The sequence below is a fragment of the Mauremys reevesii genome, linkage group 12 (assembly GCF_016161935.1).
Source record: "Mauremys reevesii isolate NIE-2019 linkage group 12, ASM1616193v1, whole genome shotgun sequence".
Taxonomy (NCBI): Eukaryota; Metazoa; Chordata; order Testudines; family Geoemydidae; genus Mauremys; species Mauremys reevesii.
Window position 1 is genome coordinate 36,078,109 of NC_052634.1, and position 134,617 is coordinate 36,212,725.

At 54.5% G+C, this 134,617-nt stretch overlaps 1 protein-coding gene and 15 non-coding genes across 16 annotated transcripts; 5 read left to right on the forward strand and 11 right to left on the reverse strand.

Annotated features, from left to right (window-relative positions):
• Positions 1-3,410: 3,410 nt before the first annotated feature.
• Positions 3,411-3,493, reverse strand: TRNAS-AGA. The gene has a single exon. It is a non-coding gene; the product is annotated as a tRNA-Ser (tRNA).
• Positions 3,494-4,871: 1,378 nt separating this feature from the next.
• Positions 4,872-4,943, forward strand: TRNAC-GCA. Its single transcript has one exon. It is a non-coding gene; the product is annotated as a tRNA-Cys (tRNA).
• Positions 4,944-10,105: 5,162 nt separating this feature from the next.
• On the reverse strand, positions 10,106-10,177 carry TRNAG-UCC. Its single transcript has one exon. It is a non-coding gene; the product is annotated as a tRNA-Gly (tRNA).
• A 16,318-nt stretch (positions 10,178-26,495) lies between these two features.
• LOC120375397 (zinc finger protein 850-like) lies at positions 26,496-63,606 on the reverse strand (the record flags this gene model as incomplete). The annotated part of the gene is made up of 4 exons (XM_039496018.1): positions 63,586-63,606; positions 35,533-35,659; positions 29,254-29,367; positions 26,496-28,546 (listed from the first exon to the last, which is right to left on the reverse strand). Coding segments are annotated over exons 1-4 (2,313 nt in total), but the record flags the coding sequence as incomplete, so codon positions are not given.
• Positions 40,623-40,705, reverse strand: TRNAS-AGA. Its single transcript has one exon. It is a non-coding gene; the product is annotated as a tRNA-Ser (tRNA).
• On the forward strand, positions 42,087-42,158 carry TRNAC-GCA. Its single transcript has one exon. It is a non-coding gene; the product is annotated as a tRNA-Cys (tRNA).
• Positions 48,197-48,268, reverse strand: TRNAG-UCC. The gene has a single exon. It is a non-coding gene; the product is annotated as a tRNA-Gly (tRNA).
• A 1,859-nt stretch (positions 63,607-65,465) lies between the features above and the next one.
• On the forward strand, positions 65,466-65,539 carry TRNAT-UGU. Its single transcript has one exon. It is a non-coding gene; the product is annotated as a tRNA-Thr (tRNA).
• A 9,798-nt stretch (positions 65,540-75,337) lies between these two features.
• TRNAK-CUU lies at positions 75,338-75,410 on the reverse strand. The gene has a single exon. It is a non-coding gene; the product is annotated as a tRNA-Lys (tRNA).
• Positions 75,411-77,039: 1,629 nt separating this feature from the next.
• On the reverse strand, positions 77,040-77,113 carry TRNAI-AAU. Its single transcript has one exon. It is a non-coding gene; the product is annotated as a tRNA-Ile (tRNA).
• A 2,742-nt stretch (positions 77,114-79,855) lies between these two features.
• Positions 79,856-79,929, reverse strand: TRNAI-AAU. The gene has a single exon. It is a non-coding gene; the product is annotated as a tRNA-Ile (tRNA).
• A 6,815-nt stretch (positions 79,930-86,744) lies between these two features.
• Positions 86,745-86,816, reverse strand: TRNAE-UUC. Its single transcript has one exon. It is a non-coding gene; the product is annotated as a tRNA-Glu (tRNA).
• Positions 86,817-88,241: 1,425 nt separating this feature from the next.
• On the reverse strand, positions 88,242-88,315 carry TRNAT-UGU. Its single transcript has one exon. It is a non-coding gene; the product is annotated as a tRNA-Thr (tRNA).
• A 13,081-nt stretch (positions 88,316-101,396) lies between these two features.
• TRNAR-UCU lies at positions 101,397-101,469 on the reverse strand. The gene has a single exon. It is a non-coding gene; the product is annotated as a tRNA-Arg (tRNA).
• Positions 101,470-103,954: 2,485 nt separating this feature from the next.
• Positions 103,955-104,048, forward strand: TRNAR-UCU. The gene is made up of 2 exons: positions 103,955-103,992; positions 104,013-104,048. It is a non-coding gene; the product is annotated as a tRNA-Arg (tRNA).
• Positions 104,049-112,186: 8,138 nt separating this feature from the next.
• Positions 112,187-112,258, forward strand: TRNAC-GCA. Its single transcript has one exon. It is a non-coding gene; the product is annotated as a tRNA-Cys (tRNA).
• The last annotated feature ends 22,359 nt before the right edge of the window (positions 112,259-134,617 follow it).

Genomic DNA, 134,617 nt, shown 5'->3' on the forward strand with positions numbered 1-134,617 from the left:
AAGCCTGGTCTCCCAGATCACAATGGAGGCTGCAGCATCTGACCCAGGAAGCTGAACCCCAATATCCTGAGCAGAGAGGGACAGAGCGTTTGAGCAGCTTCCCTCCTTTAGCTCTCTGGGGAGAGCAGCTAATGAGAGCCCCTCCTCACAGGGAGAACTGCTGATCTCATTTGCCCCACTGTCCATCTGGAGTCACTCCTTGTCTTTCCATGCAGTGACTCTGGATTAACAATGGCCTCAATGAAACCAAATTTCAGGAAGAAGGAGTCCAGAATGCTGTGGAAGAGACCACTGTGTGGCATTTCTAGCCCCCTTCCCACCTGCCTCACCCCCAAGGTCTAGGACAAGGACTGGGTGGGGAAGGCAGAAGTTCCTGCAGTTTTCAAGAGGGGAGAAAAGACAAATCGACAAATCTGTGATTTCACCTGACAGTGTTTGGTAAGTGGATAGAAAGTTACCAGGGTGAGTGGGCCTGGCTGGGGGCTGCCTGGCCGCGCTTGGAGCCAGGATTGTGGCACAAACTGATCCGGGAGCAGGATCAGGGTTAGCAGCAGCCCCCAGACACCCCCCAGAGCCCAGACCCCACAGCCGGGGCCCCAGACACCCCCCCAGCCCCAGCCAGGGTCCTGCCAGATCTTCCCTGGCCCCCAGTCCCCAGAGCCCCTGGCCAGGGCCCCAGACACCCCCAGAGCCCCCCCAGCCCCAGGGAGAGCTGGACACTGGCGAAGGGGAGAGAAAATGGGGCACAATCGGGGGGGGGGGCAGGGAACTTCTCAGGGGTTGGGGGAGGGGGGGTCACCCTGGGGGCTGCTCGTGGCTCTAGGGAGAAAGGGGGCGGGGGGTCCCCGCGGGGGGGGCAGCGGTAAATCCGAGGGGGTCTCAGCCCCCCCCCCTTTCTCTCCCCGCTCCTCGGGGGTCACCGGCTCCTCCCCCCCGGCCATGTCCGGGCTGCACCGACACTTCCCCCCCCCCCGGCCAGGCTCGCGCCGGCACCTGGAGGCTGCAGCTCCGCAGCGGGGGCGGGGCCGGGCCGGGCACGAGGGGGTTAATGAAGGTCTCTCCCGCCGCGATCTGCGCATGCCCAGAACCCCAGCGGCACAAACCTTCTCCGGCCCGGGAGAGGCTCCAACGGCCCCGCGCGAGCCAGGCACAACCGCAGCGATCCGCGCGCTGTTCCCGCTCCGGCTCCGCCGCCCTCGGTGACGTCACTTCCGCTCCAGGGAGAGCCCGGAACTACATCTCCCAGCCTGCCCCGGGGGTGCGTCCGCCCTCTACAGCCCGGGTAAGGGAGGGGTCAGCAACTGGAACTGCGCATGCTCCGTGCAAGCCCCGCTGGGGGCGGGAGAACAAAGCTGCTGCTGCCGCCTCCGTGTGAGCCGGTGAGTGAGAGACCCCGGGGGGGGGGGGGGCGGGCACGTGACTCTGCCCCGGGGAACCTGGGAGAAGCCGCGGAGCCGCCTCGGCCCCGGGAGCCGCATCTGGGATGGGGGGGGCGGAGCCCGGGGGCGGGGAGTTAATTGGCTCCTGTCCCTGTTGGCGCCTCTCGCCCCCGGTTCTGCCCCGTTTCTCTCCCGGGGTCTCGCTCGGGCTGTAACATCCGGGGAGATTCGCCCCCCTCCGGGGGCAGAGTAACTTTTTGTGTCCCTGGAACATATTTGTGGGCCCCCCCCTGGTGCGGAATAAAATTCTGCCTCCTTAAGCTCATGTTTTCCATGCCTAGAATTCAACTGTCACCAGATGGATCAGACTGAACAGGTTTCAGACCTCCAGGAGGCTCTTGCCTTCTAAACAGGGACGGCTGTTTTCTAGTAAACTCATTAAAAGGGAAGGAGAAAACTCGAAAGAGGTTCCTCCTGGCGCTCACGTCCGTGAACCCGAATACTCCCCCAGTCCTCAAAGAGAGACCTGGAGAAGGAGACTTGCTGAAGCAAAGCCACAGGGGTCTCTGAGGTTTCCCTGGCCCCTCGCCCCTGTCCTGCCTGGCTGATGTCAGCATCTCTCTGTGAGGTCACCACCTCCCCACCACCTTTGACCAATAGTCTGAGCCCCTGCAAAAGGCCTTTGTGATGTCACTGCCACACCCCTCCCTTGCTGGGCTAATGTCCTGCCCCTGGCCAGGCACTTTGAAGGTTTGAGCTACTCCCTGTGGATCACCCCACTCAAGGAGCGTTCGTTCTAGGAAGCAAGCCGGTAGTTTTGGATCATCTGCACATTTTGTCAGCTCACTGTTTAGCAGATCCTTTATGAATATGTTGACTTGTCCTGGTCCCAGTACAGACACCACTAGTTACCTGTTTCCACCCTGAAAACTGACCATTTATTCCTACCCTTTGTTTCTTGTCTTTTAACCAGTTATTGATCCACGTGAGGACCTTCCAGAGGTGAAAGTAAGCCGGTATGTTCCGGTATGGGGTACCGGCAAGAGCCGTTACGCTGTGCCAGCCCGGCCCGGCTTCCCCAGGCTGGTGATTTAAAGGGCCCAGGGCTCCCTGCTGCGGCCGAAGCCCCGGGACCTTTAAATCAACTCCCAAGCCCCCCTGCCGGAGCCCCAGGGAGCAAATCACTGCCGTGGATGCTGCTCTGTCCTGCTCTGCCAACACAGAGCAGGGGTGGCAGGAGTTTCCTTACACTGCGGGGGGGCACCGTTGTCCGAACTGTGGCATCCCCATGACACCCCTTCCCTAAGGACCCCCACTCACACCACCTCTCCCCCCGAGGCCACACCCACAGAATGCCTCTTCCCAAGACTGCACCCTTCCCCCCCTCCATCATTTTTCCTAACAGCCAGTAAAGAGTGGTGGGACCATGGCCCTCTAAACCCCCTGTTCCAGCACCCCTGACACAGAGCTGAGCAGGCAGCAGTGTGTGTGTGTGACAGAGAGTGCTGTGCTGAGCTGAGCCAGGGAGAGAAGGGGGGCTGATGTCGGGGCTGTCCCCTGCCTCAGGACTGGTCGCTTCCAGCAGCTGTCTGAACTTAGAGACAGTGTGTGACACACTCACTCTTCCGCAACGCACACACTCTCTCCTCCCTCCACACACATGCTCTCTACCCCACCATGCACATTGCAGTTGAAAAGCAGCTGGCAATCTAGTAGGATGCCCATGGAACAATGGGATAGAAACCTGCATCATGTGACGCTGTACCAGCCCGTGAGGCATTGCAAACACTTCCCAAAGCACCCTGCAGCCAGTTGCACAGTGGGATAGCTACCCACAGTGCACTGCTCTCTGTGGCAATCCAAGAGATGCTAGCATGGATGTGCTCTGGTGACACAGGGGCATAGGGTGGACATGCAACAGCTGTTCAATTAAAACACTTTAACTAAAGCCACGTTACTCTTTCATGTAGACATAACTGAAGAGTGAGACAAGACCCAGCTCTATTGAAACTAAAGAGCCACAACTTCTTGCGTAGTTGGCAGGATTTGAACCTGCGCAGGGAGACCCCCAATAGATTTCTAGTCCATCGCCTTAACCACTCGGCCACAACTACTTGCTTGATATGTGGCTCTTACTGCACTCTAGTTCTGTTCTCACTGAGTGATCAATTCCAGTTGTTTCCTCAGACCAGCTTCCACAACACACACACTGCTGTGTCCTTGTGTAAGTGTGTCCATGGCTGAACTGCAAGAATTCCTGCTCCTTTCCCTTCTGGCTGGAGCATGAGGAGAGTGTGTTTGTGGTTAATGTTGTTGCTGTAGATTTTTGTCCATTTCCTGCCTCGATCATTCAGACAGTCCCTTTCCCGTCATATCCCCAGTACATCAGTGATTGTGATGGCAGGGGGCAGGTTTTCTCTGGGGCACTGAGCTTTGCCAGGGGGTTGATGGGTCCTTTCTTTCCTCACCCTGGAGTAAACTCGCTTTTTATTCCATCCTTGATGTTTCAAGGAATAACAACAGATGATCAAAGAAAGAGGTGGACAGGGTAGGTCTCAGGAGGGGCAGAGAGGTGTGGGCAATGGACAGGAGGGGGCAGAGAGGGGGCAGTAGGCAGCCCTGGGGGTCGGGGGTGGAGAGGCGCGAGGAGGCCTTGCGGGAGGAGAGGAGCGAGCGATCAGCAGGCCTCAGCCAAAGAGCAGGGGTGGGAAGTGGCCAAATGGGAGTGAGGGTGGAGCACAGGGGGGACCTCGGAGGGAGGAGAACGAGGGAAGGGGTGGAGGGGGACAGCACCACGGTCTGGGAAGGGCCACCCACAGGATTCAGGGGCCTGGGGCAAAACAATTTCAGGGCCCCTTCCATAAAAAAAAAAGTTGCAATACTATAGAATCCTGTATTCTCCTGGGGGCCCTGCAGGGCCTGGGGCAAATTGACCCACCTGCCCCCCTCTGGGCGGCCCTGCCCTCAGCCTCTCCTCGTAAGTCCCCTGCCCCCTAGACTCTCTCCAATTTGTTTCTGTAGTGTGTGTGTGTGTATGTGGGGAACTGGACGCAATGCTCCAGATGTGGCCTCAGCAGTGCTGACTAGGGGAATAATCACTTCCCTCCATCTGCTGGCAACGCTCCTACTAATCCAGCCCAATATGGCCAGTTACACATATTGAATGCAGACACAGCAATATTTTATACATTGGTTCCTGTCTATTCAGGAGGTTATTTCCCACCTATTCATAAATAATGAAGCTGCTCCAAGCGGAGGGGAGAGAACTGTCCCGTCCGTGCAGTTAACCCATCTCCCCGAGAGGTGGTAGCTATGTCAGTGGGGGGAAGTTATGTTGGTGGGTGTGCAAGCTGTGGTGTCTACATGTGTATATAAAGTTTAATCAAACCCCATTTTTAAACCCTGTGGTCTGGGAATAGAAAAGGAGCTCTCTGAGGCAGAGCTCGTCCTTCAAAATCCTTAAGATCACTGACTTGCCTCTGCAAATGCCTTGGGGGTATAGCTCAGTGGTAGAGTGTTTGACTGCAGATCAAGTGGTCCTTGGTTCAAATCCAAGTGCCCCCTTATCAAGCTTGTTTCTTCAATAAAAATAATTCCATTTCTAGGGGTATGCCTACACTATGGGACTATTCCAAATTTGCATAAACTGGTTTTGTAAAACAGATTGTATAAAATCGAGTGCGTGCGGCCACACTAAACACATTAAATTGGTGGTGTGCGTCCATGGTCTGAGGCTAGTATCGACTTCTGGAGCGTTGCACTGTGGGTAGCTATCCCATAGTTCCTGCAGCCTTCCCTGCCCCTTGGAATTTCCAGGTTGAGATCCGAGTGCCTGATGGGGCAAAAATCATTGTCGCGGGTGGTTCTGGGTAAATGTCATCAGTCACTCCTTCCTCTGGGAAAGCAACGGCAGACAAGCATTTTGCGCCTTTTTTCCCCTGGATTGCCCTGGCAGATGCCATAGCATGGCAATCATGGAGCCTGTTTTGCCTTTTGTGACTGTCACCGTATGTCTACTAGATGCCGCTGACAGAGGCGATTCAGCAGCACTACACAGCAGCATGCTTTTGCTTTTGCATAACAGCAGAGATGGTTACCAGCCATACTGTACCATCTACCAATCCATAAATTGGTAAAAAGATGAGCATGGCTACCAGTCGTTTTGCACCATTTGCTGCTGTCATAAGTGCCCCTGGCTGCTCTTAACCAGGGGCGCAAAAGCCAAAATTGGGAATGACTCCCAGAGTCAATCCCTCCTTTTTGGTATCTAAAAATAGAATCAGTCCTGCCTAGAATATGGGCAAGTGTACTAGAGAACCACTGTATCAGAGAGCACAGCTGCTCTGTGTCAGATCCTGCAGAAATTATGAGCTGTATGCTATTCACAGGGGGTGTGCCTGCAACAACCCCACCTGTTGATTCCGTTCTTACCCCAGCCTTCCTGGGCTACTGTAGCATTGTCCCCCAACTTGTGTGATGAAGTAATGAAGAATGCAGGAATTAGACACACTGACTTGTTAGTGAGAAATGAGTGGAAGGCAGCCTCCAGCTGCTATGATAGTCCAGACAGGACAGTAAGCAGTGTGGAGGAGAGGAGCCCAGCATCCCTCTGCTAGTCCAGAGGCAATTGAATCTTTTTTTTACACATGAAGGGTGGGGGCTGACAGAGCTCAGCCCCCTGTTGCTATGACGATGATGGTTATCAGCCATACTGTACCATCTACCAGGAAAAATTAGGGCCAGGCACCCTTGATAGACCTCACCGATGCTAGTCTGCATGGTTACCAGTCCTTTTGCACTGCCCCATGTGCCAATAGGCTGATGACGAGGACAGATACCAGTCGTATTGCACCATCAGCCACCCATGGCGGGGGGGGAGCAAGGATGTTGGTGTTGAGTGCTGCAGCATCGGGTCTATCTGCAGCATTCAGTAAAGATAGGGTGACATGTTAAAGAGTCAAGAGAGGATTGTTTTCCCTTTCACTTCTGGGGGTGGGTGGGGGGGGTGCGTAAATTGCCGAGCTATGCCCTGACCCACCGCGGACACTGTGTTTGACCCTAGAAGCATTTGGAGCTCAGCCAAGAATGCAAATACTTTTCGGAGACTGCAGGAACTGTGGGATAGCTTGAGTCCTCCAGTCCATGAGCGTCCATTTGATTCTTTGGCTTTCCGTTACGTTTGTCACGCAGCAGTGCGCTGAGCCCCTGCTATGGCGTCTGTCTGGAGATTTTTTTAAAATGATTTTGAATTTCATCTTCTGTAACGGAGCGCTGATAGAACAGATTTGCCTGCCCTTACAGCGATCACATCCGCATGGTCCATGCGGGAGCTCTTTCTTTATTTTGATTTTTAAATGCATCGCCACACGTGCTGATCTGAGCTCCACGCTAGGCAAACAGGAAATATTCAAAAGTTCGCGGGGCTTTTCCTGTCTACCTGGCCACTGCATCCGAATTCAGATTGCTGTCCAGAGTGGTCAGTGGTGCACTGTGGGATACCGCCCGGAGGCCAATACCTTCGATCTGCGGCCACACTAACCCTAATCCGATATGGTAATTCCGATACTAGCGCTACTCCTCTCGTTAGGGAGGAGTACAGAAACCGGTTTAAAGAGCCCTTTATACCGATATAAAGGGCCTCTCAGTGTGGATGGGTGTGGCGTTAAATCGGTTTTACGCTCCTAAAACCGGTTTAAACGCCTAGTGTAGCCCAGGCCTAGTATGCTCAGGAGCTCTACTATATAGGGATTCCTGAAATGAATGGACATACTTACTGTTTTCCTGTGCAAATGCATAAACACCTAGCAAACGTCCCCCAGCAGAAATCACTTTCAATCCTCTGAGTGTCTTGGTTTGTTTTCATCAATGAAACAAAGGCACATGAAGACACATTTGCAGGTCCTTGGCCTCCATGGGCTACAATGTGCAGAAGAACAAGAATCACATCCACGTGGGAGGAATGGACTAGTCTGTATTACATTTGGTAAGTAAGTTGCCATTGGGACTGAAAAGTCTACTGGGGGTGGACAGGAGCCTGTTACAAAACTAAAATAACCAAGAGTTACCAAACTCCCTGTTACACATTCAATCCTCTCTTTGTGCACATGGCATCAATTGGGGCTCTAGTAAATGGCAGCCTTCCTTTAGCACTGATCGTTGTTCCTTGTGACTTTCAGATACATTCGAATGGCAGCTGTTCAGGGGTCATGTACTGCTAGTTCATGAGCAGCAGCAGAGTCTCTGTACGTTTACCAACCATAGAGCTGGGTGTGTCTGCACCCAAGTAACTGCAGAGTCAGTGTAGTCCCAGACAGTTAATTGCACAGTCTCACTTTCTGGTCTCATTGATCATTTGGGTAGAAACAGCAACGGTTTGGTGGGTTTTGGTTTTTTTCCCCTTCATTTTCTCCTAAGGAATGTGTGATCTTGAGCATGTTAGTTTAAGTTCCCTGTGGGTCAGGAAAATTCCATCTCCTTGAAATAGCTGGGAAGTGACCTGTTTGTATCACCTAGACTAAAGGAGCTTTTGTAAAGCAGTTTTGCCTTTAAATATGCTGGGATAAAAATAGTAAACAGTAAATTCCACAGCCAGACACCAGGCCAGGATCAATTGATGGGGCCAGGATCAATTAATTACAGAAGAAACAAACTCTTGGGAAGTAAATGTAATTTGTCCCCAAACCTTTCCTTGTTCTCATATGCTATCAGGGATTCTCTTCTAGAGGGCAGAGTTAAGGTTATCTGGGCATATACCATCACTCTGTATTCCCTGTTTTTCCAGAGTTTGAGTTTTACTGAACTCGATGTTCTGGAAGGTAAGAGATATTCACAGTCAAAGTTAACTCTCTGTTAACAAAGGTTTTGTTATTGACAAATAATGAGACTAATCCTTCACTGCAGTAATTCCACTGACTTCCTCTTTCCTCATTTCTAGTTCCAAAAAAATAAGCAAATTAAAACAATATTGAGAACTAAAATGCTGTGAGAAAATGGAAATTTTAGTAGCTCAGATTTCAGTTTCTTCTGTGTCTTGTGCGTGTGTAAATGGCACAACATGTTAATTTATAAGCACATCTTTCTTAACTTCTTTAAATATTCTGTAGTACATTAACTATATCCAGTGGGTTGTTCAATGCAGTGAGGTTTTCATGCATTGACCAAAACATATTTTTCATGTTATGTAAATGAACACAACTCATTGAACACAAAATTGTGTATTTCATGCTGTGAACTGTGTCGGTAGCTCAGATTAATAGGTTTGTTTTTTCTCTCTCTCTCTCCATGAAAAAAGGAAGAAACCGTGAAAATACCCATGGGAGAGAGGGGGTTTCTGAGCGCTGGGGTAGATATGGAGATATTTATGAAAGGGGGAGAGGCCAAAGTAGGGCCTTAGCTGGAGCAAAGGGGGAGGTTTTTTGTGCAGTTTCATTTCAGCCAGCCTCACATCCTGTAGTCCCTACTTCCCCACCCCCCCAACAAAGCCACCTGTGACTCCTGAGACAGCCCCACTGCAAAAACTGCAGAGCCTCCAGCACTCCCTCTCCTAGCTGGATCCCCTGGCAGCCAGAGCTGTCCGCAGAACTGCTGCAGTTGCTCCCCTGGGTCTCTGGTCAAGGACGGCTACCGGCTTCTCCTGAGAATGCAGCTGAGAAATGATTCACCCTTCTCTAGATTCTCGCCTGTGGGCTCTGAGAAGCAAGATGGGGCCTGTATGATAAAGTCCATGCAACATTCCCCTCACATCCCAGCCCTGGTATGTCACCAGTAGCTGCTGTCCCTGCATAGCAGCAAAGGATGTTTCCCGTCATTCAGGAGATCCAAGCCTGGGACTAAAGTCAGGGAGGTGCGGTTGGCTGCTGGGAGGCAGAATCTTGTGCCTGCCTCTTGGCTTCCCAGGGATGGCTACTTGCAGCCCCGGAGAAGAAGGATGGTTTTGGGTGAAAGGAAACAAGCAAAGCTATGGGAGGAAATTTGGGTGCGGGGTGCGGGCTCTGTGCTGGGGGGGTTGGGGTGCAGGAGGGGTGGCGCTTACCCTGGGCACTGCAGCTCCCAAAGTGACTGGTACACACAACCCTCTGGCAGCAGCTCCTAGGTGGGCCATGCCAGGGGGTCTCTGTGTGCCGCTGCCTGCTGGTGCCGCCCCCAGAGCTCCCATTGGCTGCAGTTCCTGGCCAATGGGTGCTGCGGAGTTGGTACTCGGGGCAGGGGCAGTGAATGGAGACACTCCCCCCGCCCCAGGGGATGCTGGGACATGCCGGCCATTTCTGGGAGTGGCACGGAGGGATGGAGGCAGAGTGGGCAGGGAGCCACCTCAGTGCTGCTGGCACATCTCTGCACACCCATTGGGGGAGGGGAGCAGAGGGCCTCCATGTGCTGCCTGGGGGAGGGGCAGAGCACAGAGCTGCCTCCCCTCCCGGGTCTATTACAGGAGTGGGTGGGTGGGGTCTTTTGGCCTGCAAGGTGCAGCAGGTCGGTCTAGATGATCACACTGGTCCCTTCTGACCTTAAAGGCTCTGAGTCTAAAAGGGAGAGGGAAGTAAAGAAATTAAAAAATAAATAAACCAAATATTGTAATACCAGGATAACTCCAACAGCTCATTGTATAGTCCCGCCCCTTTCTTCTGTGTTGAATGACCTGCAGGACATTGATTCTCTCATTCTATTGATAAACTGATACAACGTGACTGAAATTAAACCAATTCCTAGCAGAGAAGACATCACATGCCTGCATTGGCTGGGAATTGAACCCAGCTCAACTACTTGGAAGGCAGCTATGCTCACCACTATACCACCAATGCATTTGGCAAAAGGACTACTTATGCTTGCCCAATGAGGCTAGAGCAGCATTGAGGAGATTTTCTGCCTGTTAAAATGTACTGGATTCTCATCACTAAAAAAAAAACCTCCATCTTCACCTGGGTTTGAACCATCAGCCTTTCATTTAGCCACCAAAGTTATTAATCACAGGGTATGTCTACACTACAGGATTATTCTGATTTTACAGAAACTGTTTTTTGGAAACAGATTGTATAAAGTCGAGTGCACGCGGACACACTAAGCACATTAATTCAGCGGTGTGCGTCCATGTACCGAGGCTACTGTCGATTTCCAGATCGTTGCACTGTGGGTAGCTATCCCATAGCTATCCCATAGTTCCTGCAGTCTCCCCCACCCATTGGAATTCTGGGTTGAGATCCCAATGCCTTATGGGGCAAAAACAGTGTTGTGGGTGATTCTGGGTAAATGTCAGTCAATCCTCCCTCCGTGAAAGAAACGGCAGACAATCATTTCACGCCCTTTTCCTGGAGCCCGTTCAGCCTTTTTCACTGTCACCGTATCTCTACTGGATGCTGCTGACAGACGCGGTACTGCAGCGCTACACAGCAGCATCCTTGCCTTTTGCAAGTTAGCAGAGATGGTTACCAGCCATACCGTCCACTGCTGCTTTGCAAGTTGACAATGACAGTTGCCAGTTATACTGTACCGTTTGCTGCTGTCATGGGTGCTCCTGGCTTGCCTTGGTGAGGTTGGCTGGGGTGCATGGACAAAAATGGGAATGACTCCCAGGTCATTCCCTTAAGTTTTGTCTAAAGGGAGGGTCAGTCCTGTCTAGACTATCAGACAAGCCTACAAAAGAACCAGAGAAGCAAACGGCCGCTCCAGGTCAGAGCCCCAGACATCCCGCAGAAATGATGAGTTGCATGCCATTCTAGGGGGTGCCCCTGCAACAACCCCACCCATTGCTTCCCTCCTCCCCCACCCCTCCTGGGCTACCGTGGCAGTTATCCGCCCATTTGTGTGATGAAGTAATAAAGAATGCAGGAATTTGAAACAACACTGACTTTATTGCCTCTGCAAGTAGAGCTCAAAGGTGGGAGGGGAAGGCAGCCTCCAGCTGCTATAATATTCCAGGCAGGACTGAATCTCCATTAGACAAAGCTTAAAGAAGAGAATGACCTGGGAGTCATTCCCATTTTTGCCCAGGCACCCCCAGCTGACCTGACCAAGGCCAGCCAGGAGCACTCACGGGATGACAATGACAGATATCAGTCCTACCATAACATCAGTCCTGTAGTACCGGGAAGGGAAGGGAGGGGATGGTGTTGTGTAGCGCTGCAGCACTGCGTCTGCCAGCAGCATCCAGTAGACATACGGTGACACTGAAAAAAGGCGAGAAATGATTTTTTTCCCTTTGCTTTCACGGGGGTGGGTGGGCGGGGGGGGGAACGACATATACCCTGAACCACCCGCAACAATGTTTTTGACCCATCAGGCTTTGGGAACTCAGCCAAGAATTCAAATGGTTTTCGGAGAGTGAGGGGAACTGTGGGATAGCTACAGCTCCTTAAGTTTCAGCACTGTATTGAGTCCCTGTTGTGGCCTCTGTCTATCATGGCCTTGGAGATTTTGTCAAATGTTTAGGCATTTTGTCTTTTGGAACGGAGTTCTGATAGAACAGATTCATCTCGCCATACAGAGATCAGCTTCAGTATCTCCTGTACGGTCCATGCTGGAGCTCTTTTTGGATTCTGGGACTGCATGGTCACCTGTGCTGATCTGCGCTCCACGCTGGGCAAACAGGAAATGAAAATCAAAAGTTCATGGGGCTTTTCCTGTCAACCTGGCCAGTGCATCCGAGTTCAGATTGCTGTCCAGAGCGGTCACAATGGTGCACTGTGGGATAGCGCCTGGATGCCAATACCGTCGAATTGTGGCCACACTAACCCTAATCCGACATGGCAATACCGATTTCAGTGCTACTCCCCTTGTCGGGGAGGAGTACAGATACCAGTATTAAGAGCCCTTTAGATCGATATAAAGGGCTTCGTTGTGTGGATGGGTGCAGGGTTAATGTGATTTAACGCTGCTAAATTCGATATAAACTTGTAGTGTTGAATGAGGCTAATCATCTAGTGGAACAAGCTCCACAAGGGACGTGGTTAAATCCCCATCACTGCCGTGTGTAAATCAGGACCGCAGCTCTTGCTGCAAGACACCTGGTGTGTGGGTGTCCCTGTTCCCCCTTCAGAACCTCTGGTACATGGTGCTTCCCTCCTCCCAGTTCAAGATCCCCATCATGTGGGTGCTCCCATCCAGGATCTCTGGTGGGTGTCTCTGTCCCCCACACCATGAACTAGCTCCCGTGTGTGGTTTCCCCTGCCTGCCCCCATCCGGGATCTGTGGGTGTCTCTGTTCCCCTTTTCAAGATCTGTGTTGCTTGGGTGTGTCCCTCCCCCCAAGTCAGAATCCCCATCGTGTGGGTGCTCCCATCCCCCCTCCAGGCTCTGCGGGGGGTGTCTGTATAAAAAGAGACTGTGTCTCACTGTCTTGCCCAGGCAACACTGCAGGGGCTATTCATAGGTTCAATCCCACTACTGATCAGCATGGGAGTTTTGACCTGCTCCATTTCTGACCTGGGCCAGTTCACCTCCTTAGGCAACCTGGGGACCCCAAGCTTCCTGGGATCACCATATTGATGCTGAACTTAGTGCGGACACCTGATCAACACAGCCCCTACAGCCCAGAACTCCTGAGCTCAAGCAATCCGCTGGCCTCAGCCTCCCCAGGAGCTGGGATCACAGGTACCAGCCACAGGGCCCGGCTTGTTTTGCGATCTGGCAGCTGGAGCTTTAAACTCTGCTTGTGAGCTCTGTGCCTTGGCCAGACAGGGACAGCCTGGAACTGGGAAATGCTCCTGCTTCCCCTGCCCCATCTCATCTCGAGCTGCAGGCGCCGCTGTCCTCTGAGGTAAGATCCTGGATGTTTCGGTGCCCCCCATCCCCCGCCCAGGTGTCCGGGTACCTCTGCCCCCCATACAGAATCCTGGGTGTGTGGGTGTCCGTCCCTCTGCAGAGGATCCCGGAGTGTGGATGCCCTTGTCCCCCCCTACAACATCCTGGGTGTGTGGGTGCCACTCTCCCCCCCGTAGATCTCTGGTGGGTGGGTCCCCAGGGTGTGAGTGCTCCCATCCCCCAATACAGGCTGGGGGACGGGGTATAACTGGCTCTCCCTGTCGTGCCCAGGCGGTGCTACAGCAGCTGTTCACAGGGGCAGCAACCCCACTGTCACCCTGCAGCTTTAACCTGCTCCAGGGGTGACCTGCTTCACCCTCCTGTGGGAGCCTGGGGACCCCGAACTTCCCAGAGTCACCTGATTGATGCCGAGCTTAGCACAGACACCGGCTCAGCATGGCAGGGTGCAGCCCTGACCATAGGCGGCAGGTTTGTATAATTTTTGGTGGGGCCCAAAATGGTGGTGCCCCCCGCACTCCCGCCCTGTAAGCCGATATAAAATGAAGCTACAACACGTCAGTACCACAAGATTACAAGGTTGGAGAAGGGGTAGGGGGTTCCAGCGGCCAGTCAAGGGACAAGGAGCAGGGAGGGTTGGATGGGGCAGAGGTTTGCAGGGGCAGTCAGGGGACAGGCAGCAATTGGATAGGCATGGGAGTCCAGGGGTTTATCAGGGGACATGTAGGGGTGGGGTCCTGGGGAAAGTTGGGTGGGGTCTCAGGAGGGGCTGTTGGGGACAAGGAGCCGGGTGCCTTTGATTGGGGCGGGGGTCCAATGGGGCAGTTCGGGGCAGTTGTCTCAGGAGTGGGTACCGGGGGACAAGGACCAGTGGTGCTGAGATAGGGGGTGGGGGTCCGGGGGGGCGGGGGGGGCAGGGGTCGGGGGAGGGGGCACTCAGCGGCCCGGGGCTGGGCTTCAAGGGGCTCTGAGCTGCTGGCAGCCGCGGGGAGCCCTGAGCCCTTTAAATCCCAGCCGCCGCGGCTGGGATTGAAAGGGCTCTGGGCTCTCTGCCCCTGCGGGCAGCCCAGAGCCCTCCGATTCCCAGCCCCGGCTGAGATTTAAAGGGCTCTGTGCTCCCCGCGCTTGTAGGCAGCCCAGAGCCTCTGATTCCCAGCCGCGGCTGAGATTTAAAGGGCGCTGGGCTCCCCGCGGTTGCAGGCAGCCCAGAGCCTCTGATTCCCAGCCGCGGCTGGGATTTAAAAGGCTCTGGGCTCCCCGCGGTTGCAGGCAGCCCAGAGCCCTCTGATTCCCAGCCGCGGCTGGGATTTAAAAGGCTCTGGGCTCCCTGCAGCAGCGGGCAGCCCAGAGCCCTCTGATTCCCAGCCGCGGCTGGGATTTAAAGGGGCAAAACCTAGCTCCAAATATTGGTGGAGCAGAGCCCCTGATTTTGAATATTCCTGGGGCTTTAGCTCCACGAGCCCATATAAGTTGGCGCCCATGGCCCTGACCCCTGACAACCAGCTTCCCTCCGCCTCCTGCTGCACAGCGAGGATCCCACGTGAGAGCCTTTGTGTCCCGCGTGTCCAGCCAGGTCCGTTCCAGCTCCAGCTTTCAACTCTGCTTGTGAGCTCCCCTCTCCGGCCACACGGGGGCAGCACTAACGGCCTCATCTAAATTTGACCCTTCAGACTGCAGATTATAACCCAGCGGGCAGATTATAGCCCAGGAAGCCAAATCCTTCCCCAAACTGACAGCTGAAGCAGAAGATCCCCTTGGAAAGATCAGGATTTTTGCCTTTAAAAACAAGGAAAATGTGCATTGGTCTCTTCTGTCTACAGCGAGAGATTGAAGAAACTCAATTGATTTCATTGACTGGAGGTTAAGAGGGGATTTAGAAACTGATTTTTAAATACACAGTTTAAAAAATTCCCAGAGGGGGGAATATCTGATTTGAAAGGGTTCTTTAATTCACCAGACAAAGGTTGAACACGACCCCCTTGGTTTGCAGTCAATGTCACAAAACGCCAACTGGAAATTACCATTTTTTAACCGTGAGGCTAATTATCTAGTGGAACAAGTTCTGTGCAGGAATTGGTTAAATCCCCATCACTGCCCTGTGTAAATCAAGACCGCAGCTCTTGCTGCAAGACACCTGGTGTGTGGGTGTCCCTGTTCCCCCTTCAGAACCTCTGGTACATGGTGCTTCCCTCCTCCCAGTTCAAGATCCCCATCATGTGGGTGCTCCCATCCAGGATCTCTGGTGGGTGTCTCTGTCCCCCACCCCATGAACTAGCTCCCATGTGTGGTTTCCCCTGCCTGCCCCCATCCAGGATCTGTGGGTGTCTCTGTTCCCCTTTTCAAGATCCGTGTCGCTTGGGTGCGTCCCTCCTCCCAAGTCAGAATCCCCAGCGTGTGGGTGCTCCCATCCCCCCCTGCAGGCTCTGTGGGGGGTGTCTGTATAAAAAGAGACCATGTCTCACTGTCTTGCCCGGGCTACGCTGCAGGGACTATTCACAGGTGTGATCCCACTACTGACCAGCAGGGGAGTTTTGACCTGCTCCATTGCCAACCAGGGCCGGTTCACCCCTCCTTAGGCAACCTGGAGACCCCAAGTTTCCCCAGGATCACCATATTGATGCCAAGCTTAGTGCGGACACCTGATCGGCACAGCCCCCTACAGCCCAGAACTCCTGAGCTCAAGCGATCCGCCAGCCTCAGCCTCCCCAGGCGCTGGGATCACAGGCACCAGCCACAGGGCCCGGCTTGTTTTGCTGTCTGGCAGCTGGAGCTTTAAACTCTGCTTGTGAGCTCTGTGCCTTGGCCAGACGGGGACAGCCTGGAACTGGGAAATGCTCCTGCTTCCCGCGCCTCCATCTCATGTCGAGCTGCAGGCGCCGCTGTCCTGCCAGGTAAGATCCCGGATGTTTCGGTGCCCCCTTCCCCCGCCCAGGTGTCCGGGTACCTCTGCCCCCCATACAGAATCCTGGGTGTGTGGGTGTCCGTCCCTCTGCAGAGGATCCCGGAGTGTGGATGCCCTTGTCCCCCGCTACAAGATCCTGGGTGTGTGGGTGCCACTCTCCCCCCCTAGAAGATCTCTGGTGGGTGGGTGGGTGCCCCTGTTCGCCCTTACAGCATCCCTGGTGCACGGGGCCTCCTCCGTCCCAACTCAGGGCCCCAGGGTGTGGCGCTCCCATCCCCGATACAGGCTGGGGCGGGGAGGGGTATAACTGGGTCTCCTGCCCTGCCCATGCGGTGCTACAGCAGCTGTTCACAGGGCAGCAACCCCACTGTCAACCTGCAGCTTTAACCTGCTCCAGGGTGACCCATGCGGGTCGGGAGTGAGGGGCACCAGCAGAGCTGAGAGTCTGGAGGTCAGGACTGGGATAGCAGGGGCAGCGGGGCGGGAGTGAGGGGCACCACAATAGCGGGGGGGAGACCTGGGGGCTGCGGGTCGGGAGTGAGGGGCACCGTCAGAGCTGGTTGACGCCTGGGGGCTGCGGGTCGGGAGTGAGGGGCACCAGCAGCGCAGTAACTGGGGAGCTCAGCGAGGAATCGAGGGGGCTGCGGGTCGGGAGTGAGGGGCACCAGCAGCGCAGTAACTGGGGAGCTCAGCGAGGAATCCAGGGAGCTGCGGGTCGGGAGTGAGGGGCACCGGTAGAGCTGTGGGTGTGGAGATCAGGATTGGGATAGGAGGGCTTCGGGTCGGGAGTGAGGGGCAGCAGCAGAACTGTGAGTCTGGAGGTCAGGACTGGGATAGCAGGGGCTGCGGGTCAGGAGTGAGGGGCACCACTAGAGCTGGGGGGAGCCCAGGGGGCTGCGGGTCGGGCGTGAGGGGCACCGGTAGAGCTGAAGGAAGCCCAGGGGTCTGTGGGTCAGGAGTGAGGGGCACCAGCAGAGCTGTGAGTCTGGAGGTCAGGACTGGGATAGTAGGGGCTGCGGGTCGGGAGTGAGGGGCACCGGCAGCACATTGACTGGGCAGCTCTGCGGGAAGCCCAGTCGCTGCAAGTCAGGAGTGAGGGGCACCAGCAGAGCTGTGGATCTGGAGCTCCGGAGTGGGAGAGGAGGGGCTGCGGGTCGGGAGTGAGGCAGCAGCAGATCTGTGTTTCTGGAGGTCAGGAGTGGGATAGGAGGGGCTGCGTGTTGGGAGTGAGGGGCACCGGCAGAGCAGGAGGGAGACCAGGGGGCTGCGGGTCGGGAGTGAGGGGCACCGTCAGAGCTGGTGGACGCCTAAGGGGCTCCGGGTCGGGAGTAGGGGGCAGCAGCAGAACTGTGAGTCTGGAATCAGGACTGGGATAGCAGGGGCTGCGGGTCGGGAATGAGGGGCACCGGCAGAGCTGGAGGGAGACTAGGGGGCTGCGGGTCGGGAGTGGGGGGCACCGGCAGCGCAGTAACTGGGGAGCTCAGCAAGGAATCCAGGGGGCTGCGGGTCGGGAGTGAGGGGCACCAGCAGAGCTGTGGGTGTAGAGATCAGGATAGGGATAGGAGGGGCTGCGGGTCGGGAGTGAGGGGCACCGGTAGCACAGTGACTGGGGAGCTCCGCGGGAAGCCCAGTCGCTGCAGGTCGGGAGTGAGGGGCACCAGCAGAGCTGTGTCTCTGGAGATCAGGATTGGGATAGCAGGGGCTGCGGGTCGGGAGTGAGGGGCACCGTCAGTGCTGGGGGGAACCAAGGGGCTGTGGGTCAGGAGTGAGGGGCACCAGCAGAGCTGTGGGGCTGGAGGTCAGCACTGGGATACTATCCAGCCTAATGGTAAGCGATGCCCAGCTGAGCCCATGGCCAGTACGTCCTGCTCCACCCACGGCCGGGCTGGGAGCCAGGACTCCTGATTCTTCTCCCCAGCTGTGGCAGGGCAGTGCAGGCTAGTGGTTAGAGTGGGGGGTTGTGAGCCAGGGTATCCGGGTCCCACCGCTGGCTCTGGGAAGGGAGTGGGGGCCAGTCTTGTGCACCCCCCAGCTTGAAGTGGTTTCCATCCTGTGCAGGGTTTACAGGTTTGTTCACTGGCTCTCAGCACCTCCCACTATACAAATTGTCCCAGTGCCGCTGGGTCTAGTGGTTAGAGCCGGGGAGGCCGGGAGCCAGGCAGGGGCGGTGGGTGTAAGGGCCCAGGGGAGGCACCTGGCCCGTGCTCCATCCAGAGGCCCTGCTCCCACTCGTCCTCTCCCCCCAAGGCCCCATCCTCACTTCGCCCTTTCCCAAGCTCCATCCGGCCACATGGGGCCGTGGGGGAAGAGGCCGGGGGTGCAAACGGCAGAGAGGCAGGTGGGGGGGGCCTTGGGGTGGGGGCGAAGAGGCACAAGTGGCAGGGCCTCGGGGTAAGAGACGTGAGAGGTCGGCGGGGTCAGGAGTGGAACAAAGGGGTCCTGAGGGGGCATGTGGGCGGGGCTGAAGAGGCGTGTGGGCGGGGCTGAAGGGAGTGTGGGCGGTGTGGAAGGGGCGTGTGGGCGGGGCTTTGGCAGGAGGAGGCTGAGTGGCAGCAGGCCTTGGGGCAGGGCCACAGTCCGGGCCCGCCCAGCCTCCCCAAGTGGAGGAGTCCCAAGCTGCCCATGGAGCCAGGACTCCTGGGTTCTATTCCTGGCTCTCCCACAGACTCCCAATCTGAGCTGGTGCAGCCCATCTCGCCCTCCCTGGTGCCTCAGTTTCCCCCGTGTGAGACGGGTCCCAGTGTGAACGGCTGCAGCGCCGTGGAGAATCTCGTCCCTTCTCCTGGCGGCTCCTTGGTAGCCCTGGGGAAGCAGCCAACTGCTGCAGCCCCTGGCTCCCGTCTGGGCAGCCCGGGGTGGGGGTGGGATCTGGGCAATGGGAAGAAGGAATCCCCCTTCCCCACCCCACCCGGGGACATGGGGTGGCTGGTGCGGCGGGGGCCGGCATCCCTGCAGCCCGCGCTGGGGAGACGGGGCTGGTTCCCGGCTGGGCTGCTGTTGGGGGGGGGGGGGGGGGCACTGCTGGACTGGGGGCTCCCCCCTGCGGGGTGGAGATGGAGCACGGCCTGCTGGGAGCGGACGTCTCCTCTGGATGGGGGAGGGTGACACTGGCCAAATTGTGGGAGCCCCTGTCCCCAGACAAGGGAGGGCCTCTCAGCCTTGCCGGCTCGTCTCTCTTTCACCAGGATCGGCCCAGCACCTGGCCTGGCCCAGACCCCCTTCCTCAGCGCCAGCAGCTGCCCATTGTGGGAGTGGAGCGGCCGGGGTGGGGCCTCAAGCCCCGGGGAGCAGGGCCGGGGCCCGGGGGGGCTGGGGCGGCGATGGGGGGAGGTGGGTTGGAGAGATGTCGGGGGGTGAAGCTGGGACTCGGGAATGGGGCAGGCTGCAGGGAGGAGGTGTGGGGCCACCGGAGGAGCTGGGGGCTGGGAAGCTGCGGGGACACAGCCGGGGGTAGTGGTGACACCGCAGGGGGCTGCTCAAGAGGCAGTGGGCTGGGGGCAGGGCGGGAGCTCGGACAGGGGTGGGGGGGTCAGGCTATTGCGGGTCTCCCTGTGAATGGCACCAGACTGCAGGGAACCCCACGGCCGGCAGCCCCCCTGCTGGGGGGTCTGGTCAGTGCAGCCCCCCCCGATGCACCCTGCTGGGGGGTCTAGTCTCTGCAGCCCCCCCCGATGCACCCTGCTGGGGGCTCTGGTCACTGCAGCCCCCCCCCGATGCCCACTGCTGGGGGCTCTGGTCACTGCAGCCCCCCCCCGATGCACACTGCTGGGGGGTCTAGTCACTGCAGCCCCCCCCCGATGCCCCCTGCTGGGGCTCTGGTCACTGCAGCCCCCGATGCACCCTGCTGGGGCTCTGGTCACTGCAGCTCCCGATGCACCCTGCTGGGGTCTAGTCACTGCACCCCGATGCACACTGCTGGGGCTCTGGTCACTGCAGCCCCGATGCACCCTGCTGGGGCTCTGGTGACTGCAGCTCCCCGCTGCACCCTGCTGGGGGCTCTGGTCACTGCAGACCCCCCCCCGCTGCACCCTGCTGGGGGGTCTAGTCACTGCAGCCCCCCCCCGCTGCACCCTGCTGGGGCTCTGGTCACTGCAGCCCCCGATGCACCCTGCTGGGGCTCTGGTCACTGCAGCCCCCGATGCACCCTGCTGGGGCTCTGGTCACTGCAGCCCCCAACCTCACACTGGAACTGGGCGGGGAAGGTTTCTTCTCGCGCTCCCATTGGTCACGGCTCTGCCTCCTCTTCCTATTGGCTGTCTCGGAGAGGCGGAGTTTCGAGAGGGTGTCACGTGGCCTTGAAGCGTTCGCGAGGCGGCTCCTGAGCAGCCCAACCCCCCACGAGCTCCCCCTCCCCCAGTGCCGCCCATCCCCCTCTCTGCCCCGCCCCCAACCCCCCCGAGCTCCCCCTCCCCCACTGCCGCCCATCCCCCTCTCTGCCCCGCCCCCAACACCCCCCCGATCTCCCCCTCCCCCAGTGCCGCCCCTCCCCTCTCTCTCCCCTCCCCACTGCCGCCCCTCCCCTCTCTGCCCCGCCCCCAACCCCAGGCTCCCCTCCCCAGTGCCGCCCATCCCCTCTGTGCCCCGCCCCAACCCCCAGTGCCCCTCCCCAGTGCCGCCCATCCCCTCTCTGCCCCGCCCCAACCCCCAGGCTCCCCTCCCCAGTGCCGCCCATCCCCTCTCTGCCCCCCCGCCCCAACCCCAGGCTCCCCTCCCGCAGTGCCGCCCCTGCCCCCGCCCCCAACCCCCGAGCGCCCCTCCCCAGTGCCGCCCATCCCCCTCTGCCCCGCCCCAACCCCCTGAGCTCCCCTCCCCAGTGCCGCCCATCCCCTCTCTGCCCCGCCCCCACCCCCCCAGCTCCCCTCCCCAATGCCGCCCATCCCCTCTCTGACCCCGCCCCAACCCCGCCCGAGCTCCCCTCCCCTGGTGCCGCCCATCCCCTCTCTGCCCCGTCCCCACCCCAGCTCCCCTCCCGGTGCCGCCCATCCCCTCTCTGCCCCGCCCCAACCCTCCCCGAGCTCCCCCTCCCAGTGCCGCCCATCCCCTCTCTGACCCCGCCCCCAGCCCCCGGGCTCCCCTCCCAGTGCCGCCCATCCCCTCTCTGCCCCGCCCCCAACCCCCCAGGCTCCCCTCCCCAGTGCTGCCTCCCCTCTCTGCCCCGCCCCCAACCCCCGAGCTCCCCTCCCCAGTGCCGCCCATCCCCTCTCTGCCCCCGCCCCAACCCCTGAGCTCCCCCTCCCCAGTGCCGCCCCTCCCCTCTCTGACCCAGCCCCAAAACCCCAGGCTCCCCTCCCCAGCGCCGCCCATCCCCTCTCTGCCCCCGCCCCAACCCCCAGCTCCCCTCCCCCTTGTTGCACTTCTCCTTGTTGAACCTCCTCAGATTTCTTTTGGCCCAATCCTCCAATTTGTCTAGGTCACTCTGGGCCCAAACCCTGTCCTCCAGCGCTTGGATTCTTTACGTGCTTTCACAGAGTGAAGAGCACATGTTCCATGATTTCATATGGCAGAGTTTTATGCTATAGGGAGCTTTCCTTGTGTGAATTTGACAGGTGAATCAACATAGAGACATATTGTGACCCTTCTCAGGGAGCTGAGGGCTGCGAGTTTCCTTGTTGCCACCTGCCACTAGGAAGAGGGAGTTTTGCATTTGGCAGCTGGATGTTAGTGACCAAACTCACCCAGCCCTTCAGGAACTCAAGAACCCTCCTCTGAGCTACAGCAGCCACCCTAACCCCTGAGTTCCTTCAATGTGTCTCCCTCTGGGGTCCAGCCCAGATCACCAGATACTCAGAGAAATCCCAGATTCTCTCTGCCCAAAGCAATGGTATATCCCAGGTTACTAGTTTTACTGTGGACCACTGCTACTGTATCTCACACAGCACTTGAGTATAGTTATCAAACAAGCAGAAATTTATTTAACAACCGATAGAGATTTAAACAAACAAATGTGAGTGATGGAAACCAACTGTTACCAACTAAACAAAATCAGAAAATGTAACCTACACTTCTTAATAGTTACCTTTCCTATCTAAGTAGATTCTCACCTCACACGTCAGTCAATTTCACTGATTGCTAGTCCCTAGGCGCCATGGCCCTGCCTTTCATGAAGCATCACTGGTCATTAGGAATCTCCTTGGTGAATGGACCCAGAGTGTTTTTCTCCACCCTGTTATGAACTGAATCAGTCTTTTGTCTTTATATTCACAGAAAGGACGATCTACTCATTCTCATATTGTCCTTGTCACTTCCACAGGGTTTCGATGTCTATAATTTGTCTTTGATGGTTTTCTATTGGCTTTTCTGGGTTGGTGCAAAGGCTGACAATGGAGCAATACATCACATAACTGGCTAGCAAGGGAGAGGTGCCAATTCCCTCCCACTGGAATGGGCCGTCCCCAACAAGACCTATGATTGGGGTGACTCACTTTCACAACAATACCATATGGGCATAATTTTCCATGTACTTACATTACCCCTTAACTATGACTTGGACACACCTCTCGCAGTGAGTAGGAGTATCAATAATTTACAAGCTTTCAGTAGAGATCTCACTGCTATGCTTCCTGGATAACTATCATAAAAGCAGTGTATTAGCTGTGGGGAGTTTTTCAGGTCTGACACAGGAGTTGCTTGTGAAGAACAGTGACCCCCTTTGCCAATTGACACCAATGAGCTTTTGTCACAGATGCACTGAGCTATACAGTCACCCCCTGATAGAACAGAAAGGCCAGCACAAAAAACAGAGAGGAACAATAAGATACTAAAATGACAATGGCTGGAACTCTCCATTTCTCTCACTCTTTGCATTCATGGGCACTAAGAGCTGTAGCTACAGTTGAGGAACCAGGTGAGTGGACAGCTGGCTCAGCCCTCCATACCAGTAACTTTCTCACATATAGGGAGATGGGTCAAAATTGGAATTGATGTTAAGACTGTCTCTACACTTCAAACACTGGAAATATTCTTCTGACAACCTAACACTGTCTACACTGGGGCTCAGGTCACATTAACGACTTCTCTCAGTGGAGAGGACTTTTCACACCCCTGAGAGATGTGGTTATGCCAACACAGCTTTTCTACATCGACCAGCCTTTAGATGGCTTATTGACCTGAAAGACAATGGATTTCAGTCTTTTTCTTTATATTGATGGTTGATGAGTGCAGCTGTTCTACCTGCTGGACACATCCTGTGACAGATGTCAGGCCTTTCCTTTGCAAATTAGAGAAGTGGGGAAGACAGTGACCCTTACAGTCTAAGCTGGTAAAAATTTATACAACTTGTCACCTCGAGTAGCTTTCCTTTGAATAGAAATTGACTTAGAAACTAAACAAAATAAATTCTATTTGAAAACACAAAATACTAAAATCTATACTGGGCCAATATTCTCTTATGCACACTTTCTCACACACATTCTCCCATCCCAACCTTTGGAGTGAGGTTTTCTACCAGAACTCTTTATACTACAGGGGGTAAATTAAATCAAATTAACTATTCAAGATTAGCCACCATTTCCTGTACGACTAACAAAACAAAACAAAAACAACTTTCAGTTTTCCAAAATACTTCAGATTATCACACATTTAGTCTCTTCTTCTTTAACCAATAACTTCACCAATAATCTCATTTTAATAGATGATAAAAACATATTCAAAGATCACAAATTCTTATTATATATGTTAGTTTTCTTCTAATGCCCATTGCCAAAAACTGAACCTTGGCTCAAGATGTGGTTTGTCCCAACCACTTCTGTGAGTTCATATATCTCAGGATCTTCTACAGTATGTGTTGGTGGAAGGGGTCTCCTATGTGGGAATCTTTGCATCATGAGGAAAAATACCTCTCGTGTCACACACTTAATCTTTCAAAGTGAGAGAAGATAGAGAAGTGATGTAAATGCATAAAACACAAGAGAGAACTGTCTGGTCTACACTAAAGACATTTATCGGTTAACTATATTACTCCGATGTGTGAAAAATCCACACCACTGAGCAATGTAGTTACACAGCCCTAACCCCCTGTGTAGATAGCGATACATCAGCAGCAGAACTTCTCCTGCCAAAAGAGCCACTGCCGCTTGCGAGGGTTGGACTAATCGAGTCCGATGAGAGAAATCTCTCCCATTGGCTGAAAGCGTCTGTAATAGCAGCGCTACAGCAGCGCAGCTACATTGGTGCAGCTGCACCAACATCAGCTTTATTGTGTAGCCAGAGCATCAGACACAAAACCATAGAATCAGAACTCAACATGCGAGTATCCAGAAGTCTGAAATTGGAGCCTGATACATTCATTGCCTCATTGGTTACCATCATTTCTACAGCCTTGAAGTCCTTGTTACCCAATCAGGCAGCCAGTTTGGGATCCACGGGGAAGGAATGTCCTTTGAAGCGCTCTCTCTTTGGATCCAAATGGTAAAGGATGATTGTTCTCAATGTAACCTGGCATCCTTTGGAACTGTAATCAGTGACACTGAACTAGGAAATGGAGTTGTACAAACAATTTTCCTTGGGTCATTGGTCACCATAGCTTCCTTTACTGGGGTGGAAACCAAGAACTGGATGTGGACTTTTTCAGCCCCAGCTCTTTCCAAATCCTTGGTCTTGGTTAGGGTAAATTTACACTTCTCTGAAGTAGAATCCTTTACAAAACCACTCCAAATCTCAGCAGTGTTAGTGAGGCTTACCAAAACATGGAGGCTTACCAAAACATGCCCAGCTTTTCTTTAATTTGGTGGCACAGTTCCAGGCAAGGGACTGGATACAGGGCTGGATCACAATCTTCATTAGTGACCAGAGTTGGAGTTTCTATTCAAAAATAGCTATTTTTCTGCAGCTATTAGATTTCCAAAACGGATTTGATTCGATATACATTTTTAGCACCTACAAAGGATAAATTCAACAAAACTCCACTTCTATTTCCTCAACATCTGCATCATGAAGGGCAGCATCTCCGATACAATAAGATTAGCTAGGAAAGAACTTCTGTAGGGCCTGGGTTACAAAGGCTTTGGAACCAAATACCTGGGCATTGTGCCTAGTTCAAAAATCACTTAGCATGGAATTTTCTCCCCAGAACATCTGGGACAATATTGACTTAAACAATTGAACTACACCGTGATCATATGCACTTCCTTCAGTTAGTTGGGGTTCTGCTGTTGTTCATCATTTCTGAGTAGAGATTTTAAATCACTGCTGTTTCTTTGTTAGCCTGTCCAGTAAATTGGAGAGTTCTCTAATGCTGACAGAACTGCACTTCAACCTTTCTCCATGACATCATGCAGGGATGGGGAAAAAGCAAAGCTGAAGTGAGAAATGATGACTTTAGCAAATAGTCATTTGTCTTAAATTCTCCAATAAATCTGAGCTACATCCTATCAAACTGAACTACTATCCAATTGAGTGACCAAACAGCCTTCAGGAAAGATAGAAACCCACATCACAGAGAGCTAGAATACATGGCAATGAAAGTGTGAAGTGAAATTCCAGAGCAGGTTACATCTGATTATTCAGAATCAGGACAAGAGATTCTCCCATCACATTCTCCTCTGATCCATTCAGACATACTTCACTCAGCACTGTCTCAATAGCCAGTTATGTTTATTTACAAAATTTTTAGTATCCAAGCATTGCTATAATTTGGGACAAAACCACTCTCACCTTGCCAGAAGTGGCTTTACCAATAGATGGAACCTGGGATTTAAACTCCCAATGATCACACTGTGTTTGGGATCCATTTGAATTCCCCTTCCAGGTCTTTGACACTTTCATCTCCAGTCAGAGCGACTCTGAGATAAGATTAAAGAAGTCAAGGCATCATCTCAAGCACAGACAGCTGAGAACTGCTCCTCACAGGACACTTTGAGAAGTGGATGGATAGAATGTGATGATGATAACCTCTGCATGGCTCAGACAAAAGGTAACAGTTCTGCAGTGATGGGGAAGAAGGGAATCTCTGCGTCTCCCCATCTCCTTCCAGTGTCACAGAGGCTGAAATTACACTTTTTCCTGCCCCTGCTCCTCTTCATTTAACTATAATTTGAAAAATTCCCATTGTACCTGCTCTTCAGCACAACCCACAGCAACGTGAGAACAAGTGGCAATGATACAATCTGTATCACTGGTGACTAACAATAACTTTGAAATAGGAAGAATAGTATAAATGTGATGCTCCTGGTTCCTGATAGGAAGGGCACACTAGAATTACTCATGGGATAATGGAGTTGATAGAAAGGACAAATGGGTCCACCTCAAAACAGGGCAAACTGCAAAAGGCAAAAATGGGCCCCTCATCTGGTCAAACTGAGGGATAACCATGCTGCAAACAGTTCAAACAGCTTTAAACGTTACTATGTGGGAATCAGGAAAATTATTACAGAAAAAAAAGTATTGATAGCCCTAGAGGTGTTTATGTTGCTGATCTCCCTTGCAGATTCTCTGATGACTAACATGGGCTAAGTGCCCACAGAAGGTTTTCCCGCACTCACTGCATTCATAGGGCCTCTTCCCTGTGTGGATTCTCTTATGCCTAATAAGGTGTGAGCTGGTAATAAAGGTTTTCCCACACTCACTGCATTCATAGGGCCTCTCCCCTGTGTGGATTCTCTGATGTTGAGAAAGGGCTGAGCTGTTAGTGAAGCATTTTCCACACTCACTGCATTCATAGGGCCTCTCCCCTGTGTGGATTCTCTGATGTGTAATAAGGTCTGAGCTGCGACTGAATTTTCCCCCACATTCACTGCATTCATAGGGCCTCTCCCCTGTGTGGATTCTCTGATGATGAGAAAGGGCTGAGCTGTCAGTGAAGCATTTTCCACACTCACTGCATTCATAGGGCCTCTCCCCTGTGTGGATTCTCTGATGCCTAATAAGGTATGATCTGTGAGTGAAGCATTTTCCACACTCACTGCATTCATAGGGCCTCTCCCCTGTGTGGATTCTCTGATGCCTAATAAGGTATGATCTGTGATTGAAGCATTTTCCACACTCACTGCATTCATAGGGCCTCTCCCCTGTGTGGATTCTCTGATGGGTAAGAAGGTTTGAGCTGCGATTGAAGGTTTTCCCACACTCACTGCATTCATAGGGCCTCTTCCCTGTGTGGATTCTCTGATGCCTAATAAGGTGTGAACAGCGACTGAAGGTTTTCCCGCACTCACTGCATTCATAGGGCCTCTTCCTTGTGTGGATTCTCTCATGCCTAATAAGGTGTGAGCTGGTAATAAAGGTTTTCCCACACTCACTGCATTCATAGGGCCTCTCCCCTGTGTGGATTCTCTGATGTTGAGAAAGGGCTGAGCTGTCAGTGAAGCATTTCCCACACTCACTGCATTCATAGGGCCTCTCCCCTGTGTGGATTCTCTGATGTTGATAAAGGCCTGAGCTGCTAGTGAAGCATTTACCACACTCACTGCATTCATAAGGCCTCTCCCCTGTGTGGATTCTCTGATGTTGAGAAAGGGATGAGCTGTCAGTGAAGGATTTTCCACACTCACTGCATTCATAGGGCCTCTCCCCTGTGTGGATTCTCTGATGGGCAAGAAGGTTTGAGCTGCTACTGAAGTTTTTCCCACACTCACTGCATTCATAGGGCCTCTTCCCTGTGTGGATTCTCTGATGCGTAATAAGGTGTGAACAGCGACTGAAGGTTTTCCCGCACTCACTGCATTCATAGGGCCTCTTCCCTGTGTGGATTCTGTGATGCCTAATAAGGTGTGAGCCGGTAATAAAGCTTTTCCCACACTCACTGCATTCATAGGGCCTCTCCCCTGTGTGGATTCTCTGATGTTGAGAAAGGGCTGAGCTGTTAGTGAAGCATTTTCCACACTCACTGCATTCATAGGGCCTCTCCCCTGTGTGGATTCTCTGATGTTGAGAAAGGGATGAGCTGTCAGTGAAGGATTTTCCACACTCACTGCATTCATAGGGCCTCTCCCCTGTGTGGATTCTCTGATGGGCAAGAAGGTTTGAGCTGCTACTGAAGTTTTTCCCACACTCACTGCATTCATAGGGCCTCTCCCCTGTGTGGATTCTCTGATGTTGAGAAAGGGCTGAGCTGTCAGTGAAGCATTTTCCACACTCACTGCATGCATAGGGCCTCTCCCCTGTGTGGATTCTCTGATGTTGATAAAGGCCTGAGCTGCTAGTGAAGCATTTACCACACTCACTGCATTCATAGGGCCTCTGCCCTGTGTGGATTCTCTGATGCGTAATAAGGTGTGAACTGCGACTGAAGGTTTTCCCACACTCACTGCATTCATAGGGCCTCTCCCCTGTGTGGATTCTCTGATGTCGAGAAAGGGATGAGCTGCTAGGGAAGCATTTTCCACACTCAGTGCATTCATAGGGCCTCTCCCCTGTGTGGATTCTCTGATGTCGAGAAAGGGATGAGCTGCTAGGGAAGCATTTTCCACACTCAGTGCATTCATAGGGCCTCTCCCCTGTGTGGATTCTCTGATGTTGAGAAAGGGCTGAGCTGCTAGGGAAGCATTTTCCACACTCAGTGCATTCATAGGGCCTCTTCCCTGTGTGGATTCTGTGATGCTTTATAAGGATGGAGTAATCACATACGTTTTCCCCAAACTCACTGCATGTATTTTTTCTCTTTCTGCTGAGGATTTCCTGTTGTGTTGTGGTTTCCTTGAGGTCCTTTTGAGTTTCCTGACAGGAAATACATTTACCCACTTTCTCCCCTGGCTGGTTTCCCTGCTCTCCTTCTGGTCTGTGCTGAATGTCATGGGATTTTTCCTGCTTATGACTCCAGGACACATTCCTTTTCAATCTTTGCGATAATTCTCTGTGTTTATCCACTTGCTCAACATTTTCCTGCTGAGAATTCTCCTCCTCTTTCTCACATACCATTGCGTCACCTGCTGTGATAGAGACAGAAACCTCAAACAGGGATGGAAAGGGGAAGGCCAAACCAATACAAGTACTGGAGAGAAGTCTAATAAAAATCAGGAACTGAACTCCCCCAAGGTCTTCCCCAAACAGGAGAGAGGAGGGGATCAATTCAGGCTTCACATCCCATCCACATTCACAGGGGAAGGGAGGAAGCTACTGCCTGGTGTCTGCTAGTGTCTACAGGAAGCCATGAGCTATATTTACCCTAAGGATACGACCCCTGCTAGGGACAATATTGAACTGAGAGACCTTCCAAGGGCATTGTAGGGCATCCCAGATGTTTCCTTCAGGCACTTACAGATTCTGAGTTGGTTTAATATTTCCTCACCTGTGCAGGGAGCTCTCAGGATCTCTCTTTCCTCTGAACCCTGGAGGTCTGGGACCCATGGCTCTTCCCCTTGTTCCAGCTGGGAGATCACATCAGGTTGGGAAATTGGAAACCCTGCTCAGATGAAAGAAAACAAAGGAGGTCACTTGATTTCATAACTTTGTCATAAAAAACATTCTATTAATTTAACTTCAGTGCTTAGTGTGACAGGTGTGCCTGGGGCAGTCCACACTGAAAATGCCAAGGTCAGGGCAGGCTGAAAAAGGGAGAGCAGATGCTCCCAAAACTGGTGGTTAACAGTGAAGTTAAACTCACTGACCAGTCACAAACTGTGCTTCTGATCCCCCATGCTGGTTATTGAGAAGCTGAAAAAAGAAATCACATGGCCCCCTTTATTGCATTCCAGTTCTCCGACTCCCAATCAGCACCTAGGTCCAGTACAGTGAGAGGTTATTTAAAAACTCTGCTCATATACAAAATGTTTTTCTGACCCCAAAAGGTCAGCCACATTACAAGATCACTATAGGTTTGGATCTTACCCAAAAGACCACACTGCCAGCCAATCCTTTAGCATGGAAAGACAAGACAGGACACGACACAAAAAAAGTTGTTAAATGGAAAAGCAGTGAGATGCATTCCAAAATCTATATATCAGGTTATTAGCAGTATTGTTGAGCTGCTGGCTTGAAAGTCCGTCTGGAACACATCCACAAGTTCGATGGGTCTTTCAGTCCTTTGTTCCAGGCTTCAATTTGTAGAGAAGTTGCTCCAGAGTTAGGAAGAGGGATTGAAGACAAAATGGAGATGATGCAGCTGCCCTTTATATTCCTTTTGCCATGTGGCTTGTACTACCTGTGTCCCAAACACAAGCTTCACAGCACATGGCATGGAAAAGCCTCGGAAGTCTCAGCACACAGACATACCCCTGCATGTCTTGCTGACTCAATAGGTTTATGCCCTTGATCAGGGATGGGCAAATTACGGCCCACGGGCCACATCCAGCCGACAGGACCGTCCTGCCCAGTGCCTGAGCTCCTGACTGGGGAGGCTAGCCCCTCCCCCGCAGCCACACCACCGTGCGGGCAGCGCTCCTGCGGGGTGGGGCTGTGCGCTCCTGCTGGGCAGTGTGTCTGGCTCTGCGTGGTCCACGTGGCTGCCAGACACGCTGCTCTGAGCGGCATGGTAAGGAGGTGGGGGCGTTGGATAAGGGGCAGGGAGTCCCGGGGGGCAGTCAGGGGACAGTTGGATGGGGCGGAGGTTCTGGGGGGACGGGGGCTGGATCGGTGTGGGAGTCCCAAGGGTCTGTCAGTGGGCAGGGGGGTGGATAGAGGTCAGAGCAGTCAGGGGACAGGTAGCAGCGGGGTTGGGTAGGGGGTGGGGTCCTGGGAGGGCAGTTGGGGGGGTCTCTGGAGGGGGCGCTTACGGGACAAGGAGCAGGGGGGGTTGGATTGCTCGGGGATTCTGAGGGGGGGCAGACGGGGCGGTAAGTGGGAGGGGGCGGATAGAGGGTGGGGCCAGGGTGTTTGGGGACCCCAATGTGGCTTTCGGGCTAAAAAGTTTGCCAACCCCTGCCCTTGATCCTTTCCATGGTCTCACTGTACAGCTGATGGGCCATCAAACAGCCTAGGCAGCGCTGATGCCAATATGTCTCACCCAGAAACACTGCCCAAGTCTGGAAATACAGATCTACTCTACAAATCTATAACTCACAATACAAAGCTGATACAAACATAGAAACAAAATTATCATACTTGGAAAAGCATAACATTTTCACTGACACCTGTCATGGCATATCTAGCACGAGTCATTTCAATTGTATCAAATTGGTATTGATAATAAAAAAAATAACATAAAATGTCTCACAATTCCATACAGTGTCACACTTGGTAAAATTCAATTCCCAGTGAATTCCACAGTGAATTCCCAGGACCAGCTCCCCCGGTCCTTGAAGATGATGAACACTGTGCTTATGATGTATTGAAATACCCACATATCTGCTGGGAACACACAGAGACAGACACTGTGTCAGTCTGTACCCCTAGGTTCACTCTTCTAGAAAATTATGATCAATTTTGTACACAGAATGGCATTTTGAAAACACATAATCTACTGAATATTATCCTGTTAAAATGTGTAACACTGTATCTAAAGTTATGAGATTTTACTGTATGATATTACTGAAAAAGTTACAGTGCTCGGGAAGATCAGTTTCTCGGAGACAGCAAGGCAAACAGCTGGACAAATAGCCACTCTGCGGCAGGGGGAAGGTGTGAAGAAGACATTTACATTCCATCACAGGGACCACTTGAAGCTCATATCTACGAGAGCCTGTCAACATGACTCAGCTGAGAACTGGATTTGTTTCTAGTAGAAAGGACTGAATTGTAAAGAGATGTGAGGAAAATGCATGAGACTCTCTCTCTCCCCTTTCCCTCTGCTCATGACAACTTCTGAAGACCTGATCTTGGGCGGCAGGGGCGGGTTAGGGGAGTCCTGGCTGAAAGGAAAACCAGCCTGTCTCAGCAGATGGTGAGAGAACATTTGCTTTCAATCCATTTCAGCTTGTTAACTTAGATCGGGGTGGGCAAACTTTTTGGCCAGAGGGCCACATCGGGGTTGCAAAATTGTATGGAGGGCTGGGTAGGGAAGGCTGTGCCTCCCCAAACAGTTTGGCCCCACCCCCTATCCGACCCCACCCACTTCCCGCCCTGACTACCCCCCTCAGAACTGCTGACTCATCCAAACCCCCCTGCTCCTTGTCCCCTGACCTCCCCCTCCAGAGACCCCCACCACCACTAACACCCCCCCCCAGAACCCTCTTGGGATCCCACCCCCTATCTAAGCCCCCCGATCATGGTCCCCTAACCGCCTTCTCCCAAACCCCCCCAGCCTCCCTCCCCCAGAACCCCACCCAACCCCTCCTGCTCCCTGTCCCCTGACTGCCCCAACCCATATCCAGCCCCCGCCCCTGACAGACCCGGGACTCCACGCCTATCCAACTCCCCATTCCCCATCCCCTGACCACCCGCCCCTGCTCCCTGTCCCTGACTGCCCCAGGACTCTCTGCCTCTTATCCAACCCCTGGCCTGGCCCCCTTACCACAGCAACGCGGCTCGCCGGAGCTAGACACGAGGTCCCTCAGGAGCGCGCTGACCGGCCCCTTACCATGCCACTCAGAGCAGTAGGGCTCGCAGTCCCACCGCTGCAGCACTGCCCAGGAGCGGTGGGCCAGGCGCTGAGGCGCAGCATGTTGAGGCTGCAGGGGACAGCGGGGCGAGGGGACAGCAGGGGAGAGGAGGGGAGGGGGGATCCTCCCCGGCCAGGAGCTCAGGGGCCGGGCAGGCTGGGCCCGCGGGTCGGATGTGGCCTGTGGGCCATAGTTTGCCCACCTCTGACTTACATGTTAGTTTGTGTTTTATCTTGCATTTCTTTTGTAAACAATTCTGACTTTTATGCCTCGTTACCTGTAGTCACTTAAAATCTTTTTTTTTTTGGTAATTAACAATCTTGTTTTATTGTTTTATCCAACTAGTGTGTTTGGATTAAAGTGTGTTGGAAACTGCATTTGGGATGTAGCGGGGTGGACCCCCGCTCCTGTCCTGAAGGGTTAAAAACAGCCCTGGGAGGGGGCTGTGGCTGGAGAAAGCAGCTTTTAGGCTGGGCTGCTTGGGGGAAGTGGCTGCAGCTGGGGCCACGCCCCAAACAGACTCAGCTGGCCCTATAAAGGCAGAGAAGCCAGGGGCAGATAGAATCTCTCTCTGTCTGTAGAGGGAGATGGCTGCAGGGAGCTGGACACAGGGTACCTGAGTGGAGCAGGGCTGGGGAAAGGCAGAGGAGCTGGGGAGCTCCAGCCTGGAAAGCCCCAGGCTGTGGCCTAGCAGAAGGCAATAGGTACTGGGGGGTTGCAGAGGGCAGCCCAGCGGTAGGCAAAGGCAGCAGGTCCAAACCGTCCTTGCCAGTGATGAGTGGCTGATACTGCAGCCTGCCCCAGGGGGTGGGGCTAGACGATGACTGGCCTTATACTGAGCCGAGGTGGGAATAGTGGGTGGGAGTTCCCTGGGGAGGGGAGACCCTAAGACTGAGGGGTTACTGCCAGAGGGCAGCACCCCAGGTAAAAGGGGCACCAGGTCCAGGGAGGGACATGGGGGGCCAGAGGACAGGCAGATCACCGGCCTGCAGAGGGTGCGCCGGAGCTGGAATGAGCTAATTCCCAGAAGTCACCAGCAGGGGGTGCTGCAGGGATGAGTCCACTCATCTACATGGGATAACAAGGCTGGTGCATGTCATTTTCCACAGATAAAATGACAGACGTCATATGAGCTTGCCTTGTTCAGTAGTGTGTTGGACAGGGAAAGATGCAGATTTCTCGGGGAAGTCTGGGAACAGAGACTTTTCTGGGGTTTTCCTGTGCTGCACTGTAACTCATGAGTCGCTGACTAGCAGCACTCAATACTGTGTAGCTGGGAGCAAGTTACATGCTGGAGACTGTGTGTTAACTGCCCAGGAGCGGCTGCTCTCACAGTAAAACAGTGTAAAAGTCACCCCAGTTTGGGAAACTGAGGACACAGCTGTTCACTCCAGATTGCACTGTGGTTAACGTCACAGACACTCAATTTCAAAGAGGCTCCCAAAACACAGAGAAAGTAAATCCATGTCCCAGAAATCCAAGACTCAGAGGGCAAGTCTCCCTGCCACTGCTTCTTGCTGACGGAGAGGTCCAGAGACAATGAGAGAGTCCTGGGGAAGCTGGGAACAGGAATCATGGGCTGGTGGGGTTCAGTGGAGAAAGGGAACAGGAAGGGCAGGGATAGTACTGAATGCAGGATCTCAGCAGTACTAGATGTCAGGATAGCACATAGTGCAGCCCATTGGAAAACATAATCCCAACTAGACATATAAAACGATGAGGTCTAAATTAGCAGTTTCCACTCAAGAGAGATCTTGGAATCATGGATAGTTCTCTGAAAACATCCACTCAATGTGCAGCAGCAGTCAAAAGCGAACGGAACATTGGGAATCATTGAGCAAGGGATAGAAAAGACAGAAAATATCATATTGCCTGTATACAAATCTATGGTACGCCCACATCTCGAATACGGCTGTAGGAGCTGGATTTTATAATGTACTGTGAGAATTAATGTATGATTTGATTTCATCCTGTCAGCCACCCTGTTTGAATAGCAGAAAGGAATGACAAACCAGAACAATCCTTCTGACTGATTATGGTCACCTTTTGTTTTAGGATAAGTTACACTGTCTACTATGGTTTCCTCTATGTATTACAAATTAGGCACTCTAGTTAAATCTACATATCTTTGTTTTAAGGTTTAGTAAGTTAGAGACAGGATTCTCTATTGTGTCTATGTTAAGTAGATTAGAGAAACATTGAAGGCAAGGTTTCATTTGCAATGCCTTTTTGCTCGATATAAAATACTACTGTTTGTATCCTCAGTGGGTTTGTGTGAATGAGGATGTATGCATCAGAAAAGAGAAGGTGTAAAGGCCATTGTTACAGCCAGAGTCAAGGAAGGAGTCAAGAGACTTAAAGGACATCAAAGAATCATCGACGCACATCCATAATGAAGGGCAGATTGATGACCCTGAGGTAAAGGCTGGCACCCCTGAGGACAATTGTTTAAATCAGAACGAAGGACAGGTTGACCCTCTCGGAGGTGCACTGGAATGTTTACACCAGTTAAGAAGTAACCGATCACTAACTGATACAGCAAAATCCATAGAGTTCAACAAAGGAAAAAAGCCTATAAGAACCAGGGTGCTTGGCCATGGGACTTTGGGTTTGTCTTGCCACACTCCAGGAGCACTGGATCGTGACCGACAAGAGCCTAGCCCCACACTCATGCTCAATCTAACTGGCCATTAGATTGACTTGAGCTACAAGAGACTAGTAACTATGAACATCACGGGTGGGTGACTAAAAAGCATATGCTAACTGTTGTATTCTCAATAAATGCTGTGTATTTACCTTCCTCTACAAAGATCCCATGTGCTTTGTAGGAGCATAACACTGCATGCAGATGTGGTCGCCCCATCTTAAAGAAGTTTACTTGTGCAAACAGGAGATATTTGACACTGTGTGACACTGCTCCTGTGCTCTGTTCCCAAACTGTTCTGCAGCAGGGGAGGGTCTTTGGCAGTGTGTGGGTCACTGGCATATTGGGGTGATGCAGAGACAGGACAGTGTAGAGGTGGCATTCTGGGGCTGGCGTGACCCTTTTATCTACATTTCCCCTTCCAACAACTGAGGACAGGAATCCTTACCCAGCGAGGTCACATTCTCATAGTTCTCCTGCATGACGTCTCTGTAGAGGGCTCTCTGAGCAGGGTCCAGCAGAGCCCACTCTTCCCTGGAGAAATACACAGCCACCTCCTCGAAGGTCACTGGCCCCTGAAAGAGCAAGAGTCCAACACTCAGTACCTGCTGCCTCACTCACAGCCCCACTATTTGTGGGGGAGAGAAGTCAATCAAATGCAAGCTCTGGGTGGATCACAGTCAGAGTCCCACCCCCACTCCACTCAGAGCATCCTGGAAACACCAAGTTAAGGGGACGAAGCAAGAGCCCCTTTTCTCTCCCAACAGATCCATCACACTCCTACTAGCCACAGACCGATACAGGAGATGAAGCCCCTAGCAGGGACCAGGGAGAGCTCCCTGGTAGGAAGCCCAACACCCTCCCCATTGTGAGGAGCTGGATATGAAGGGAGGGGAATCTCCCCTAAACCTCACTGATGGGTGCCCCTTTCATATCTCACAGCAGCGGCTGGTCAGTCTGACCAGAATCCCAGTGCTGGAGCCTGACCTGTTTTCCTAGCCCCAGGTAGGAGGGTTATTTTCTGTTTCACAAATTAGGGTATTTCCACCTCTTAATCTCATGGGTCTGTTCCTAGAATTTGGGCCATTTATTAAACTCCCCCCAGCAGGAATGTCACAAGCTGTCCTCCTCCCTTCCCCACCCTGTGCATTTCCTGCCCCGCTCCAAACCAGACTGTGCAAATCTTCCTATCTCCGGTGTATTTGCTGTCCCCTCTCCCTCCTGCAGGAACCCACCAGCAACCCCCCGATAATCCCTACCTGAACAGGCTCCTCTGCAGCCATTTCTCTCCCCTGTCCCATGGGAGGATGGGATGAGCTAGAGCGAAACAGGGATGTCATTCTGCAGCCTGGGAGGGTGAGAAGGGCAGTTGTGGAGGTTTCAGAACAGGCTTTAGTTAATTTCACATCACGATTCCCACAGGCCCTTTCCCTGCAGACAGACATCCTAGACTCTGCCATGCTGGGAACATGCTCAATCTCTTTATTACAGTGTGGAGCTGGCCCTTCCTGCCAGGCTAAGCCCACAGACACATTTTTAACCTCACTTCTCCCTCTCCCAATCTCATAACTAAGTCTCTGAACACAAGGCTAGAAAAGAACAGAACCAAAGGTGTCACTGTGGGGGATTCCCTCGGACACTGACCCCAGGGCAGGCACACCCCAGCAGGGGGAATATGGAGTCAAGAACCAGCTTTTCCTCTGTCTGATCCTTTTCTTGTTCACTGGAAAGTGGTTCTGCCCAGGGATGCTGCAATACATGTGTCTGGGTGGACTAGAGAGCTGGAAATCTCTCCCCCCCACTCATTTCTCCCACTGCCCCTTTCAGTCTCTCCTTCCCCTGTCCTCTCTCCCTGCTCCTCTGGCTGGGAAAGTCCCATTCCTGGGGGCTTTGCTCTCCCATGTCTGGATTTGCTCCTGGCAATTGCTAATGGGAGGAGAAATGACGAGGGGCTGTTTGTGCAGAGTCACTTTCTTGCCAGTCCCCAGCACTTTCCCTGAGGTCTTTCAATAACCTGGGGTCCGTAGCTCAGAATTTGTATTAACAGGGCTCAGGGCTGCCCTAGGGGGCTAGGACCAGCTGCAGAAAGTCGTCACCTGGGCCGGGCAGAGAAGCAGCTTTAATTAAGGTCACATCCCAGCACAGAATCCCACTGGGGGAGCAGCAGCTGCTAAGCCTGGTCTCCCAGATCACAATGGAGGCTGCAGCATCTGACCCAGGAAGCTGAACCCCAATATCCTGAGCAGAGAGGGACAGAGCGTTTGAGCAGCTTCCCTCCTTTAGCTCTCTGGGAGAGCAGCTAATGAGCCCCTCCTCACAGGAAGAACTGCTGATCTCATTTGCCCCACTGTCCATCTGGAGTCACTCCTTGTCTTTCCATGCAGTGACTCTGGATTAACAATGGCCTCAATGAAACCAAATTTCAGGAAGAAGGAGTCCAGAATGCTGTGGAAGAGACCACTGTGTGGCATTTCTAGCCCCCTTCCCACCTGCCTCACCCCCAAGGTCTAGGACAAGGACTGGGTGGGGAAGGCAGAAGTTCCTGCAGTTTTCAAGAGGGGAGAAAAGACAAATCGACAAATCTGTGATTTCACCTGACAGTGTTTGGTAAGTGGATAGAAAGTTACCAGGGTGAGTGGGCCTGGCTGGGGCTGCCTGGCGCTTGGAGCCAGGATTGTGGCACAAACTGATCCGGGAGCAGGATCAGGGTTAGCAGCAGCCCCCAGACACCCCCCAGAGCCCAGACCCCACAGCCGGGGCCCCAGACACCCCCACAGCCCCAGCCAGGGTCCTGCCAGATCTTCCCTGGCCCCCAGTCCCCAGAGCCCCGGGCCAGGGCCCCAGACACCCCCAGAGCCCCCCCAGCCTCAGGGGGCGCTGGACACTGGCGACGGGGAGAGAAATTGGGGCACAATCGGGGGGGGGGCAGGGAACTTCTCAGGGGTTGGGGGAGGGGGGGTCACCCTGGGGGCTGCTCGTGGCTCTAGGGAGAAAGGGGCGGGGTCCCCGCGGGGCAGCGGTAAATCCGAGGGGGTCTCAGCCCCCCCCCCTTTCTCTCCCCGCTCCTCGGGGGTCCCCGGCTCCTCCCCCCCGGCCAGGTCCGGGCTGCCCCTACACGTCCCCCCCCCCCGGCCAGGCTCGCGCCGGCACCTGGAGGCTGCAGCTCCGCAGCGGGGGCGGGGCCGGGCCGGGCACGAGGGGGTTAATGAAGGTCTCTCCCGCCGCGATCTGCGCATGCCCAGAACCCCAGCGGCACAAACCTTCTCCGGCCGGGAGGCTCCAACGGCCCCGCGCGAGCCAGGCACAACCGCAGCGATCCGCGCGCTGTTCCGCTCCGGCTCCGCCGCCCTCGGTGACGTCACTTCCGCTCCAGGAGAGCCCGGAACTACATCTCCCAGCCTGCCCCGGGGTGCGTCCGCCCTCTACAGCCCGGGTAAGGAGGGGTCAGCAACTGGAACTGCGCATGCTCCGTGCAAGCCCCGCTGGGGGCGGGAGAACAAAGCTGCTGCTGCCGCCTCCGTGTGAGCCGGTGAGTGAGAGACCCGGGGGGGGGGGGGCGGGCACGTGACTCTGCCCCGGGAACCTGGGAGAAGCCGCGGAGCCGCCTCGGCCCGGAGCCGCATCTGGGATGGGGCGGAGCCCGGGGCGGGAGTTGGTGGCTCCTGTCCCTGTTGGCGCCTCTCGCCCCCGGTTCTGCCCCGTTTCTCTCCCGGGGTCTCGCTCGGGCTGTAACATCCGGGGAGATTCGCCCCCCTCCGGGGGCAGAGTAACTTTTTGTGTCCCTGGAACATATTTGTGGGCCCCCCCCTGGTGCGGAATAAAATTCTGCCTCCTTAAGCTCATGTTTTCCATGCCTAGAATTCAACTGTCACCAGATGGATCAGACTGAACAGGTTTCAGACCTCCAGGAGGCTCTTGCCTTCTAAACAGGGACGTCTGTTTTCTAGTAAAATCAGGAAAAGGGAAGGAGAAAACTCGAAAGAGGTTCCTCCTGGCGCTCACGTCCGTGAACCCGAATACTCCCCCAGTCCTCAAAGAGAGACCTGGAGAAGGAGACTTGCTGAAGCAAAGCCACAGGGGTCTCTGAGGTTTCCCTGGCCCCTCGCCCCTGTCCTGCCTGGCTGATGTCAGCATCTCTCTGTGAGGTCACCACCTCCCCACCACCTTTGACCAATAGTCTGAGGTCCTGTAAAAGGCCTTTGTGATGTCACTGCCACACCCCTCCCTTGCTGGGCTAATGTCCTGCCCCTGGCCAGGCACTTTGAAGGTTTGAGCTACTCCCTGTGGATCACCCCACTCAAGGAGCGTTCGTTCTAGGAAGCAAGCCAGTAGTTTTGGATCATCTGCACATTTTGTCAGCTCACTGTTTAGCAGATCCTTTATGAATATGTTGACTTGTCCTGGTCCCAGTACAGACACCACTAGTTACCTGTTTCCACCCTGAAAACTGACCATTTATTCCTACCCTTTGTTTCTTGTCTTTTAACCAGTTATTGATCCACGTGAGGACCTTCCAGAGGTGAAAGTAAGCCGGTATGTTCCGGTATGGGGTACCGGCAAGAGCCGTTACGCTGTGCCAGCCCGGCCCGGCTTCCCCAGGCTGGTGATTTAAAGGGCCCAGGGCTCCCTGCTGCGGCCGAAGCCCCGGGACCTTTAAATCAACTCCCAAGCCCCTGCCGGAGCCCCAGGAGCAAATCACTGCCGTGGATGCTGCTCTGTCCTGCTCTGCCAACACAGAGCAGGGGTGGCAGTGTCCTTACACTGCGGGGGGGCACCGTTGTCCGAACTGTGGCATCCCCATGACACCCCTTCCCTAAGGACCCCCACTCACACCACCTCTCCCCCCGAGGCCACACCCACAGAATGCCTCTTCCCAAGACTGCACCCTTCCCCCCCTCCATCATTTTTCCTAACAGCCAGTAAAGAGTGGTGGGACCATGGCCCTCTAAACCCCCTGTTCCAGCACCCCTGACACAGAGCTGAGCAGGCAGCAGTGTGTGTGTGTGACAGAGAGTGCTGTGCTGAGCTGAGCCAGGGAGAGAAGGGGGGCTGATGTCGGGCTGTCCCTGCCTCAGGACTGGTCGCTTCCAGCAGCTGTCTGAACTTAGAGACAGTGTGTGACACACTCACTCTTCATAACGCACACACTCTCTCCTCCCTCCACACACATGCTCTCTACCCCACCATGCACATTGCAGTTGAAAAGCAGCTGGCAATCTAGTAGGATGCCCATGGAACAATGGGATAGAAACCTGCATCATGTGACGCTGTACCAGCCCGTGAGGCATTGCAAACACTTCCCAAAGCACCCTGCAGCCAGTTGCACAGTGGGATAGCTACCCACAGTGCACTGCTCTCTGTGGCAATCCAAGAGATGCTAGCATGGATGTGCTCTGGTGACACAGGGGCATAGGGTGGACATGCAACAGCTGTTCAATTAAAACACTTTAACTAAAGCCACGTTACTCTTTCATGTAGACATAACTGAAGAGTGAGACAAGACCAGCTCTATTGAAACTAAAGAGCCACAACTTCTTGCGTAGTTGGCAGGATTTGAACCTGCGCAGGGAGACCCCCAATAGATTTCTAGTCCATCGCCTTAACCACTCGGCCACAACTACTTGCTTGATATGTGGCTCTTACTGCACTCTAGTTCTGTTCTCACTGAGTGATCAATTCCAGTTGTTTCCTCAGACCAGCTTCCACAACACACACACTGCTGTGTCCTTGTGTAAGTGTGTCCATGGCTGAACTGCAAGAATTCCTGCTCCTTTCCCTTCTGGCTGGAGCATGAGGAGAGTGTGTTTGTGGTTAATGTTGTTGCTGTAGATTTTTGTCCATTTCCTGCCTCGATCATTCAGACAGTCCCTTTCCCGTCATATCCCCAGTACATCAGTGATTGTGATGGCAGGGGGCAGGTTTTCTCTGGGGCACTGAGCTTTGCCAGGGGGTTGATGGGTCCTTTCTTTCCTCACCCTGGAGTAAACTCGCTTTTTATTCCATCCTTGATGTTTCAAGGAATAACAACAGATGATCAAAGAAAGAGGTGGACAGGGTAGGTCTCAGGAGGGGCAGAGAGGTGTGGGCAATGGACAGGAGGGGCAGAGAGGGGGCCGTAGGCAGACCGTGGGGTCGGGGGTGGAGCGGCGCGAGGAGGCCTTGCGGGAGGAGGAGCGGCGATCAGCAGGCCTCAGCCAAAGAGCAGGGGTGGGAAGTGGCCAAATGGGAGTGAGGGTGGAGCACAGGGGACCTCGGAGGGAGGAGAACGAGGGAAGGGGGTGGAGGGGGGGGACAGCACCACGGTCTGGGAAGGGGCCACCCACAGGATTCAGGGGGCCTGGGGCAAAACAATTTCAGGGGCCCCTTCCATAAAAAAAAGTTGCAATACTATAGAATCCTGTATTCTCCTGGGGGCCCTGCAGGGCCTGGGGCAAATTGACCCACCTGCCCCCCTCTGGGCGGCCCTGCCCTCAGCCTCTCCTCGTAAGTCCCCTGCCCCCTAGACTCTCTCCAATTTGTTTCTGTAGTGTGTGTGTGTGTATGTGGGGAACTGGACGCAATGCTCCAGATGTGGCCTCAGCAGTGCTGACTAGAGGGGAATAATCACTTCCCTCCATCTGCTGGCAACGCTCCTACTAATCCAGCCCAATATGGCCAGTTACACATATTGAATGCAGACACAGCAATATTTTATACATTGGTTCCTGTCTATTCAGGAGGTTATTTCCCACCTATTCATAAATAATGAAGCTGCTCCAAGCGGAGGGGAGAGAACTGTCCCGTCCGTGCAGTTAACCCATCTCCCCGAGAGGTGGTAGCTATGTCAGTGGGGGGAAGTTATGTTGGTGGGTGTGCAAGCTGTGGTGTCTACATGTGTATATAAAGTTTAATCAAACCCCATTTTTTAAACCCCTGTGGTCTGGGAATAGAAAAGGAGCTCTCTGAGGCAGAGCTCGTCCTTCAAAATCCTTAAGATCACTGACTTGCCTCTGCAAATGCCTTGGGGGTATAGCTCAGTGGTAGAGTGTTTGACTGCAGATCAAGTGGTCCTTGGTTCAAATCCAAGTGCCCCCTTATCAAGCTTGTTTCTTCAATAAAAATAATTCCATTTCTAGGGGTATGCCTACACTATGGGACTATTCCAAATTTGCATAAACTGGTTTTGTAAAACAGATTGTATAAAATCGAGTGCGTGCGGCCACACTAAACACATTAAATTGGTGGTGTGCGTCCATGGTCTGAGGCTAGTATCGACTTCTGGAGCGTTGCACTGTGGGTAGCTATCCCATAGTTCCTGCAGCCTTCCCTGCCCCTTGGAATTTCCAGGTTGAGATCCGAGTGCCTGATGGGGCAAAAATCATTGTCGCGGGTGGTTCTGGGTAAATGTCATCAGTCACTCCTTCCTCTGGGAAAGCAACGGCAGACAAGCATTTTGCGCCTTTTTTCCCTGGATTGCCCTGGCAGATGCCATAGCATGGCAATCATGGAGCCTGTTTTGCCTTTTGTGACTGTCACCGTATGTCTACTAGATGCCGCTGACAGGCGATTCAGCAGCACTACACAGCAGCATGCTTTTGCTTTGCATAACAGCAGAGATGGTTACCAGCCATACTGTACCATCTACCAATCCATAAATTGGTAAAAAGATGAGCATGGCTACCAGTCGTTTTGCACCATTTGCTGCTGTCATAAGTGCCCCTGGCTGCTCTTAACCAGGGGCGCAAAAGCCAAAATTGGGAATGACTCCCAGAGTCAATCCCTCCTTTTTGGTATCTAAAAATAGAATCAGTCCTGCCTAGAATATGGGCAAGTGTACTAGAGAACCACTGTATCAGAGAGCACAGCTGCTCTGTGTCAGATCCTGCAGAAATTATGAGCTGTATGCTATTCACAGGGGGTGTGCCTGCAACAACCCCACCTGTTGATTCCGTTCTTACCCCAGCCTTCCTGGGCTACTGTAGCATTGTCCCCCAACTTGTGTGATGAAGTAATGAAGAATGCAGGAATTAGACACACTGACTTGTTAGTGAGAAATGAGTGGAAGGCAGCCTCCAGCTGCTATGATAGTCCAGACAGGACAGTAAGCAGTGTGGAGGAGAGGAGCCCAGCATCCCTCTGCTAGTCCAGAGGCAATTGAATCTTTTTTTTACACATGAAGGGTGGGGGCTGACAGAGCTCAGCCCCCTGTTGCTATGACGATGATGGTTATCAGCCATACTGTACCATCTACCAGGAAAAATTAGGGCCAGGCACCCTTGATAGACCTCACCGATGCTAGTCTGCATGGTTACCAGTCCTTTTGCACTGCCCCATGTGCCAATAGGCTGATGACGAGGACAGATACCAGTCGTATTGCACCATCAGCCACCCATGGCGGGGGGGGAGCAAGGATGTTGGTGTTGAGTGCTGCAGCATCGGGTCTATCTGCAGCATTCAGTAAAGATAGGGTGACATGTTAAAGAGTCAAGAGAGGATTGTTTTCCCTTTCACTTCTGGGGGTGGGTGGGGGGGTGCGTAAATTGCCGAGCTATGTCCTGACCCGCGGACACTGTGTTTGACCCTAGAAGCATTTGGAGCTCAGACAAGAATGCAAATACTTTTCGGAGACTGCAGGAACTGTGGGATAGCTTGAGTCCTCCAGTCCATGAGCGTCCATTTGATTCTTTGGCTTTCCGTTACGTTTGTCACGCAGCAGTGCGCTGAGCCCCTGCTATGGCGTCTGTCTGGAGATTTTTTTAAAATGAGTTTGAATTTCATCTTCTGTAACGGCGCTGATAGAACAGATTTGCCTGCCCTTACAGCGATCACATCCGCATGGTCCATGCGGAGCTCTTTCTTTATTTTGATTTTTAAATGCATCGCCACACGTGCTGATCTGAGCTCCACGCTAGGCAAACAGGAAATATTCAAAAGTTCGCGGGCTTTTCCTGTCTACCTGGCCACTGCATCCGAATTCAGATTGCTGTCCAGAGTGGTCAGTGGTGCACTGTGGGATACCGCCCGGAGGCCAATACCTTCGATCTGCGGCCACACTAACCCTAATCCGATATGGTAATTCCGATACTAGCGCTACTCCTCTCGTTAGGGAGGAGTACAGAAACCGGTTTAAAGAGCCCTTTATACCGATATAAAGGGCCTCTCAGTGTGGATGGGTGTGGCGTTAAATCGGTTTTACGCTCCTAAAACCGGTTTAAACGCCTAGTGTAGCCCAGGCCTAGTATGCTCAGGAGCTCTACTATATAGGGATTCCTGAAATGAATGGACATACTTACTGTTTTCCTGTGCAAATGCATAAACACCTAGCAAACGTCCCCCAGCAGAAATCACTTTCAATCCTCTGAGTGTCTTGGTTTGTTTTCATCAATGAAACAAAGGCACATGAAGACACATTTGCAGGTCCTTGGCCTCCATGGGCTACAATGTGCAGAAGAACAAGAATCACATCCACGTGGGAGGAATGGACTAGTCTGTATTACATTTGGTAAGTAAGTTGCCATTGGGACTGAAAAGTCTACTGGGGGTGGACAGGAGCCTGTTACAAAACTAAAATAACCAAGAGTTACCAAACTCCCTGTTACACATTCAATCCTCTCTTTGTGCACACGGCATCAATTGGGGCTCTAGTAAATGGCAGCCTTCCTTTAGCACTGATCGTTGTTCCTTGTGACTTTCAGATACATTCGAATGGCAGCTGTTCAGGGGTCATGTACTGCTAGTTCATGAGCAGCAGCAGAGTCTCTGTACGTTTACCAACCATAGAGCTGGGTGTGTCTGCACCCAAGTAACTGCAGAGTCAGTGTAGTCCCAGACAGTTAATTGCACAGTCTCACTTTCTGGTCTCATTGATCATTTGGGTAGAAACAGCAACGGTTTGGTGGGTTTTGGTTTTTTTCCCCTTCGTTTTCTCCTAAGGAATGTGTGATCTTGAGCAGGTTAGTTTAAGTTCCCTGTGGGTCAGGAAAATTCCATCTCCTTGAAATAGCTGGGAAGTGACCTGTTTGTATCACCTAGACTAAAGGAGCTTTTGTAAAGCAGTTTTGCCTTTAAATATGCTGGGATAAAAATAGTAAACAGTAAATTCCACAGCCAGACACCAGGCCAGGATCAATTGATGGGGCCAGGATCAATTAATTACAGAAGAAACAAACTCTTGGGAAGTAAATGTAATTTGTCCCCAAACCTTTCCTTGTTCTCATATGCTATCAGGATTCTCTTCTAGAGGGCAGAGTTAAGGTTATCTGGGCATATACCATCACTCTGTATTCCCTGTTTTTCCAGAGTTTGAGTTTTACTGAACTCGATGTTCTGGAAGGTAAGAGATATTCACAGTCAAAGTTAACTCTCTGTTAACAAAGGTTTTGTTATTGACAAATAATGAGACTAATCCTTCACTGCAGTAATTCCACTGACTTCCTCTTTCCTCATTTCTAGTTCCAAAAAAATAAGCAAATTAAAACAATATTGAGAACTAAAATGCTGTGAGAAAATGGAAATTTTAGTAGCTCAGATTTCAGTTTCTTCTGTGTCTTGTGCGTGTGTAAATGGCACAACATGTTAATTTATAAGCACATCTTTCTTAACTTCTTTAAATATTCTGTAGTACATTAACTATATCCAGTGGGTTGTTCAATGCAGTGAGGTTTTCATGCATTGACCAAAACATATTTTTCATGTTATGTAAACGAACACAACTCATTGAACACAAAATTGTGTATTTCATGCGGTGAACTGTGTCGGTAGCTCAGATTAATAGGTTTGTTTTTTCTCTCTCTCTCTCCATTAAAAAAGGAAGAAACCATGAAAATACCCATGGGAGAGAGGGGGTTTCTGAGCGCTGGGAAAGATATGGAGATATTTATGAAAGGGGGAGAGGCCAAAGTAGGGCCTTAGCTGGAGCAAAGGGGGAGGTTTTTTGTGCAGGTTCATTTCAGCCAGCCTCACATCCTGTAGTCCCTGCTTCCCCACCCCCCCAACAAAGCCACCTGTGACCCCTGAGACAGCCCCACTGCAAAAAGTGCAGAGCCCCCAGCACTCCCTCTCCTAGCTGGATCCCCTGGCAGCCAGAGCTGTCCGCAGAACTGCTGCGGTTGCTCCCCTGGGTCTCTGGTCAAGGACGGCTACCGGCTTCTCCTGAGAATGCAGCTGAGAAATGATTCACCCTTCTCTAGATTCTCGCCTGTGGGCTCTGAGAAGCAAGATGGGGCCTGTATGATAAAGTCCATGCAACATTCCCCTCACATCCCAGCCCTGGTATGTCACCAGTAGCTGCTGTCCCTGCGTAGCAGCAAAGGATGTTTCCCGTCATTCAGGAGATCCAAGCCTGGGACTAAAGTCAGCCCAGCCCCCACACCTTAAAGTGAATAAGGAAAAGTTATTTACTTGTTCCCATAATATAAGTACTAGGGAACACCAAATGAAAGTAATAGGCAGCAGGTTTAAAACAAATAAAAGGAGGTTCTTCACACAGTGCACAGTCAACCTGTGGAACTCCTTGCCTGAGGAGGTTGTGAAGGCTAGGACTATAACAGGGTTTAAAAGAGAACTAGATAAATTCATGGAGGTTAAGTCCATTAGGCAGGCCGTGTAAGGAATGGTGTCCCTAGCCTCTGTTTGTCAGAGGGTGGAGATGGATGGCAGGAGAGAGATCACTTGATCATTACCTGTTAGGTTCACTCCCTCTGGGGCACCTGGCATTGGCCACTGTTGGCAGACAGGATACTGGGCTGGATGGACCTTTGGTCTGAGCCAGTATGGCCATTGTTATGAAGGGAGGGAGAAAGCACTGCAACAGAGTTTCTGTAGTATATTGGTTATCATATTTGCCTACCACACAAAAGGTGTGGCTCAAAACCAGACAGAAATAGGAGGGCTTATTTCTGCCTGTCCAGCAAGGCGCTCCTACTGCTGCCACTGGTCCGTCCCTGTGATAACCCCAACTCCTGCATGGCAGAGGGTGGTGAAATGAGCTGAGAAGAAACCTTGGCATCAGCTGGGGAAAGCTAGAGGAACTGGGCCACTCACCTTTTGAAGCCTTGTGGCTTGGTCTCCTCTGCCCTTGGAGATTGGCCTACGGCGGCCGGCTCTTCTGCGTGACTTGCCAAAGGAGGGAGTGAGGCAGGAATTGGGCAAAAGAGGAAAGTCGAGCTGAGGAAGGCAGGGCAGAAGCTAAGCGCCTCAGTGCGGCTAAGTGGGGTTAGTAGAGCGTCACCATTCGTTCTGCAAAGCCTGGGGAGGTGCGGTTGGCTGCTGGGAGGCAGAATCTTGTGCCTGCCTCTTGGCTTCCCAGGGATGGCTACTTGCAGCCCCGGAGAAGAAGGATGGTTTTGGGTGAAAGGAAACAAGCAAAGCTATGGGAGGAAATCTGGGTGCGGGGTGCGGGCTCTGTGCTGGGGGGGGGGGTTGGGGTGCAGGAGGGGTGGTGCTTACCCTGGGCACTGCAGCACCCAAAGTGACTGGTACACACAACCCTCCGGCAGCAGCTCCTAGGTGGGCGGGGCCAGGGGGTCTCTGTGCACCGCTGCCTGCAGGCACCGCCCCCAGAGCTCCCATTGGCTGCAGTTCCTGGCCAATGGGTGCTGCGGAGTTGGTACTCGGGGCAGGGGCAGTGAATGGAGACACTCCCCCCGCCCCAGGGGATGCTGGGACATGCCGGCCATTTCTGGGAGTGGCACGGAGGGATGGAGGCAGAGTGGGCAGGGAGCCACCTCAGTGCTGCTGGCACATCTCTGCACACCCACTGGGGGGAGGGGAGCAGAGGGCCCCATGTGCTGCCTGGGGTAGGGGCAGTGCACAGAGCTGCCTCCCCTCCCGGGTCTATTACAGTAGTGGGTGGGTGGGGTCTTTTGGCCTGCAAGGTGCAGCAGGTTGGTCTAGATGATCACACTGGTCCCTTCTGACCTTAAAGGCTCTGAGTCTAAAAGGGAGATGGAAGTAAAGAAATTAAAAAAAAAATAAACCAAATATTGTAATACCAGGATAACTCCAACAGCTCATTGTATAGTCCCGCCCCTTTCTTCTGTGTTGAATGACCTGCAGGACATTGATTCTCTCGATAAACTGATACAACGTGACTGAAATTAAACCAATTCCCAGCAGAGAAAACATCACATGTCTGCATTGGCTAGGAATTGAACCCAGGTCAACTACTTGGAAGGCAGCTATACTCACCACTATACCACCAATGCATTTAACAAAAGGACCACTTATGCTTGCCCAATGAGGCTAGAGCAGCATTGAGGAGATTTTCTGCCTGTTAAAATGTACTGGATTCTCATCACTAAAAAAAAAACCTCCATCTTCACCTGGGTTTGAACCATCAGCCTTTCATTTAGCCACCAAAGTTATTAATCACAGGGTATGTCTACACTACAGGATTATTCCGATTTTACAGAAACTGTTTTTTGGAAACAGATTGTATAAAGTCGAGTGCACGCGGACACACTAAGCACATTAATTCGGAGGTGTGCGTCCATGTACCGAGGCTACTGTCGATTTCCAGATCGTTGCCCTGTGGGTAGCTATCCCATAGCTATCCCATAGTTCCCGCAGTCTCCCCCACCCATTGGAATTCTGGGTTGAGATCCCAATGCCTTATGGGGCAAAAACAGTGTTGTGGGTGATTCTGGGTAAATGTCAGTCAATCCTCCCTCCGTGAAAGAAACGGCAGACAATCATTTCACGCCCTTTTCCCTGGAGCCCGTTCAGCCTTTTTTCACTGTCACCGTATCTCTACTGGATGCTGCTGACAGACGCGGTACTGCAGCGCTACACAGCAGCATCCCCTTGCCTTTTGCAAGTTAGCAGAGATGGTTACCAGCCATACCGTCCCACTGCTGCTTTGCAAGTTGACAATGACAGTTGCCAGTTATACTGTACCGTTTGCTGCTGTCATGGGTGCTCCTGGCTTGCCTTGGTGAGGTTGGCTGGGGGTGCATGGACAAAAATGGGAATGACTCCCCAGGTCATTCCCTTAAGTTTTGTCTAAAGGGAGGGTCAGTCCTGTCTAGACTATCAGACAAGCCTACAAAAGAACCAGAGAAGCAAACGGCCGCTCCAGGTCAGAGCCCCAGACATCCCGCAGAAATGATGAGCTGCATGCCATTCTAGGGGGTGCCCCTGCAACAACCCCACCCATTGCTTCCCTCCTCCCCCACCCCTCCTGGGCTACCGTGGCAGTTATCCACCCATTTGTGTGATGAAGTAATAAAGAATGCAGGAATTTGAAACAACACTGACTTTATTGCCTCTGCAAGTAGAGCTCAAAGGTGGGAGGGGAAGGCAGCCTCCAGCTGCTATGATATTCCAGGCAGGACTGAATCTCCATTAGACAAAGCTTAAAGAAGAGAATGACCTGGGAGTCATTCCCATTTTTGCCCAGGCACTCCCAGCTGACCTGACCAAGGCCAGCCAGGAGCACTCACGGGACGACAATGACAGATATCAGTCCTACCATAACATCAGTCCTGTAGTACCGGGAAGGGAAGGGAGGGGATGGTGTTGTGTAGCGCTGCAGCACTGCGTCTGCCAGCAGCATCCAGTAGACATACGGTGACACTGAAAAAAGGCGAGAAATGATTTTTTTCCCTTTGCTTTCACGGGGGGGGTGGGGAACGACATATACCCTGAACCACCCGCAACAATGTTTTTGACCCATCAGGCTTTGGGAACTCAGCCAAGAATTCAAATGGTTTTCGGAGAGTGCGGGAACTGTGGGAGAGCTACAGACGTCAGTTGCCCCTCCCACCGTGAGCGTCCATTTCATTCTTTGGCTTTCTGGTACGCTTCTCACAGCTCCTTAAGTTTCAGCACTGTATTGAGTCCCTGTTGTGGCCTCTGTCTATCATGGCCTTGGAGATTTTGTCAAATGTTTAGGCATTTTGTCTTTTGGAACGGAGTTCTGATAGAACAGATTCATCTCGCCATACAGAGATCAGCTTCAGTATCTCCTGTACGGTCCATGCTGGAGCTTTTTTTGGATTCTGGGACTGCATGGTCACCTGTGCTGATCTGCGCTCCACGCTGGGCAAACAGGAAATGAAAATCAAAAGTTCATGGGGCTTTTCCTGTCAACCTGGCCAGTGCATCCGAGTTCAGATTGCTGTCCAGAGCGGTCACAATGGTGCACTGTGGGATAGCGCCTGGATGCCAATACCGTCGAATTGTGGCCACACTAAACCTAATCCGACATGGCAATACCGATTTCAGTGCTACTCCCTTTGTCGGGGAGGAGTACAGATACCGGTATTAAGAGCCCTTTAGATCGATATAAAGGGCTTCGTTGTGTGGATGAGTGCAGGGTTAATGTGATTTAACGCTGCTAAATTCGATATAAACTCGTAGTGTTGAATGAGGCTAATCATCTAGTGGAACAAGCTCCGCAAGGGACGTGGTTAAATCCCCATCACTGCCGTGTGTAAATCAAGACCGCAGCTCTTGCTGCAAGACACCTGGTGTGTGGGTGTCCCTGTTCCCCCTTCAGAATCTCTGGTACATGGTGCTTCCCTGCTCCCAGTTCAAGATCCCCATCATGTGGGTGCTCCCATCCAGGATCTCTGGTGGGTGTCTCTGTCCCCCACCCCATGAACTAGCTCCTGTGTGTGGTTTCCCCTGCCTGCCCCCATCCGGGATCTGTGGGTGTCTCTGTTCCCCTTTTCAAGATATGTGTTGCTTGGGTGTGTCCCTCCCCCCAAGTCAGAATCCCCATCGTGTGGGTGCTCCCATCCCCCCTCCAGGCTCTGCGGGGGGTGTCTGTATAAAAAGAGACTGTGTCTCACTGTCTTGCCCAGGCTATGCTGCAGGGGCTATTCACAGGTGCAATCCCACTACTGATCAGCATGGGAGTTTTGACCTGCTCCATTTCTGATATGGGCCGGTTCACCCCTCCTTAGGCAACCTGGGGACCCCAAGCTTCCCTGAGATCACCATATTGATGCCGAATTTAGTGCGGACACCTGATCAACACAGCCCCCTGCAGCCCAGAACTCCTGAGCTCAAGCAATCCGCTGGCCTCAGTCTCCCCAGGCGCTGGGATCACAGGCACCAGCCACAGAGCCCGGCTTGTTTTGCAATCTGGCAGCTGGAGCTTTAAACTCTGCTTGTGAGCTCTGTGCCTTGGCCAGACGGGGACAGCCTGGAACTGGGAAATGCTCCTGCTTCCCCTGCCCCCCTCTCATCTCGAGCTGCAGGCGCCGCTGTCCTCCTAGGTAAGATCCTGGATGTTTCGGTGCCCCCCATCCCCCGCCCAGGTGTCCGGGTACCTCTGCCCCCCATACAGAATCCTGGGTGTGTGGGTGTCCGTCCCTCTGCAGAGGATCCCGGAGTGTGGATGCCCTTGTCCCCCCCTACAACATCCTGGGTGTGTGGGTGCCACTCTCCCCCCCGTAGATCTCTGGTGGGTGGGTCCCCAGGGTGTGAGTGCTCCCATCCCCCAATACAGGCTGGGGGACGGGGTATAACTGGCTCTCCCTGTCCTGCCCAGGCGGTGCTACAGCAGCTGTTCACAGGGGCAGCAACCCCACTGTCACCCTGCAGCTTTAACCTGCTCCAGGGGTGACCTGCTTCACCCTCCTGTGGGAGCCTGGGGACCCCGAACTTCCCAGAGTCACCTGATTGATGCCGAGCTTAGCACAGACACCGGCTCAGCATGGCAGGGTGCAGCCCTGACCATAGGCGGCAGGTTTGTATAATTTTTGGTGGGGCCCAAAATGGTGGTGCCCCCCGCACTCCCGCCCTGTAAGCCGATATAAAATGAAGCTACAACACGTCAGTACCACAAGATTACAAGGTTGGAGAAGGGTAGGGGTTCAGGGCCAGTCAAGGGACAAGGAGCAGGGGGTTGGATGGGGCAGAGGTTTGCTGGGGCATTCTGGGGACTGGCAGCAATTGGATTGGCATGGGTGTCCTGGGGGTTTATCAGGGGACATGTAGGGGGTGGGGTCCTGGGGGAAAGTTGGGTGGGGTCTCAGGAGGGGGCAGTTGGGGACAAGGAGAAGGGAGGCTTAGATAGGGGCTGGGGTCCCAAGGGGCAGTTAGGGGCAGTTGTCTCAGGCGTGGGTAACGGGGGACAAGGACCAGTGGTGGTTAGATAGGGGGTGGGGGTCCTGGGGGCAGTTGGGGCAGGGGTCTGGGAGGGGCAATCAGCGGCCAGGGGCTGGGATTCAAGGGCTCTGAGCTGCTGGCAGCCGCGGGAGCCCTGAGCCCTTTAAATCCCAGCCGCCGCGGCTGGGATTCCCCGGGCTCGGGGCTCTCTGCCCCTGCGGGCAGCCCAGAGCCCTCCGATTCCCAGCCCCGGCTGAGATTTAAAGGGCTCTGGGCTCCCCGCGGTTGCAGGCAGCCCAGAGCCCTCTGATTCCCGGCTGCGGCTGGGATTTAAAAGGCTCTGGGTTCCCCGCCGCAGCGGGCAGCCCAGAGCCCTCTGATTCCCAGCCGCGGCCGGGATTTAAAGGGCTCTGTGCTCCCCGCGCTTGTAGGCAGCCCAGAGCCTCTGATTCCCAGCCGCGGCTGAGATTTAAAGGGCACTGGGCTCCCCGCGGTTGCAGGCAGCCCAGAGCCTCTGATTCCCGGCCGCGGCTGGGATTTAAAGGACTCTGGGCTCCCCGCGGTTGCAGGCAGCCCAGAGCCCTCTGATTCCCGGCCGCGACTGGGATTTAAAAGGCTCTGGGCTCCCTGCAGCAGCAGGCAGCCCAGAGCCCTCTGATTCCCGGCCACGGCTGGGATTTAAAGGGGCAAAACCTAGCTCCAAATATTGGTGGAGCAGAGCCCCTGATTTTGAATATTCCTGGGGCTTTAGCTCCACGAGCCCATATAAGTTGGCGCCCATGGCCCTGACCCCTGACAATCAGCTTCCCTCCGCCTCCTGCTGCACAGCGAGGATCCCACGTGAGAGCCTTTGTGCCCCACGTGTCCAGCCAGGTCCATTCCAGCTCCAGCTTTCAACTCTGCTTGTGAGCTCCCATCTCCGGCCACACGGGGCAGCACTAACGGCCCCATCTAAATTTGACCCTTCAGACCGCAGATTATAACCCAGCGGGCAGATTATAGCCCAGGAAGCCAAATCCTTCCCCAAACTGACAGCTGAAGCAGAAGCTCCCTTGGAAAGATCAGGATTTTGCCTTTAAAAACAAGGAAAATGTGCATTGGTCTCTTCTGTCTACAGCGAGATTGAAGAAACTCAATTGATTTCATTGACTGGAGGTTAAGAGGATTTAGTCACTGATTTTAAATACACAGTTTTAAAAATTCCCAGAGGGGGGAATATCTGATTTGAAAGGGTTCTTTAATTCACCAGACAAAGGTTGAACACGACCCCCTTGGTTTGCAGTCAATGTCACAAAACGCCAACTGGAAATTACCATTTTTTAACCGTGAGGCTAATTATCTAGTGGAACAAGTTCTGCGCAGGAATTGGTTAAATCCCCATCACTGCCCTGTGTAAATCAAGACCGCAGCTCTTGCTGCAAGACACCTGGTGTGTGGGTGTCCCTGTTCCCCCTTCAGAACCTCTGGTACATGGTGCTTCCCTCCTCCCAGTTCAAGATCCCCATCATGTGGGTGCCCCCATCCAGGATCTGTGGGTGTCTCTGTTCCCCTTTTCAAGATATGTGTTGCTTGGGTGCATCCGTCCCCCCAAATCAGAATCCCCAGCGTGTGGGTGCTCCCATCCCCCCCTCCAGGCTCTGCGGGGGGTGTCTGTATACAAAGAGACTGTGTCTCACTGTCTTGCCCAGGCTACACTGCAGGGACTATTCACAGGTGCAACCCCACTACTGATCAGCACAGGAGTTTTGACCTGCTCCATTTCTGACCTGGGCCGGTTCACCCCTCCTTAGGCAACCTGGGGACCCTAAGCTTCCCCGGGATCACCATATTGATGCTGAACTTAGTGCGGACACCCGATCGGCACAGCCCGCTGCAGCCCAGAACTCCTGAGCTCAAGTGATCTGCCAGCCTCAGCCTCCCCAGGAGCTGGGATCACAGGCACCAGCCACGGAGCCCAGCTTGTTTTGCTGTCTGGCAGCTCGAGCTTTAAACTCTGCTTGTGAGCTCTGTGCCTTTGCCAGACGGGGACAGCCTGGAACTGGGAATGCTCCTGCTCCCCCGGCCCCCGTCTCATGTCGAGCTGCAGGCGCCGCTGTCCTCTGATGTAAGATCCCGGATGTTTCGGTGCCCCCCATCCCCTGTCCAGGAGCCCAGGTGTCCGGGTACCTCTGCCCCCCATACAGAATCCTGGGTGTGTGGGTGTCCGTCCCTCTGCAGAGGATACCGGAGCGTGGATGCCCTTGTCCCCCGCTACAAGATCCTGAGTGTGTGGGGGCCACTCTCCCCCCCTAGAAGATCTCGGGTGCGTGGGTGGGTGCCCCTGTTCGCCCTTACAGCATCCCTGGTGCACGGGGGCCTCCCTCCATCCCAACTCAGGGGCCCGAGGGTGTGAGCGCTCCCATCCCCCGATACAGGCTGGGGCGGGGAGGGTATAACTGGGTCTCCTGTCCTGCCCAGGCGGTGCGACAGCAGCTGTTCACAGGGGCAGCAACCCCACTGTCACCCTGCAGCTTTAACCTGCTCCAGGGGTGACCCAGGCGGGTCAGGAGTGAGGGGCACCAGCAGAGCTGAGAGTCTGGAGGTCAGGACTGGGATAGCAGGGGCTGCAGGTCGGGAGTGAGGGGCACCGAAAGAGCTGGGTGACGCCGAGGGGGCTGCGGGTCCGGAGGGAGGGGCACCAGCAGCGCAGTAACTGGGGAGCTCAGCGAGGAATCGAGGGGCTGCGGGTCGGGAGTGAGGGGCACCGTCAGAGCTGGAGGGAGCGCAGGGGGCTGCGGGTCAGGAGTGAGGGGCACCAGCAGAGCTGAGAGTCTGGAGGTCAGGACAGGGATAGCAGGGGCTGCGGGTCAGGAGTGAGGGGCACCACTAGAGCTGGGGGGAACCCTGGGGGCTGCGGGTCAGGAGTGAGGGGCACCGGTAGAGCTGAAGGAAGCCCAGGGGTCTGTGGGTCAGGAGTGAGGGCACCGGCAGCACAGTGACTGGGAGCTCTGCGGGAAGCCCAGTCGCTGCATGTCGGGAGTGAGGGGCACCAGCAGAGCTGTGGATCTGGAGATCAGGATTGGGATAGGAGGGCTGCGGGTCGGGAGTGAGGGGCAGCAGCAGAGCAGGAGGAGACCAGGGGCTGCGGGTCGGGAGTGAGGGGCACCGTCAGAGCTGGTGGACGCCTAAGTGGCTCCGGGTCGGGAGTAGGGGGCAGCAGCAGAACTGTGAGTCTGGAGTCAGGACTGGGATAGCAGGGGCTGCGGGTTGGGAATGAGGGGCACCGGCAGAGCTGGAGGGAGACTAGGGGGCTGCGGGTCGGGAGTGAGGGGCACCAGCAGAGCTGTGAGGCTGGAGGTCAGGACTGGGATAGTAGGGGCTGCGGGTCGGGAGTGAGGGGCACTGGCAGCGCAGTAACTGGGTAGCTCAGCGGGGAATCCAGGGGCATGCGGGTCGGGAGGGAGGGGCACCAGCAGAGCTGTGGGTGTAGAGATCAGGAGTGGGATAGGAGGGGCTGCGGGTCGGGAGTGAGGGGCACCAGCAGAGCTGTGGGTCTGGAGGTCAGGACTGGGATAGCAGGGGCTGCGGGTCGGGAGTGAGGGGCACCAGCAGAGCTGTGAGTCTGGAGGTCAGGACTGGGATAGTCGGGGCTGCGGGTCGGGAGTGAGGGGCACTGGCAGAGCTGTGGGTCTGGAGGTCAGGACTGGGATAGCAGGGGCTGCGGGTCGGGAGTGGGGGGCACCAGCAGAGCTGTGAGTCTGGAGGTCAGGTCTGGGATAGTAGGGGCTGCGGGTCGGGAGTGAGGGGCACCGGCAGCGCAGTAACTGGGGAGCTCAGCGAGGAATCCAGGGGGCTGCGGGTCGGGAGTGAGGGGCACCAGCAGAGCTGTGGGTGTGGAGATCAGGACTGGGATAGGAGGGGGCTGCGGGTCGGGAGTGAGGGGCACCGGTAGCACAGTGACTGGGGAGCTCCGCGGGAAGCCCAGTCGCTGCAGGTCGGGAGTGAGGGGCACCGGCAGAGCTGTGGATCTGGAGATCAGGACTGGGATAGCAGGGGCTGCGGGTCAGGAGTGAGGGGCACCGTCAGTGCTGGGGGGAACCAAGGGGCTGCGGGTCGGGAGTGAGGGGCACCAGCAGAGCTGTGGGGCTGGAGGTCAGCACTGGGATACTATCCAGCCTGATTGTAAGTGATGCCCAGCTGAGCCCATGGCCAGTACGTCCTGCTCCACCCACGGCCGGGCTGGGAGCCAGGACTCCTGGTTCTTCTCCCCAGCTGTGGCAGGGCAGTGCAGGCTAGTGGTTAGAGTGGGGGTTGGGAGCCAGGGTATCCGGGTCCCACCGCTGGCTCTGGGAAGGGAGTGGGGGCCAGTCGTGGTGCCCCCCCCCCCAGCTTGAAGTGGTTTCCATCCTGTGCAGGGTTTACAGGTTTGTTCACTGGCTCTCAGCACCTCCCACTATACAAATTGTCCCAGTGCCGCGGGGTCTAGTGGTTAGAGCCGGGGAGGCCGGGAGCCAGGCAGGGGCGGTGGGTATAAGGGGCCCGGGGAGGCACCTGGCCCGTGCTCCACCCAGAGGCCCTGCTCCAACTCGTCCTCTCCCCCGCAAGGCCCCATCCTCACTCCGCCCTTTCCCAAGCTCCATCCGGCCACATGGGGCCGTGGGGGGAGAGGCCGGGGGTGCAAACGGCAGAGATGCAGGCGGGGGCCTTGGGGTGGGGCGAAGAGGCACAAGTGGCAGGGCCTCGGGAAGAGACGTGAGAGGTCGGCGGGGGTCAGGAGTGGAACAAAGGGGTCCTGAGGGGGGCGTGTGGGCGGGGCTGAAGGGGGAGTGTGGGCGGGGCTGAAGGGGGAGTGTGGGCGGGGCTGAAGGGGGAGTGTGGGCGGGGTGGAGGGGGCGTGTGGGCGGGGCTTTGGCAGGAGGAGGCTGAGTGGCAGCAGGCCGTGGGGCAGGGCCACAGTCCGGGCCCGCCCAGCCTCCCAAGTGGAGGAGTCCCAAGCTGCCCATGGAGCCAGGACTCCTGGGTTCTATTCCTGGCTCTCCCCAGACTCCCAATCTGAGCTGGTGCAGCCCATCTCGCCCTCCCTGGTGCCTCAGTTTCCCCCATGTGAGACGGGTCCCAGTGTGAACGGCTGCAGCGCCGTGGAGAATCTCGTCCCTTCTCCTGGCGGCTCCTTGGGAGCCCTGGGGAAGCAGCCAACTGCTGCAGCCCCTGGCTCCCGTCTGGGCAGCCCGGGGTGGGGTGGGATCTGGGCAATGGGAAGAAGGAATCCCCTTCCCACCCCACCCCGGGGACATGGGGAGGCTGGTGCTGCGGGGCAGGAGTCCTGCAGCCCTCGCAGGAGAAGGGGCAGGTTCGGCTTGGCTGCTGATGGGGCGGGGTGGGGGCACTGCTGGACTGGGGCTCCCCTGCAGGGTGGAGATGGAGCATGGCCTGCTGGGAGCGGACGTCTCCTCTGGATGGGGAGGTGACACTGGCCAAATTGTGGAGCCCTGTCCCCAGACAAGGGAGGGGCCTCTCAGCCTTGCCGGCTCGTCTCTCTTTCCCCAGGATCGGCCCAGCACCTGGCCTGGCCCAGACCCCCTTCCTCAGCGCCAGCACCTGCCCATTGTGGGGAGTGGAGCGGCCGGGGTGGGGGCTCTCAAGCCCCGGGGAGCAGGGCCGGGGCACTGGGGGCAGAGGCTGCGATGGGGAGGTGGGTTGGAGAGATGTCGGGGTGAAGCTGGGACTCAGGGGAATGGGGCAGGCTGCAGGGAGGAAGTGTGGGGGCCACCGGAGGAGCTGGGGCTGGGAAGCTGCGGGGACACAGCCGGGGGTAGTGGTGACACCCCAGGGGCTGCTCAAGAGGCAGTCGGCTGGGGGCAGGGCGGGAGCTTGGACAGGGGTGGGGTCAGGCTATTGCGGGTCTCCTGTGAATGGCACCAGACTGCAGGAACCCCCGGCCGGCAGCCCCTGCTGGGGTCTGGTCAGTGCAGCCCCGATTCACCCTGCTGGGGCTCTGGTCACTGCAGCCCCCGATGCACCCTGCTGGGGTCTAGTCACTGCAGCCCCCGATGCACCCTGGTGGGGTCTAGTCACTGCAGCCCCCAATGCACCCTGCTGGGGTCTAGTCACTGCAGCCCCCGCTGCACCCTGCTGGGGCTCTGGTCACTGCAGCCCCCGCTGCACCCTGCTGGGGCTCTGGTCACTGCAGCCCCGATGCACCCTGCTGGGGGTCTAGTCACTGCAGCCCCGATGCACCCTGCTGGGGTCTAGTCACTGCAGCCCCCAACCTCACACTGGAACTGGGCGGGAAGGTTTCTTCTCGCGCTCCCATTGGTCAGGGCTCTGCCTCCTCTTCCTATTGGCTGTCTCGGGAGGCGGAGTTTCCGAGAGGGCGTCACGTGGCCTTGAAGCGTTCGCGAGGCGGCTCCTGAGCAGCCCAACCCCAGGCTCCCCTCCCCACTGCCGCCCATCCCCTCCTGCCCCGCCCCAACCCCCAGGCTCCCCTCCCCACTGCCGCCCCTCCCCTCTCTGCCCCGCCCCCAACCCCCCAGCTCCCCCTCCCCACTGCCCCTCCCCTCCCTGCCCCGCCCCAACCCCCAGGCTCCCTCCCCACTGCCGCCCCTCCCCTCCTGCCCCGCCCCAACCCCACCGGGCTCCCTCTCCCCAGTGCCGCCCTCCCTCCTCCCCGTCCCCAACCCCCGAGCTCCCCCTCCCTAGTGCCGCCCATCCCCTCTCTGCCCCGCCCCCAACCCCCAGGCTCCCCTCCCCAGTGCCGCCTCCCCTCTCCGCCCCGCCCCAACCCCCCGAACTCCCTCCCCACTGCCGCCCTCCCCTCCTCCCCGCCCCCATCCCCCAGGCTCCCCCTCCCCACTGCCGCCCATCCCCTCTCTGCCCTCGCCCCAACCACCCCCCAGCTCCCCTCCCCACTGCCGCCCATCCCCTCTCTGCCCCCACCCCAACACCCCAGAGCTCCCCTCCCACGGTGCCGCCTCCCCTCTCTGCCCCTGCCCCCAACACCCCCAGAGCTCCCCTCCCCAGTGCCGCCCCTCCCCTCTCTGACCCCGCCCCAACCCCTGAGCTCCCCTCCCCAGTGCCGCCCCTCCCCTCTCTGCCCCGCCCCCAACACCCCCAGGCTCCCCTCCCCAGTGCCGCCCATCCCCTCTCTGCCCCCGCCCCTAACACCGCCCCAGCTCCCCTCCCCAGTGCCACCCATCCCCTCTCTGCCCCTGCCCCAACACCACCCAGGCTCCCCTCCCGGTGCCGCCCCTCCCTCTCTGACCCAGCCCCAACACCCCCAGGCTCCCCTCCCCGGTGCCGCCCTCCCCTCTCTGACCCCGCCCCCAACACCCCCAGGCTCCCCTCCCCAGTGCCGCCCATCCCCCTCTCTGTCCCGCCCCAACCCCCAGGCTCCCCCTCCCCAGTGCCGCCCATCCCCTCTCTGCCCCCGCCCCAACCCCCAGGCTCCCCTCCCCAGTGCCGCCCATCCCCTCTCTGCCCCGCCCCCAACCCCCAGGCTCCCCTCCCCAGTGCCGCCCATCCCTCTCTGACCCCGCCCCAAACACCCCCAAGCTCCCCTCCCCAGTGCCGCCCATCCCCTCTCTGCCCCCGCCCCAACCCCTGAGCTCCCCTCCCCAGTGCCGCCCATCCCCTCTCTGCCCCGCCCCAACCCCCAGGCTCCCCTCCCCAGTGCCGCCCATCCCCTCTCTGACCCCGCCCCAAACACCCCCAAGCTCCCCTCCCGGTGCCGCCCTCCCCTCTCTGACCCCGCCCCAACACCCCCAGGCTCCCCTCCCCAGTGCCGCCCATCCCCTCTCTGTCCCGCCCCAACCCCCGAGCTCCCCCTCCCCAGTGCCGCCCATCCCCTCTCTGCCCCCGCCCCCAACCCCCAGCTCCCCTCCCCAGTGCCGCCCATCCCCTCTCTGCCCCGCCCCAACCCCCAGCTCCCCTCCCCAGTGCCGCCCATCCCCTCTCTGACCCGCCCCAAACACCCCCAAGCTCCCCTCCCCAGTGCCGCCCATACCCCTCTCTGCCCCCGCCCCAAACACACCCCGACACTGCTCCTGAGTTTGGGAGGGGAACAGGAGAAAGGACAAAAGAAGCAAGAGACGAAGAGAAAGGAGGGAGGGATGGATGGAGGAAAAGGTGAAACCAAAAGGACAAACCCTAATGACTCCAGTGATTTTAAGGGACAAAATCCCAGGTCCGGAATAAAATTCTGCCTCCTTAAGCTCATGTTTTCCATGCCTAGAATTCAACTGTCACCAGATGGATCAGACTGAACAGGTTTCAAACCTTGAGGAGGCTCTTACCTTCTAAACAGGGACGGCTGGTCTCTAGTAAAATCAGGAAAACGGAAGGAGAAAAGTCGAAAGAGGTTTCTCCTGGCGCTCACATCCGTGAACCCGAATACTCCCCCAGTCCTCAAAGAGAGACCTGGAGAAGGAGACTTGCTGAAGCAAAGCCACAGGGGTCTCTGAGGTTTCCCTGGCCCCTCACCCCTGTCCTGCCTGGCTGATGTCAGCATCTCTCTGTGAGGTCACCACCTCCCCACCACCTTTGACCAATAGTCTGAGGTCCTGCAAAAGGCCTTTGTGATGTCACTGCCACACCCCTCCCTTGCTGTGCTAATGTCCTGCCCCTGCCCAGGCACTTTGGAGGTTTGAGCTACTCCCTGTGGATCACCCCACTCAAGGAGCGTTCGTTCTAGGCAGCAAGCCGGCTAGACAGGAAAACATCAGACGCTGCTCCCAATGCTACACTCAGTTTTTCAGAAATTGGTCGACTTTATGGCCAGAAGAGACCATTAGAGCATCTAATCTGACCCCCTGCATATCACAGGCCTCCTGTATGACACCAGAGCTACTTTTGGAGCAAACACATTCCAGAAATGCATCTAGTCTTCATTAAATGACATCAGGAGATGGCAAATCCACCACTTTCCTTGGTAGCTTGTTCCTGTGGTGAATCATCCTCGCTGTTGAATATTTGTGTCTTATTTGTAATATGAATTTGTCTCTTTTCACCTTCCAGCAATTGGGTCTTGTTATGCCTTTCTCTGCTCGATTAAAGAGCCCTTTTATACCCAATCTCTTCTGTCCATTAAGGCCCTTCAACACTTCAATGAAGTCACCTTTCAATCTTCTTTTGATAAGCTAAACAGGTTGAGCTCGTTCAATAGCTCACTAGAAGGCAATTTTCTCCAGCCCTCAGAACATTTGTCATCAGATTCCTGAACTGCAGCTGGATGTGGCTCTTGTTCTTCTGCACAGCACAGCTCCTGGAGAAGAGGGATCTGCAAATGTACATTCGTATGATACCTTTGTTTAACTGATGAAAATATAAATTGACACTTTGAGGATTGGAACTGATTTCAGCTGATGGACAGCTTTGCTAGGTTTTTATGCATTTGGACAGCGAAATGTTGAGTGTTTACATTCATATCAAGCACCCCCGTATAGTGGAGCTCCTGAACAGAATGGAGAATGGAAAAATAAATGTTTTCCTTTTTTTTAAAAAAAGAAAGAAGGTTATAAGAGAACACAGGAGTTTGAACGAAGGACCACTTGAGCTGCAGTTAAGCACTCTACCACTAAGCTATACCCCCATGACAACAGGAGTATAGAATTGTGATCTCCAGGACTTTGAAGGACAGACCCTGCTTCATTGAGCTCCTTTGCCATTCCCAGACCACAGGTGGTTTTAAAAATGGGGTTTGATTAAACTTCTTAAATGTGGCAACCACCACAGCTTGCGCACCCACCGATATAGCTTCTCCCACTGACATAGCTGCCACCTCTTGGGGAAGTGGATTAACTACACCCACAGGAAAACTCTCTCCCCTCAGCATAGAGCAGTGGTTCTCAAGCTGTGGGTCAGGACCCCAAAGTGGGTCATAACCCTGTTTTAATGGGGTCGCAAGGGCTGGCATTAGACTTGTTGGTGCCTGAGGCTGAAGCCAAAAGTCTGAGCCCCACCACCCAGGGCTGAATCCCTCAAGCTTTGGTTTTGCACTCCCTTAACTGGGGCAGGGCTCAGGCTTTGGCTCCCCCCTGCCCCTGCCTGGTGTGGAGGGGCTTGGTCCCTCTTTCCAGGGCCATATAGTAAGGTTTTTTTTTTTTTTAGCTGAAGGGGGTTGCAGTGAAAGGAAGTTTGAGAAACCCTGGCATAGAGCCTCTGAATATGTCTAGACTTGGCTCCCTGTGGCAGATCAGACACTGAAAGTGCAGCCATGGAGACACCACACACCAGCCTTGCCCAGCAGGCAAGAATCAAACCTCCACAGAAAAACACCTGTTGTTTTCTAACCCATCTCCCTAAGCCCTCAGCCACCACCACTTAACAAAAGGGCTTTTCTACACTATGGTTCTGTTCTCACTGAAGGGTCAGTTCCAATTGTTTGCTCAGACCAGCATTAGGGAAAATGGTGCCCTGGGCAAAGCTTGTACTTTGGCACTTCCCCATTGCCCCTGGATGATCCCCACTCCCCCTTTACCGCTAGCTCCTGCACTCCCAACCCTTGCACCTCCTTCACCCCTAACTCCTGCCCCTCCTGTGCCCCCTTTGCCCTTAACTCCCTGTGCCACCAGCCATTGCCCCTCTCCTGCAGCCCCTTCACATGGTTCCAGTGCTGGGGGCCCCGCACTTGTTCTCCCTTTCCCTGGGCTTTGGCATCACTAGCCCCTGATTAGTGAGTAGGGTTCAGTGGTCCCCAAAATGTGGGGCATGACTCCTAGGGGGACACAGAGGAACATTCATGGGGGCACCTCAGGGCCCGAGCCAGCCCCCATGGAGGGAGCAGCACTCAGCCCCACCTCTTCCCCAACCCCACCCTCAGCCTGGGGCTCTGATTCCCTGCTCGGCCTCCACCCCCTTACCCCTGTCTGCACCCCTCTCCCCAGCAAGCAACAGCCCCACTCCCAGCCTCGGTTCTTGACTGCGGCCTCTGAGGGGCCACAGCCAGGGATAAGAGGGCACAGTGTAAAATGTTTGGGGACCACTGTTTTAGGGTGACGTTCTCAATCACTTCTATGAAGTCCAATAAAAGCTATTCCTCACCCATCCACCCACCCTTCCATCAGGACAGACTAGGTATGTTCTGCTGCCCTTCACTCATGCAGGAAGGATAATAACATTTCATTCCACTCAATCCTAAAGTGATTTGTAACCCGCCACCAGCCAAAACTGGTCATTTGGGGGAAGCGGCCCCATCATGCTGCATAGCTAGGCAGAGTAGGTGTGTCTGTGCAAACACGGTCTGTTCCTGAAGTCTTTCCCCCAGCTCCTCACTAGATGCGAGGGGGGAGCTCATTCAGCCCCTGCTTCCACTTAGTATTTACAAACTCATTATTGTCCCTAGCTCTGCTGGCCTTAGATTTCTCCTCCTGTCTCTTTCCTAACAGCTCAGCTGAGATGGCCAAGTGGTTAAGGTGATGGACTGCTAATCCATTGTGCTCTACACACATGGGTTTGGATCCCATCCTCATAGGATGCACTTAGTCTTTACCCCTTCTTTGTAGACAACCATCTCCCCCTTTGGTACAATGACAGATTGTACAATGTTGCTTCTTGCAAACAAAAACCTTCTCAGAAACTCACTACTCCCTTGCTTTAAATAAAATGTCTAAATCCCAGATTTCTTAAAAAAAATTCTCTAGTGCTGTATTTCTTAGTTTTTATCTCAAAAGGTAACATCCTCATCATCTCCCCCAAACACCCTGGGACCTGCCCAAATTATTAAAATACCATCAACCCGAGCAAGGCCAGAGCGGTGAACCAGAGCTAGTGTCTAGGCCAAGCTGCTCTGAAGGAGGCAACTCAAACATTTTCTCCCTGCTTCCCTTGGCAAGCTCTGACTGAGAAAACAAAATTTCCCAAACTGAAAATTTTCTGCTGAAAAACCAATACTAGTCTGTTTGGGGACTTTGGTTTGCAAGTATTATTGTTATTATTCTCTTCTGATTTCTGAATCATTTCAGTTCAGTCTTTGTCCTCCTGGTGTGTTTCCAGCTGCTGAGTTGTGGGGAAGAGAGGCCAAGTCATGATGTCTCTTCCCCTCTTTCATAGTTTCTTCCAACTTGCTAGGAAGCTCCTTTGCTACGATGTGAGTCAAGCAGTGTCCATTGCCGCTGTGCTATCTCGGAGAAGTCTGCATTGTACACGGTTCCTGGGCTAGTCCTTGGGAGTGTGGATCCCTTCAATGGGCCAGCAGCGAGTCTGGCTCCTCCCTTGTCACACCTGAAAGGCTGGTGGGGGGCATTTCTCAACCTCATAACATATCTCAGTAATGCACACAGAGCAAAACTTCATAACTTCCCAACCAATGCGAGCACACACAATCCAACAAGATATTAATGTTCAACAGATCAAGACTTTTGAAATGATACATCACAAGGCAGACTTTGTACAAACCATCTCATCATTATATGAGAGTGGTGAATATGGGGCTTCCAGGTGCTGCTCTGAGCACAGCCTGCCACACCTGGGCTTACACTGCAATGGAGACGTACCCTTAGAGTCCATCTCTCCTGGGATAAAGATGGCCCACACCTGACTCTCTGCCAATCCCCACTGGGCCCTGACAAGTGTTGTTCATGTTTGTATTCTATAAAGCAGAGGAGCAGATGAAGTTTTGCTCCCAAGGTTTGTGTGTGATTCTTTGGACAGGTCTACACTACAAAATTAGGTTGGTGTAATTACATTACTTAGGCTGGCAATGCAGTTCTATCAAGCTAATCCCGGTATAGATAGTGGCTCAGCTGTCAGAACTTTCTGGAGCTATGAAAGGGGAGGGGCCCATGGCTCTGTAGCAGGAATGCAGGGCAGGCGAGTTCACGGCAGATGTGGTGGGATACTGGTGGAGGCCAGTTATAGTGATATAATGACTAGCAGCATTTACACTGACATTTGTCACTTTAAGTTTGCTGCAAAAAGCACTAGGCCTCTCGTCGAGGTGGTTTTATTTTGTTACCAAAACAGGGCAATTTTGTCGCCAGACGTGGCATTGCAGTGTGTGCACCAGCCAAAAACTGCTGACCGAGGGAGCGTTGTGTGTTTTTCACACATCTGAGCAATATAATGATGCTGAAGTAACCTTGTAGTGCAGACCTGGCCAAAGATTCACACACACACACACACACACACACACACACACACACACACACACACACACACACACACACACACACACACACACACACACACACACACACACACACACACACACACACACACACACACACACACACACACACACACAGAGCTTGCAAGGAAAACCTCACCTGCTGCTCTGCTTTGCAGAATCCAAACACAAGCAAAGCTTGTCAGGCCCCAGTGGGGTTGGCAGGGAGTCAGGTGTGGGCAGACAGTGTGTTGCTGCCACAGGCAGGCACCATGGCTTAGCTGGTTAAAGCACCTGCCTTGTAAGCAAGAGATCCTGGGTTCAATTCCCAGTGGTGCCTTATTGACTAACTCTCGGGCAACCTGGTATTGGCTACTGCGGGAGGACAAAACACAGAGCTCTTTGGTCCAGCCCAGCATAGTTGTTTAAATTATACTCACAGGCACTGATAACAGACTTACTGAAAGTTTGGGAGTTAAGAGCTGATAGATCAGTGTTCCAGCCTGTCACAGATGATCCCGCTTCCTCTGGGACAGGGGCAGGTCTGGGCTCTCACACGGAATGGCTCATTGTGGCTGGCAGAACCTGTGGGCGGCTCATTTAGTTTACACCGAGGGTTGAGTCCTGCTTTGTGCACCGTGTGTGAGAATGAAAATCCTAAACCGCCCTTTGAAATAACTAATGCAGCAGGACATTTTATTGTCCCTGCCCCAAAGCAGACAGACCAATGGAGAAATGCCATTGAGTCCAGGGTAATACTCCACTGCCGTTCTACCTTGTTTGCTTGCTAAACTCCCTCCCAACCTTGAGGGCTCCCAGAGCCCGGTATTGAGCCTGAGCCGAGATGTCTAAACTGCAAATTTACCACCCCCACGGCCCTAGCCTGGGAGCCTGCACTGGCACGGGACAGCCGTGGGTATTTCATTGCAGTGTGGACATAGCCTAGCATTATGTCTACACTGCCATTAACACACCCACGTCACTATTCTCAAACCCTGGGTCAGTTGATTCAGGCTTGTGGGGCTTGTGCTGCAGGGTTATAAAATTACAGTGTAGACACTTGGGCTTCAGCCCAGCCTCCGAGACCCCACGAGGGGTGAGGGTCTCTGAGCCTGGGCTCCAGTCTGAGCCCAGATGTCTACGCTGTAGTTTTTAGCTCCACAACCTGAGCCCCAGGAGCCCAAATCAGACCATCCAGGCCAGTGGGATTTTTTCACAGTATAGATGCTCTCTCAGGATATGTCTACACTGCAATGTAAGTCCAGGGTTAGTAGAAGTTATGTCAGCAGCCCCAACACATAAACATAAACCACGAGGGAAAGACCCATCCCCCAGATAAGCTGGGCAGTGTCCTTCTCCCTACGGTTTGTAAGTCCAGCAACCAAAAGTCCTTTAACATGAGACATCCCCTTTCTGCACCCCACTCACAGCTGTTGTCCTTAGTCAGTGCAAGCCCAGAGATGCCTCTGTAGAGTTCACCTGCCATCCTGGGTGGAAAAGGGGGAAAATAAGAAAGCACCGTATGTCCCCTGCCTAGCAAGTGCTATTGAATTGAGGGTGAGTCCCTCTATCAGGGTCTGCCAAGCCCAGTTGTGCTGCCCTCGATTCACACAACAAGGATAACAACCCTTTATTTCTCCTGCCCCTATAACAAGGAGACTGGGAATCCAACACCAGCCAAAAGTGATCATTTCGGCAACACAACATATTTCCAACATACTGTAAAATCCACATGCAGACTCATACATGAAACCTTACAAGAAAATCTTCCTGAGGGGGTCTGAAGCATCTGCTGCTGGAGGGAAGGAGGGAGCTGTGGGTTGGGATTGAGGAGCAGCGTGAGGAGAAGGGGCCTGTGGGTTGGGATTGAGGGGCACTGGGAATAGGAGGGGGTTGTGGGTTGGGACAGAGGAGAAGGGTGAAGAGGAGCAGGCTCTGGTTGGGAGTGAGGAGCAGTGAGCATAGGAGGGACTGAGGGTTGGGATTGAGGGGCACTGGGAAAAGAGGGGACATGGGTTTGGGCTGAAGAGCATCTTCATTTGGGGATCCAGCAGGACAGGGGAAGGCAGCAGGTGATTCTAATTCCTTAGGGATATTCTGTGTGTTTGTATGTGTGTGTGTGTGCAGGGGAGGAACATGCTCTATGCCCAGAGGCCTTTATTCCTCCAGCCTGCAAGGACAGAGGGGCTGTCAGGAAGTTGCCCCTTCAAACCCACACACAAAAAGACCCTTCTGAGGAAAGGGAAAATCCTGAAGAGAAAAAGTAACATCAAAGAGGACTCAAGCAAGACAGTTTCAATCTTGGTGAGTTTCTGGCATTGACTACAAGCCAAGGGGTCTTGTTCAATCTTTGTCTGGTGAATTAAAGAACCCTTTAAATCACATATTCCCCCCTCTGGGAATTTGTCAAACGTATTTAAAACAGTGATTATATCGCCTCTTAGCCTCCAGTCTATGAAATCAATTGAGCTTCTTCAGTCTCTCACTGCAGACATTCTCCTTGTTTTTAAAGGCAAAAATCCTGATCTTTCCAATGGGAGCTTCTGCTTAAATGTTTAGTTTGGGGAAGGATTTGGCTGCACTCAGAGATCTGCCCGCGGGTTACAATCTGCGATCCGAAGGGTCGAACGCAAACAGCGTTTAGATGGGACCGTTAGTGCCGCCCCCGTGTGGCCAAAGGTTAGAACTGACCAGCAGAGTTTACAGCTGGAGCCTGGGACGCTCCTGAACAAACTGGGCCCAAAGCCTCTCACGTGGGATCCTCGCTGTGCAGCAGGAGGCAGAGGGAAGCTGATTGTCAGGGCTCAGGGCAGCTCCCTGCCATGCTGAGTCGGTGTCTGTGCTAAGCTCGGCATCAATCAGGTGATTCTGGGAAGTTCGGGGTCCCTGGGCTCCCACAGGAGGGTGAAGTAGGTCACCCCTGGAGCAGGTTAAAGCTGCAGGGTGACAGTGGGGTTGCTGCCCATGTGAACAGCTGCTGTAGCACCGCCTGGGCAGGACAGGGAGAGCCAGTTATACCCCCCCCCCCAGCCTGTATCGGGGGATGGGAGCACTCACACCCTAGGGACCCACCCACCAGAGATCTACTGGGAGGGAGAGTGGCACCCACACACCCAGGATCTTGTAGGGGGGGACAAGGGCATCCACACTCCGGGATCCTCTGCAGAGGGATGGACACCCACACATCCAGGATTCTGTATGGGGGGCAGAGGTACCCGGACACATGGGCTCCTGGGCAGGGGATGGGGGGCACCGAAACATCCGGGATCTTACCTGGGAGGACAGCGGCGCCTGCAGCTCGACATGAGACGGGGGCGGGGGAAGCAGGAGCATTTCCCAGTTCCAGGCTGTCCCCGTCTGGCCAAGGCACAGAGCTCACAAGCAGAGTTTAAAGCTCCAGCTGCCAAACAATGAAAGAAGCCGGGCCCTGTGGCTGGTGCCTGTGATCCCAGCGCCTGGGGAGGCTGAGACTGGCGGATCGCTTGAGCTCAGGAGTTCTGGGCTGTAGGGGGCTGTGCCAATTGGGTGTCTGCACAACGCTCGGCATCAGTATGGTGAGCCTGGGGAAGCTTGGGGTCCCCAGGTTGCCTAAGGAGGGGTGAACTGGCCCAGGTTGGAAACAGAGCAGGTCAAAACTCCCGTGCCGTTCAGTAATGGGATCGCACCTGTGAATAGCTCCTGCAGTGTAGCCTGGGCAAGACAGTGAGACACAGTCTCTTTTTATACAGACACCCTCTGCAGAGCCTGTAGGGTGGGATGGGAGCACCCACACGCTGGGGATTCTTACTTGGCGGGAGGGATGCCCCCCTGCAACACGGATCTTGAAAAGGGGAACAGTGACACCCACAGATCCCGGATAGGGGAGGCAGGGGAAACCACACACTGGAGCTAGTTCATGGGGTGGGGGACAGAGACACCCACCAGAGATCCTGGATGGGAGCACCCACATGATGGGGATCTTGAACTGGGATGAGGGAAACACCATGTACCAGAGGTTCTGAAGAGGGAACAGGGACACCCTCACACCACGTGTCTTGCAGCAAGAGCTGCGGTCTTCATTTACACAGGGCAATGATGGGGAATTAACCATGTCCCTTGCGGAGCTTGTTCCACTAGATGATTAGCCTCACCAGGTCAACACTACGAGTTTATATCAAATTTAGCAGCATTAAATCACATTAACCCTGCACCCCTCCACACAACGAAGCCCTTTATATTGATATAAAGGGCTCTTAATACTGATATCTGGGCTGGTCTACACTACGGGGGGAAATCGATCTAAGATACACAACTTCAGCTATGTGAATAACGTAGCTGAAGTCGAAGTATCTTAGATCGAATTACCTACCGTCCTCACGGCGCGGGATCAATTCTAAGGGGAAGGTGAATGCAGAGCAATGACACCGGAGATGCCCAGACCTCCAATGGGGGCAGCGTGGAAATTAATAATGGGAAGATCATTTGCAAAATTGGTCGTCACTGAAAAGCTTTGTCTCTGTTCCTATTTCACACTATGGTGTTAGTTAGAGGAATCAGTACAGATTTTTACTATGTTAATTAAACACTTAATTTATTTAACCAAGCCAAAAAACTTAGTGTCACTTATTTTTTCACTGTCCTAGCAAGAATGAATTGAATTTTGTGACTTTCTGGAAAGTGCAGCGAGATTAAATGTGGGGAATTCAGTCTCTGTGTTTGTGAGCTGATGTTTTCCTCTCACAGGTCAGTGCCTGCATTGAAATACCAACAGGGATCTAAGGGCTGGTGTACGGTGGGCACTGAACTGGCAGAGCGACGTCTCTCAGGGTGTGACACCCCCAAACCCATAGAGTTAAGGTGACCTAAGCCCTGGTTAGATAGTGCTAAATAGAAGGAAAATTTGTTCGGTCCATGTAGGTATTACAGTGATGGGAAAACCCCTCTAGTCACTGTCTACTCCAAAGTGCTATAGCAGGGCCACAGCAGCATTTTAAGTGTAGACAGAGTGAAACTAGATTTATCTCCAGTTTGCACTGTGGATGCTCAGGTACTAAGACTACAGTAATAACAGCAGCAGCACAGCACTTGCATAGTTGGCAGGATTCAAACCTGCGCAGAGAGACCCCAATGGATTTCTAGTCCATCCCCTTAACCACTTGGCCACAACTACTTGACATACATCCCCCTTTCACTACATGATGATTAAGTTCTCACTGAATTGTTACTTCAAATTGTTTGCTCAGACCAGCTCCCCCAGCACACTCACGGCTGCGCATCAGTGTAAGTGTATTCTAGGCTGAACAGCCAGAATTCCTGCCCATTTCTCTTCCGGTTGGAGCATGATTAGAATGTGTTTGTGTGAACGACATTGCTGTAGATTGTTGTTCATTTCCCACTCTGACAATTCAGACAGTCCCTTTCCTAGTCAAATCTCCAGCACATCGTTCCAATAGCAGGGGGCAGGATTTCTCTGGGGCACTGAGGGCTGGTGCGTGAACTCAGCCTTGCATTCCACCCTTGATGTTTCATGGACTAACAAAAGCAGCAGAAAGAAAGAGCCGAGCCAATATCTCCCTGGCAGGGATGCATGTGCCACGTCCCCTCTGTCTGACCATCGCCATTGCAGGAGAGAAGGGTTCACTGGAATCGAATGCCCTGGCTCAGACCAGAGACGCAGGAAGATTTTGCTGTTCATGGATCTGTGCAAAGGAAATTGTGTCTCTGTGTGAAACTGAGGTCAGAAATGAAACGTCCACATGGTGGCCCAATGCTCTAGGGAATGTGGGTGAAGGACTCGGGCTGAGAAATGATTTAACAGGGGTTTGTATTTATTGCCCTGATTAAAATCTATGGCTAAAAGGCAGCCACTGTTATTAGTACTTGTACCTGTGTTGGGACACCCCAGTGGGTGTCAAGTCCATTGTCTTCACCAGGGGCAGTCGATTATTTTATCAAGGTACAAATTTCTTGGTCAAGGCCTAGACTCCAGAGAAAACAATACACTGCTGATAAGAAGAAGTACATCAAAAGATTTAGCAGCCACCATGGGCATAACTATGATGTGTCGTGTTTCACTCTTTATACCTGGCACCACCTCCTTTCTCTGTAGACTTGTAGTTGACCAAGGGCAAAGCTGAACATCTCCTCAGATACCAGGGAGTGTTTATGTCCATTCCCGTGAGCTACACAGGGGTGTGATGTTGCTGCTTTCAGTCCTCTGGCTCTGCCGGGATAAGGAACAATTCAGGCTGTCACTGAACTGAAGGAGGAAGATCAGTTTTTGACAGGCAGAGGGACGCCTCCTCTTAAAGGTGTTTGTCTGGCTGGCAGTCCTGCTTCCCAGGTCTCGCCCGTGGGGCTCCAGCAGTTTTGGGACCAGGTCACTCCCTTGGCCCCACCTGCTGCCCCCAGGTGCCGCCCCCCCCAGGGGCCCCGGCAGTGAAGCGGAGCTGAGCAGCGTCTGCCTGCTCGCTCCAGTGGCTGCCGGCACCTCCCAGAGTCTGCACGCCCTCCTTCTCCACCCCTCAGCCCCAATCTCCCTCCCAGAGCCTGCACCCCACCCCTCCTCCTGTTCCCCCCGCCCCTGCCCCAGCCCAGAGCCTGCACCCAGCACCCAAACTCCCAGAGCCATAACAAGGAATTTTTGTGCCCGAGGCAAGGGCCGGCTCCAGGATCTTTGGCGGCAGGTCCCTGAGTCCCTGTTGGAGGGAAGGATCTGCCGCCCAATTGTTGCCAAAGAAGCAGCAGTGGTAGAGCTGCCGCCGAAGCGCCGCTGATCGGGGTAGAGCTGCGCCCCCCCACTTTGCGCACCCGAGGCAAGTGCCTCACTCGCCTCGCCCTTGTTACGGCGCTGCAAACTCCATCCCAGAGCCTGCCCCCCAGAACCCCTCCCCCACCCAAACTCCCTCCCAGAGACCAGCCTCTCACCCCTTCTGCACCCAAACTCCCCCCAGAGCCTGCACTCCTCCTGCACCCCAATCCCCAGCAGGGGGGCAGGGGTTTGAAATGAATTTAAACGCTCAGCATTTTCCTGTGCAAATCAATAAAGACCTAGCAGAGCTGTCCAGCAGCTGAAATCACTTCCAGTCCTCGGCGTCTCTAAGAGGGACACTCGGTAGCTGAGGCACGTGGGACACCTCTGTGGTGAGGACAGGTGAAAAAATGCTGGATTCAATGAACGCTGAGCCCATAGGAGGGGAAGGTGAACGGCAGCACCACACAGGGTCATAACACTCAGACACGGGGCTTCACTGTCACTACCCCTGTGTTTTCCATTATTTATTTCCCCCTCCCCCACACACTGTCACACAAAACCTTCTCCCCTTGAGCCTAATCCAACCCTCCCCCTCTCCCCCTCACACGCCATGGGACACAGCCTCTCAGTGAGGCACTAAGATGGGAGCTTGTCTCTGCATCTCCCCAACAGGGGAGCAGAGAGCCGAAAGGGCCACAGGAGACCAATGGAGCTAGGCAGGGATAGAAAAGACTTCCCCTCTCTTCTCCTTTCAAGAGTCTTGTTAATCTCACCCATGGGACGTTCCAGCACCGGGTGGGCTCAAAGCACCAACCTTCCCCTCAGCAACGGAAAGGGAACCAGCTCTATCACATGGGAGGAGGCTCCCCACCTCTGCTGCTGCCATCCTGCAGCCTTTAATATGGATTTGTTTTAGCTAATGCAACCCCCTCAACCCCTAAGTCATCCATGAATCAAGGAGAAAAAACCTTTAGTCAAGCACCAGAGGTGCAGTGGGTTAATGTACAGGACTTATAATAACAGTGCTTAGTGGAGTGATGCTGAAGTTGTGAGTTCAAACCTCACCTACAGCACTAGTTTTCTTTAAGCAAATGGCTTCTGCCAATCATTTTGCCCTGCAGAAAATACAATTGCAGCTCAGAAGACACCGAGGTCCCCTTGCTTTACAGAGAGCAGGGCAGATTCCACAGATCTCCCAGGCTCTGCTCTCCACCAGCCGCCTGTGTCAGGAGGGGTCGAGCAGAGCCCAGACCACTGCCCCCGACTCCCCCTCAGTCTTTGCTCCCCAAACCACCTGTGTGCTCACCCTCTTCGCTGTGAGACTCAAACCCTGTCTGGCTTTCTGTATGTTGTGGTTTTCATCTGTTGTGTTGATGTGCATGTGGGTCCTGTGTGATTTTGGTGGATGCCTTGCATAGTTTTGTGGGTGTGTGTATGATTTTTGCATGAATATTGTTTTTTGCTTAGTGTTCTTTTGGCATGTGGGTTTTGTGTTTCCTGTTGTGGGCTTTTGCTGTATTTTTGGTGTGGATTTGTTCTTTCTATGTTTTGTGAGGTTTTCCTTTTTGTGTATATGGCTCTGTGTGCTGTGTGGGTTTGGTTTTTGTTTATGTCTGTGTGGGCCTGTGCAGTATGTGATTTTCTCATTCTCTTTGTGTGTGTTTGTCTCTCTGTTTGTATCTTCATGTGTAAATTCACTGGAACTTTTCAAAATCTGCACAACTTTGCCAATTTTCACCAGGGATTTTTCTCCATTAACAAATTCTCACTTGTTCCCTACCAGTTGGTGACCATTGCCCCAGGGGACTGTCAGTCTCCAGGTCCTGATTTCCCATTGACCCTTCCCCCTTCTATTGGGACTGGGAACGAGCCAACCAAAACCCCCACTAAGTTTTAGTAAAGGGCCAACAGTCCCTTACACAAGCCAGCCCTATAAGAGTCACCAATGTCTGGAGAAGGCAGCACAAGCTGGTCCCATGGTGTAACAGGCAGCACTCAGGACTCTGAATCCTGCAATCTGAATTCAAACCTCAGTAGGACCTTGTGTTAGCAGGTGATAAAGATCTGGTGCCCAAGGTGCTTTCCTGTCTCCAGCTATAGAAGAGTGAGTCATTTCCCTCCTGCTGGGTGACTCCTCCCCACTGGAGCCAGGTCTTTGGTGGGGGTCTAGAAATGGCTGTGGTTGGGATTCTCACTGCTTCACCTGATGCCCACAAGTTTGGTGCTTGTGGCCACACTTTTCCTCTTGCTCACATGGCACTTGAAGAAAGCAGAGCCAGGACCAGGCTTGATAGGCAGGAGGGAGGCAGAGTCCCAGGCGGGAGCCCAGCACCTCTTCTCCTCTGGGCACCTAGAGCAGAGGCGGCTGGTGCTGACAGCTCCGAGGGAAGGCTTATAAACCACAGAACAACCGAGGGCAGGGCTAGATGAGGGCAGGACCATGCCTATGTGTGGCCTTCAGACAGCCACAGAGACACCCAGCCAGCCTGCTCTCTGCCATGCCAAACCCCCACTGAAGGCCACCCACAGACCAGCATGTGGGGCGGCTGCTGATGCTCTGTGGCTAACACCAGAAGACGGTAGGAAAGCAGGGCCAGCCCCCATGGTGGGCCTCTGACCGTTCATACTACAGGTGCTCACTTTGGCAGTGGGTCAGGAGATTTTACCCCAAGAGGCTTTTCCCCAGCTGGCGAGAAGCAGAGAAACACCCAGGCTCCCAAGGTGCTATGTAGCAACCCCCCTCCAGCACAGGGACAGGCGCACACTTGGAAGAGGGAAATTGCTCCACACTCTAGCCCGGGCAGCTGCCCATTGTCTTTGGCAAGTCAGGAATGGCAAAGGCGAGACTGGAAGCACTTGGGGCTCATGCCCCAGCCTTTGTGACACCCAACCCCCAACTCCTTCCCGGGGCTCTAGCTGAAGCCAGAGCATTGGCCTGAGCAGCCAAGAAGAGGTTCCAGCCCTGAAGGGAGCAGGACTTTCAGCACGAAGGTAAAACTGCAGCAACAAAACCACAAAGGGACTTGACCCCGCAAGTTCTTGATTCAAAGTCAGAAACCTTATCTGTTAAGCCATGTGGATGCCTACTTCATGCACTTCTTTGGAAAAGGTGGACACTGTGTTTCTTGGGTCACCTATTGAGGGGGGGCGAGATGCTGGGCACAAGAAGTCGAGTTCCCAGTGAGATGTAATTCTATGGAGCCAGGTACAGGGCTTTGGCAGGGAGGCTCAGGCATGGGGGATTATCCGGATCTAAGCACCATTGTAGAGAACGCTTTCTCCACCTGCTCCTGTGGATGTGGCCTCTCTCCTGATTCCTCAGGAAATGGCCACAGCTTCTGGGAATCCGCACATTGCTGTAAACAGAATTTGGCTCCAGGCACACAAGGCAACTTAAAAGCTGAGCACCCAGACAGGGGCTTGAACCCTGGACCCTCAGATTAAGAGCCTGATGCTCTACCAACTGAGCTACCTGGGCTTGTGGGAACCATATTCACCATTCATCAAAAGAGTGAGCAGGCAGGCAAAAGAGAAGCAAAAAAAGTCCCCAGAACCCCTCCTCTTTTTCTGCACAGCCACTGCCTGTCAGCAGGATTCCTCCTTCTCCTCCCTCCTGTGCCTCAGTGCGACTAAATCTCCACACCTAGACTGCCGGTCCGTCCGCTGCACCCCAATCCCCCATGCCTGAGCCTCCCTGTCAAAGCCCTGCACCTGGCCCCAGAGAATTAAGTCTCACGTGTCGCTGGGAACTCGACTTCTTGTGCCCAGAGAGTCTCAGCCCCCCTCAGTAGCTGACCTGAGAAACACAGTGTCTGCAAAAGCAGCAAAGAGTCGTGTGGCACCTTATAGACTAACAGACGTATTGGAGCATGAGCTTTCGTGGGTGAATCCCCACTTCGTCGGATGCATCAGTGTCGGCCTTTCCCAAAGAAGTGCCTGGAGGGCCTTTTGCTGTATGACCACATGGCCTAATGGAGAAGGCGTCTGACTTCGGATTATATATTATAATATATATATATATTATATTATATAGTATAAGTATATTATATTATATATACACAAGCCCTTATTTATTAACCCTTTTCTGTGTAATGTCCCTCCCACGGGTTTCACTTGCGGAGCTGTACGACTCTGGCAGGGTGGCCATTTAGAAATCTTTTCCTTGCTTTTCTTTTTCGCCTGGCCCCAGCGTTAGGACCGTTTGGGTGTTTCAGTGTGTGTGTTTTCCCATTTGGAGGCATTTGGAAGTTTGGAAGGGGAGCCGAAGGAGGAGTCTTTTTCACAAGCAAGTTGGCTTTCTGCACAGGTAGGGCCCTTGGCCGTAAAGCTTAGCTCCGTCAGTGCGTCTGCATGGGGTTCCTCCGATGCCTCAAGAGCCCGTGCAAAACTCTCGGTGTGGGGCGTTTGGCTTCCGCCAGTCAGAGTGCCGTGCCTGCGTCTTCCCACGGCCGGCTCCCGTGAGGGGCGCATAACTTGGGAGGAAAGGGGTAGAAGAGAAAGCAAGTGAAGCTGACTTGGAGTGGTGGTGCCCCTGGGCGGAGTGGTCCTCCTGCTCCTTCCTGTCGGAGGGGTGGGCTCGAGTGTGGGCTTGGGGGTTCTGGTTGTGGGCGGTGGGAGGATGGTGTCCAGGGAAGTCCCAAAGGTCACCCTGCGCCGGCGGAGTGTGAAGCCTCTCCCCTAGGTTGGGGTGCCGAGTATTAAGCCTTCCTCTGTGGCTTGGTCTGGGGAGCGTGATCCGGCATCGGGTCCATTTGGGTGGAGCTGTCGGCCGGCAAGAATTCGGGCCATCAGGTCAACCCTCTGTGGACAATGGGGGCGAGCCGGCAGGCCTGTGATTTTGGCTTCGTGGGCGGGCAGCTCAAGCCTGGCCTCCTATGAGCATGGAAGGCAGCCGGCCGGGCTCACCCGTCTCCTCCCCGGGCCCAAGTTCCTTTCAGGCAGCAGGTGGAGCGAGGAGCCCAGGGAGGGGAGACCAAGGAGGTGTCCGGAGCCTCGTCCTGCCCGGTGCCCAGCAGGGCTCTTGCCTGCTCCCGGCCCACCTGGTTTTGGCCTCTGCCACCCCTAGCAGTCAGCCAAAAGAGCAGAAGTCACTCTCTCCCTCCCGCAGTGGCCAGCATGGGGCTTGAACCCATGACCTTGGCGTTATTAGCACCACGCTCTAACCAGCTGAGCTAGCCGGCCTACGGGAAGCCCTCCCTTGCCTGACCCTTTTGGAAGGAGTCACCGGCTGGCGCGGGGAATGATGTGGCCTCCGTTATCGAATGGATGGATCAAGACACCACCCCACAAGGCAGCGGAATTAGCTCAAGTGGTAGAGCGCTCGCTTCGCATGCGAGAGGCAGCGGGATCAATGCCCGCATTCTCCAGCGGCAAGGCAGCCGCGGGGACCTTCTTTTAGAAGCCATGGACAGTCAGCTGGCTCAGTTCCTCCAGTGGCCTCCGTCCCTCTCCCCGCTTGGCCTCCCAAAAAGCCAGCCCTTGCGGAGCACAAAGCTTTTCCTCCCCGGCCCTTCTCCCCCTTGCGCTGACTGGGAGGCTGGCGACAGCTGGGGGAAGTTAGCTCAAATGGAAGAGCATGGGAGAAGTAGTCAGACCCATACACACATTCTCCAGCCTGCTCTGCTCTGCTTTGCTCTGCTGTGCTGGGCTCTAGTGGGGGACCTGCACCTTTCTTTCTGAGCTCTCACTGGAGCACAATCCCTTTCCTCCTCCCTCCCTGCTAGTCTACGCCAAGCTCATTGGCCGGGAGGGAGAGCCACTCAAATACAGAATTACTCACATCCCAGGGGTCCATGAAGGGAATGAGGAGATGGGCGGGGTGGCACGCGATACCAGCTCAGCTGAGACCGTGAGACCTCGCAGCCTCCTGATCTCAGGCAGCATGGCAGCCGTGGAGCAGAGCAGAGCAAAGCACGCAGACAGCTTGGAGACAGCCAAAGCGGGGAAGGGCTGCGTTGGTCTGGAAGAGGGAGTCGGTGGCTGTCTATCCTGGCAGAGGCAGGGTCGTTTTGCTGTATGCTGGGCCAGAGGCCAGGGAGTCTGCTAGAGTTGCTGAGCTGGGCCTGCTTCTGGCTTTGCTTGGGTTAGAGGAAAGTGGTGAAGATAAGAACGGCCCTCCTGGGTGAGACCGATGGTCCATCTAGGCCACTATCACGTCTTCTGACAGTAACCGATGCCAGGCGCTTCAGAGGCAATGGCCAGAGCAGGCAATCGTCAAGTGATCTATCCCTGCGTTGTCTTCTGAAGCTTGGTGCTTGTTTCAGGGGCTAACTCTCAGCCCAGACACACTCCAGGGAAGGAGCATTGGTGTTTATGCCGAGGAGCGTGGTTGGGACTCGGACCCCCTTCCCCAGCTCTGGTTAGCATGCCCTCCTTCCCCCCATTTCAGGCTGTGTTCTGCTTAAGGCCACAGAGCCCTTGCCTTTTTTTGCCCGGTGCCTGAGAGTCAGGCCATCTGCGGGGAATTAGCTCAAGCGGCAGAGCGCTCGCTTTGCATGCGAGAGGTAGTGGGGGACGCTGCCCGCATTCTCCGAGCCGGTCAAGTAAGGGCTCCTGATGAGCCTGGTGGACGGGAGAGCCGGCCATCTGACTTTTGGCCTGGCTGCCCGTAGCGGTCAGGCCGAAAAATCAAAAGCCATCCTCCCCAGGCCCACAGCCACCCAGGGGCTCCTTTGCACCATCTTGCCTCCACGAGTGCCACACACTGACCAGCTGAACCAGGCAAGCCACGGGAAGCTTCTCAAGGTCTTTCCCTGGTGTGGGCTTGGATGCGAAAAGCACCTGGCCGTTCATCAGCTGTTGCAAGAAGTGTGCAGAGTAGGAGTAGCGATGGGGCTGTAGCTTTCCACAGCATCTCAATTTGGGCAGCTTTCCATTCCCCTTTTCTGTGTAATGTCCCTCCCACGGGTTTCACTTGTGGAGCTGTACGACTCTGGCAGGGTGGCCATTTAGAAATCTTTTCCTTGCTTTTCTTTTTCACCTGGCCCCAGCCTTAGGACCGTTTGGGTGTTTCAGTGTGTGTGTTTTCCCATTTGGAGGCATTTGGAAGTTTGGAAGGGGAGCCGAAAGAGGCGTCTTTTTCACAAGCAAGTTGGCTTTCTGCACAGGTAGGGCCCTTGGCCGTAAAGCTTAGCTCCGTCAGTGCGTCTGCATGGGGTTCCTCCAGTGCCTCAAGAGCCCGTGCTAAACTCTCGGTGTGGGCGTTTGGCTTGCGCCAGTCAGAGTGCCGTGCCTGCGTCTTCCCAGGGCCGGCTCCCGTGAGGCGCGCATAACTTGGGAGGAAAGGGGTAGAAGAGGAAGCAAGTGAAGCTGACTTTGAGTGGTGGTGCCCCTGGGCGGAGTGGTCCTCCTGCTCCTTCCTGTCGGAGGTGTGGGCTCGAGTGTGGGCTTGGGGGGTCTGGCTGTGGGCAGTGGGAGGATGGTGTCCAGGGAAGTCCCAAAGGTCACCCTGCGCCGGCGGAGTGTGAAGCCTCTCCCCTTGGTTGGGGTGCCGAGGATTAAGCCTTCCTCTGTGGCTTCGGCTGGGGAGCATGATCCGGCATCGGGTCCATTTGGGTGGAGCTGGCGGCCGGCAAGAATTCGGGCCATCAGGTCAACCGTCTGTGGAAATGGGGGTGAGCCGGCAGGCCTGCGATTTTGGCTTCGCGGGCGGGCAGCTCAAGCCTGGCCTCCTATGAGCCTGGAAGGCAGACGGCCGGGCTCACCCGTCTCCTCCCCGGGCCCAAGTTCCTTTCAGGCAGCAGGTAGAGCGAGGAGCCCAGGGAGGAGAGCCCAAGGAGGTGTCCGGAGCCTCCTCCTGCCCGGCGCCTGCGCCCGCGCCCAGCAGGGCTCTTGCCCGCTCCCGGCCCACCTGGTTTTGGCCTCTGCCACCCCTAGCAGTCAGCCAAAAGACCAGAAGCCACCCTCTCCCTCCTGCACCCCGAGTGGCCAGCATGGGGCTTGAACCCATGACCTTGGCGTTATTAGCACCACGCTCTAACCAGCTGAGCTAGCCGGCCTACGGGATGCCCTCTCTTGCCTGACCGTTTTGGAAGGAGTCACCGGCTGGCGCGGGGAACGATGTAGCCTCCGTTATCGAATGAATGGATCAAGACAGCATTTGCCAAGGTAGGGGAATTAGCTCAAGTGGTAGAACGCTCGCTTCGCATGCGAGAGGCAGTGGGATCAATGCCCGCATTCTCCAGTGGCAAGGCAGCCGCGGGACCTTCTCTTGCCCTTCTTTTAGAAGCCATGGACAGTCAGCCCACTCAGCTCCTCCAGTGGCCTCCATCCCTCTCCCCGCTTGGCCTCCCAAAAGGCCAGCCCTTGCGGAGCACAAAGCTCTTCCTCCCCGGCCCTTCTCCCCCTTGCGCTGACTGGGAGGCTGGAGACAGCTGGGGGAAGTTAGCTTAAATGGAAGAGCATGGGAGAAGTAGTCAGACCCAGACACACATTCTCCAGCCTGCTCTGCTCTGCTCTGCTGGGCTGGGCTCTAGTGGGGGACCTGCACCTTTCTTTCTGAGCTCTCACTGGAGCACAATCCCTTTCCTCCTCCCTCCCTGCTAGTCTACGCCAATCTCATTGGCCGGGAGGGAGAGCCACTCAAATACAGAATTACTCACATTCCAGGGGTCCATGAAGGGAATGAGGAGATGGGCAGGGTGGCACGCGATACCAGCTCAGCTGAGACCGTGAGACCTCGCAGCCTCCTGATCTCAGGCAGCATGGCAGCCGTGGAGCAGAGCAGAGCACGCAGACAGCTTGGAGACAGCCAAAGCGGGGAAGGGCTGCGTTGGTCTGGAAGAGGGAGTCGGTGGCTGTCTATCCTGGCGGAGGCAGGGTCGTTTTGCTGTATGCTGGGCCAGGGGCCAGGGAGCCTGCTAGAGTTGCTGAGCTGGGCCTGCTCCTGGCTTTGCTTGGGTTAGAGGAAAGTGGTGAAGATAAGAACGGCCCTCCTGGGTGAGACCGATGGTCCATCTAGGCCACTATCACGTCTTCTGACAGTAACCGATGCCAGGCGCTTCAGAGGCAATGGCCAGAGCAGGCAATTGTCAAGTGATCTATCCCTGCGTTGTCTTCTGAAGCTTGGTGCTTGTTTCAGGGGCTAACTCTCAGCCCAGACACACTCCAGGGAGGGAGCGTTGGTGTTTGTGCTGAGGAGAGTGGCTGGGACTCGGACCCCCTTCCCCAGCTCTGGGTAGCGCCCCCCCTCCCCATTTCAGGCTGTGTTCTGCTTAAGGCCACAGAGCCCTTGCCTTTTTTGCCCGGTGCCTGAGAGTCAGGCCAGCTGTGGGGAATTAGCTCAAGCGGCAGAGCGCTCGCTTTGCATGCGAGAGGTAGTGGGGGACGCCGCCCGCATTCTCCGAGCCTGTCGACTAAGGGCTCCTGATGAGCGTGGTGGACGGAAGAGCCAGCCATCTGACTTTTGGCCTTGCTCCCCGAAGCGGTCAGGCCGAAAAATCAAAAGCCATCCTCCCCAGGCCCACAGACATCCAGGGGCTCCTCTGCACCAGGGCCGGCTTTAGGAAGCGCGGGGCTTGTACTCACCGGGTGGTGCTCCGAGTCTTCGGCGGCAGGTCCTTCACTCACTCCAGGTCTTTGGCGGCACTGAAGGACCCGCCGCCGAAGTGCCGCCGAAGACCCAGAGCGCCGCCAGGTGAGTAAAATTTAAAAAGGCGCCTCTAGCCAGGGAAGGGATTCTCACTGGACATGGGGACCTCTTAGGCGCGCGGCCCGATTCGGAGGAATTGGTGGAATAGGCCCAAAGCTGGCCCTGCTCTGCACCATCTTGCCTGAGTGAGTGGAAGTGGAGCCTGGAACTGAGCTGAGGCACTGAGGGTTATTTGCTCTGTGCGCTTCACACGGAGGTAAAAACATGGGGCACAGATCTTTGAGCACAACCCTTGTCCTGAGGAATGGAGGGGGCTGCACAAAGAGAGACCGGCTCTTCCTGGCGGGGCTGCAGCGGCTCTTCACAGGGTCAGTCCCACTGGGGATTCGTACCAGAGTTTTGAAAGCCTCCTTTTCTGGCCTGGTTCCCCTCTCTTTAGGGAGACTGGCGGCCCCAAACTTCCCAGAAACCATCATAGCGAGGCCAACCTGAGCACAGACACCTGCTCAGCACCCCGGGGTGCAGCCCTGAACTCCGGCAATCACCTACTCTCAGCTGCCCACCCAACAAGCGTCACACGCAGGAGCCTTCGTGCCCCGCGTGTTCAGGTCGCTCCCAGCACCTGCTTTAAACTCCGCTGCTCAGTTCTAAGCTTTGGCCACACGGGGGCAGCCCGGAGCTCAGCCAATGCCTCCCGTTGCTGGTTGCGTTTCCCACTCCTCGTGGCAGGTCCACACCCCGCAGGCAGATCTCTGAATCAGAGCCGAACCGTTCCCCAAATCCAGCGCTTTAGCAGCAGCTTTGCTAGGAAAGCGCTGACGTCCCCAAGTAACGTAAGAGCCAGAGCGCTGTGTCCAGGATCTTCTCTTGGGCCCCTCACCGTGGTGTCTGTCAGGCGCAAGGAGAAACCAGGGAAATGTTTTCATGGCGTTTCAGGGCAGAAGGGGCCATTAGCTCAGCTAGTCTGACCCCCGAATAACACAGAATTACACCATGACACGTATTGATCCCACAGACCTTAGATAGATCAAAGCGTTTCAGCCCTCAGGAAGGAGGCTAAACTGGGTACCAGAGGCAGCGAACAAGGGGCCCCCAAGGCAATGGCAGGGAACTGACGAGGTGAAATATGCCCCGATGATCCCAGCAGGCGACCCACCCCCATGCTGCAGAGGTGGGAGTCCCTGTTCCTCCTGCCCTTAAGAATCTCTGGTGGTAAGTGGGTCCCCCCAGTTCCCCAGATAAGAATCCTCCATGTGGTTTCCCTGGCTTCACCTCCAGATAAGAACATTGTGTGGAGGGAGTGGGAGGAAGGTTGTCTGGGAGAGATGTAAAGGGGGACTGTGTCTCCCTGTCTGGCCCAGGCTCCTGGGAGGAAGTGATCTCAGTGTGTCTGGCTGTCTCCATTCGTCCCACTCATAAGAATCCCTGGTGTGTTGGTGCACCCTAGACCATTAAGGATCTCTGGGGGGTGGGTGTCTCTCTCCCCCTAGTCAGGATCTCTGGGGCATGGCTGTATAAAAAGAGACTTTGACTCACCCAGGCTGGGCTGCCATCTTGGAACAGACCAGGTCCTTCTGTGGAGGTTTTGCGTTCCTCCAAGGACGTGATCTCAGTGTGTGTGGGTGTCCCTGTCCCTTCAACCCTTAACAATCCCTGGTGCGTGGGTGCACTGGGCCCCATTACAATCCCCTCTGTCTTACCCCCCATGAGGGATCCGGTGGATGTGGGTGTTCTCCACACTACCGGGGCTGTCTGGTTCCCCTGTCCCTCCTGGTTAATAGTGGAGTGTGTGGGTGTCCCCCCACCCGTTAAGGATCTGTGTTGTGTGGATGCCTCCATTCTTCTCATACTCCACTCCCTGGGGGTGTGCTAGGGTGACCAGATGTCCCGATTTTATAGGGACAGTCCCAATTTTAGGGTCTTTTTCTTATATAGGATCCTATTACCCCCCACCCCCATCCTGATTTTTCACACTTGCTGTCTGGTCACCCTACGGTGTGCACATGTGTGGATCCCAGCTGCTCCCTGCCCCCCTCATTGAAGCAGGTGAGCAGGGTTACTGCCCTGGGAACTGCAGGGCACCAGTTGACATGGGGCTGGCTGGAGGCAGGGCAGGGCTGACTGGAGGTAGGGTCTGGCTGCAAGCAGGGCAAGGGGTGCGGGGCTGGCTGGAGACGGGGTGTGTGGGGCTGGCAGGCTTCAGGCAGGGCCGCAGGGGCGTGTGGCAGGGTTTGGCAGGGCTGGAGACAGAGGAGTGCGGGGCTGGCTGGCTTCAGGCAGGGGGGTACGACAGGGGTTGGCTGGAGACAGGGCAGGGGGTGCGGGGCTGGCTGCAGGGGGTGCGGGGCTGGTGCAGGCAGGGTGTGCAGCAGGGACTGGCTGCGAGCAGGAGGTGCAGAGCTGGCTGGAGATGGGCTGGCTGTGGGCAGGGGGTGTGGGGTTGGCTGGAGGCAGGGGCTGGTGCAGGCAGGGCAGGGGGTGCGGGGCTGGCTGGAGGCAGGGGCAGGTGCAGGCAGGGCAGGGGGTGAGGGGCTGGAGGCAGGGCAGGGGGTGCGGGTACAGACGGTACAGCCCACCCTGTACGGTAAGTGCCCCCTCCTCCCTCCGTCAGCACCGGGGTAGCAGCAGCAGCCTGGGGCTTGGGGACTATTTACATGGCCCAGGGCTCCCCTGCTTCTACCGCCCCGGCCCTGTAAATAGCTGTGGGAGCCCTGGGGAAGTGGTGGGGCTCTGGGGGCTATTTAAAGGGCCGGGGCGGTAGAAGCAATGGGAACCCTGGACTTTTTAAATAGCCCCCAGCGCCCCGCAGCCCTATCCCAGCCCCTGGGGAAGCCTGGCCACCCCAGTGTGGCAAACCGGCACCACCAAAAATTATCCAAACCTGCCGCCCCCATCCAGCCCAACCTTCTGCTGATGCACCTCAGCCCACACCTGTGCAGGGTTTGAAGCTTCCATTGCTTAAATTCCAGGACACTGAGGGATTTCAGCTCCCCTTTGCCCACAGGGAGCTTTCACCCCACAACCAACCAGGTTCTTGTCCATGTGATCACTGTAGGGGGGCTGGGTCCCTCGGTGTCTTTTCTCTCTCTGTGACAGGCCAGGGTGCAATAACTGGGGCATCTGAGCACCCAGGACCTTCTGTGGGGCTGCCATTCCCCTTCCCCTTCTGTGGTCTCGTCTGTCATTGACTCCAGCCTTTTTTCTACCCATCGTCAGCACCATCCCAAGCCAGCTGCACTCACCTCAAAAAGACAGTGTCCCCTGTTGGGTGTAAATCACTGACCTCTCTCCTCTCTGAGCACTGACTGCCCCTCTGTTTCCTTGCCTCTCAGTCTGTGCAGATGGGACCTTTCCCTCCAGTGGTGGAGGATTCGCCCTTCTCATCTACCCTTGTCCCAAGCAGCACAGCAGGTGGGAATCTTACATGTACTGAGGTGACTTAAGAGCAGAAACCCCCCCAGACCTTCCATGCAATTGGCACTTGCCCCTCACTGAGCAGGATTGAAACTCCTGCAGGGAGACTGCTGGGCTACATCCCAGCTGGGCATGAGCAAAGCAGCAGGGTGAAAAAGGAACCTGGAGATGCAACCCAGGGCCTCATACATGCAAAGCATGTGCTCTACCACTGAGCTACATCCCCAGATAGTCTTTGTTTGGTATGAGTTACACCAGGGGTAGGCAACCTATGGCACGTGTGCTGAAGGTGGCACACGAGCTGATTTTCAGTGGCACTCACACTGCCTGGGTCCTGGCCACCAGTCTTGGGGGCTCTGCATTTTAATTTAATTTTAAATGAAGCTTCTTAAACATTTTAAAAATCCTTATTTACTTTACATACAACAATAGTTGGTTATATATTATAGACTTATAGAAAGAGACCTTCTAAAAACATTAAAGTGTATCACTGACATGCGGAACCTTGAATTACAGTGAATAAATGAAGACTCGGCACAGCACTTCTGAAAGGTGACCCCTGGGTTACACTCAGAGCCCTCTTGTTTCCAGAGCACCCAGTGGCCTAAGAGCAGCATGGGGGACACATTCCCTGCTCTGAGGGCCAAACCTGCTGTCCTGGAGGTTGCTGGTTCTTAGGGTCACTTTGCAGCAGGGCCAGATTCGATGTGTGGGGCAGAGAGAGTGGGTGCCCCGGACTCAGGGTGCAGAGATGCAATCAGGCCTCTCCCCTGCATTGGGTGAGGGGTGCTGCCACCCCCTGCTGGAAGGTAATGGGAGGGGAGGGGGCACTGTGAGTTGCTCAACACCTGACCCTGGTGGCAGCAGTGCTGTGGGGGAGCTCCAGGTGTTTCTAGGATCTGCTTTTTCCACCTGCCTGTGAAGTCCAGCTTTCCCCAGCACATTCACTGCGGTGCAATTGGGTCACTGTTTCCATGGCTGAACAGCAAAGAATCACTCCCAGTTTCCCTTCTATCAGCAGCAGGATTAGCCTGTGTCAGTGATTAATGAGGTGGATCTAGTTGTAGATTGTTATTCATTCCCCACCTTGACAATTCACACCGTCCCTTTCCCATGCAGATTCCCAGCAGCTCAGTGATCCTGGTAGCAGGGGTTGGGGCCTGAGATTTTTCCCCTCCACCTGCAGTGAACTCAGCTTTCCCCCCATCCCAGACAATCCATGAAATAACAACAGGGGCATAAAGAAAATGGGAGGGAACATCTCACGGCCAGGGCTGGATGTGCCCAGGGCCCCCTGCTTGTCCATTGTTTCCATGGAATTTGGCCCCCTGCTTTGCACAAGGGACAGAGAAAGATCTCGCTGTTCCTGTGTCTGTGCAAAGAAAATTGCGTTTCCCTAGGAAAGAGAGGCGGGAAATGGCCCCATAGAGGGCCAATTTCCTCGGAATTAAGAGCAAAGGACTCAGGCTGAGAACTCATTTAACAAATTCTCATCTGGGATTTAACAAATTCTCTTCCATGGAGCAGGGCCACTTCCAGTGTTTTTGCCACCCCAAGTGGAAAAAAAAATAAAAAAGCTGCAGCTCTACCTCTGCCGCTTTTGGCCTCAAGTCCTTCGCTCTGAGAGGGACGAATTGCTGCTGAAGCCTCCCCTTTCCATTGACTGCCCCAGGGACCTGCTTGCTGCGCTGGTGCCTGGAACCAGCCCTGCCATGGAGACACTGGGAAGATGGGGGGAATCAGGAAAATACCAGGGATTTGTTTATGTTGTAAGTGAAAAACTGAAGCAGTTTTGGTTTAAAGTCACTTTTCCCTGACTGGGAATTGAACCCAGACTGTGGCAGTGAAAATGCCAAATCCTAACCACTAGACCACCAGGGAGGTGATGATGTTGTTTTTCTTCTTATTTATGTTACACTTTTTTAGGCTACTTTCTATCCACTTTCTGAAGTTGCTCATTGTCCATTCCCTGAGGGGCTAAGAGCAGAAAGTGCAGGAATCTCTGTACTCAGGGTCACAACCTCAGCCCAACCCAAGCCACTGAAACAAACACAAATGATGCTTCCTCCAGCAGGATCACAGAGCAACACAAAGAAAACCCAGCAGGAACAATCCTCCTCCGCCTTCATTTACCCCATCACAACCCTCTCAGCAGACAACTCTTGCGGGAAGGACACTGAGCTGATAGGAGCTCTGGCACAGAGACCAAGGGAGGGGTGTTGCTCCCAATGGGTGTCAGCTGATCATATTCTGACTCTGGAGGAGGAGGGTAAGGTGATGGCCACATGATGGAGCCAGTATGTACCACAACATGGTTCTTTTATGTGGGATGACTCTGAACACTGACTGATCTCCACTCCCTTGGATTTGAAGAGATGTTTAGTTTTGCACTTGGGAACCTATAAGGCTGATGCAATGTTATGGATGGTGACACTACGATTAAAGGGTTATTTAATTTTGTAGAAATTGTTAAAAACACTGAGCTTAAACTGGAACTGCCTGTTATTAAAGGCTGGTTTCCCCACGTCAGTTCCATAAGCTCTGCTAGAAACACCCTGGCTTCTCTCCTGCCTCGGTGGAAACTGGAGGGAATCGTCCCCTGCTGCCCTTGGCTCCAGGCTGGTTTTTCTGGGGAGGGGACGTGGAATTGATTTGTTCGCTGTTGAGAAGGGAGCCAGGCCAGTTCTCAGGGAACGAGAACTCCCAGCATCTTCCCAGCCCAGCCCAGGCTGCTGCCCTGTCCCAGCCTCTGTTCCCCTGGGGGCCCTGCGTGTTTGACTCTAGAGCAGGCCGGGAGCAGCAGCTGAGGCAGAGGACAGCCTGGGCCGGGCAGATAAGAAGGAGTTTAGCAAGCAAAAAAGGTAAAATGGCAGGGGAGTATTACCCTGGACTCGACGGCATTTCCCCATTGGTCTGTCTGCTTTGGGGCAGGGACAATAACACGTCCTGCTGCATTCGTGATTTCAAAGGGCGGTTTAGGATTTTCAGTCTCACACACGGTGCACAAAGCAGGACTCAACCTTTGGCGTAAACTAAACAAGCTGCTCACAGATTCTGGCAGCCACAATGAGCATTTGGGTGAGAGCTCAGACCTGCCCCTGTCCCAGAGGGAGACAGGGGTCATCTGTGTGGGGACTGGAGCACTGACCTACCCGCTCCTAACTCCCAAACGTTCAGTAACTCTGTTATCAGTGCCTGTGAGTGTAATTTAAACCATAAGAAAAACCTCACTGGGCTAGACCAAAGGCCCATCTAGCTCTGAACCTTGTCTTCTGACAGTAGCCAATGGCAAGTGCCCCAACAACCAGGCACCACTGGGAGTTGAACCCAGGATCACCTGTTTACAAAACAAACGCTTTAGCCAGCTAAGCCATGGTGCCTATGGCTAGCTAAAATATAGGGTCATCTCACACATGACTCCGTGCTATCAGGGCATGACAAGCTTTGCTTGTGTTTGGATTCTGCAAAGCAGAGGAGCAGGTGACGTTTTCCTTGCAAGTTGTGTGTGAGTGAATCTTTGGCCAGGTCTGCACTACAAAGCTGTTTCAGCAGAATTATATTGCTCAGGTGTGTGAAAAACACACACTGCTCCTTCGGTCGGCAGCTTGTGGCTGGTGTACACACGGCAATGCCATGTCTGGCGACAAAATTACCCTGTTTTGGTGACAAAATAAAATGACTTCGATGAGAGGTCTAGAGCTTTTTGCAGCAAACTTAAAGTGTCAGTGTAGACACTGCTGTTCATTATATCACCATAACTGGCCTCCCCCAGTATCCCACAATGCCCGCTGTGAACTCGCTTGCCCTGCATTCCTGCTACAGAGCCATGGGCCCCTCCTTTCATCGCTCTGGGAAGTTCTGACAGCTGAGCCTGCTGCTCTGCTCTGGCAGCCAGGAGCAAATCACTGCCGTGGATGCTGTTCTCTCCCACCCTGCAAACACAGAGCAGGGTGGCAGGAACTTCCTTACATTGGGGAGGCACTGGCATCCAAACTATGACACCCCCATGACACCCCTTCCCTCGAGGAGGCTCTTACCTTCTAAACAGGGACGGCTGTTTTCTAGTAAAATCAGGAAAAGGGAAGGAGAAAACTCGAAAGAGGTTCCTCCTGGCACTCACGTACGTGAACCCGAATACTCTCTCAGTCCTCAAAGAGAGACCTGGAGAAGGAGACTTGCTGAAGCAAAGCCACAGGGGTCTCTGAGGTTTCCCTGGCCCCTCGCCCCTGTCCTGCCTGGCTGATGTCAGCATCTCTCTGTAAGGTCACCACCTCCCCACCACCTTTGACCAATAGTCTGAGGTCCTGCAAAAGGCCTTTGTGATGTCACTGCCACACCCCTCCCTTGCTGTGCTAATGTCCTGCCCCTGGCCAGGCACTTTGGGGGTTTGAGCTACTCCCTGTGGATCACCCCACTGAAGGAGCGTTCGTTCTAGGCAGCAAGTCGGCTAGACAGTAAAACATCAGACGCTGCTCCCAATGCTACACTCAGTTTTTCAGAAATTAGTTGACCTTATGGCCAGAAGAGACCATTAGAGCATCTAATCTGACCCCCTGCATATCACAGGCCTCCTGTATGACACAAGAGCTGTCCTGAAATGGGTCTATGGAGAGGTTATGACTGGCTGATTAGAATTATGCTATCTCTAGATGTGTATCATTTTTTGTAGTTGATGTTATAAATATTGGCTCGATGCTGCCCATATTTCAAACTTGTGCTATGCTTCCGGGGAACACCCCAGACAAGTTGGTGTCAGTTCTGCCTAGCCTGCTTGATGGCCCATTAAGGACCATCAGCTATACAATCGACCCATTGGGAGATGGCAGATATGCCTTGTGCCTCAGCAAGGTATGCAGGGACCTGCCTATGGACAGAACTCTAAGGTTTTTCTATGTCACATGCTGGATAAAGTGTCCTTGGGACAAAGAAAGCAAAGACCACATGACAAGAGACTATAAAATGCTCATGCCTCGTCTCCATCTTGTCTTCAATCCTGCTTCATACCTCTGCAGGGACTTTGCTACATACTGAAGCTCTCTAAAAAGGACTGATGACCCATCCCAGCTGTGGGTGGACTCCAGGGACTTGATTTACACCTGCAGTTTGTTCCATCACTGCTATAAGCCTGAACCAAGAACTTTGCCATTACTATATGTGAAGGGTTCAAATCCTTGTGCAGTTTATATAACAACCTGGTCTATGGATTGTGCCAGCTCTTTTCCAGACCCAAAGTCCAGAGTATGGTCAAGGGACCAGCGGCCTAGCAAATCGTGATCAGCTAAGAGAAAGCTGGGTAAACAGAAAGCCTTGCTTGCTAAGATAGGCCTGGTCAGCAAATTGCCAGGTGTTGGAGCTAAGAACTAAAGAATTGGGTCTTATTCAGAGTTGCAGATTGAGCAAAGAATCCCTTTTCCTATTGTGTTAGTCTCTTCTGTAGGGAGACGTTCTTCCCACAGATCCAACCTTGAGTTTATGAGAAGTTGGCACATGTCAGTATAAGATATGGCATCCTTCCACCTCCCTTCCCAGGAACCAATGCCTGCCTTAAGACACACAAAAACAATCTTTATTGCCATATACTTTCACTGTTTCTTTGCTTTAACCCCTAGGAATGTACCTGTTGGACAATCAAAGGAGTTGCTCCATTCCTTTGGACCCCAAATCAGAATTCAACATAGATATTTTATACTACTAACATTTTATCAAAGTATTCATTAAATGTTAACTTGCTAACTTGAGACCATGGGTGGAGACATTATGTAACCTGTTAACCATTGGCTGCTGTGCTATCTTGTCTTGCTGCAAAACCTAAGCTGGGGTGTGGCACTTCCTACCCCATCACTTTCCCCCGCCCATGGAAAACCTATATATTTTATTGTAATCAATTGACTGACAGTGCCTCTGAGCCTAATAAGCCAGGTGACACTCCGCCAGCGCTGTCATAAACTCCTTTGCTTGACCTCTATATGGTGTGATTTACGTCCTTCAGAGAACAAAGAAAGAGCTGGAGGCCAGGTGAGCAGGTTGCCAGGGAAACAGAACAAAGGACAGAAGACGAACAAAAGGGCCTGGCTGAGTTGGGCTGTTGGAAGCCAGGAGTCTGCTGGTTTGGGGACTCGAGGGGAGAGCTCAGGCTCAGAGTTCTGGGTCTCATGAAGATGGATGTTGCTGAATCTTCCTGCTTCCTGTGCTAACACAGAACTTTCCCAGGCTGGATTCCAGACCACTAATAAACCTTCTGTTGTACAGCGCTGGCTGAGAGTCACTGGTGATTGTGGAAGTTGGGGGTGCAGGACTCCTTTGCGGGCGGGGGGGGGGTGTAAGGCTTTCCCCGGTGTCCTGCTAAGGTGACTCACTACAGGAAGCTCCTGGCATGGAACAGGGGGGCTGAAAGGTCCAAGGTCAGTCCCAGGACGTGCTGCAGGCAAGGAGGTTTCCCCCAGTGACAGCGTCCCCTGGGCGGTGTCACACTGATGAGGGCTCTGCCTGGGTTTGGTTCAGAGCTGTTCCAGAGCACTGAGCCTGGGTCAGGCCCCAGCATGTGACCTGCAGGCTCCACTCTGGCAAAGCTCCCTGTCCCTGGGCTTTGGCATCACCAGCCCCTGCTTAGTGACTAGGGGTCAGTTTAGGGGAGTGATTCCCAAAATGTGGGGCATGCCTCCTAGGGGGGCACAGAGGAATGTTCATGGGGGCACCTCAGGGTTGAGCCAGCCCCCATGGAGGGCAAGGAGGGAGCACCACTCAGCCCCACTCTGTCCCAGGTCTTCACTCAGCCTACCCTCAGCCTGATCCTGAGCCCCCGGCCCAGCCGCGACCCCCTTACCTGTGTCTGCACCCCTCTCCCCAGCAAGCCACAGCCCCACTCCCAGCCCTGGTTCTCGACCGCAGCTTCCAGGGGGCCACAGCCATGGATAAGAGGGCACAGTGTGAAAAGTTTGTGAAAAGTCGGTCCTCAATTGCTTCTATGCAGTCCAATAAAAGCTATTCCTCACCCACCTACCCCCTATCAGGACCGACTAGGTATGTTCTGCTGCCCTTCACTCTTGCAGGAAGGATAATAACATTTCATTCCACTCAATCCTAAAGTGATTTGTAACCCACCACCAGCCAAAACTGGTCATTTTGGGAAAGTGGCCCCATCTAGGCCCACTTGGCTGCATATCTAGGCAGACTAGATGTGTCTATGCAAACACCGTCTGTTCCTGAAGTCTTTCTCCAGCTCCTCACTAGATGTGAGGGGGGAGCTCATTCAGCCCCTGCCTCCGCTTAGTATGTAAAAACTCCATGTTGTCCCTATCTCTGCTGGCCTTAGATTTCTCCTCCTGTCCCTTTTCTAGCAACTCACGTGAGGTAGCTGAGTGGTTAAGAAGATGGGCTGCTAATCCATTGTGCTCTGCATGCATGGGTTCAAATTGCATCCTCATTGGCTATGTTTAGTTTTCACCTCTCCTTTATAGACAACCATCTCCCCCTTTGGTACAATGACAGATCAACCAATGTTGCTTCTTGCAAACAAAAACCTTCTCAGAAACTCAGACCCCCCTTGCTTTAAATTAAATGTCTAAATCTCAGATTTCTAAAAAAAAATTTCTCTAGTGCTGTATTTCTTAGTTTTTATCTCAAAAGGTAACATCCTCATCCTCTCCCCCAGACACCCTGGGACCTGCCCAAATTATTAAAATACCCCCATCCTGAGCAAGGCCACAACCGTGAATCAGAGCTAGTGTCTAGGCCAAGGTGTTCTGAAGGAGGCAACTCAAACATTTTCTCCCTGCTTCCCTTGGCAAGGTCTGACTGAGAAAACAAAATTCCCCAAACTGAAAATTTTCTGCTGAAACACCCATACTAGTCTGTTTGGGGACTTTGATTTGAATGTATTATTATTATTCTCTTCTCATTTATCTCAGTTCAGTGTTTGTCCTCCAGATGTGTTTACAGGTATTGAGTTGTGGGGGAGAGAGGCTAATTCATAATGTCTCTACCCCCCTTTCATAGTTTCTTCCAACTTGCTAGGAAGCTCCTTTGCTACGATGTGACTCAAGCAGTGTCCATTGTCTCTGTGCTATCTCGGAGAAGCCTGCATTGTACACCGTTCCTAGGATAGTCCTCGGGAGTGTGGATCCCTTCAATGGGCCAGCAGCGAGTCTGGTGCCTCCCTTGTCACACCTGAAAGGCTGGTGGGGGGCATTTCCCAACCTCATAACATATCTCAGTAACACACACAGAGTAAAACTTCATAACTTCCCAACCAATACGAGCACACACAATCCAACATGATATTAATGTTCAACAGATCAAGACTTTTGAAATGACACCTCACCAGGCAGACTTTGTACAAACCATCTCATCATTATATGAGAATGGTGAATATGGGGCTTGCAGGTGCTGCTTTGAGCACAGCGTGCCACACCTGGGCTTACACTGCAATGGAGACGTACCCTTAGAGTCCATCTCTCCTGGGAAAAAGATGGCAGCAGGGCTGGCCTGGGTCATCTGACTTGGGCTCATGGAGCTAAAGCTGAGGGGCTAAAAACTGTGGTGCAGATATTTGTGTTCACACTGAAGCCTGGGTTCAGAAACCCTCACCCCTCATGGGGCCTCAGAGGTTGGGCTCAAGCCCATATGTCTGCACTGTAATTTTATAGTCTTGCAGCCCAAGCCCCATTACCCTGAGTCAGCTGAACTGGGCTTTGGGACAGGTGCCCTGGGCCTGTTAATCACAGTGTAGACATAATGTTAGGATATGACTTCAGTGGAATGAAACACCCATGGCTGGCCCATGTCATATTAACCAAGGTCATGTGGCTTCAGCTGTAAAGTTGCAGTGTCCGTGTCTGGGCTCGGGCTCAGTCCCCTGCTCTAGGAGCCCAGAAGGGTGGAAGGGAGTTTAGCGAGTGGAAATGGTGAAACCACATTGAGGGAACTGGACCACTGACCTATCAGCTCTTAACACCCAAACTTTCAGTAACTCTATTGTCAGTGCCTGTGAGTGTAATTTAAACCATAAGAACAGCCACACTGGGCCAGACCAATAGCCCATCTAGCTCTGAATTTTGTCTTCTGACAGTAGCCAATGCCAGGTGCCCCAAAAGCAGCACTGGGAGTTGAACCCAGGATCTCCTGTTTACAAAACTGAGGTTTTAACCAGCTAAGCCATGGCACCTGCTGTGATTTAAAGCCTCATGTCTGCCCACACCTGACTCTCTGCCAATCCCCACTGGGCCCTGACAAGCTTTGCTCGTGTTTGGATTCTGTAAAGCAGAGGAGCAGGGGAAGGTTTACTCCCGCAGTGCGTGAGTGATTCTTTGCCCAGGTCTACGCTACAAAATGAGGTCGGTGTAATAACATTACTTAGGGGTTTAAAAAAATTACATCCCCCTCAAGCAATGCAGTTATATCAACCCAGCCCCAGTGCAGACAGCGGCTCAGCTGTCAGAACTTTCTGGAGCTATGAAAGGGGAGGGGCCCAGCCTCTGTAGCAGGAATGCAGGTCAGGCCAGTTCATGGCAGGCATTGTGGGATACTGGTGGAGGCCAGTTATGGTGATATAATGACCAGCAGCATTTACAATGACAATTTGTCGCTTTAAGTTTGCTGCAAAAAGCTCTAGGCCTCTTGTCAAGGTGGTTTTTTTTTGTCACCAAAACAGGGCAGTTTTGTCGCCAGACATGGTATTGCAGTGTGTGCACCAGCCACAAGCTGCTGACCGAGGGAGCGTTGTGTGTTTTTCACATACCTGAGCAATATAATGATGCTGAAATAACTTTGTAGTGCAGACCTGGCCAAAGATTCACTCACACACACACAGAGCTTGCAAGGAAAACGTCACCTGCTCCTCTGCTTTGCAGAATCCAAACACAAGCAAAGCTTTTCAGGCCCCAGTGGGGATGGCAGGGAGTCAGGTGTGGGCAGACACTGTATTTTAGCCACCCACAGGCACCAGGGCTTAGCTGTCTAAAGCACCTGCTTTGTAAACAGGAGATCCTGGGTTCAACGCCTCGTGGTGCCTTGTTGAGTAACTGTTGGGGCACCTGGTATTGGCTACTGTGGGGGGACAAAACACAGAGCTAGATGGGCCTTTGGTTCAGCCCAGTGTGGCTGTTTAAATTATACTCACAAGGCACTGTTAACAGAATTACTGAAACTTTGAGAGTTAAGAGCTGATAGGTCAGTGGCCCAGCCTGTCACAGATGACCCCCCCTCCCTCTGGGACAGGGGCAAGTCTGAGCTCTCACACCAAATGGCTCATTGTGGCTGCCAGAACCTGTGGGCAGCTCATCTAGTTTGCACTGGGGGTTGAGTTCTGCTTTGTGCACTGTGTGCGTGAATGAAAATCCTAGACTGCCCTTTGAAATAACAAAAACAGCAGGATGCATTATTGTCCCTGCCCCAAAGCAGACAGACCAATGGAGAAATGCCGTTGAGTCCAGGGTAATACTCCACTGCCGTTCTACCTTGTTTGCTTGCTAAACTCCCTCCCAACCTTGAGGGCTCCCAGAGCCCGATATTGAGCTTGAGCCGAGATGTCTACACTGCAAATTTACCACCCCACGGCCCTAGCCTGGGAGCCTGCACTGGCACAGGGCAGCCGTGGGTGTTTCATTGCAGTGTGGACATAGCCTAGCATTATGTCTACACTGCCATTAACACACCCAAGTCACTATTCTCAAACCCTGGGTCAGTTGATTCAGGCTTGTGGGGCTTGTGCTGCAGGGTTATAAAATTACAGTGTAGACACTTGGGCTTCAGCCCAGCCTCCGAGACCCCACGAGGGGTGAGGGTCTCTGAGCCTGGGCTCCAGTTTGAGCCCCAGGAGCCCAAATCAGATCATCCAGGCCAGCCGGGCCAGCAGGATTTTATCACAGTCTAGATGCCCTCTCAGGGTATGTCTACACTGCAATGTAAGCCCAGGGTTAGCAGAAGTCATGTCAGCAGCCCCAACACATAAACATAAACCACGAGGGAAAGTCCCACCCCCAGATAAGCTGGGCAGTGTCCTTCTCCCTATGGTTCATAAGTCCAGCAAACAAAAGTCCTTTAACATGAGCCATCCCCTACCCTGCACCCCACTCACAGCTGTTGTCCTTAGTCAGTGCAAGCCCAGAGATGCCTCTGTAGAGTTCACCTGCCATCCTGGGTGGAAAAGGGGGAAATAAGAAGGCACACCCCCCTGCCCACAGCCAGCCCATCTCCAGCCAGCCCCGCACCCCTGCCCTGTCTCCAGCCAACCCCTGTCGCACCCCACTGCCTGAAGCCAGCCAGCCCCACACACCCCTGTCTCCAGCTAGCCCCACACCCATTGCCCTGCCTGGAGCCAGACTCTACCTCCATTCAGCCCCTGCCCTGCCTCCAGCCAGCCCCATGTCCCCTGGTGCCCTGCAGTTCTCGGGGCAGTAACCCTGCACACCTGCTTCAATGAGGGGGGCAGGGAGCAGCTGGGACCCACACATGTGCACACCCTAGGGTGACCAGACAGCAAGTGTGAAAAATCGGGACGGGGGTGGGGGTTATTAGGATCCTATATAAGAAAAGGACCCAAAAATTGGGACTGTCCCTATAAAATCAGGACATCTGGTCACCCTAGTACACCCCCAGGGAGTGGCAGGGACCCACAAATGTGAAATGGAGCTCGTTTCTAGTTCAGGCCCATCTTTTTAAAAAAGAACTTTAGGTAGGGTTAACATACGTCCATATTTTCGCAGACATGTCAGGCTTTTTGGTTCTTAAATCGCCATCTGGATGTACGGTAACCCTATTGGTACAAAAAATACATACTGTGGCACATCCCTTAAATCAGAACTTTTTATAGGGAACCGGTTGCTAAGAAATGAAAGACTTTTTTTTACTTTTTTTTTTTTTAGTCATCCCTGCCGGGACCCCACCAAAAATGTTTGAATTGGGCCCCGCACTTCCTAAAGCTGGCCCTGCCAGCAGCCATGGGTGGCGGGGAGCCCCCACAGCCCCACCCCACTGCGTATGGACCCTGCAGCTCCCAGCTCCTACGAGTGGACCCCAGAGATCCCAGCCGCTGTGGATGGACCCAGGATTTCCCAACAGGCATTGATGGCGTGAGGACACTGCAGCCCCATGTCATTGCTAATAGATCCTGCAGCGCCAAAGACCCTGGAGCCACAGGCAGCCCTCAGCCGCCACAGGCAAGAGAGGGAGCCCCCAGCTCTCAGACACTGCAGGCAGAGCCGGGAGCTCCCAGTCACCAGGGGGTGGTGAGGAGAAGCCGCAGCCCCCGGCCATTGCAGATGGCCTGGTAGCTCCCAGCCACCGCAGGTGGATGCCAGAGCCCCCAGCTGCCATCGGGACCCCACGGCCCCTGGCCGCCATGGGCAGCGAGGGGACCCCATGGCCCACGGCTGCCACGGGCAGCGAGGGGACCCCATGGACCCCGGGTGCCATGGGCAGCGAGGGGACCCCACAGCCCCCGGCTGCCACAGGCAGGAACCGTCACCCAGTGACCGGCAGAAAACAGCAGCGCGCGAAGGCATCAAGCAAACTCTCAGCTTCTGCTGCCGACACTCCTTCAACTGGCTCTCGGTTTGCCCTGTTCACTCTGCGTCGCTGCCGCTCCACGGCATTGTCCTTCACCCTGCTGCTGAGAGCTCCTGTGTCGCCACTTCCCCTGCTGCCACCTGCCTGTCTCCTGCAGCCTCCGCGCGGCCACGTAGTGGGGGAACCTCGCTACAAGTGCAGCCTGGGCAGCCTCTGTCATTGCAACACCATGGGCAGGGCGTGAACCACCAGCTGGGGGAGACTAACGCCCTGCCCCGCCCCTTCCACCTGAGGCCCCGCCCCTTCTGCAAACACCCCTGTGCCCGGCGTACACCAGCCCTTAGATCCCTCTTGGTATTTCAATGCAGGCACTGACCTGTGAGAGGAAAACATCAGCTCACAAACACAGAGACTGAATTCCCCACATTTAATCTCGCTGCACTTTCCAGAAAGTCACAACATTCATTTAGTTCTTGCTAGGACAGAGAAAAAAATAAGTGACACTAAGTTTTTGGCTCACTTAAATAAAATTAAGTATTTAATTAACATAGTAAAAATATGTCCTGATTCCGCTAAATAACACCATAACATGAAATAAGAAGAGACAAATCTTGTCAGTGACGACTAATTTCGCAAATGACCTTCCCATTATTAATTTCCACACTGCCCCCGTTGGAGGTCTGGGCACCTCCAGTGTCACTGCTTTGCATTCACCTTCCCCTTAGAATCGTTCTCGGACATTCCCAAATTTGGAAAATTGTGCAGTTCACAATGTGAATAGTGACCCCGGCTCCTTCCTGCACCTGCTCTACATTGCTCCACAGCAGCTTCTCCCCCTGCAGAGTCACCCCAGCACTGTAGTGCAGCCGCCCAGGGTTTTGCAAAAAATAATAATACAGAGTTAGGAGGAAAGTAAACATTTGTGAGTTGTGGAAATAGCAAAAGGCAACAGTTGTGGTGTTACAAGAAGGCAGTTTTTGGTTTAATAATAAAACCCAGTTATATAAATGTAACTGTATGTGCAGCTCTGTGCACTCACGTTGGATGGAAGCTTAGTAATTAAATTATACAAGAGGGTCAGGTAAAGTGGCTGCTACCACCACTGTGTTTTGTCCCGAGAAGCCTTTACAGCCATTCTGAGGGGAAATGGGCCCTTTGCCCACAGAGATGGTCCATAGGGGACGGCTGCAGGCAGCAGGCGGAGAGATAATCTCATCAAAATAATTTGACTCCTGGGTAATGTAAGCAATATCACTAAAGGAATGTCCGGGGTTTCTACTGGCACTTAACTTGCCTGCCCCCGGCTGTCTCTGGTTGTACAAGATGGATGTGTAATCGGGGTACAGTTGTGTAAAAAAAAATTATTGCAGTGCAAGGGCTGTTAGACAAAACAAACTGTTGTGTGTAATTGGGTAAGGATTTAAAAACCTAAACTGAGACTGATGGTGGGTAATATAATGTTATGAAGGTTAAACTATGGAAGGAATGTGCGTTTTCCCAGGACGTGTGCAGTGTATATTGGAGAAGGGGTAAAAGAAATGCAAACAAAACATGGTACTTAATTAAACCCCCATTAGGGCTCCAAAGGAAGCCACAATAGGCTGTGGTTTCTTTTTCAGATCTGTGTGTTTTGAAGCAGAAGATGAAAGTGGAAAGTAATCAGAACTCGGGTGGAAGTTGATTGTGTCCCTTTTAAGACAGTCTCTGAGCTGCTGATGGCTTTGGATCCAAAAGCAAGCCTGAAAGCCGGGGTGACTGCAAATGACCTAGCTGATGGGGGAAGGAGAGAACTGCCCATCAGTGGCAGCACAAAGGAGCTGCAAATAATAAATACATCTGGTCAGCAACCAAGCTACTGGAAGACTCAGATTGTGGCCCTCCAGGAAAGGGAGGTGAAAAAACAAGTCAAGCCTGAAAATAAGGGGGACAGGTTAACCCTAAGGAGTGTGTGTGTGTATGTACAGTGCTAAAGCTAAATCTAAAGCTGTCTCTCAGCTATTACCTGAGGATAAACTTAAAGCTTGGTGCAGCAGAGAAACTATTGAAAACTGGGTCTGTTGTGCAAGAGGGGAAACTGAGGCACACCACCTCATGAATTTCATAAATGACCAGTGAGTGGGGTAATTCACTATCTAACTATAGAACAAAATAAGGACAGCCTGGAGGTAATTCTTCTGTTTTTCCTGCAATTAGCAAGGAAATTTGTAAAAGGAAGTGGTATTATTATTATTAAGCACTAATCTGTCCCCACTGGGGTGTGTGTGGAAATTGTTTCTTTTGTTTTCAGACACTCTACAAGCAAGCTGGTGCCAGCAAAAGACTAACCCAGAATACCATGAATCTATGTTTTGTGTTGTTTGTCTGTGGTGTTTGTCTTGTTGTTAGCATTGTTGTGTTTCAATGAACAGAAAACCTCATGACATGGATGGGGATGGCTTCAAAAGGCTGACCTGGGGGAAGATGTGTATGGAAATTCAAAATGCTCGACTAGGAGGCCAGCACCTGTGTAATAGCTACCGTGGTATCTGGAAGTGAATCGGCAGCTGAGGTGGGCCCCACAAGCCCTATGGGAATAATGAGAAGGGGATTTGCTCGCTAGGAATCAATGGAGGGGTGTGTAAAATGGTGTAAATCCAGAGAAGATGTTTGAATGTGCCCCTCCCTGATGGCCGTGGAGGAGCACACCCAATGGCCCATGGCAAGGGGTGGACAATTGCGTGTACTGTGTATGAGGTGTTTTGCTGAAATGTACATATTACTGGGGCACAATTACACCAGCCCCTAACCAAATTCCACACTACACACTGCTCTCTGGGCTTTGGCACACAGATAGATCTGTGAATCTTACTGCTGTGAATAATCGAACCAGCGCATACAGCTGATTCCACACCATGTGGTTAAGTTGGTTTTGACAATAACCCATTTCTCTGTGGACATTCAATGGACTTATGCTATGGACAAAAGCATGAAAACCTGCAGCGGCAGCGTATTGCAACTGCCAGCAACTGGACATGTTAAGGGCTTGACCCCGTCGAAGGAGGAGAGGAGGTGTTTCGGTGGTGGCCAGGATGTTGGACCATGCGGCTAGTGCTCAGGTCTCTCGGTGTTGCTGTGGATTGTTACAGCGGCTGGTGTATTGCTAAGTATACTTGTGTTACGCTGCCTATGGAAATAACCTAGAAGTAATGGAGTAAGCCCCTCCCCCCTGTACTAGACAACCTGGACCCAACCTTCCCAGGCCCACTATAGTGGGAAGTCTGGAACACTAATTGGAACAGGTGTGGCAGCCCCGTACGAGAGAAGGTGCAGGGCACTGCACTACGCACGGGGACAAATGGAATATCAACACCTTCCACCTTGAGGCCTGGCCCTATCAGGAAATGTGTCACCATATGTCCTATGTTTTGCTAAGGGATAGAATGGGAACAGGGACACAGGCAAGGCTCTGTGGCGTCAGGGCTGGGATGGGGACACTGAGGAAGGAAACTGGAATCGTTGCTTGCTGGAAATTCAACCCAATAAACATCTAATTGTTTGCACCTTCTGACTCTGGGTATTGCTGCTCTGTGTGTACGCAAGACAGACCCAGTAATTCGAGGGTGAAGGGATAAACCCTCTAACACTAACTTACATCTAACACCCATTTGAACCCCTTCTTTTCACACCATTGCTCATTCTCAGGGGCTGCTTTGTCTCCAGACAGATCCATTCTCTTTCAGAACAGCCTTCCTCTTTCCCTCTGTTTCACTCACTGAGGTGTCAGAGTAAACACCCCCCTTCCTAGTCTCAGACAAGCACTAGTATTAACTGTTTGCTACTGATGGGTTTAGAAAGCATTTGTCAAGATGCCATTTCTGGGGGATTTTTCCCAAGATCCAGTATTTTGTGTTCAAACATCTCCCAGCTTCCTTGGTGAAAATAAGGCCAAGGTTTCCTTGCAATGTAGAGGGAGTTTTTCACCCCAGATGGGACTTGAACCCACAATCTCTGACTTAGAAAGCCATTGCCTTGTCCATTAGGCCACTGGGGCCCTGTGAAAGAAGGGAAATTCCATCTCCTAAATGCATATTTCTCATATTAACTTGGAAGCCAAATACCCTCTTTCTGCACCTTACAGAAATGTCTGCATCCCCTGGCAGCGAGGCTACTGGGCAGGTCACTTACAGAGCTGAGCACCACCTTTCTGCCAGCCATCTTTAGAGAAGAAGGCTCTTTCCCCTGACAGCCACACAGCGCTGCCTGGCATCCCGAGAGCCTCCCTCGTGTTCTCCCACAGCAGTCGCCTGCCGGTGTGGGTGGGAAAAGGGGACCAGGAAGCACTGCAGCCTCATTCCTGGACAGGAGGCCCTCGCCACGCCCAGGCCTGCCTCTTGCCTTCAGCCCAGGCAGCCAGAGGTGCTGGGGAGCTCCCTGGCAGGCCGCCGCCTCAGCCAGGAAATAAGAAAAAGGGGATGAATGAAGAAGTCAGGAAATAACAAGGAAATGAAGAGGTTTGTGGAACGGGTTTCTGCCCGATTTACCATCTTCTCAGCTACCGCTCAAAGTTAAAGACCTAAAGTCGACCTATCGGCATAAATACAGATGGTTGGATGGGAATTAAAAGGAGCTGCTGTCACAAGTGTTAGGTGCCTGCAAGCAGCATGCAGACCGTTTAAAACCGCTGCAATTAGAGGCTCAGATGAAACTTTTGACCTAAATCAGAAACGACAATAGGAGGACCAGCAGAACGCCACTCTAGGTAAACGTCAGAGTAATGGAGGCTGTTAGAGGCAAAAAGTCATTCCTCAATAGTTGGAAATCAGATCCTAGTGAGGATAATAGGAAGGTGCACAAACTCTGGCCTGTTAAGTGTCAAAGTGTAACAAGTCAGGCCAAGAAAGAATCTGAGAAGCAACATGCTAAAGACACAAAAGCTAAGCATAAATCCGGTCAGTGCAACTCCTGGCCTGTCCCTGCAGAAAGGTGAACCGCCTCTGTGGCTGGAGTGAGCTCCTCTAAGCCGACCTCACTACAGACCTGCGCCAGGTAGTGCTCATTGTAAAAATGTTTCCTCTGAAGGTTGGGAAAACAGGACCAGCGGTGCTCAGGCCGGCTGACACAATTAAAATCCCCCCCAACACCAAACATCATGCAGTGCAGAGGAAGGGAGCCTTTGATCTTCCCTCTCATGCCTTAACTGGGGACCATACACACTAATATAGCAGCAACCAGTGCCACAGAGCACAAAGCCACCAGTAATGCCCTCCCTGGTCTAAGCTCCACCACCTTCTGTACTCGCACCATGAATGTGAAGAACAAAACTCCAGCCCCATCATTCTTCCCTGTCCAGGAGGCCTTTCCTCCAATCACCCTCTGCCTATTGAGCTACCCTAGAGTTGTTAATGGGCATTTCCTGAACACCCACCATGGCCAAGTCCAGCTGCTCCAAGGCACTGAACATCAAGCACCTCCTCCTGGGCCCCCAAATCCCTGCCACCTTCCACAGGGCCACTTTCACAGATGCCCCTTCCCTGGTAGTGCCCTTGCTCAACTGCGCAGAGGAGTTTTCATCCTCAATGCCTGCCTGCCACTGCCCAGCAGCCCTCTGGCACCATTCCTGAGGGCCACCACGTTCGGAAAGACAGCTCTCATCTCTCAGGGCCCCATGAGAATACAGTATTGCAACTTTTTTAATGGAAAGGGCCCCCAAAATTGCTTTGCCCTAGGCCAGCCCTGCTCACCTTGGGTACAGGCACCGCTGTGCTTCCAGAGAACAAGCTGCCAAAGGCTGGGGTTAAACCAGGGACCTTTAGATCTTCAGTCTAACACTCTCCCAACTGAGCTACTTTGGCAGCTGCTTAAAAGTATTTTGGCCCGTTGCTTCTCTGCTCGGGATGTTTTTGCAGCAGTTGAAAAGCAGGTAGGAAAGCAGGGCCAGCCCCCGAGTGGGGCCTCTGACCGTTCCCACTCAAGGGGCTCCTTTTGGCATTGGGGCAGGAGATATTTCACACAAGAGGCTCCTACGCTGCCTCATCGCCCAAGACCCCTCCTCCCGCTCACTGCTCTCCATCCCCTCCCCACCCTCACTCGCCCTTATGGTCATTAGAAAGTGGCAAGGCAGAGCCCTCCCATTTTTAAAAGTCCTGGGGTGTCGTTCCCCCCTGTTCCGGCACCCCTGGGGCCCTGCACTTCACACAGCTCTCCCTGATTTCAGCTGTTAGTGAGGGAGCCTCCCTGCTAGCGCAGACTGGGCAGATTCTTGCATGAGAGACACTGTCCCAAAGCACAACTAATGCTTAGAGCTGGTTATCAGTGATTTCAGATCTGTTGGGCTGCAGCAAGACTCTCCATTGAGTCTTAACCAGCTCTGTTATTACACAGGGAAGAACAAAAGGGTGAAATGGGGCCTGGAAGCCTTAAGAAGAATCCACCCCACCAAGTACCAACACTTGTTACTATCTGCTCTCAGCTCAGTTTTGGGGTCACTCCTTGCCTTTATCAGCCTAGCAGGTCTCAAAGAATGATAACTAGCAGTTGCTCCAGTGGTGCAATCGGTTAGCGCACAGTACTTCTAGAGCAGTGTTGAGAGGAGCAATGCTGCGGTTGTGAGTTCAAGCCTCACCTGGAGCACTGGTTTTCATTAACCACATGGTGTCACCCCCTCATTTGCCCCTGTGGAATGTAGAATTCCAGCCCTGGGACACTGAGGAGGGGAGGAGTCAATAATGCCCCCTTCACATATTACCTCCTCTCCAGAGCACAGGTCAGAATCTACAATCCTTTCTTCCCCGCCAGCCCCTGTGCCAGGATCCCTCAGGCAGAGCCTGGAGTCCTGCCCCTGGCGTCTGTACTATTGACAAAGACTAAGTGACAGGGACAAAACACTCAAATCCCGCCTGGTGCGGGGAGCCAGGTTTGCTCTTCAAATTCTGTCATTCGTACATTTCCAGGCCTGGGAATGTCCCACAACAGCATTGAATGGGAAGCTGCCTGCAGAACAGTTACACTGCACAGAGCTCCTGTGGAGGAGGGGTGGGAATTAGTAACATTTTGAGGATCGTTTGGGAAATGAGCCTTTGCTGACAAGGTTTGTCTCTGTTCATATTTCACCTTCAGGTGTTACGTTGAGGGATCTTTAGTGTATTTTTGTGAGGTTAATAACTATCTCCTCAACTTTATTTACTCAACTTAAAAATTGGTGTCACTTGATTTTTGCATCTCCCTGTGAAACTACAACTGACACGTGTGGCTTTCTACACGGGGTCATGATGTTAAAGTTGGGGAATTCAGTCTCTACTTCTGGCGGGGGGATGTTGCTTTTTTACAGCTGCCTCACGGCCAGGCACACGGGCCTGTTAGCTTTACCCACTGTCCTTGCCAGGGGCTCCTGCTGAACCCTGGGCGGCTGCACTGCAGGGCTGGAGTGACTCTGCAGGTGGAGAAGCTGCTGTGGAGCAATGTAGAGCAGGTGCAGGAAGGAAATGAGGTCACTATTCACATTCTGAACTGCACAATTTTCCAAATTTGGGAAAAGATTAATAGATTCATAGACTTAAGGTCAGAAGGGACCATTATGATCATCTAGTCTGACCTCCTGCACAATGCAGTCCACAGAATCTCACCCACCCACTCCTGTAACAAACCCCTAACCTATGTCGTAAGCCTGGTCTACACTAGGCGTTTAAATCGGTTTTACGAGTGTAAAACCGATTTAACGCCACAACCGTCCACACTAGGAGGCACCTTATATCGATTTTAATGGCTCTTTAAATCGGTTTCTGTACTCCTGCCCGACGAGAGGAGTAGCGCTAATATCGGTATTAACATATCGGAATAGGGTTAGTGTGGCCGCAATCGACGGTATTGGCCTCCGGGAGCTATCCCACAGTGCACCACTGACCGCTCTGGACAGCATTCTCAACTCGGATGCACTGGCCAGGTAGACAGGAAAAGCCCCGCGAACTTTTGAAATTCATTTCCTGCTTCGACAGCGTGGAGAGCTCATCATCACAGGTGACCACGCACAGCTCATCAGCACAGGTGACCACGCACAGCTCATCAGCACAGTTAACAATGCAGTCTCCTGAGAATCGAAAAAGAGCCCCAGCATGGACCGCTCGGGAGGTAATGGATCTGATCGCTATATGGGGAGAGGATTCAGTGCTAACAGAACTGCGTTCCAAAAGACGAAATGAAAAAGTATTTGAAAGAATTTCTAAGGCTATGACTGCTAAAGGCCACAGCAGGGACTCCGTGCAGTGCAGAGTGAAAGTTAAGGAGCTCAGACAAGCCTACCAGAAAACCAAAGAAGCAAATGGAAGGTCCGGGGCAGGTCGAAAAACATGCCGCTTCTATGCTGAGCTGCATGCAATTTTAGGGGGCTGCGCCACAAGTACCCCACCCCTGACTGTGGATTCCGAGGTGGGGGTTGTAATCTCTGCCATGTCTGAGGATTATGCAGACGGGGAAGATGAAGAGGAAGAAGAAGAGGAAGACCTCGCAGAGAGCACACAGCACTCCGTGACCCCCAGCAGCCAGGAGCTTTTTATCACCCTGACGGAATTACCCTGCTCCCAGCCCTCACAAGCAACTATTGCAGAGAATGACGCCCTGGAAGGGAGCTCTGGTGAGTGTACCTTTGCAAATAGCAAACAGTGTTTTTTAAGCAAGCCTTTTTTAATGATTGATTTGCCCTGAGGACTTGGGATGCATTCGCAGACAGTATAGTTACTTAGAAAAGTTTGTTAACATGTCCGGGGATTGAGAGGAAATCCTCCAGGGACATCTCGATGAAGCGCTCCTGTAGGTACTCCAGAAGCCTTTGCAGAAGGTTTCTGGGCAAGGCATCCTTGTTCTGCCCACCGTGGTAGGACACTTTACCATGCCATGCATGTAGCAAGTAATCAGGTATCATTGCATGGCAAAGCATCGCAGCGTATGGTCCCGGGGACTGCTGGCATTCAAGAAGCATCCGCTCTTTATCTTGTTCTGTTATCCTCAGCAAAGTGATATCATTCAGGATAACCTGGTTAAAAATCAGGAATTTAAGTAAGGGGGGTGGCCATTTTTCTACTGGGTTCGTGGAATGCAGCAGCTTAAAAAAAACACTTTCCTGCACGTAGCGAAGCGGGGGGAGGGGTGAAATACCGATGATCTTTTCTGTTTGGTCACCGGCGAGGCGATCTTCCCCAAGCTACCGGACAAGCAGTGGGTGGGGAGGGGAAGGTTGTTGATTAGCAGGAGCTAGCGTGGTATTAGCCATGCGTTGGGGAGGTGTAAATCACTGAGACAGTGGCTTACCATGGCCGCATGCAAGCTGAATCCTGATGCCTGGACCTGTGTCTGTGAGATCTGTAACCCCAGAGATGCAAGCAGTCACTATTAAGATGAAAAATGCGACCTTGTAGGGAAATCACATGTGCTATGTAAGGTGAATAGTGCTTTTCACTGTGAAAGAGTATAACCATTGTTCTGTAAAATGTATCTTTCTAAATATTTATCTCCCTCATGCAGCTGCAAATTTTTCAAGCGTCCCTCCTCCATCCCAAAGGCTAGCACAGATAAGGCGGAGGAAAAAGAAGACGCGAGATGAGATGTTCTCAGATATTATGGAAGTTACACGCAATGAAAGAGCTCATCTGAATGAGTGGAAGGACGTGGTTTCAAATTACAGGAAAGAGGCCAGTGAACGTGAGGACAGGAGGGACAACCGAGATGAGAGGTGGCGGCAGGAAGACCGGCAGGAAAATCAGCGGTGGCGGCAGGAAGATCAGCGGTGGCGGGATGCAACTCTGGGGCTGCTGCGTGATCAAACTGACATGCTCCGGCGTCTTGTGGAGCTTCAGGAACGGCAGCAGGATCACAGAGTGCCGCTGCAGCCCTGTATAACCACCCTCCCCTCACCATGTTCCTTAGCCTCCTCACCCAGACGTGTAAGAACGCGTGGGGGGAGGCTCCGTGCACCCGCCCACTCCACCCCCGTGGACAGCCCAACCAGAAGGATGCCGTTACTCTGAATTTTTTTTTAATGGCCTTCTCCATCCCTCCTTTCCTCCTCCCAAAGCACACCCTTACTTCTCTCCCTCTTTTTATAATGAAAAAATAAAGAATTAATGCTTTTTAAATGAGAGTGACTTTATTTGCATAAGTAAGCTGTACTCGAAGGGGGAGGGGGAGTTGCTTACAGGGACTGAGTCAATCAAGGGGGTTGGGTGTTCATCAACAAACACAGCAGTCACACTGTACCCTGGCCATTGATGAAGCTCGTTTTCAAAGCTTCTCTGATGCGCACCGCTTCCTGGTGTGCTCTTCTAATCTCCCTGGTGTCTGGCTGCGCGTAATCAGCGGCCAGGTGATTTGCCTCAGCCTCCCACCCCGCCATAAAGGTCTCCCCTTACTCTCACAGAGATTGTGGAGAATACAGCAAGCAGCAATAACATAGGGGACATTGGTTTGGCTGAGGTCTGAGCGAGTCAGTAATGTGCGCCAGCGAGCCTTTAAACGGCCAAATGCACATTCCACCACCATTCTGCACTTGCTCAGCCTGTAATTGAACAGATCCTGACCACTGTCCAGGCTGCCTGTGTATGGCTTCATGAGCCATGGCATCAAGGGGTAGGCTGGGTCCCCCAGGATAACGACAGGCATTTCAACATCCCCAACTGTTATTTTCTGGTCTGGGAAGTAAGTCCCTTGCTGCAGCCGTTTAAACAGAGTAGTGCTTCTGAATACGCGAGCATCATGAACCCTCCCTGGCCATCCCACGTGGATGTTTGTGAAACGTCCCTTGTGATCCACCAGTGCTTGCAGCACCATTGAAAAGTACCCCTTCCGGTTTACGTACTGGGTGCCCTGGTGCTGCGGTGCCAAGATAGGGATATGGGTTCCATCTATCGCCCCCCCACAGTTAGGGAATCCCATTGCAGCAAAGCCATCCACTATGGCCTGCACGTTTCCCAGAGTCACAACCTTTCGTAGCAGCAGCTTAGTGATTGCTTTGGCTACTTGCATCACAGCAGCCCCCACAGTAGATTTTCCAACTCCAAATTGATTCCCGACTGACCGGTAGCTGTCTGGTGTTGCAAGCTTCCACAGGGCTATCGCCACTCGCTTCTCTACTGTGAGGGCTGCTCTCATCTTGGTATTATGGCGTTTCAGGGCAGGGGCAAGCAAGTCACAAAGTTCCATGAAAGTGCCCTTACGCATGCGAAAGTTTCGCAGCCACTGGGAATCGTCCCACACCTGCAACACAATGCGGTCCCACCAGTCAGTGCTTGTTTCCCGGGCCCAAAATCGGCGTTCAATGGATAGAATCTGCCCCATTACCATCAGGATCTCCAAAGCGCCGGGGCCCGCGGTTTGAGATAATTCTGTGTCCACGTCCTCATCACTGTCATCGCCGCGCTGCCGTATCCGCCTCCTCCTCACCTCGGTTCGAAGGTCCTGGTTCAGCATATACTGCACGAGAGTGCGCGAGGTGTTTAAAACATCCACGATTGCGGTATGGAGCTGAGCAGGGTCCATGCTTGCTGTGCTATGGCGTCTGCACGGTTCACCAAGCAAAAAGGGCGCGAAACGGTTGTCTGCCGCTGTCAGGGAGGGAGGGAGGGGTGAGGCTGTACCCAGAACCACCCGCGAACATGATTTTTGCCCCATCAGGCACTGGGATCTCAACCCGGAAATGCCAAGGGGCGGGGGAGGCTGCGGGAACTATGGGATAGCTACGGAGTAGCTACCCACAGTGCAATGCTCCAGAAATCGACGCTAGCCTCGGACCGGGGACGCACACCACCGATTTAATGTGTTTAGTGTGGCCACGCACACTCGATTTTATAAAATCTGTTTTACAAAACCGGTTTATGCAAATTCGGAATAGTCCCGTAGTGTAGACGTACCCTGAGTTATTGAAATCCTCAAATCGTGGCTTAAAGACCTCAAGGTGCAGGGAATCCTCCAGCAAGTGACCCGTGCCCCATGCTGCAGAGGAAGGCGAATGTCCGAGAACAAGTCTAAGGGGAAGGTGAATGCAGAGCAATGACACTGGAGATGCCCAGACCTCCAATGGGGGCAGCGTGGAAATTAATAATGGGAAGATCATTTGCAAAATTAGTCATCACTGAGAAGCTTTGTCTCTGTTCCTATTTCACGCTGTGGTGTTAGTTAGAGGAATCAGGACATATTTTTACTATATTAATTAAACACTTAATTTTATTTACCCAAGCCAAAAACTTAGTGTCACTTAGTTTTTCTCTGTCCTAGCAAGAATGAATTGAATTTCGTGACTTTCTGGAAAGTGCAGCGAGATTAAATGTGGGGAATTCAGTCTCTGTGTTTGTGAGCTGATGTTTTCCTCTCACAGGTCAGTGCCTGCATTGAAATACCAAGAGGGATCTAAGGGCTGGTGTATTCTGGGCACTTCACTGGCAGAGCGACGTCTCTCAGGGTGTGAAACCCCCCCTCCACCCGTATAGTTACAGTGACCTAAGCCCTGGTTAGATAGTGCTAAAGAAAAGGAAGAATTGTTCTGTCAATGCAGCTATTACAGGGATGGGAAAACCTCTCCACTGATTGTCTACTCCAGAGTGCTATAGCAGGTGCCACAGCAGCGTTTTAAGTGTAGACAGAGTGAAACTAGATTTAGCTCCAGTTTGCACTGTGGATGCTTAGGCACTAAAACTAAAGTAATCATAACAACAGTGCAGGCATAGTTGGCAGGATTTGAACCTACACAGGGCAACCCCAAAGGATTTCTAGTCCATCATCTTAACCTTTCAGCCACAACTACTTGATATACAATTGTTTCACTACACGATAATTCACTTCTCACTGAATTGTCACTTCAAATGGTTTGCTCAGACCAGCTTCCCCAGCACACTCATGGCTGCACATCAGTGTAAGTGTGTCCTTAGGTGAACAGTGAGAATTCCTGCCCATTTCCTTCCGGCTGGAGCAGGATGAGAGTGTGTTTGTGTGAATGACATTGCTGTAGATTGTTGTTCATTCCCCCCTCTGACAATTCAGACATTCCCTTTCCCATTCAAATCTCCAGCACATCGTTCCAATAGCAGGTGGCAGGATTTCTCTGGGGCACTGAAATTTTTTCAGGGGGCTGGTGCATGAACTCAGCCTTGCATTCCACCCTTGATGTTTCATGGACTAACAACAGCAGCAGAAAGAAAGAGCCGAGCCAATATCTCCTGGCAGGGATGCAGGGGCCACGTCCCCTCTGTCTGACCATCGCCATTGCAGGAGAGAAGGATTCACTGGAATCGAATGCCCTGGCTCAGACCAGAGACACAGGGAGGTTTTGCTGTTCATGGATCTGTGCAAAGGAAATTGTGTCTCTGTGTGAAATTGAGGCAGGAAATGAAACACCCAATGCCCTAAGGAATGTGGGTGAAGGACTCGGGCTGAGCAATGATTTAACAGGGGTTTGTTTCAATTTATTGGCCTGATTAAAACTATGGCGAAAAGCCCCCTGTACCAGGACAGGGCAGGCAGTTCTGCGCGGAGTATTCAGAGCTGCCCCCTATCTGCCCTTTCTCTGCACCGCCCCTGCTCCCAGAATGCACCAGGCCCTGGACTGAACTCTTCCCCTGCCGGCCGAGCTGGTTTCGTTTGCTGTGATCCTGTTGGCTTGGCAGGGGGGGAAGTGACAGTCCCACCCCAGAGCCAACGCCCCCCTGTCACCCAGCCCCCTGACCCCCAGCAGTGCAGGTCAGCCAGGAGCTGGTCCCTGCCAGGCACTCAGGGGCGTCTCCCCTGCAGCTGGGGGCTCTCCCCGGCGTGGTCTGTGGGAGCTCGCGCACTAACGGGGCAGCGGCAGCAGCCGCGTGGTGGGTTGGGCTGGTGACCCGGGTCCATCTCCTGGGGTCAGCTGGGTTCATGCTCAGGCGACTGGCCCCAGCCACCGGCCGAGCCCCACGGCCACGCTGCTGCTGTTACCGCACTAGCCCCTCACGCCCCCATTCCCTCACTGAAGCCAGGAGAAGGTTTGCAGGGAGGAGGGGGGGTTGACCCCAATATCCCAGAGCTGATTCTCCCCACAAAGGGGTGTGTGCATGTGGTGGGTGCCGTGTGCAATGCCCTGTGCCCATGAGGAGGGGACCGGAGCTCTGCCGGCAGGAAGATTTATCCTGCAGGAGCCCTGCCTCCCTCCCCCAGGGGTTCCCCTGGAGCAGAGAAGCTTTGAATCCTCGCCGACTAGAGACTAGAGACGCCCGAGCAGCACAAGCTGCCTGGCAGAGGTTCTGGATCAGGGCCTCACGGGCACATTGGGTTCATTCCCTCAGGGCTGCCCTGCCCAGTGCCAGGGCTGATCTCACTCCCCAGCACAGAGGGGGCTGCAGGCTCTTTGCCAAGCTGGGTCCCAGCTCAAGGCAGATTTAACACTAGCAGGGGGCCCAGGCATGTGCTGGTGCCGCTCAGGGAGGGAATCTGGGCCAAAGACTGATTAGAAATTGGGTAACACTGAAGTGGGACTAGAAAGACCCTTGCTGGGACGTGGCGGGTAGGTAGCCCCCATTGTGTACCGTGCCCTTGCCGAGAAGTCTCTGGGAGAGTGGATTCTTCCTGATGGGCCACCAGCACGTCTCATTGGTCCTGATGTCGGCTGCTCCTTTGTTGATACTGACAAGCTAGTTGTGGGCATTTCCCACTCACCCTATAGCTCCGGGATGCACAGACAGCAACACTGGTGTGGAAGAAATGAACTCCACTCTCAGGTTTCAAGATCCTTAAGATCACTGCCATTGCCAATGTAATTGTCAGGGGGTATAGCTCAGTGGTAGAGTGTTTGACTGCAGATCAAGTGGTCCTTGGTTCAAATCCAAGTGCCCCCTTAAAAGCCTGGTCCTTCAACAGCAATAATAATTGCATATCCATTTCCATTATGTTCAGGAGCTCCACTGACTAGAGATACCTGAAATGAATGGAAACACTCAACATTTTCCTGTGCAAATGCATAAAAACCTAGCAAACATGTCCCCCAGCTGAAATCAGTTCCAATCCTCTAAGTGTCTAATTTGTGTTTTCATCAACTAAACAAAGGCACATGAAGACACATTTGCAGGTTCTTGGCCTCCATGGGCTACAATGTGCAGAAGAACAAGAACCACATCCACATGGGAGGCATGGACTAGTCTGTATTACATTTGGTAAGTAAGTTGCCATTGGGACTGAAAACTCTACTGGAGGTGGACAGGAGCCTGTTACAAAACTAAAATAACCAAGATTTACCAAACTCCCTGTTACACATTCAATCCTCTCTTTGTGCACATGGCATCAATTGGGGCTCTAATAAATGGCAGCCTTCCTTTAACACAGATCGTTGTTCCTTGTGACTTTCAGATACATTCGAATGGCAGCTGTTTAGAGGTCATGTGCTGCTAGTCCATGAGCAGCAGCAGAGTCTCTGTTCGTTTACCAACCGTAGAGCTGGGTGTGGCTGCATCCAAGTAACTGCAGAGTCAGTGTAGTCCCAGACAGTTAATTGCACAGTCTCACTTTCTGGTCTCATTGATCATTTGGGTAGAAACAGCAACGGTTTGGTGGGTTTTGTTTTTTTTCCCCTTCGTTTTCTCCTAAGGAATGTGTGAATTTGAGCATGTTAGTTTAAGTTCCCTGTGGGTCAGGAAAATTCCATCTCCTTGAAATAGCTGGGAAGTGACCTGTTTGTATAACCTAGAATAAAGGAGCTTTTGTAAAGCAGTTTTGCCTTTAAATATGCTGGGATAAAAATAGTAAACAGTAAATTCCACAGACAGACACCAGGCCAGGATCAATGGATGGGGCCAGGATCAATTAATTACAGAAGAAACAAACTCTTGGGAAGTAAATGTAATTTGTCCCCAAACCTTTCCTTGTTCTCATATGATATCAGGGATTCTCTTCTAGAGGGCAGAGTTAAGGTTATCTGGGCATATACCCTCACTCTGTATTCCCTGTTTTTCCAGAGTTTGAGTTTTACTGAAGTTGATGTTCTGGAAGGTAAGAGATAGTCACAGTCAAAGTTAACTCTCTGTTAACAAAGGTTTTGTTAGTGGCAAATAATGAGACTAATCCCTCACTGCGGTAATTCCACTGACTTCAGTGTACTTTTTCCTCATTTCTAGTTCCAAAAGAATAAGCAAATTAAAACAATATTGAGAACTAAAATGCTGTGAGAAAATGGAAATTTTAGTAGCTCAGATTTCAGTTTCTTCTGTGTCTTGTCCGTGTGTAAATGGCACAACATGTTAATTTATAAGCACATCTTTCTTAACTTCTTTAAATATTCTGTAGTACATTAACTATATCCAGTGGGTTGTTCAATGCAGGGAGGTTTTCATGCATTGACCAAAACATATTTTTCATGTTATGTAAATGAACACAACTCATTGAACACAAAATTGTGTATTTCATGCTGTGAACTGTGTCGGTAGCTCAGATTAATAGGTTTGTTTTTTTTTCTCTCTCTCTCCATGAAAAAAGGAAGAAACCGTGAAAATACCCATGGGAGAGAGGGGGTTTCTGAGCGCTGGGAAAGATATGGAGATATTTATGAAAGGGGGAGAGGCCAAGGTAGGGCCTTAGCTGGAGCAAAGGGGGAGGTCTTTTGTGCAGGTTCATTTCAGCCAGCCTCACATCCTGTAGTCCCTACTTCCCCACCCCCCCAACAAAGCCACCTGTGACTCCTGAGACAGCCCCACTGCAAAAACTGCAGAGCCCCCAGCACTCCCTCTCCTAGCTGGATCCCCTGGCAGCCAGAGCTCTCCGCAGAACTGCCGTGGTTGCTCCCCTGGGTCTCTGGTCAAGGACGGCTACCGGCTTCTCCTGAGAATGCAGCTGAGAAATGATTCACCCTTCTCTAGATTCTCGCCTGTGGGCTGTGAGAAGCAGGATGGGGCCTGTATGATAAAGTCCATGCAACATTCCCCTCACATCCCAGCCCTGGTATGTCACCAGTAGCTGCTGTCCCTGCGTAGCAGCAAAGGATGTTTCCCGTCATTCAGGAGATCCAAGCCTGGGACTAAAGTTAGCCCAGCCCAGCCCCCACACCTTAAAGTGAATAAGGAAAAGTTATTTACTTGTTCCCATAATATAAGAACTAGGGAACACCAAATGAAAGTAATAGGCAGCAGGTTTAAAACAAATAAAAGGAGGTTCTTCACACAGTGCACAGTCAACCTGTGGAACTCCTTACCTGAGGAGGTTGTGAAGGCTAGGACTATAACAGGGTTTAAAAGAGAACTAGATAAATTCATGGAGGTTAAGTCCATTAATGGCTATTAGGCAGGCCGTGTAAGGAATGGTGTCCCTAGCCTCTGTTTGTCAGAGGGTGGAGATGGATGGCAGAAGAGAGATCACTTGATCATTACCTGTTAGGTTCACTCCCTCTGGGGCACCTGGCATTGGCCACTGTTGGCAGACAGGATACTGGGCTGGATGGACCTTTGGTCTGAGCCAGTATGGCCATTGTTATGAAGGGAGGGAGAAAGCACTGCAACAGAGTTTCTGTAGTATATTGGTTATCATATTTGCCTACCACACAAAAGGTCCCTGGCTCAAAACCAGACAGAAATAGGAGGGCTTACTATTTCTGCCTGTCCAGCAAGGCGCTCCTACTGCTGCCACTGGTCCGTCCCTGTGATAACCCCAACTCCTGCATGGCAGAGGGTGGTGAAATGAGCTGAGAAGAAACCTTGGCATCAGCTGGGGAAAGCTAGAGGATCTGGGCCACTCATCTTTTGAAGCCTTGTGGCTTGGTCTCCTCTGCCCTTGGAGATTGGCCTACGGTGGCCGGCTCTTCTGCGTGACTTGCCAAAGGAGGGAGTGAGGCAGGAATGGGGCAAAAGAGGAAAGTCGAGCTGAGGAAGGCAGGGCAGAAGCTAAGTGCCTCAGTGCGGCTAAGTGGGGTAAGTAGAGCGTCACCATTCGTTCTGCAAAGCCTGGGGAGGTGCAGTTGGCTGCTGGGAGGCAGAATCTTGTGCCTGCCTCTTGGCTTCCCAGGGATGGCTACTTGCAGCCCCGGAGAAGAAGGATGGTTTTGGGTGAAAGGAAACAAGCAAAGCTATGGGAGGAAATTTTGGTGCGGGGTGCGGGCTCTGTGCTGGGGGGGGGGTTGGGGTGCAGGAGGGGTGGCGCTTACCCCGGGGACTGCAGCTCCCAAAGTGACCGGTACACACAACCCTCTGGCAGCAGCTCCTAGGTGGGCCGTGCTAGGAGGTCTCCGTGCACTGCTGCCTGCTGGTGCCGCCCCCAGAGCTCCCATTGGCTGCAGTTCCTGGCCAATGGGCGCTGCGGAGTTGGTACTTGGGGCAGGGGCAGTGAATGGAGACACTCCCCCCGCCCCAGGGGATGCTGGGACATGCCGGCCATTTCTGAGAGTGGCACGGAGGGACGGAGGCAGAGTGGGCAGGGAGCCACCTCAGTGCTGCTGGCACATCTCTGCACACCCATGGGGGGAGGGGAGCAGAGGGCCTCCATGTGCTGCCTGGGGTAGGGGCAGTGCACAGAGCTGCCTCCCCTCCCAGGTCTGTTACAGGAGTGGGTGGGTGGGGTCTTTTGGCCTGCAAGGTGCAGCAGGTCGGACTAGATGATCACACTGGTCCCTTCTGACCTTAAAGGCTCTGAGTCTAAAAGGGAGAGGGAAGTAAAGAAATTTAAAAAAAAATAAACCAAATATTGTAATACTAGGATAACTCCAACAGCTCATTGTATAGTCCCGCCCCTTTCTTCTGTGTTGAATGACCTGCAGGACATTGATTCCCTCATTCTATTGATAAACTGATACAACGTGACTGAAATTAAACCAATTCCCAGCAGAGAAAACATCACATGCCTGCATTGGTTGGGAATCGAACACAAGTCAACTGGTTGGAAGGTAGCTATGCTCACCACTATACCACCAAAGCATTTGGCAAAAGGACCACTTCTGCTTGCCCAATGAGGCTAGAGCAGCATTGAGGAGATTTTCTGCCTGTTAAAATGTACTGGATTCTCATCACTAAAAAAAAAACCTCCATCTTCACCTGGGTTTGAACCATCAGCCTTTCATTTAGCCACCAAAGTTATTAATCACAGGGTATGTCTACACTACAGGATTATTCCGATTTTACAGAAACTGTTTTTTGGAAACAGATTGTATAAAGTCGAGTGCACGCGGACACACTAAGCACATTAATTCAGCGGTGTGCGTCCATGTACCGAGGCTACTGTCGATTTCCAGATCGTTGCACTGTGGGTAGCTATCCCATAGCTATCCCATAGTTCCCGCAGTCTCCCCCACCCATTGGAATTCTGGGTTGAGATCCCAATGCCTTATGGGGCAAAAACAGTGTTGTGGGTGATTCTGGGTAAATGTCAGTCAATCCTCCCTCCGTGAAAGAAACGGCAGACAATCATTTCACGCCCTTTTCCCTGGAGCCCGTTCAGCCTTTTTTCACTGTCACCGTATCTCTACTGGATGTTGCTGACAGACGCGGTACTGCAGCGCTACACAGCAGCATCCCCTTGCCTTTTGCAAGTTAGCAGAGATGGTTACCAGCCATACCGTCCCACTGCTGCTTTGCAAGTTGACAATGACAGTTGCCAGTTATACTGTACCATTTGCTGCTGTCATGGGTGCTCCTGGCTTGCCTTGGTGAGGTTGGCTGGGGGTGCGTGGACAAAAATGGGAATGACTCCCCAGGTCATTCCCTTAAGTTTTGTCTAAAGGGAGGGTCAGTCCTGTCTAGACTATCAGACAAGCCTACAAAAGAACCAGAGAAGCAAACGGCCGCTCCAGGTCAGAGCCCCAGACATCCCGCAGAAATGATGAGCTGCATGCCATTCTAGGGGGTGCCCCTGCAACAACCCCACCCATTGCTTCCCTCCTCCCCCACCCCTCCTGGGCTACCGTGGCAGTTATCCACCCATTTGTGTGATGAAGTAATAAAGAATGCAGGAATTTGAAACAACACTGACTTTATTGCCTCTGCAAGTAGAGCTCAAAGGTGGGAGGGGAGGGCAGCCTCCAGCTGCTATGATATTCCAGGCAGGACTGAATCTCCATTAGACAAAGCTTAAAGAAGAGAATGACCTGGGAGTCATTCCCATTTTTGCCCAGGCACTCCCAGCTGACCTGACCAAGGCCAGCCAGGAGCACTCACGGGACGACAATGACAGATATCAGTCCTACCATAACATCAGTCCTGTAGTACCGGGAAGGGAAGGGAGGGGATGGTGTTGTATAGCGCTGCAGCATTGCGTCTGCCAGCAGCATCCAGTAGACATACGGTGACACTGAAAAAAGACGAGAAATGATTTTTTTCCCTTTGCTTTCACGGGTGGGGGGGGTGGGGGGGGTGGGGAACGACATATACCCTGAACCACCCGCAACAATGTTTTTGACCCATCAGGCTTTGGGAACTCAGCCAAGAATTCAAATGGTTTTCGGAGAGTGAGGGGAACTGTGGGATAGCTACAGACGTCAGTTGCCCCTCCCACCGTGAGCGTCCATTTCATTATTTGGCTTTCTGGTACGCTTGTCACAGCTCCTTAAGTTTCAGCACTGTATTGAGTCCCTGTTGTGGCCTCTGTCTATCATGGCCTTGGAGATTTTGTCAAATGTTTAGGCATTTTGTCTTTTGGAACGGAGTTCTGATAGAACAGATTCATCTCGCCATACAGAGATCAGCTTCAGTATCTCCTGTACGGTCCATGCTGGAGCTCTTTTTGGATTCTGGGACTGCATTGTCACCTGTGCTGATCTGCGCTCCACGCTGGGCAAACAGGAAATGAAAATCAAAAGTTCATGGGGCTTTTCCTATCAACCTGGCCAGTGCATCCGAGTTCAGATTGCTGTCCAGAGCGGTCACAATGGTGCACTGTGGGATAGCGCCTGGATGCCAATACCGTCGAATAGTGGCCACACTAACCCTAATCCGACATGGCAATACTGATTTCAGTGCTACTCCCCTCGTCGGGGAGGAGTACAGATACCGGTATTAAGAGCCCTTTAGATCGATATAAAGGGCTTCGTTGTGTGGATGAGTGCAGGGTTAATGCGATTTAACGCTGCTAAATTCGATATAAACTCGTAGTGTTGAATGAGGCTAATCATCTAGTGGAACAAGCTCCGCAAGGGACGTGGTTAAATCCCCATCACTGCCGTGTGTAAATCAAGACCGCAGCTCTTGCTGCAAGACACCTGGTGTGTGGGTGTCCCTGTTCCCCCTTCAGAATCTCTGGTACATGGTGCTTCCCTCCTCCCAGTTCAAGATCCCCATCATGTGGGTGCTCCCATCCAGGATCTCTGGTGGGTGTCTCTGTCCCCCACCCCATGAACTAGCTCCCGTGTGTGGTTTCCCCTGCCTGCCCCCATCCGGGATCTGTGGGTGTCGCTGTTCCCCTTTTCAAGATCTGTGTTGCTTGGGTGTGTCCCTCCCCCCAAGTCAGAATCCCCATCGTGTGGGTACTCCCATCCCCCCTCCAGGCTCTGCGGGGGGTGTCTGTATAAAAAGAGACCATGTCTCACTGTCTTGCCCAGGCAACACTGCAGGGGCTATTCACAGGTGCAATCCCACTACTGATCAGCATGGGAGTTTTGACCTGCTCCATTTCTGACCTGGGCCGGTTCACCCCTCCTTAGGCAACCTGGGGACCCCAAGCTTCCCTGGGATCACCATATTGATGCCGAACTTAGTGCGGACACCTGATCGGCACAGCCCCCTGCAGCCCAGAACTCCTGAGCTCAAGCGATTCGCTGGCCTCAGCCTCCCCAGGCGCTGGGATCACAGGCACCAGCCACAGAGCCCGGCTTGTTTTGCAATCTGGCAGCTGGAGCTTTAAACTCTGCTTGTGAGCTCTGTGCCTTGGCCAGACGGGGACAGCCTGGAACTGGGAAATGCTCCTGCTTCCCCTGCCCCCGTCTCATGTCGAGCTGCAGGCGCCGCTGTCCTCCTAGGTAAGATCCTGGATGTTTCGGTGCCCCCCATCCCCCGCCCAGGTGTCCGGGTACCTCTGCCCCCCATACAGAATCCGGGGTGTGTGGGTGTCCGTCCCTCTGCAGAGGATCCCGGAGTGTGGATGCCCTTGTCCCCCCCTACAACATCCTGGGTGTGTGGGTGCCACTCTCCCCCCCATAGATCTCTGGTGGGTGGGTCCCCAGGGTGTGAGTGCTCCCATCCCCCAATACAGGCTGGGGGACGGGGTATAACTGGCTCTCCCTGTCCTGCCCAGGCGGTGCTACAGCAGCTGTTCACAGGGGCAGCAACCCCACTGTCACCCTGCAGCTTTAACCTGCTCCAGGGGTGACCTGCTTCACCCTCCTGTGGGAGCCTGGGGACCCCGAACTTCCCAGAGTCACCTGATTGATGCCGAGCTTAGCACAGACACCGGCTCAGCATGGCAGGGTGCAGCCCTGACCATAGGCGGCAGGTTTGTATAATTTTTGGTGGGGCCCAAAATGGTGGTGCCCCCCCAACTCCCGCCCTGTAAGCTGATATAAAATGAAGCTACAACACGTCAGTACCACAAGATTACAAGGTTGGAGAAGGGGTAGGGGGTTCCAGGGGCCAGTCAAGGGACAAGGAGCAGGGGGGGTTGGATGGGGCAGAGGTTTGGAGGGGCAGTCAGGGGACAGGCAGCAATTGGATAGGCATGGGAGTCCAGGGGGTTTATCAGGGGACAGGTAGGGGGTGGGGTCCTGGGGGAAAGTTGGGTGGGGTCTCAGGAGGGGCAGTGGGGGACAAGGAGACGGGAGGCTTAGATCGGGGCTGGGGGCCCAAGGGGCAGTTAGGGGCAGTTGTCTCAGGAGTGGGTAACGGGGGACAAGGACCAGTGGTGCTTAGATAGGGGGTGGGGGTCCCGGGGGGCAGTTGGGGCAGGGGTCTGGGGAGGGGGCAATCAGCGGCCAGGGGCTGGGATTCAAAGGGCTCTGAGCTGCTGGCAGCCGCGGGGAGCCCTGAGCCCTTTAAATCCCAGCCACCGCGGCTGGGATTCAAAGGGCTCTGGGCTCTCTGCCCCTGCGGGCCGCCCAGAGCCCTCCGATTCCCAGCCGCGGCTGAGATTTAAAAGGCTCTGGGCTCCCCGCGGTTGTAGGCAGCCCAGAGCCCTCTGATTCCCGGCCGCGGCTGGGATTTAAAGGGCTCTGGGCTCTCCGCCGCTGCCGGCAGCCCAGAGCCCTCTGATTCCCTGCAGCGGCTGAGATTTAAAGGGCTCTGGGCTCCCCGCGCTTGTAGGCAGCCCAGAGCCCTCTGATTCCCAGCCGCGGCCGGGATTTAAAGGGCTCTCGGCTCCCCGCGGTTGCAGGCAGCCCAGAGCCCTCTGATTCCCAGCCGTGGCTGGAATTTAAAAGGCTCTGGGCTCCCTGCAGCAGCGGGCAGCCCAGAGCCCTCTGATTCCCAGCCGTGGCTGGGATTTAAAGGGCTCTGGGCTCCACGCGGTTGTAGGCAGCCCAGAGCCTCTGATTCCCAGCCGCGGCTGGGATTTAAAGGGCTCTCGGCTCCCCGCGGTTGCAGGCAGCCCAGAGCCCTCTGATTCCCAGCCGCGGTTGGGATTTAAAAGGCTCTGGGCTCCCTGCAGCAGCGGGCAGCCCAGAGCCCTCTGATTCCCAGCCGCGGCTGGGATTTAAAGGGGCAAAACCTAGCTCCAAATATTGGTGGAGCAGAGCCCCTGATTTTGAATATTCCTCGGGCTTTAGCTCCACGAGCCCATATAAGTTGGCGCCCATGGCCCTGACTCCTGACAACCAGCTTCCCTCCGCCTCCTGCTGCACAGCGAGGATCCCACGCGAGAGCCTTTGTGCCGCACGTGTCCAGCCAGGTCCGTTCCAGCTCCAGCTTTCAACTCCGCTTGTGAGCTCCCATCTCCGGCCACACGGGGGCAGCACTAACGGCCTCATCTAAATTTGACCCTTCAGACCGCAGATTATAACCCAGCGGGCAGATTATAGCCCAGGAAGCCAAATCCTTCCCCAAACTGACAGCTGAAGCAGAAGATCCCCTTGGAAAGATCAGGAATTTTGCCTTTAAAAACAAGGAAAATGTGCATTGGTCTCTTCTGTCTACAGCGAGAGATTGAAGAAACTCAATTGATTTCATTGACTGGAGGTTAAGAGGGGATTTAGTCACTGATTTTAAATACACAGTTTTAAAAATTCCCAGAGGGGGGAATATCTGATTTTAAAGGGTTCTTTAATTCACCAGACAAAGGTTGAACACGACCCCCTTGGTTTGCAGTCAATGTCACAAAACGCCAACTGGAAATTACCATTTTTTAACCGTGAGGCTAATTATCTAGTGGAACAAGTTCTGCGCAGGAATTGGTTAAATCCCCATCACTGCCCTGTGTAAATGAAGACGGCAGCTCTTGCTGCAAGACACCTGGTGTGTGGGTGTCCCTGTTCCCCCTTCAGAATCTCTGGTACATGGTGCTTCCCTCCTCCCAGTTCAAGATCCCCATCATGTGGGTGCTCCCATCCAGGATCTGTGGGTGTCTCTGTTCCCCTTTTCAAGATATGTGTTGCTTGGGTGCGTCCCTCACCCCAAGTCAGAATCCCCAGCGTGTGGGTGCTCCCATCCCCCATCCAGGCTCTGCGGGGGGTGTCTGTATACAAAGAGACCGTGTCTCACTGTCTTGCCCAGGCTACACTGCAGGGGCTATTCACAGGTGCAATCCCACTACTGATCAGCACGGGAGTTTTGACCTGCTCTGTTTCCAACCTGGGCCGGTTCACCCCTCCTTAAGCAACCTGGGGACCCCAAGCTTCCCTGGGATCATCATATTGATGCTGAATTTAGTGTGGACACCTGATCGGCACAGCCCCCTGCAGCCCAGAACTCCTGAGCTCAAGCGATCCGCCGGCCTCAGCCTCCCCAGGAGCTGGGATCACAGGCACCAGCCACAGGGCCCGGCTTGTTTTGCTGTCTGGCAGCTCGAACTTTAAACTCTGCTTGTGAGCTCTGTGCCTTGGCCAGACGGGGACAGCCTGGAACTGGGAAATGCTCCTGCTCCCCTTGCCCCCGTCTCATGTCGAGCTGCAGGCGCCGCTGTCCTCTGATGTAAGATCCCGGATGTTTCAGTGCCCCCCATCCCCTGTCCAGGAGCCCAGGTGTCCGGGTACCTCTGCCCCCCATACAGAATCCTGGATGTGTGGGTGTCCGTCCCTCTGCAGAGGATACCGGAGCGTGGATGCCCTTGTCCCCTACAACATCCTGAGTGTGTGGGTGCCACTCTCCCCTAGAAGATCTCAGGTGCGTGGGTGGGTGCCCTGTTCGCCCTTACAGCATCCCTGGTGCACGGGGCCTCCTCCGTCCCAACTCAGGGGCCCCAGGGTGTGAGCGCTCCCATCCCCCGATACAGGCTGGGGCGGGGGAGGGGTATAACTGGGTCTCCCTGTCCTGCCCATGGGGTGCTACAGCAGCTGTTCACAGGGGCAGCAACCCCACTGTCAACCTGCAGCTTTAACCTGCTCCAGGGGTGACCCATGCGGGTCGGGAGTGAGGGGCACCAGCAGAGCTGAGAGTCTGCAGGTCAGGACTGGGATAGCAGGGGCTGCGGGTCGGGAGTGAGGGGCACTGGCAGCGCAGTAACTGGGGAGCTCAGCGGGAAATCCAGGGGGCTGCGGGTCGGGAGTGAGGGGCACCAGCAGAGCTCTGGGTGTGGAGATCAGGATTGGGATAGCAGGGGCTGCGGGTCAGGAGTGAGGGGCACCACTAGAGCTGGGGGGAACCCAGGGGGCTGCGGGTCGGGAGTGAGGGGCACCGGTAGAGCTGAAGGAAGCCCAGGGGTCTGTGGGTCAGGAGTGAGGGGCACCAGCAGAGCTGTGAGTCTGGAGGTCAGGACTGGGATAGTAGGGGCTGCGGGTCGGGAGTGAGGGGCACCGGCAGCACAGTGACTGGGGAGCTCTGCGGGAAGCCCAGTCGCTGCAAGTCGGGAGTGAGGGGCACCAGCAGAGCTGTGGATCTGGAGATCAGGATTGGGATAGGAGGGGCTGCGGGTCGGGAGTGAGGGGCAGCAGCAGAACTGTGAGTCTGGAGGTCAGGACTGGGATAGCAGGGGCTGCGAGTTGGGAGTGAGGGGCACCGGCAGAGCAGGAGGGAGACCAGGGGGCTGCGGGTCGGGAGTGAGGGGCATCGTCAGAGCTGGTGGACGCCTAAGGGGCTGCGGGTTGGGAGTGAGGGGCACCAGCAGAGCTGTGAGTCTGGAGGTCAGGACTGGGAAAGCAGGGGCTGCGTGTCGGGAGTGAGGGGCACCGGCAGAGCTGTGAGTCTGGAGGTCAGGACTGGAATGGCAGGGGCTGCGGGTCGGGAGTGAGGGGCACCGTCAGAGATGGAGGGAGCGCAGGGGGCTGCGGGTCGGGAGTGAGGGGCACCAGCAGAGCTGAGAGTCTGGAGGTCAGGACTGGGATAGCAGGGGCTGCGTGTCGGGAGTGAGGGGCACCGGCAGAACTGGTGGACGCCTAAGGGCCTGCGGGTCGAGAGTGAGGGGCACCAGCAGAGCTGTGGGTGTGGAGGTCAGGACTGGGATAGCAGGGGCTGCGGGTCGGGAGTGAGGGGCACCGGCAGAGCTGTGGGTGTGGAGATCAGGATTGGGATAGGAGGGGCTGCGGGTCGGGAGTGAGGGGCATGTGAAAGTAGAATGAATTATATTGTAAAAATAAGAATGGATTAAAGAAATGTTGTATGTACCTTTAAGCAGAAATAAGAAATGTTGAAATACAGGTGCCAAGAAAAGAAACATTAGGCATAAACAATGGTGCTAATGGCAAAACATTAACAGAAGATGGGTAGTAATTAGTAAGGAAATAAGATATGCATGCCTAGCCCAGGTAAACTTATCTGATTCTGCTCCCTTTGTTATCTTGTTAAGTCCTCATCCTTGTATCTGTCTTGCATGGTGCTCACATTATCTGGGTATTATTAGCAGAAGCGCTGTGCTAATAAAACAGAGTGGTCTGACAAACTGTGAGTCCTGAGTCTAACTTTGACAGGCACCAGCAGAGCTGTGGGTGTGGAGATCAGGACTGGGATAGGAGGGGCTGCGGGTCGGGAGTGAGGGGCACCGGCAGAACTGTGGGTCTGGAGCAGGGGCGGCTCTAGGCACCAGCAAAACAAGCTGGTGCCTAGGGCGGCAAAATCTAGGGGGCGTCCCCTGCGGCCGTGGGGGGCGGAAGGCTGGTCCGGCGGACCTGCCGCAGTCATGCCTGCGGGAGGTCCCCAGAGCCCCGGGAGGACAGGACCTGCCGCAGGCATGACTGCGGCAGCTCAAGCGGAGCCGCCGGACCCGCGAGCCGTCCGCAGCCGCGGGGGGTCCAGCCGAGCCACGTGGGACCAGCGGTCCCTCCGCAGTCATGCCCGCGGGAGGTCCACTGCTCCCGCGGCTCCGGGCGCCTCCCGCGCATGACTGCTTGGGGCGGCCAAAAACGTAGAGCCGCCCCTGGTCTGGAGATCAGGATTGGGATAGCAGGGGCTGCAGGTCGGGAGTGAGGGGCACCGTCAGTGCTGGGGGGAACCAAGGGGCTGCGGGTCGGGAGTGAGGGGCACCAGCAGAGCTGTGGGGCTGGAGGTCAGCACTGGGATACTATCCAGCCTAATGGTAAGCGATGCCCAGCTGAGCCCATGGCCAGTACGTCCTGCTCCACCCACGACCGGGCTGGGAGCCAGGACTCCTGGTTCTTCTCCCCAGCTCTGGCAGGGCAGTGCTGACTAGTGGTTAGAGTGGGGGTTGGGAGCCAGGGTATCCGCGTCCCACCGCTGGCTCTGGGAAGGGAGTGGGGGCGAGTTGTGGTGCCCTCCCCCCCGGCTTGAAGTTGTTTCCATCCTGTGCAGGGTTTACAGGTTTGTTCACTGGCTCTCAGCACCTCCCACTATACAAATTGTCCCAGTGCCGCTGGGTCTAGTGGTTAGAGCCGGGGAGGCCGGGAGCCAGGCAGGGGCGGTGGGTATAAGGGGCCCGGGGAGGCACCTGGCCCGTGCTCCACCCAGAGGCCCTGCTCCCACTCGTCCTCTCCCCCGCAAGGCCCCATCCTCACTTCGCCCTTTCCCAAGCTCCATCCGGCCACATGGGGCCGTGGGGGGAGAGGCCGGGGGTGCAAACGGCAGAGAGGCAGGTGGGGGGGGCCTTGGGGTGGGGGCGAAGAGGCACAAGTGGCAGGGCCTCAGGGGAAGAGACGTGAGAGGTCGGCGGGGGGGGTCAGGGGAGTGGAACAAAGGGGTCCTGAAGGGGGCGTGTGGGCGGGGCTGAAGGGGCGTGTGGGCGGGGCTGAAGGGGGAGTGTGGGCGGGGTGGAGGGGGCATGTGGGCGGGGCTTTGGCAGGAGGAGGCTGAGTGGCACCAGGCCTTGGGGCAGGGCCACAGTCCGGGCCCGCCCAGCCTGCCCAAGTGGAGGAGTCCCAAGCTGCCCATGGAGCCAGGACTCCTGGGTTCTATTCCTGGCTCTTCCCCAGACTCCCAATCTGAGCTGGTGCAGCCCATCGCGCCCTCCCTGGTGCCTCAGTTTCCCCCGTGTGAGACGGGTCCCAGTGTGAACGGCTGCAGCGCCGTGGAGAATCTCGTCCCTTCTCCTGGCGGCTCCTTGGTAGCCCTGGGGAAGCAGCCAACTGCTGCAGCCCCTGGCTCCCGTCTGGGCAGCCCGGGGTGGGGGTGGGATCTGGGCAATGGGAAGAAGGAATCCCCCCTTCCCCCACCCCACCCCGGGGACATGGGGGGAGGCTGGTGCTGCGGGGGCAGGGAGTCCTGCAGCCCTCGCAGGGAGAAGGGCAGGGTCCCGGCTTGGCTGCTGATGGGGGCGGGGTGGGAGGCAGTGCTGGACTTGGGGCTCCCCCCTGCGGGGTGGAGATGGAGCACGGCCTGCTGGGAGCGGACGTCTCCTCTGGATGGGGGAGGGTGACACTGGCCAAATTGTGGGAGCCCCTGTCCCCCCCCCAGACAAGGGAGGGGCCTCTCAGCCTTGCCAGCTCGTCTCTCTTTCACCAGGATCGGCCCAGCACCTGGCCTGGCCCAGACCCCCCTTCCTCAGCGCCAGCAGCTGCCCATTGTGGGGAGTGGAGCGGCCCGGGGGTGGGGGCCTCTCAAGCCCCCCCCGGGGAGCAGGGCCGGGCACTGGGGGGCAGGGGCTGCAATGGGGGGAGGTGGGTTGGAGAGATGTCGGGGGTGAAGCTGGGACTCAGGGGGGGAATGGGGCAGGCTGCAGGGAGGAAGTGGGGGGGGCCACCGGAGGGGAGCTGGGGGGCTGGGAAGCTGCGGGGACACAGCCGGGGGATAGTGGTGACACCGCAGGGGGGGCTGCTCAGGAGGCAGTGGGCTGGGGGGCAGGGCGGGAGCGCGGACCGGGGTGGGGGGGTCAGGCTCTTGCGGGTCTCCCTGTGCCGGGCACCAGACTGCAGGGACCCCCATGGCCGGCAGCGCCCCCTGCTGGGGGCTCTGGTCACTGCAGCCCCCCCCGATGCACCCTGCTGGGGGCTCTGGTCACTGCAGCCCCCCCCGCTGCACCCTGCTGGGGGCTCTGGTCAGTGCAGCCCCCCCCCGATGCACCCTGCTGGGGGCTCTGGTCACTGCAGCCCCGATGCACACAGCTGGGGCTCTGGTCACTGCAGCCCCCGATGCACCCTGCTGGGGTCTGGTCAGTGCAGCCCCGATGCACCCTGCTGGGGCTCTGGTCACTGCAGCCCCCGATGCACCCTGCTGGGGCTCTGGTCACTGCAGCCCCCCCCGATGCACCCTGCTGGGGGCTCTGGTCACTGCAGCCCCCCCCCCGATGCACCCTGCTGGGGGCTCTGGTCACTGCAGCCCCCCCCCGATGCACCCTGCTGGGGGCTCTGGTCACTGCAGCCCCCCCCCCGCTGCACCCTGCTGGGGGCTCTGGTCACTGCAGCCCCCCCCGATGCACCCTGCTGGGGGCTCTGGTCACTACAGACCCCCCCGATGCACCCTGCTGGGGCTCTGGTCACTGCAGCCCCGATGCACCCTGCTGGGGTTCTGGTCACTGCAGCCCCCAACCTCACACTGGAACTGGGCGGGGGGGGGAAGGTTTCTTCTCGCGCTCCCATTGGTCAGGGCTCTGCCTCCTCTTCCTATTGGCTGTCTCGGGAGAGGCGGAGTTTCCGAGAGGGCGTCACGTGGCCTTGAAGCGTTCGCGAGGCGGCTCCTGAGCAGCCCAACCCCCCCCCCGAGCTCCCCCTCCCCCACTGCCGCCCTCCCCTCTCTGCCCCGCCCCCAACCCCGAGCTCCCTCCCCACTGCCGCCCATCCCCTCTCTGCCCCGCCCCCAACCCCTGAGCTCCCCTCCCCACTGCCGCCCCTCCCCTCTCTGCCCCGCCCCCAACCCCTGAGCTCCCCTCCCCACTGCCGCCCCTCCCCTCCCTGCCCTGCCCCAACCCCGGCTCCCCTCCCCAGTGCCGCCCCTCCCCTCTGCCCCGCCCCAACCTCCCTGAGCTCCCCTCCCCTGGTGCCGCCCATCCCCTCTCTGCCCAGCCCCAACCCCGAGCTCCTCCCCACTGCCGCCTATCCCCTCTCTGCCCCGCCCCCAACCCCACCGAGCTCCTCCCCACTGCCACCCCTCCCCTCTCTGCCCCGCCCCAACCCCCTGAGCTCCCCTCCCCAGTGCCGCCCCTCCTCCTCCTGCCCTGCCCCAACCCCGGAGCTCCCCTCCCCAGTGCCGCCCCTCCCCTCCTGCCCTGCCCCCAACCCCGAGCTCCTCCCCACTGCCGCCCATCCCCTCTCTGCCCCGCCCCAACCCCCTGAGCTCCCCTCCCCACTGCCGCCTCCCCTCCCTGCCCCGCCCCCAACCCCTGAGCTCCCCTCCCCACTGCCGCCCATCCCCTCTCTGCCCCGCCCCCAACCCCTGAGCTCCCCTCCCCACTGCCGCCCATCCCCTCCTCCGCCGCCCCAACACCCCCGAGCTCCTCCCCAATGCCGCCCATCCCCTCTCTGCCCCGCCCCAACCCCTGAGCTCCCCTCCCCAGTGCCGCCCATCCCCTCTCTGCCCCGCCCCCAACCCCTGAGCTCCCCTCCCAAGTGCCACCCATCCCCTCTCTGCCCCGCCCCCAACCCCTGAGCTCCCCTCCCCAGTGCCGCCCATCCCCTCTCTGCCCCTGCCCCCAAACACCCCTGAGCTCCCTCCCCAGTGCCGCCCATCCCCTCTCTGCCCCACCCCCAAACACCCCCGAGCTCCCCTCCCCACTGCCGCCCATCCCCTCTCTGCCCCGCCCCCAACCCCTGAGCTCCTCCCCAGTGCCGCCCTCCCCTCTCTGACCCCACCCCAACACCCCTGAGCTCCCCTCCCCAGTGCGGCCCCTCTGCCCCCGCCCTGAAACACCCCCGAGCTCCCTCCCCAGTGCCGCCTCCCCTCTTCTGCCCCCGTCCCCAACACCCCCGATCTCACCTCCCCAGTGCCGCCCTCCCCTCTCTGCCCCGCCCCAACACCCCTGAGCTCCTCGATGCCGCCCATCCCCTCTTCTGCTCCCGCACTCAAACACCCCCGAGCTCCCTCCCCAGTGCCGCCCCTCCCCTCTTCTGCCCCCGTCCCCAACACCCCGATCTCACCCTTCCCAGTGCCGCCCTCCCCTCTCTGCCCTGCCCCCAACACCCCCGAGCTCCTCGATGCCGCCCATCCCCTCTTCTGCCCCACCCCAAACACCCCGATCTCACCCTCCCCAGTGCCGCCTCTCCTCTCTGCCCCGCCCCAACCCCTGAGCTCCTCCCCAGTGCCGCCCATCCCCTCTCTGCCCACCCCAACCCCGGGAGCTCCCCACCCCAGTGCCGCCCTCCCCTCTCTGCTCCGCCCCAACACCCCCTGAGCGCCCCCTCCCCGGTGCCGCCCATCCCCTCTCTGCCCCGCCCCCAAACACCCCTGAGCTCCTCCCCAGTGCCACCCATCCCCTCTCTGTCCCCGCCCCAACCCCACCCCATGGTCCCCTCCCGCAGCGCCGCCCATCCTCCTCTGCCCCTGCCCCAAACACCCCCGAGCTTCCCCTCCCCAGTGCCGCCCATCCCCTGAGCTCCCCTCCCCAGTGCCGCCTCCCCTCTCTGACCCCGCCTCCAACATCCCCAAGCTCCCCTCCCCAGTGCGGCCCCTCTGCCCCCGCCCCAAACACCCCCAGGCTCCCCTCCCCAGTACCGCCCCTCCTCTTCTGCCCCCGTCCCCAACACCCCGATCTCCCCTCCCCAGTGCCGCCCATCCCCTCTCTGCTCCCGCCCCAACACCCCCGAGCTCCCGATGCCACCCATCCCCTCTTCTGCTCCCGCACTCAAACACCCCCTGAGCTCCCCTCCCCAGTGCCGCCCATCCCCTCTTCTTCCCCCAAACACCCCCGAGCTCCCCCTCCCCAGTGCCGCCCATCCCCTCTCTGCCCCACCCCCAAACCCCCGACCTCCCTTTCCCCTCTCTGCCCCGTCCCCAAACACCCCGAGCTCCCTCCCCAGTGCCGCCCATCCCCTCTTCTGCCCCCATCCCCAACACCCCCGATCTTCCCCTCCCCAGTGCCGCCCATCCCCTCTCTGCCCCCACCCCCAACCCCTGACCTCCCTTTCCCCTCTCTGCCCCGTCCCCAAACACCCCCGAGCTCCCCTCCCCAGTGCCGCCCATCCCCTCTTCTGCCCCCATCCCCAACACCCGATCTTCCTCCCCAGTGCCGCCCATCCCCCCTCTGCCCCCGCCCCAAACACACCCTGACACTGCTCCTGGTTTTGGGAGGGGAAGAGGAGAAAGGACAAAAGAAGCAAGAGACGAAGAGAAAGGAGGGAGGGATGGATGGAGGAAAAGGTGAAACAAAAAGAACAAACCCTAATGTCCCCAGTGATTTTAAGGGACAAAATCCCAGGTACGGAATAAAATTCTGCCTCCTTAAGCTCGTGTTTTCCATGCCTAGAATTCAATGGTCACCTGATGGATCAGACTGAACAGGATTCAAACCTCGAGGAGGCTCTTACCTTCTAAACAGGGACGGCTGTTTTCTAGTAAAATCAGGAAAAGGGAAGGAGAAAACTCGAAAGAGGTTCCTCCTGGCGCTCACGTCCGTGAACCCGAATACTCTCTCAGTCCTCAAAGAGAGGCCTGGAGAAGGAGACTTGCTGAAGCAAAGCCACAGGGGTCTCTGAGGTTTCCCTGGCCCCTCGCCCCTGTCCTGCCTGGCTGATGTCAGCATCTCTCTGTGAGGTCACCACCTCCCCACCACCTTTGACCAATAGTCTGAGGTCCTGCAAAAGGCCTTTGTGATGTCACTGCCACACCCCTCCCTTGCTGTGCTAATGTCCTGTCCCTGGCCAGGCACTTTGGAGATTTGAGCTACTCCCTGGGGATCACCCCACTCAAGGAGCGTTCGTTCTAGGCAGCAAGCCGGCTAGACAGGAAAACATCAGACGCTGCTCCCAATGCTACACTCAGTTTTTCAGAAATTAGTCGACTTTATGACCAGAAGAGACCATTAGAGCATCTAATCTGACCCCCCCTGCATATCACAGGCCTCCTGTAGGACACAAGAGCTACTTTTGGAGCAAACACATTCCAGAAAGGCATCTAGTCTTCATGAAATGACATCAGGAGATGGTGAATCCACCACTTTCCTTGGTAGATTGTTCCTGTGGTGAATCATCCTCGCTGTTGAATATTTGTGCCTTATTTCTAATATGAATTTGTCTCTTTTCACCTTCCAGCCACTGGGTCTTGTTATGCCTTTCTCTGCGAGATTCAAGAGCCCTTTAATACCCAATCTATTCTCTCCATGAAGGCCCTTCAACACTTCAATGAAGTCACCTTTCAATCTTCTTTTGATAAGCGAAACAGGTTGAGCTCACTAGAAGGCATTTTTCTCCATCCCTCAGAACATTTATTGGCTCTTTGGTCATCAGACTCCTGAACTGTAGCTGGATGTGGCTCTTGTTCTTCTGCACAACACAGCTCCTGGAGAAGAGGGATCTTCAAATGTACATTCCTATGATACCTTTGTTTAATTGATGAAAACATAAACTAGACACTTAGAGGATTGGAACTGATTTCAGCTGATGGACAGCTTCGCTAGGTTTTTGTGCATTTGGACAGTGAAATGTTGAGTGTTTACATTCATATCAAGCACCCCCGTATAGTGGAGCTCCTGAACATAATGAAGAATGGAAATGAAAATGTTTTCCTTTTTTTTAAAAAAAGAAAGAAGGTTATGAGAGAACACTGGGGCTTGAATCAAGGATCACTTGATCTACCATCAAGCACTGTACCACTAAGCTATACCCCCATGACCATGGACTCATGATCTCCAAGACTTTGAAGGACAGACCCTGCTTCCTCGAGATCCTTTGCCATTCCCAGACCAGAAGTGGTTTTAAAAATGGGGTTTGATTAAACTTCTTAAATGTGGTGAACACCACAGCTTGCACACCCACCGATATAGCTTCTCCCACTGACATAGCTGCCACCTCTTGGGGAAGTGGATTAACTGCACCCACATGAAAACTCTCTCCCCTCAGCATAGAGCAGTGGTTCTCAAACTGAGAGTCAGGACCCCAAAGTGGGTCATAACCCTGTTTTAATGGGGTCACCAAGGCTGGCATTAGACTTGTTTGTGCCTGGGGCTGAAGCCAAAAGTCTGAGCTCCACCACCCAGGGCTGAATCCCTCAAGCTCTGGTTTTGCCCTCCCCCAACTGGATAAGAGGGCACAGTGTGAAATGTTTGGGGACCACTGTTTTAGGGTGACGTTCTCAATCACTTCTATGAAGTCCAATGAAAGCTATTCCTCACCCACCTACCCCTCTATCAGGACCGACTAGGTATGTTCTGCTGCCCTTCACTCATGCAGGAAGGATAACAACATTTCATTCCACTCAATCCTAAAGTGATTTGTAACCTGCCACCAGCCAAAACTGGTCATTTTGGGAAAGTGTCCCCATCATGCTGCATAGCTAGGCAGAGTAGGTGTGTCTATGCAAACGCGGTCTGTTCCTGAAGTCTTTCACACAGCTCCTCACTAGATGTGAAGGGGGAGCTCATTCAGCCTCTGCTTCCGCCCAGGAACGACGCGCAGCGCCCGGAGTGCCTCCGTCCGCTGCCCCGCGTCGCCAACGCAGACGGTCTAGAGGCCGACTTCACGCCCAAAGAGGTGTCGGCGCGGCTCTCCAGAACCAAAAACACCGCGCCCGGAAAAGATGGCATCCCTTATGGCCTCCTCAAGAAGCGAGACCCCGGCTGCCTCGTGCTCTCCGGCATCTTTAACCTGTGTCAGCGCTTCGGCCGGTCGCCCACCTCCTGGAAGAAGGCCATGACCGTCCTGATCCACAAGAAGGGCGAGCGAGACGACCCCAGCAACTGGAGACCCATCTCCCTCTGCTCCACGATGTACAAGCTGTACGCCAGCTGCCTGGCAGCCAGGATCACGGAGTGGGCGACGACCGGGGGAGCCATCAGCCCGGCCCAGAAGGGCTTCATACCGTCAGAGGGGTGCTACGAACACAACTTCCTGCTCCAGACCGTCCTCCAGTCGACCAGGAGGGAGCGGAAGCAGTGCACGGTAGCGTGGCTCGACCTGGCCAACGCCTTCGGGTCCATCCCCCACCACCACATCTTCAGCACGCTACGGGAGTTCGGGATGCCGGAGACCTTCCTTCGCCTGATCCGGGAACTCTACGAGGGCTGCAGCACCACCATCCGCTCGGTGGAAGGAAAGACCGCCGAGATTCCTATCCACAGCGGCGTGAAGCAGGGCTGCCCCCTCAGCCCCATCGTCTTCAACCTCGCCATGGAGCCACTCCTGTGGGCGATCTCCGACGGCACTGACGGCTTCGACCTACATGGCGAGAGAGTGAGCGTCTTGGCCTACGCGGACGACCTGGTCCTGATCGCGGACGACCCCGAGAGACTCCAGGGCATGCTCGACACCATTGGGAGAGCCGCAGACTGGACGGGACTCCGCTTCAACGCCAAGAAGTGCGCGTCCCTCCACGTTGACGGGAACAAGAGGGACTCAGTGCTGACGACGGAGTTCCTTATCCAGGGCGAGTCCGTTGTCCCCATGGCGGAGGGGCAGGCGTACCAGCACCTCGGCACGCCGACGGGCTTCCGCGTCCGGCAGACCCCCGAGGACACCATCCGGGAGATCCTGCAGGACGCCGCCAAGATCGACGCATCCCTGCTGGCGCCGTGGCAGAAAATCAACGCCCTCAACACCTTCCTGATCCCCGGCATCGCCTTCGTCCTGAGAGGATCCACCATGGCGAAGGTGCCCCTCAACAAAGCGGACAACACCATCCGGCAGCTGGTGAAGAAGTGGCTGTCCCTACCCCGGAACGCCAGCAACGAGCTCGTATACATCGCTCACCGACACGGGGGTGCCAACGTCCCCCGCATGGGAGACCTCTGCGACATCGCGGTAATCACGCATGCCTTCCGCCTCCTGACGTGCCCGGACGCCACAGTTAAGAACATCGCGACGACCGCCCTGCGCGCCGCCACCGCGAGGCGAATCGGCAGACCCCCCCTCCGACCAAGACGTGGCCGCCTTCCTGAGCGGCTCCATGGATGGAGAATTCGCCCAGGACGGGGGCGACATCGCCTCGCTGTGGTCCCGCGCCCGCAACGCCACCCGCCGACTGGGAAAGCGACTGGGCTGCCGCTGGGTATGGAGCGAAGATCGGCGGGAGCCAGGAGTCCTGATACCGCAGATCGGGACGGAGGACAACACCATCGTCAGCCCTGGAGCCAGAGGCATGCTGGAGAGGTCGCTGAAGGCCGCCACCCGCGCGCTCTACGTGGACACCCTGAAGAAAAAGCCGGACCAGGGCAAGGCTTTTGAGGTCACCAGCAAGTGGGACTCCAGCAACCACTTCCTCCCCTCAGGCAGCTTCATCCGTTTCGCCGACTGGCGGTTCATACACCGCGCCCGGCTGAACTGCGTCCCCCTCAACGGAGCCATCCGCCATGGGAACCCGGACAAACGCTGCCGGAGGTGTGGGTACGCCATGGAGACCTTGCCCCACGTCCTGTGCAGCTGCAGACCCCACGGCAGAGCCTGGCAGCTGCGCCACAATGCCGTCCAGGACCGCCTGGTGAAGGCCATCGCCCCGCACCTGGGAGAGATCGCTGTCAATCGCGCCATCCCCGGCACCGACAGCCCGCTGCGCCCGGACATCGTCATCACGGATGAGGACCGGAAAAAGATCATCCTCGTCGACGTGACGGTCCCGTTCGAGAATAGGACCACGGCCTTCCGCCAAGCCCGAGCCTGCAAACTCGAAAAGTACGCTCCCCTGGCT